Source organism: Aythya fuligula, chromosome 3 (assembly GCF_009819795.1).
Source record: "Aythya fuligula isolate bAytFul2 chromosome 3, bAytFul2.pri, whole genome shotgun sequence".
Lineage (NCBI taxonomy): Eukaryota > Metazoa > Chordata > Aves > Anseriformes > Anatidae > Aythya > Aythya fuligula.
The window spans coordinates 85,011,855-85,156,033 of record NC_045561.1 but is presented as its reverse complement, the minus strand read 5'-3'; the positions used below and the strand labels follow the sequence as shown (position 1 = coordinate 85,156,033).

The window sequence follows — 144,179 nt, the reverse complement described above, 5'->3', positions numbered from 1 at the left end:
CACAGGGCATTTGGCCATGCATGCGGCACAGCCAATGTCACAGAAATGTCCAAAACCACAAAGACATGTCCGACACTGCGAGGTGCACAGGGAATTCTCTTTTATGAATTCAGCAAGGACTTAGGGCAAGCTACCAACCTAGCAGGGCTGGAGAGATCTATTCAGGTTAGAGATGACGTATTGCTCATGAGCTACATGTCGATTGAGAATCAGTTTGTGGTAGCTGCTTGGGCTGCTTATAACTCCTTGAATACAGAGGGCATGGCCAGAGAGTCACCACCTAGAAGAAGGAGCTGTTCCTTTACTATTATATGGCGCATTATATGCCTGTGCATGACTGACACTTCTGGTTTCTTTTATTTTGTCTCTGGTACATGTTGTCATTTCCTGAGAACTCAAATGCTTCAGTCCAACAAGTCTTCAGGGTTTAACATCGTGTATCTGGTAAAGTAAGTGTATCAGTTTGTACTACCCTTTGGGCTAAACTAAACAAGTTAAGCTTTATCAACCAACAAAAACCGGCAGTGCCCATTCTTTGTCTATTAGTGGTGAATCCTGAGCCTTTAAACCACTGAAAAACACCAGGGACTCAGACTTTGCCAGGGCTGAATGACTCTGAGTTTGTGGGAATATTTTTCTCCAGACAAGGGAGCCCTGACAATCCCCTCAGATCTTCATTGTGGGAGAATAATTTGGGAACTACAGCCCTAGCTATAATGCTAGTGTCAGCCACAATATCTCCATGAAACCGTGGTAAGGTAGATGAGTGCATGTAGAAAAGGCTTTTCTACTCTGCTTGCTGTGACGGAGAGAACAGAGCAGCCACATCTTCTATACCCTTGGTTGAGATCTTTCCTTTCACTGTCACCATTTACAGATGCCTGCCCTGACTCCAGAAAATAAAAATAAATAAATAAATAAATAAATAAATAAATAAATAAATAAATAAATAAACGAACACATATCCACCTTGAAGGTAGGCTAAGGAAGTACAGATTTTCTTACTTCCATTCTTTTTCCTATGTGTGGTTTATATTTTATTGCAACACTTTTAGTATTAGTTGCCACACATGGCCATTAGGAGCTTTTCTGAATGTGACATCTCACTTTTTTGCTAAAGTGAAACAGGATTATAGTTTTTAAATTCAACCTAGGTTCAAAACTCATGAGAATTCCACACAAATGCAATTTTAATGACTTAAATGTACCACTTATCTCATGCCTAAATGTAGCCTCAAACGAGTCATTTAAAAAAAAATAATAATTTTTCAGATAATTGTCTGCATTACAAAAATGCTGGAAGTGGTAAGAGTAGATTGAGCAAGCAAGTTGCAAATATCCCGCATTCTGTTTCAATAACTCTTTGTAGCAAATATTTACAGAAAGTGTAAATTAAGAAGTTTATTCTGCATACTTTAAGTGCATTTTACCCATTTCTTTTATAAGACATCTCACTCTAGAATTTCAGGTGGTTTTACAAAATTGCTTCAAAAGCAATGATTCTGTAGTGTTTGCATACACTTGATATATATCTTTTCAATTATTTGTTCTTGTTCATCCTTTTACCTACAGAATAAAGACTGTTTAAACTTTTACTAAGTCAACTTGTAGTTTCTTTATAACAAATAATGAAAGCATTCAAAGAAGATTTAAAGGTAAGAAAAAAAAAGCTTTTTTCATGAGTGCACTACTGTTGAACAATAACATCATCTCTGACACTGAAATCTTAGTTATTTAATGAAATCCTGGTAAGCAGTACTTTATCCCATATGTGTCACGAATTTTCAGTGCAATAAAATGAACTTCAGTCCTAATGTGTGCTATGGGAGAATGAGGCACTGCAAAAATATTACAGCAGGGCATTTCAAAGATGGTTAGCTCAGCTGTCTTTGATGGTATCTTAGTGCTGATAACAGCAGTTCCCAGTTCTCTGTCAGGCCATATATGTGTGCAGGAAAAAAAGATGTCCCTGTTTTTCCCTTCCCCTCCCACCAGTCATGTTCATTCAAGCTGATACTTAACTCATCTCCCCAGCTCCCTGCCCTGCATCACTAACCATGACCCAGCTGCAACTCTTCACCCACCTACCGTGTTCACCACAAGCTTTTCTTTGCCATCACACCAGCCCCATGCTCAGCCAGCAAGCCTGAGTCTGGAGCTGCGCTGCCAGCTGTGTTAGAAGGCCCTTGGAGAGCCCTGGTTTCCAAAGCATTGACATGTCAGTGGTCACTACCTTCCACATCCATGAACACGTTCAGTTTGGTGCCTTGGCAGCACACAGGAGCTGCTGTTCTGCAGTAGCACCACACCATGAGTGGTGCCTGTGCCCCAGTAATGCATTAAGCCTCAGACTGTGGTTCCTCTCACCTAGCATCAGCTTTCTGAGCTTAGGGATATAGATGCTGATCTGCTCCATTTCTAGCTAATGGAAGGAGACAGGAACAGCTGCACTCAGAGCCAAAGCTCCATGTGGACCTCACCACTCTCTGAAGGTGTCAGTCCTCCATCTACAGGAATGACAGCCGACTAACAGTAACTGCATGGGGCACTGCTAGCTCTCAAGAGATACCAGAGCTTGCCCTTAATGTGCACCAAACTCATTTTAGCGTTAGCAGAACTCCCTTATCTCAGTAAGCAAGTTGCTCTGCATAATGAAAGACATGCACAGGGTCAAATTTCTTTTGAAATTATTAAGATGCAAGAGCAATAACAACAAATAGTATAACTTTCCACACTTCTACACTGGTTTGCCAGTAGCCCAAACCTTTTCTGAGTTGATTGAAAAGGATTAAAATGTCTGACTTTTGAAAATTAATGAAACAAATAAAATCACAATAACTTTATCTGAGCAAAATTATAGGTGTAACTAAGAAAAGTGGAAGCAGTTTATATGCACTTTTCAAGGATTATTGCTGAAGTATATTTGCATATATAAATGGAAAAGGAAAAAATAATTTTACTGGGGCAGATAATGATAACATAAGGGGGAATGGATTTAAACTAAAAGTGGGTAGGTTTAGATTTGATGTTAGGAATAAATTTTTCACTCAGAAGGTGGTGAGGGGCACAGGTTGCCCAGAGAAGCTGTGGATGCCCCATCCCTGGAGGTGTTCAAGGCCAGGCTGGATGGGGCTTTGGGCAACCTAGTCTAGTGGGAGGTGTCCCTGCCCATGGCAAGACAGTTGGATCTGGATGGTTTTAAGATCCCTTCCAACTCAAGCTATTTTGTGATTCTATGATGAGTAAGCTGGTACTATCCATAAATCAACAAATTTAAAGTAATACTTCTTAAGTAAATTCATTGAGTATTGATCCACTTAAAAGCCATATAACATAAAAGAATAGTGTTCTCATTATGTGAAGTGCTTCATAAATGAAGTGAATAAGTAAACCACTGAGTAAATTCAAGTCATTCAAAACCCACATGAAAGAAGATAAATGTAATCAGCAGGACAAAAAACATCTGCTAAGTCTGTTTCCGTTCAATATGAATTTCTTGTTTACTGCCAACTTAAAATTTCTCAGACTTCTTACGCCACTACTGTTTGATTCTTTATATTAAAGATTTATGTGAATAGAAAGCCAAAGTATATTTTTTTTATTTATTTGCAAATAGGAAATAACTTGAATTTTGATTAAACACATTTGATTAAATGTCAAGTCTGGCACCAGGATGTAATTGGAAAGCCCTTCCAATATAGCAAATGAATTTTAAGCTCTTTTTGAAGGAAACGTGTTTGCTTTCTAGCACTATCATTTACTTTTTACAAATAACACTTGCTGTGCCTTATTTTTTTGTAATGGAGCTGTTTTGTCTGATCTCATAGTTTTATAAGTCAGTGAAAAAAACAATGAAGTGGAAGCCTTGATAAGGCATTGAATTTTCTTCTTAAAGGAAGAAATAAATACAGTAGCATGGTTCTCAGTACCTTTAGATTGACCTTCCCTTCTACTCATGAACGAAGAACATACGAGTGTGGGGAGAAAATACAGGATTTTTCTGGGCCTCAGGAGAAAAGCAGGAAAAAAAGAAAAAGCCACCATAATATCTCAATAAATTCCTTAAAAGACCATCTCTATCTTCCCCTGTGTGTTTTGTGGGTGGAGGGTTTTGAGCTGGTTGGTGGTAAACACAAGTTAACATAACCTTCAGAGTGTTACTAGGAGTGGGGGGTTGTTAATGCTTCTCCCAGCATGACCTGATAAACAGACCTGCTCTGCCAGACAGCCCAAATATATATATATATGGAGATTTGGAAATTTTTGTACATATTTACTTGATCTTGTAAAATACAGGGTTTTCCAGGTCTAGCTCAGCAAACTGTTACCCAACTCAACTCTACGAAGTCCACCAGTTGCATGTATGATACTAAAAGTCTTCCAAGGTCTTTCTGTTCTCGTACCTTTTTTTTTTGGGGGGGGGCGATGTAATGTTAGTTGATATAAAACTCCCTTCTTAAGCTGCATCCATCCCAGAAGTTGGAAAATGAATTGTCTGAGTATGAATGTGTATACACACACACATACAACATCAGTCAGATGTCCAACATCTGCACCAAAAATTAAAGAGGGACTGTTTGATGTCAGAACATGTCAATCCCATACTGAACTGAAAAGGTCAATACATCTTTTTTTATAAAAGGTTCTTCATACTGAGACTGCCAACTTAACTAACATCGGTCACCTATTTATCATCACTTAATTTTCTAATTGTTGTAGGTGAAAAATAGATTTAAACCAAAGTCTCAGAAGCATGAGATTCCATAGTTACATAGCACTTCACTAAACAAACAATTTAATCAATTCAGATTTCATTTACTTGTGAGAAGAGTATCAAAGAATCTGAAGATTTTCTTTGACCTGCTTATAATGCTTTTAAGAGCTCTGGCAAGATTCAAGCTAGAGTAATGTTACTGGTTGATAGAAACAAGTTTAATGTCAGAGAAGAAAGTAATTGAAATATCCGAAGCTATTGAAAGTATTTGAAAACTGTATTTCTTCTACAAGATGTTTTTCCTTAGTCTACTGACTTATGAGTGCCCAATAAAACTGAAAAACTGAAAAGTTTAATAGCTTTTCAGATAAGTTAATAATAATCTAAGTTCAACAAATATTATATATATATATATATAATCAACAAATATTAGAAACTATCTATCTTTTTGTTAGCCAGCTTATCAGCCCTGGTGTCTGATTGGGAGAATTCTTGGCTCTCGATTGACTGTTGGAGGAGAATTTACAACATCAAAATAAAAAAATGGTTTTCATGCAACTTTAACTTTTCATTTTGTTTCCTTAAATTATATAAGGAGATTGATTTTTTTTTTTCTCTTACATACTAACAAGAGACTAGGAAAATTTGACAACAACCAAGTAGATGGTAACAGATAGCATATTGAGTATTGCAATAAGATGTGACATGCTGCATATTGCAAATGACATAAATTATTAAAAACATTAATGTTAAAGGCTCTTAAGTAATTTATGCAATTTCTTGGCTAGTCTGCAAGTCAGTGTTTCAAGACTAATATCATGGGTTGTTGAACAATGTCAGTGGTCAGTTCCCTTCTTTTCCTACCACCTTATTTTGTGATTATTGGTGTTATCATTTAACACTTTATTGAACTTACATTTGTCTGTTTTCTCACTACATAGATATATTTCTGTTCCCTGCAGCCAAGTATCAATACAATAATATGAGTAATATCCTAATTAAAATGTAGTGCCATTATGAATACATGCTTAAGCACACAAAAATTGCTCAAAGACCAGTAAGTAAAGTCAACATCTCAGACAGTATTGCTAAATTCTTCTCACTTTTCTACTGAAATTTGTATACTTATTGAATTGTAGGATCATATAGTTTATAACAAATACTAAGATCCCACCCTGACTTTGTCCTCCTATTGATTTTGTAACAGTATGCACTACACTTCATCATCTTAGAAAAATAGGAAGGAAAAGAATGACAATTGTATTTTTCTATTCATCATTGATCAGCATATAAAATTCTACTCTAAGCTATTTGAAGTTCCACCTGAAAATTTTAGCAGAAAATGGTTATTGAAATACACACATAACACAAAGGAATTCCATTAACTCAATTAAAATGGAAAGACAGATGTCAAGCACAAAGAATTCCACAAATATTCGTTTAACATCATCCTTTGCTATAAGGTAGCTGTGGAAACAGATTACCTCTTTGTTGGAGGAAATACCAAGCCAAATGCTATTACTGCAGCCTAAAAGAAGTGGCACAATGCCAAAATGTTTTATTCCTATAATTTATTTGACATTTAATGGTTCAGTATGCCTTTTTGTATGTGTAAAAGATTTGTTTTCAAGAAATTAATGGAAAGGAAGGACAATAAGAATGAAAAATGGAAGACAGGGATAAAATTAACTATCTATAGCCATGTATCTCTCCATTGAAATGCTAAATATCTTTGACATTTGGATAGTTGCCTGCTTTGTGTGGCAAAGGGTGTAGACGAGGCACTATCTTTCTCGGAAACTGCACCAGCTTTCATTGGTGACTCCCAGGCTTATCAGCTCTTTGCAGCAGGAAGTCTACCTGAAGATGAGCTGTGGTTCAGACCACATCTCCTTGTCCCCTGGCCTGGTCACTCTTGTCACATGGAATCTTGGCGGTGTTGACCACCATGGTATGACTTGTCCTGCTTGTTTGGAGAGGTAGGACTGGAACAACCTGTCCTAACCTGGGCTGGTGCAAGCAGTGTTTGTTTCTTTTATAGCATGATTCCCATGCATCACCTACCGATCCAAAACATGCATTAAGACTCACCCTAAATGAGAAATCACTCTACAGTGCAACCATGAAAAATGCAGTGTAAATTACAGTTAGTGAACAAAGGATGGATAAACAGAGACTTTTTTCTTTTTTTTTCTGGAGTGCATTCTTATTTTGTTAATAATATCAATAAGCAAAATCACTTGTCTTCTTAGGCAGGCTAGGAAATACAATCAACTGGGACTTTCATTAGCTTGTTTACACAGGTACTTTTTGCTAAATAGGCATATATTCTTGCATTCTTACTACACGGACACAATAAATTTGATAGAGCTCAAAAGAAACAAAGGCAACTCCATGGAGACTGCAGATACTTATTTAATCACAGGACTGTTTACCTGATTTTCTTAAGCATTTTTTGCATTCTGCTCCCTTGATTTCAAACCCATCTATAACAAAGACTAAGAAATTCACCATACTTTGAGATTCAGACATCAAAACAAGCCTATTTTAGCTGATCAAGTACATTGAAAAGAAAATTTCTCAGTATTTAGCACATTAAAAGATAAACATCTTCTCCTGCCTTGCCCTCCCCCACAAACTTACACCTTGTCTCTAGCAACAGTCATATAGGAAGAAGCCTGTCAATTACCAAAACTTTTGGCACTAAGACTGGGATTAGACAGAATATAGATGCATGTTTCAAAATTAATGCAGTAAAGAAATATGGCAATAGTAAAGGCTGCCTTTTGCTTCATTTTAATATTTCCTCATTTTGGTTATTGGTTTGCAATATTGACATTTTGTTCAAGCCCAAGCTACAAAGAAGGCTTCAGGATAATAGATCTTGTTTTAGGCACTAGCGTTTGAAGGGAAAGGGACAATTTAATATTTTAAAGTCAGTGGATCTGTGTGTGGGCAGTAAGGAAGAGGGTCTTATCTGTAGATTTACTGTGAAACAATTACGCTTCTGCAAGCTCTAAATCCCTTTCCTACTCACAATTAAAGGCATAGATAACTTCTTAATGCACAGCAGCTGACAGTTCAGATGATTGAAAGCCAATATCTATCAGTCTCTGTTTACTTCTTATTCCGTATGGGGAAAACCAGCCATACACAGAATCCATGGGGGACAAAAAGAGCTTGACTAGCAGTGTAGAGATCATTTCTAGTGTAAAACAGATTCATCCATCAACTCTCGAGCACAGCACGACAGGGTGCTTCATTTGCAAACCAATGGAACAAACAAACAGTTCCATGAGAAAGGGAGAACTCTCTTCAGACAGAATTTCAAGCTCCTTCTGACTTTCTGAAAGTCTCTGCACGGTTCCTTGATGGTTCTTTTGTTTGCTTGTCTGTCCTCAGAGTGGTAATTGCCATAAAAGTTGACTTGAACTAGCAAGTGTTCATTGGGAGAGAGCAGAAAAGGAAAAGTTGTGGAATATTGACAGGTACAATGAATCAAATCCCAAAGTCTTTCTTTGGTTTGTTTTAGAGCTTATACAAATCTCTAACCAAATCTGTCAGAAACTTCAACACTTCAATGCCTTATTGGGACCTTTCAATATTTAAAGAGGGCTGGTAGAAAGCTGGAGAAAGACTTTTTACTTGTTATGATAGGACAAATGGTAACAGTTTTAAACTAAACAAGAGTAGATTTAGATTAGATGTTATAAGGAAATTTTTCACTCAGAGGGTGGTGAGGCACTGGCACAGGTTGCCCAGAGAATATGTGGATGCCCCATCCCTGGAACTGTTCAAGGCCAGGTTGGATGGGGCTTTGGGTACTGGTCTGGTAGGAGGTGTACCTGCCCTTGGCAGTGGGGGTGGAACTGGATGATCTTTAGGGTCCCTTCCAATCCATACTGTTCTGTGATTCTGTGGTGAGTAAGCTGGTACTATTCATATATGAGCAAACAGTTCTATGAATCAGGAATCCCAGAATTTGGCCTGCTGTGTTTGGCTCTGAAGCTTTTAGATCCATCTATTAAACATTATGTTTCATTACTTGGACCTCTAAACTCAGCTTATTTCATTAGTAAAATTTATCCAATCTGCCAGCAAAAGTTACTTTTAATGCACATTACTGCTGTCTTCTAGCAGAGAAAGCTACGAAACAGATTCTTCTGGATCCAAAGCATTCTGTGGCTCTCCTTGAGCTCTTTGGAGGCAGAGAGTGGGCCACGCATTTCAGGATTATTACAGCATCAGAGAATTATTGCCCAGGGGACTTGACCTCCATGATACTTGGATTGTCAGTTTATGCACACTCGTAACTATGTTCTATGTTCTTGTTTTTCCTATCAATCTCTTATCTGAAAGGATGTAAAAGGAAGACTGACAAACTAATCCATGTAAATAGGGACCCAAATGAAAAGTTCAGATTGCCTCCAAAATATCGGTAAAAACGTCCCAATTGTAATATTACTTTTCAGATTTCTGTATCCTTCCTCCTCCTGTTCTCTGTTAATATCACGGGAGATTCTAGGCTGATCCTTAATTGTCATGGATTTTTTTCAATGAATTTGTTAAAAGGGAGTTTAATGAAGGTGCCTAGTAATATCCCACTTATCCTGTGGAGTAACCAAGGAGACCTAAGACTTGACTTCTGTCTACCTACACTGGTGTGTCCAAACCCGTAAGTCTGATTCTTCTAACTACTTTCTGTACATGCAAAGGTGCATGAATCACTTTGCGTGTACAGTTTTCATTTGCCTAGGTTGCCTACCAGCCTGGCCTAGCAATTTCTATGGAAGTCTGGTAGATTACTGCTAAAAGCTGAAAAGCAGCAATTCCTTCTGTTGACTTCAGAAGGAAACACACCAGCTTCCTGGCCCTGACCCAAAGGCCCACCACTCAAAGGGATGTGTGGAAGGAGCTGAATGAAATCCATGATCAGCTGTCCTTGGAAAAAAAAAAAAAAATGAGTCTATTCTGCCCACCTGCTGATAATTCAAGCAATTCCTTGATCTGCAAAACATTTACCAGAAGAGACACATAATCTACAGTCCTTGGAATATATGGGTACCTTGTATAGTGTTAAATCTCAATGATATAACATTGAGAAATGAAATCAAAACCACTCTGTGTCACTTCTGCTCCTTCACAATTTCATTTCAGCCTCAGGGAGACTGGCAGCAGACTAGGGCAAAGCAAAGATAACAGGTACTGGTCTACAGTGAAATGATTTACTTCCTTATCATTCATTGACCCAAGTGATTGAAGATCACCTTCCTAGAAACTGGCACCAAAAAAGCACAATCAGCTGTTTTTCACCTCACTGGTTATTTTAGTGTATGTCTGCAGCAGCATTTTTATATTTGGAAAGGAAAGAGAGGATTCTTGCTTTGATCTTAAAAATTTATACCAATATTTTTTTAATGGGTTCAGTCATACCTGAGACATATCAAGAAAACCAAAGAAAGGATTTATATTGATTCTTGGTTCTTTCCTGTTTCTATGCAGAAAGTTCCTACAGTTCCTTCTATCCTCTTTCCAAATCTAGGTGTTTCTGTTGTTACTATTATTAGTGACTAAACAAGAAGACATTATACTGTGAGTTTGTTTGTTTGTTTTCCAATTTAGACATAAGAAGATGACCTCTTCAAAAAGATTTAAAAACATACTTTAAAATGAGATGTTACCAAATATTTCTCATACCTTTCAGACTCAAAGAATTTATCCCTATGCGTTTTGTAACTACATCAGTTTTGCAGCACCATCTAATCACCATATAAACCACATTAGCTTCTAAGAAGCGATCCTAGAAATTAAAAATGGACTCTATCCATTGGCCTTATCCATTAAATGGCCTTTATTATATGGAGAAAAATAATGAAGAAGATGGAAATAATATACCATTATTTTGTAGAGGATCAATATTATTTTAAAGCTTTTGATTTTTTTTAATTTTATTTTTAAATTTGAAATATAAATCTACATTATTTTTTTCTTTTTAGCTTGAACTGTTTTAGTCACCTAACAATCCGTTGTTCATGATTTTCTGATATAAATGCTCAAAGTTCCCACTCAAAGATCTCCTTTGAAAACTTAATAATCCCTTTCAAAAGTCTGATTTGAGTTGCATTTATGATTTTATAGTTAAGAACGTGTTATTTTTCTATTATGAAGTTTTATTTTCAAGGTCGTTCATATAATCTTTGAATTCATTCAAGGACATCTGAATGATCCTTTCAGAATTTCCTGTACTTACCAAGAGCTTGAAAGGTTTTTATGAGCTACTTAGATATCTCACATGGACTTTCTTAGCTCTGCGGTGCAAGCTTACTGCATTTAAATCATGGAAATGTAACTTAATGATAGAAAATTGGTATCGAATGACTTCTGACACAATATCCAACATTTTTTTTTTCAGTTACAAATTCTGTAGTATCTTTATTTGGGTGTTCTTACACAAAAACATAAATATTCTGTCCTGCAAATTTGCAGAGAATTTAGGATTTGTTTGGAATAGTGGCTTGGGCACACGCTAAAATCTAGTCTATTGAATTTATAATCAATTTATTTAAGCACCCAGTTTTTGAAAACTGCATTAGCATCTCTGTTGCACCAGTGTCTTCGAAAAATATATAGTGATCTTTTATAAAGATATATCCAGGCTTACAGCTGCCATTTCATGAAAGAAGGAGGAAAAAAATATAAATTTAAAAAAAAAAAAAAGAAGGCAAAACCAAACTCTTTTGTCCAAGTTAGTTGTTGGTTACTATTTTGTTAATCACATGGTTCAAATGGGAGATAACTGACTCTATTACATAGGGTTCTAGTAAGGATGCTGAAGACAGAATTTAATTTCTCACACTGTGTTTGATTACCTGTTACACTCTGCTTAAAAAAAAAAAAAAAAAAAAGTTTAAGCAATGGCACTTTTCTGACATGAATTTGGTTAAGGAAATAGCAAGATGCTCAGCTATAGCACTAATGAAGGGCTCAAAATTGTCTGAGAGCTGAAGCAAAGCACAGAGGAAAAAACAGATGCCAGCCAGTAATCTCCAAATAATATTCTAACAGCCTTTACTACTGTTGCTATAGGATAAAAAAATGGGTTAGATGAACCCACTGGGGCGTTTCTTATGCTTTCAACTGATGTGCACTTCCATGCTTGGTGTCCCTTCTGCTGGATTTACCAGATATGAAGACCCAGGTGGAATCATATTGACTGCCAGGCTAAGGAATGATCTATGGGACACTGGGATCATCTCTTTGGCTCAGCATCAACTTTAAACTGGAGTAAACTCCCAGAGCATTCAGACAGTTTATCTTTACTCTTTTCCACAAGGGAAATAAAAATAGTGAGGACAAGCTGATCTTCATGAAAATTGACAGAACAATCTCTAGCCTTGAAAATAAGTATATAAGTAATCACTTCAGAGGAGGAGCATATGGGGAAACACCAGTGGCAATATAGGCTTCTTTGAAATTTGACAGTGCTTCACAAATTATAAACAGTCTGGAGCATTTTAAGTATTAATTCTTAAAGATATTTAATAGCAAGGAACCATGTTCTGAGGACTACCTAAGCAAACATTTCAAATGAAGAAACAAAGAGGAAAGCATCTTTTTTACTTTTTATAGTATCTCACTTGCAATGGCTTTAACTGTGGTTGAGAAGGTATTTCTATCATGGCATTCATAGGTTTAAGAACATAATATGTTGTGCTGACATTTTTCATGTTTGTTCACTACCCAAATATGAATTATTATGAAAGTGTGCTAAAAATCCAATTTGGCTGGTTCTGAGTTATGGAAAATGAGGAAATAGATTCTGCATCATTTGAAAAATGTTTAGGGTGCCCTTTTATACTCCAATTCAAGAAGCATTTAGTATGACATATACCTGCCTTTGGCGTGTCTGAAGAAATCTGGTTTTGAAATCATCAAGCTATGCATCTTAAAACTACCTACCTCAATCACAACTGTGCCTCATTGCATATTTATTAAAGGCCACATTTTCCCTTGAGATGACTCTCAATGAAGTCATGCACATATCTGTGTGTAGAATTTGGTGATAAAGCATAAATAAAATAGCAGAGTTGAAGAAGGAATGAAAATTATAAAAGCTTTTGGAAAATAACTCCCCTCCAAATGCACGGTGCATGGGAATACAAGAGGATTATCTCCATGAATACTTTACTTGGTCCAATTTCACCTCAGGTTCTCACAGATTGATGCTGAGTAAAACTTTTGATTAAACTTCAGTTTAACTCTTACAGACCTAAAGGAACTTGCATATATAGTACATATATCAAGTGTCATATACACTCCACAGAACTCCACAGAGAAAGATCTCTTTGTTCTCAGATATGAATTACCCAAGTAACCTGCATAAGGATTTAACTCTGCTGACTTATTTTTTCTTTCATCTTCCCCCAAATAGTTGAGAACTCAGGTTATACAACAAATCAAGCTTATAGTAAAGGGCATTTAATAAAATGTTGCAGCTGAAATGAAAAAAAAACATGCATTGATTTTACATATAATAACTCAAAAATTAAATAGTGAATTATTTCATCAAAGGGCTAGAATCAAAGCCAGAGCTGAATTAGTTTAGTTAATTTTATGAACAACATTTATGCAACTGCTTTCGTGGATTTAAATGAAGCATCCTCCCCTCTCACAGGTGTCTCAGTGATGTTGCAAGTCACAACCACTCAGTCTAGTTCCAAAATTACACATATCATAAAATTTATATTCACATTCATTGCATATTCTTTCCTCTTAATCATTTGTCTTGGACAAATTTCTTAATAGGTAATTGAGAAATACAGTCGACCATCTTGTATACTTTTCCTTTAAAGTTCCTTCTGATGTTTTTACTTCATTCTGCAGAAACATGATTAAAGACAGCATGCATATTTTGGCAGATGGGTGATTGTCTCTTAAATTCTTCTACAAAATAGATACTAGTGGAGTCTTACAGACACGTGCATTTTTTTCCGCCTTAAAATATGCACAGCCCAGCCTTTGTGGTTCTTATCCATAGCCTGCAGCCCACTTGCAGAGCTGCAGATTTCTGGACAGCTGCACCAGGACTTGTAATGATTTTATTTGAATTTGAAATTGTTTCACTTGAGCCATGCCATGCACGTTTTAAATGGCATCTTCATTTGTATCTACTGATGTTCACATTTGTGTATCACCACCATTTTATTTCAGGCATGGGAACCACAGTAACTAGTCCCTCTCATGCTCTCAGCAGATGCTCTTCTTCTCCACAGCAACAGCTCAGTGCCTGGAAGAAAGGATTTGTTAGGTCCATTACCCTTCCCTGATGGGCTCCAGGAGCCCCAGGAAGCACAGGATTAGAGTTTCAAAACAGATACAGTATTGACTGCAGCTCTCTTGATCTGTTAAAATTACGTTCAGCCCTTCAGCTGTAAAGTTCAGTAGCCGCTGAACTAGGACAAGTGATGGCACTTTTTTAAGGGAAAGAAAATTGCATATAGAGGGGACAAAGTGTTTATTTTATCTTTGGAAGCCAGCTGCTATAGTTGGAACACAATAGGCAGATAACAAAAATTATTTTCTTTGCCTCTGTCTACAGCTTGTTTCACTTTAATATCTATCTCTCTGCCTGTCTATGTATGTATGTATGTATCTATCTAAATGCATGTGTATATACATCAGTAGAAGTACATACCTCTGTATATGACCTATTCTATTTATGGTATATACTGCATTACAAATTAATTTTACTAGTCTAAAAAAATTTAGTTTTTCTGAGGAATGTTTCTTCTTTCTCCAACCCCCTTTCTTTGTTTGCTAGATACAACTAATTCTCAGCTTCATGAATGTACATTTTTAATAATTTATTATGAAACTTACATTTCACACTAGGAAAAACAAATGAATTAACTGTTTTATCTTGTTAAACACACTGGGACACATTTACAATTACAGCAGACTGACAAAACACCTTTTGACTGAATGAAATGGTGACATGGCTGAGTAGCTTGCCCTGCCCCTCCTCACCTACAAGAGCAATACATGTCTTTTGAGGGAAGAAGTTGCCCTAATTTTGGAGACTAAACAGGACTGCTTAGCCCATAGAACTAGGTCTGTCAACTACTATCTACATGTGCACATGAGTACATATAAACAATACAAGCTTTCACAAAATGAGAAAATGTTGTCTTTTGTGAACTGCAGGAAGAAGAGTACTTTGGCCCATATACAGTTCACAGACTCTGAAAGTTCTCCTGATCTGGAATAGTAACGTCTTTCACAAAATATAGATAGTATGTACCTTAACATGTTTCTATCTGGTAACACCATCTTGCTTACAGGCTGCAGTGCTCCTATGGGAGCCAAGGTGCAAATTTCCCCCAAAGAAAAAAAATATTCTCCATCTCTCAATCTCTGAACAATAAGCTACTGCCTAGACAGCTGCTAGCAACACTAACACTACTGCTCTGTATTAAGTGAGGTAGCATGTGAATTTTTTGTGTGTGTGACTTGCAATTAAGAGGGTATGTTCCAAAGATTAATTTGATCAAAACTTATGCCGGACCCGTTCAGGTCAGTTGGAAGAAATTACAGAATCACAGAATGGTTTGGGTTAGAAGGGACCTTAATGATCATCTAATTCCAACCCCCCTGCCATGGGCAGGGACACCTCCTACTAGATCAGGTTACCCAAAACCCCATCCAACCTGGCCCTGAACACCTCCAGGGATGGGGCATCCACAGCTTCTCTGGGCAACCTGTGCCAGGGCCTCACCACCCTCTGAGTAAAGAATTTCTGCTGCATATCTAATCTAAGCCTATCCTCTTTTAGTTTAAAGCTGTTACCCCTTGTCTATCACTCCACTCCCTGACAAAGAGTCCCTCCCCAGCTTTTCTGTAGGCCCCCTTTAGGTAGTGGAAGGCTGCTACAGGGTTTCCCTGAAGCCTTCTGTTCTCCAGGCTAAACAACCCCGACTCTCTCAGCCTGTCTTCATAGGAGAGGTGCTCCAGCCCTCTGATCAACTCCTCTGGACTTGTTATAATAGGTCCATGAACCTGGAAATTAAGAGGAAATTAACATTGTAGCCCGTGATTCATCTAACACCCAATGTTTTCACAGAGGAATGCCAATCAATATGTCTCAGCATAAATCCAAATAATGTAGATATTTTAAGTCACTTAATTTTCTGTATTCTCAGGTAGTTAGGGAGGACTTACATGCCTTAGAAGCTCTTTGATTCTAGCCCCATGTGTGGAAATGTAATCTGAATTTTCTTTGTCATAGGATAGATATTTCACAACTCTAATATTCAAAAAGAAAAGCTCAAGGAATCATGAAGTAATAAATTAATTGAAAACTTTTTATATGTACTTACATTATTTTTTCTTTCTTTCCAGTTGTCTGTTGTCCTGTAAAATGGAAATGAAGAATAAACTCTCACAAAATTGTTTGGTTAGTCTGAGATCAGTGATGAAATGCAAATTCAGAAAATTGTCTGTTACATTGTCACATCATTTTTAAATATATCTACATTAAAATATGACCGTCATTTGGATTACTTGCCAGGATGTTTTTGCCCTTTTTTCCTTACCTGATTTCACTGGGATCTTTTTGTATTTGTTTCTAGACAGTGAAATCCTTGAAGGGAAAGGTTTTCTCTTTGTTTAGTAGAAGAGAAGAGAATGGGTTCTGCTGTCATATCGTGTATGTGCATCTAATTTTACAGTGTTATGTAAGTGCTAACATTTAAATAAAGCACTGTAAAGTATTTCTTCATAACAAAGCATACCATGATAACTGATGGTATGTCGCGTCCAATTAGTAGTGAGTGTTGTTTGTTTCCCTGTTCTTCTCAAATTGTGCCTAAGTTTTTACATTGCTTTTGGAGAAGCGAGATTTTAATTTCTTCAGCTGCTGAAGTGTTATCTTTCCTTCCTGATGGTGATGCTTTATTTCTGAACAGTAACAAAGAAGTCATTGCATAACTTCATGAACATCCTAAATCAGATGATTTGTTTAGAATTGCAGATTATGATCAAAGAGGCTAATAATGTACTTGAACCATATTTATGTCATCGTAATTACATACAGAATAGAGCCATCACAAACATATTACAATCCATTTTGAAGAGCGTAATCTTCAAAATATATATCTTTAATTATATATAGCACTGTAACATAGAAGAATGAAAGCTCATATGAGAAGACACTGACATTCCTGTTAGTGATTTTCACTCACTCTTCTCAAATTGGCACATCTCTTACTCCACATAAACTACACAAAACTGCAAACTACATCTGTTGAGACAACATATTTCTTATGTGTTTTTAGACACTTCCAGCCCGTGGGTAAATTGAGATGTGCTAAAACATAAAGATGTCTAATGAATTCTGACAAATTGTAGTTCTCCAAAAGAAAAGTTATACTTTCATGTTTGTTCAAATTGTTGATACTGCAGGCATCCAGTAAGAGCAGGGCCTGCATGTTCTACAGTGATATAATTCATTTACACTTAACAATTGATTGAAGGTTGTGTTTTTGTGTTTAGTTGACCACTGACTTGTCTGTAATTATTCAGTGTATGGATTGGTTAAATACCGAGAATGCACGATCTCTAATGCAATTAAACACCTGCACCGCTTTTATGTTTAATTATTAATAAAAGCAGCTAATTATTTCGTATGACCTTGTGCCATGAGTATATCCTTTGACTATTTTTCAGATCAAAAGGCATCTTCAGAAACAGAGATCAAAAGAATTTATCAGCAGCTAGTAGAGTCAGCTCCCTTCATGATATACAAACTCCTTATTTGAAATCAAAGCTTGGTTTTACTGTTGCTTCACTTGAGATTACATGCAGTAATAATCACCCAGTGTTTGGGTATTAAAATGGAAATTGTATCTTATTTTTTATTTATTGGATGTAACTAGCTTGCACACATGCACAAATGCACACACATTGTTCCTTGATTGCGAAGCTAATCTATTAGATTATGTAATCACTGGAAGTGTTAAGAACACAAAGTTAATGCAAGTTTAAAAAAAGCTACATGTTATGCTTGAGAAGTGTTCTTCAATAAACCAAAATTATGTTTCTCAAATTGAGTCTGCAGCCGATTGTGCCTTTATTTGCTGCTTTCTGATGAACAGCAAAGAGATATTCTGTTTAAATGGGAGGTGGGTGGGGGGTAGAGAGAGAGAAAGTTTTTTCCACCTTAAAATATTGGGATGCTTCATTTAATTTAAAATACAAAACTAAAAACTGTAAAGTGTACATGGCTTGTATTCTGAAAGTTGCATACAATGAGTTTAGAAGTTTGAGACACATTGCTTTTAACTACTATTAGTTCCGAATCCCCCCCAAAAGAGCTGTGAATCTAAAATTAAATTTATGCAGATCTTGAATGTTTAAGTACAAAATAATCAAGCCTAAAACATTCTAACTGGCAGCTATTTAGTGGTAGAAGGTCTCAGACTTGGTAGATGTCTCTCAACAAGCCTACCCTTGTGGGTACCACTGGTACTTTAAAAAAAAAAAAAAAAAAAAAGCAAACAAACAAACAACAACAACAACAAAAACAGTCAGAGCCAATTTCTAGTTTTAGACAGTAATAACACTGCTTCTGCCTAATTCTGCCTTTTACATTCATCTCTCTGTATATAAAACCCAGAATTGCAGGTAAAAGCACTAATGTCATGGTTGGACTTGATGATCTTGGAGGTCTTTTCCAACCTAAATGATTCTATGTTTCTATGTCTCTCAATTTTTTCTTTCAGTCACAACTGAAAAGATTATGTGAAAATCTGGACATTTTGTTCTACATAATGAGTGTCCACTTTGAGAAGTATCTGCATCACTTTTATGCACAGCAGATGCACAGAGATACACAGGAAAGGATAAACAAAGTATGGTTGCTGGTAAGTTGTTGTAAAGTAAAATAGTAATATAAAAAGTCTGGAGAATATTTTGTTATTTTTTTCCCCTGGGCTTCACTGAGAAATAAGTAGCACCATCAGAAAGAAAATACTCTCTAAATTATTCAGTCTAATTTATTTTTATCATTTGGAGAATAAAATGAAAGTTGCAATGTGTTAAGCTTTTTGTAGTGAGAATGGTGAATTTATTTTTAAAGAAAAAAAAAAAAAGGATCAGAAATCTGACGCTATGTATCTTGATAAAAGCATTAGGATTTTTTTTTTTTTTAAATAAATTAGCTTAAGGTGTTGAAAACAAAGCTGTTTAAATTATCCAAGAAAAAAAGGGAGGGGTGGGGTTGAGAATTTTAAAAATACATATTACTTGTCATAGCTGAATACTTCTGTGTTTATAAAGATCAGTCCTCCTATACTGAGGAGTTTTATGTATTTTGATAAATCTAACTCCAATGCAACCAACTCCCTTACTGATTTCTTATCTTGCCTTCTGCCCTCCCTCCCCTCCTTCATCAACTGCTGAGAGACCATTTCTGGCCAAGAAGGACTTAACACAAACTTTTCAGCATAGCTTTTGTAAAGAATTTAATTATACATACAATAATAACTTCTTCAGCTGATTGGCAAGCTTTGATCACAGTGTATAAGCCAAAAGGGAGCATACATCTCCGATGTACTGTTAAAGAAATACTGTTTCAAAGTTTTTAAGATCTCATGGATATCCAAACAAGAAAAGAGAACCTAATTAACCAAGAAGTTCATGAGACCTTCTTACTCAATAAAACTAATGTCAGCTTGACACCAAGCACCCATCAGCATAAAAACATGGAGGACCATTTTATGAGACACAGGTGATGATGATGAGCTCTAAATGAAAACACCGCCTCAACAGCCAACATGAAAAGTAAAATTAAGAGCCTTATTGACTAGCAGCTCCAGCCCGTGAACCAAGCCATTGCCTCTGCACCTCTCAGGGCCTTGCATGCCTGCTTCCCTCATGCAGGGGGACTCCCTGCCTGAAACCAGGGAGGTGGTTGTTAATTTGGCCATCTTCTACAAGGCTTCCATGCTTCCCCAGCCTTGTTTTTCCCTCAGCCTAAGCCAGGGCCTGGCAGGGCCCAGGCAGGCTTGGAGCCAGGAGCTTGCCTACCCCAGTGCAGCCCCTCAGCCCTGGGGCTGGGCTGCCACCTGTGAGGGGGCAGCGTGGATCTGAGTGTGCCGCCTGTGAGGGCTTGCCATGGAGCTCCGGAGCGTCCCCCAAAGCAGGGGTACTGCTGCAGGTGGGTTGAGGCTTCCTGAAAGCCTTCTCCATAGGGTCAGGGAAATGCTAAGGGTGGCTGGGTGAAGGTGCTGGGCACCGGCCTGAGGAGATGCCCCCACCCAGATGCCATTTTGTTGGTGTGAGTGGGTGGCCTGCCACTGCTGTTGCCGTGTGGGGAGACATTGTGTTTGTAAATATCATGTTTTGGGTGGAGATCTGGTAATTACCTGGTGCACCAGTGAACCCAGTGACAGAAGCAGGCATCTTTGTTTCAGCATGTGCTTCGTTGAGCACTGGCTGCCTGCATGGGCCTGGTGAACCTGGAGCCATTTTGTCCCGGGCAAGCTGTGTGAGGGGCTGCCATGGCTCGGCTTGTTGGGACGGGGCTCTTCAGGGTGAGCTGTGAATAAAGTAGTAATTGAACAGAACTGAAGTGTAAGAAGTAATTTATTTCCTATAGACTTGGTTGTGAATGCTTGGCAAGTCACTTTCACTATAACGATCTTTTACAACTTCCAGTGCTTCACAAAACGATATTCAAGAACTATGCATGTAATTGTGGTTATTGTTATGTTATCATCTATAATAAATATAAAGCTTTGTTCTTCATCAGATACTGTATGCTTTTTAGAGTACTAAATTCCTAGTAGCCTGCTATTCTTCTCTTTGTCTCAAAAACCATTTGGCTTCTCTTGAACAAACTCATCTTTCATTCTGCCAGTATAAAATTTGTGTGAGGAAGCCAAGCTTTCTGCTAAGTTACCTGCAAGTTACTTGTTCACTGAAAGCTACTGATTTTGCAGATATAAAAAACTTGTGAGAATGGAACTGTTCAGATAAAGGTTGGAAATGTGAAATTGAAAAGTATGGTAATGTTTTATTCAGTATATTTTTTAACGTGGGAAGTAGAATGAAGCCAAATAATCCCTGTATAATCTCCCAAACCGTGTATGATTGCCTTTTTAAAATTCTTCTCAGAAATTCTAAATTCAGAAACTAATGCAGTAGATAAAGCTTGGAGGTACAGCAACTTTTTTGTTGCAACTTGGCAGTATATAAAGACTAAAGATAGTCTTTATGTATCTTTATGTAAAGATACATATATTCATAGTCCAAAATGTCAACTGTAAATTTATACTTTATGTGACTAAATACTATTAACAACGTGTGAATTTTTGTAAACGACTAAAGATCTAACTTTCACAGTGTATTTTTGTAAAGCAGTAATAAAAAGTATATTCTCAATTTCCAACTAATTACAGTTTTGTTTCTGTAGGGGAAAAAAATCCATGCTAAAATAAGAGCAGAAAGATGTCCACCCCAGTTATACTTTAAGTTCTGAGCAGCAGGCTTTGTAGAATAAATACCCGTTTACATCCATACACACATGTCTTCAGTGCTGAGAATGGTAAAGAAAAACATGGTAGTGATACTTGTAATGTGTGTCAGGTTCACTAGATAGCATTGGAAGAGCCACAATCAAAAAAAAAAAAAAAGTTGGTGGAGAAAAAAGTGCAAAAGGAAGAACTCTCAGCTTGAAGGGAGAACATATCATAATTTAAAATGATCAGAAATCTCAGGCTTACATTAGGGTTTTCTACTTGGCCTATTATGATGGCAATGGAACAAAAGTAGAATACTTTTATCTCTTTAAGGTTCCTATAGTGCATAAGTTGTCTTTGCTGCCAATACTTTGTAGTTTCTTTAATAAGATTGACAGGGTTGAACTTCTGAGTGACTTAGGATTCTTCTGTGTTAGTTTCACTGCAACAGCATATAAGGGGAAAGGAAAAAAACAACAGCTGATTCTGTTCAGAAACCAAAATGCCAAAACAGTTCAAACCTTGAAAGAGTTAATCTAAGCATGTAATACAGTTATGGAAATATATCTATTATATATAAACTGCCTTCTCAGCCACAAGTGTGCATATATATACACACACACATTATATATACTATATGTATTTACAGAAGGCAGTCTTCTTTGGTATCTAAAAATGGGAGTTTACACATCTTAAAATGGGAGGAAATAAAGTATAATTTCCTAATGTGATCTTGCTGAAGACTAATGCATAGCAACTTTATGAAGGGCCAATCTAGTTGTTTTATGTTTATTTAATTCTGGACTTCTAGATACTTGATGCCTCTTGTGTTTTACTTGGCATTTATCTGTATGCCAAGTTTTTTTGTGCATGAACACTTGAAATGTTTACAAGGTTCTCAAAGTTTTTCCATGATTTCTGGATTTTCTTCTAGAAAACTTAATTCCTTCTGAGGTGTTCAGAAAACCTAGAATTACAAACTTATTTTAAAAGGTATTTATTTTAACCCTATATAATTTCTCTTGTTAGCTAGACATTTAAATACTTTTTGCAGGTCTGAGCTTTAGGTGCCTGTGATGCACTCATCTCACAGTGCACAATATGTGTGTGTGCATCTGATCCCATCATTTGAGCTCCCTTTGTAGCCCAAGGAGGGAAACATTCATTTCTGGGCCATGTACATCACAAGGCAGATGTACAAATCACTTGACTAAGTGTTATTAGAAATCCCTGTTTCTGCCCGTTGATCTCTAAAGGAAGTTTAGACAGCTAACTCAGCTGTAGCCTTCTGCACTGTAGATTTCTGTAGTTAAGAGGAGATAAATCCTGCCTCTTAAGTTTTACCAAAATCCTAAGGGGTTATGCTTGCTTATGTTCTTAATGCTAGGCAATGTTTACAGGTGGTGAATGTTAAAAAGCTCTAACATATTTTTCAAATCGTTCTTCTTAATTGATTTTGGAGAATTTATGACTCCATTTTAGAAGCTAAAATGATTTAAGAGTTAAATGGTTTGAAGAAATAAATCTTATGGTGCGTTTTAATCAAGTTTCCTTGTGCTTTTGATATAACATCTTTTAAATATTTATTATTTTCAGTATCACTTTAGCATCTTGAGTCCATAAACAACAACAACAAAAGAATATGCTGGAGGTATTGTTTCAGATTATGGTAGTAAAATTGAATGTTTCCCTCAGTAACTATATCTACATTACATATGTTTGTATATTATGTTGTTTAAAAATGACACCATCAAGCAGCTTTGGTTTAATATGCATTTTATACATTTTTACAATAAAAGCTGCTTAATTGGAACACAAGGCATACTTTAGTTCATCTTGATTATGCAGCTGTCCCATTATCATTATTTATTATATGCATAAAAGACAGTATTATGTTTGGCATACTAATTAAATCAAGTTTATTTTATTGTTGCTTAATGTTATAGCCATATGTGTCTGCAGCTCAGCTCAGTTCCTCTAGAGCACTCGCATCATTTTGTGACCTATTTTGTGTGCCATTATAATAGGTCAGTGTCTTGGTTGCTGTCATGTAACACACAATGAGGTTACACAGATACTGGCAATATTTTCACCTTTATCTTCAGCATGAAATTGACAGACCAGTCCTTTAATGTGTATCATCTATTTCACATGTGAAGAGAACTAAGCCCTTGATGCCCTGGAAGTTAATTGAGTTATAGTCTATTTTGTGTCTTACTGTATTAATTTTTAAAGCTTTCAGTCTTAGATGATGATGTCCTGAATAAGAAATAAATGTCCTGTAAACAGTAAGGTTTTGCCAATGGAATTTGAAGAAGTTTCTTCCATTATTAGCCATTATTTACATGGGCAAATTTAGGGATCAGGCCTAAGGTGTGTAGTCCTGTGACATTAGTATTCCTCTAATACTGAATTATTTCAAACAAATTCAGGTTTTGGCTGTATTTTGAGGTGCCTTATTTTAAATCACAGTATAACTGTGTTTTTATAAAAGCACTCATTTAACCCCCTTCTCCATTCTGTCACCCCCATCCTGTAATTTCCATGTCTTCAAGGTCAGTCAGAAAATTATAGGTAGAGTTCAAGAAGATTATTTATTTAAAACTCACGTCCCTTACCCATAAATAACTTCCAAAATACTTTTTAAAAGCTCTTGAGCTGAGGATTTGCTTGTGTGAACCAATTAGCTAATCCCTCTGTCTGGCAGGTACTTTCTGTGGTCGGTGCCTGGTAGAGGAACCCAGAACTGGGTGAGGGAGAATGAAGTACGTCTGGTTCGGCCCAGGGTTATCATTTTGGTGATGTTAGAGGATCTTTCTGGGTTAATTGAGCTTCAGACTGGATGTCAGGAAAAAGTTCTTCACCGAGAGGGTGGCCAGGTCCTGGAACAGGCTCCCCGGGACAGTGTTCAAACAATAGAAAATTGGTATCCCTATCAGCCTGTGGTTGATGCTATTGCAATTTCTGCATGAGGATAAGAAAAAAAAAAAGCCATATAGCATCCATAAGAAAAAAAATATATATATATATTCTTATGTTACATATATATTACTCTAGAGACTTAATTTGGTGTTGCGTGCTGCAAAGAAAGCAACAGCTATGCATTCAGGAGGTGAGGTTGAACTGCACTGTTTTGTTGTGTGTATTTAATGGTGAAAAAAGACAGTAAGAAAAAGGTAAGAGGTAGAAAGACATCTGCTAACAGCCAAGAGAGTGCTGGGGTGGAAGGGATGCTTTTGTGCCAGTAGCAGGCTTTGGAAGTTCTTTGTTTCATGTCTTGTGCAAGAGCTCAACTTCCAGTTTTTGAGACCTTCATAGAGGGAGGCAAGTGGGGACCACTAACTAGCGAGGTGCACAAACAGCCACTTGTGGTAGTGCTGTTCAGCAGCCAGCTGATACGAGCAGGGATGCTTGAACTGCTAACAGACTTTTACTGAGCTTCAGAGCTCCTGCCTCTGTTTCCAATTCATGTGAATGTGCATTTCTTTCAAGTACTGGTATTCATGGTCAGAGTTGATACTTTTAAATTAGGCTGCTTTAATTTTGCATGCAAAAGAAATCTGAAGCAAACGATAGTATGCTCTCTAGCTACTTAAATGATTTTAGTGAATGATTTAAATTTAGGTGCAAGTTGCATGGCTTTAATAGGTGTTTTGTGTTGTTTTTTTAACTAATGAATAATTATATATATATATGTGTGTATATATATATATATATATATTTTTACCAATAATAGGAAATCTTTGACCTTAAAGTAGTGCTAAATACATGAAGTTTCTAAATGGGAAGAAAGCAGACTTCAGTGATCACCTGAAAATAGTTTTTATTTATTTATTTATTTTTTATTTATTTGAGAATTCTTTCCTCTTCATGTATAGCAGACAGTGTTAAAACTGAGGTGAGACTTGCCATAAAGGTATCTTTCAGTAGCTGATAGTGTAATATGAAATGCTGTATCATATGCAGCTGCACAACAGAAGGACTGGCGAATTGGTGTAGTAAGATTTAGCCCATTTCTGTTTTTCTGTTTATATCTAAGGTCCTCAAAGGATCTTACACTACCTCTTAGTTCCCCTTGTTATCTAACATGGAGCTGTACAGGATGGTTGATGACTTCTTTTGGAATTATTTCAGCAGCTGGAGGATTTCTCAGCTGGGACCTCAACAGGGTTGAGTTTAGAGGGCTGGAGAAAGGGTTCCTTATTTGGGTCAAGAAACTGGAGACCCAGTCCTGTGTGACAGGAGTTTTAGCTGATCCCATCTTCTGATTGCACTTCCAGGATCAGTCTGTGGATCGAGGCTTTGCACAGGAAACTTATCAGTTGATATCTGTTGTTGGGGTACTGCTTCCCACTTCTAGCAGGGTGTCTTTGCTGCGTGTTAGTGGTTTCCTCCTTAACCATTGAGTGAACACGCAAATAGAGCTTTGTAAGTAGCTATTCTCCCTGAGTAACTTGGGTACCAGTTGTGTTTTGCTGGGTAATTCCTCATCCTACTGGTTCCTATCAGATATATTTTGGCACTAGTCAGCTAGACTGACTTCTTTCTGCTCTCGTTGTGTTATCCCCAACCAAGGAAAATTTCTGGTTTGGCTTTGAACCTTTTTTTTTTTTTTTTTTTTTTTTTTTTCTGCCTAACCCCACTGGTGTCACTTTTATGCTGATATGAGCGAAAATAGCATTGATACAACTCTGTAGCTGCCAATATGCTTTTAGTGGAGTGCATTCGCATTTGGTGGTCTTCGGTGCAGCACTTCCCAAGAGCAACAGATTGCTCTGCACTTTTTGCTAATGCACAATTGGCAAGGACCCCCGTATCTAACAGCATCAACCACTGAGTTATTTTCTAGGATATTTTTGCAGTGGTTAGTGAGAGAGTGGCTTTCTGTTTAGGGAGTTGTGGAAAACTTGAATCCATTCTTACAGCTGCTGCTTTTTCTTCCGGAGCCTTCTGTTTCCATGATCATAAAAAAGGAAAGAGAGAGATGGTGATGGGAGAGTAATAGGAAGAAGGTAAACGAGCTGTGTTCCCAATAAAATCTGTATGAAATACTCTGGTTCCAGAAATACATGCAGGTATATCATCATTTCTCATAAATTACCTGATTTAAAATGAGATTTTGAGATTCCAGCAGAATTCTTTCTCCAAAAATTGCTTCTAATGTGTCCTATTCCTAAGGAAGACCAACTTTGTAATCAGTACTGCTTTTTTTTTTTTTTTTTTTTTTGAACAACATCTTTACAAGGATTTTTTCCACAAAAAAAGCAATTCTTTTTTCTGAGTAAGAGCACATCATTAAGCTCATTCAATATAAGATACTCCTACTGTAGAAGTGGGTATATTGAAGATGTTAAAGAGGAAAAGGCTTAACTCTATGTCCAAAGTATTAAGGTGGAATGCTGCTCAGTGTTTTGAAGCAAAACTAGCATGGTTTATGTGTTTTATTAATCATATATTGTCTTTAGTAAGTAACATTTCAGTGTGGTGAGAGTGAAAGAGCCTTTTGCTTATCTGTGTCTGGGTTGTATAATATATCCACTAAGTGTTATGCTCTGATTAAAATATAGTAGTGCCCTCTAAAAAGGAAAAAAAAAAAAAGTGACTCAATAATGCCCTAAGTAGGGAAAAATCTTACTAAAGCAGCATTTCATACTCTTTCTTGAGCTGCAGAAATGCACTCTCAACTATTCCCACTCCAGTTGCTTATAATACTTGTCTAGTTGTTGGGGGGTGTGAGGGAGGGCACTTTTTTCTTGACTGTGAATCATTGGATATTTCAATTACAAAGGCTGAAAACTTGGGATAGTCAGAGAGAACTTCCAGAATTCTTGAGTTTTACTTCAAGTAACGTAGACATGTTCTGTCAATAGTGGATTTTTAGAGGCTATGTGGATTTATTTACTTCCTTTGCCAGTGCAGAGTTACGGGCTGAGACACGTGAAGCGCATGCTGATGAAGTATCAGTGGTCAAACAGCAGACTTTGGCTCTTTGTCTGTTGCGTGAGTAGAAATAATCTGCACGAAAAGAAGGCATTGATGGTGATTCTCTAATGATAAAAGGTACATAAACAGTCACAAAGAGCTGAAATTAAATATCGTCTCCTGACCCATACCGGAATATTTATCCTTCTACAGCTTTCCAGAATGTAATTTATGGGAAAATGCTCGTACATGTTATAGAGTGGAAAGTGAGCGTGTATATTTTTTTTTTTTAAAGGAGGTGAATCAGAAAGCTTTTGCAAAGAAGTCTCCGGAGATATCAAAATGATAAACCAGAAATGAAAGCAATTTGTAAGAAGAGTTTCTGGCTGCCTGAGTTTTTGGCTCTGCTCTGCATGGGAACTTAGCGAGAACGGAGCTTGACATACAGTTTGAGTGATACCTACGTGAAACTTCTATTTAAGAAGATGAGATAATTTGGGGAGCACATCATTTCAGGTTCAGAGCCAAAAATGCTGGATCCCCAATTGTTACTGTTTGTTTTTTTTTTTATTTTCTGTGTGGTCCAATGTATTTCATTTTAGTCACAGCTTTGACAGCTCAGTTGCTTGTGTGGTTCTGCATTTGCAAAACATTTCCTTTGATATATAAGGCGAAAGGGTGTCTTAAATCAATTAGTTGTTCCACAGAGATGTTGATTCTTTGGGGCTGAGGGAATTAACTTGCAGTTTTTCAATGGAGTTCCTAGCTATGAATGGAGAAGTTGAGTGAAATAGATTTTACAAGGAAGAAATTATATATGAAGTATCATTTATTTAATGTTCGACTGCTTTAGGCAGTGGGTATAGATAGTATTGTGCAGTTTCTAAGGGCTTACTCTTTCATTAATCTTTATCAGTGCCCTGGTGGCTTAGACTAATTGTTTTTTGCACTGTCAGAGCAGGAATGTCGTGTTTCAAGTGGAGGAAAATAATTTAGAGAATGGCTGTGGTAGATCCTCAGGAATCCTTGTGGTCTTATCCTCTGCTCACAGTTCAAAATGTGACTGGTGTATCTGAATGGATAACATGCAAGGAATGCACAGGAATTGTTTGTGATTTTTATAGGATAGGTAAAGGAAATGTTTGAAAGGCAACTCTTCTCTAAGTGCATGTGCTGGATAAATAAATGAATGGTGTTATATGCCTTACTGTCCGAAGCTGAGGAGAACCAAAGGAAGAAATCAGCTTCATGGTATCAGAGGATCTGGTGAAAGGGTGATACAAAGTCCCTTACTGAAACCTGTGCTATTACTATTTTTCACAGTTATTTGACACAATTTATTATAGTACTTGTTACCTAATAATTGTGCAAAATGAGAGGGAAAAAAAATAGTATTATGGATAATTTTTGTGTTAATGCCAGGATGAAAGCATAAGAAGGCTTTTTTTTCTTCTGGAAATAATTTTTTTTGTTTTTGTTGGTTTTTTAAGTAAACATGGCATGAAATACTGAATGAAAAGAGTGCAGAATTAGAAAAAAAAATAATGTTGCTAGTTAGATATCAAGTAAAATCCAGGCTATTTTTCATTTAGTTCTTTCCCTTTGTTCCGAAGTCCTGTGCTATTGCCCATAAAATAATCATCTAGATAAGCCTTTTCTTTCTCTGACCCCAGTAATTCCGTTTGCCTCATCCTTGCTGTTTGTAAAAGATCTTATAAAAATGTCCTTGCTTGTCTTACTAGCCACTTATGTCACTTTGAAGTTCTTTTTCTTGTCTGCTGTTCTCTTGTAGCCACATTTTGTTTTCACCTCAGTCTCCTCTTTACTTTTCATTTGTTTGCTCCTATAATCCATAAAATTAGAAAACTTCAGGATGTGTTTTTTGTCAATGCAGTCATTTTACACTTACAAAATTACACTTGCCTGTGTTCATGCATATATTATAAGTTCTTGTTTCAAAGCTTACTTGACTGCTGCAAAAAGCCTTACTTATAAGTGAAGTTGTTTGAGTTATGAGTGAAGATGTATATTCTTACTTTGAAGGGAGGAGATTAAATTTATGGATGTTGATGGCAAGAATAGGAAAGAAAAGACACCTTTATTCCAGCTTTAGTCTGCTTTTTGTAACAGTACTTCTCAGCAAAGACTTTCTGCAGGCCTGAGATATAATGTAGATTTAGGACCAGAAGTGCAGCATTACCAGGTGTCCAAAGCTGGAAACTACCAACATCCTCAGGTGTTTACTTTTTATTTTTCTGAGAATTGTGTCTTTTTGGTACACTATCACAAAATAGTATGTGTTGGGTTTAAGCTAGTATAGCCCCATTCTTCACTCGTGCTGTTAGGTTTTTAGTAGTTTTGTTTGTTTGTTTTTTAGGATTCTTAATGTTTTCATTTTTGTTTTAGTGGAGACAACGTTTACATTTAACGTTTTGCCAGAATAAGCCTATTTGAAGTGCTTGTTAATTTACATAATTATTCTCAAACACTGAGTTTTATTGTTATAGCTGGGGTGCAGCTCATGTATGTATGTTTTGTTCTCACATTGTGGACAACTGTTTATGGTTCTTCTCTTTGATTGATTTTAGGAATGCACTAGAAATAAAATAATTGGTCTCACTGTTGAACAGTTTTCAAAGCCAAAAAAAGTGTGCATAATTTGCTTTGATAAAGTCATGGTGATGTTATTTTTTGTTTGTTTTGTTTTGTTTTTTTTTCCTAATGTAATAGAAGACAAAGGCAGAAGAGAAAATCAAGTCTGGTACTTGAAAATATCAAAACTGGCTCTGGCTTTTGCAATTATCCACTCAAAACCACCAGGGAAAAGCTGCAAAGAATACACTGAGCACCTAGCCAAAATTGTATCTGAACAAGATTTTGGCTGGAAATCGAAAGTTGAAGTACTAGAAGCTGAAGTTTTTCGATTACGTCAAGAACTTCTTTTGAACAAGATCTGTCGGAGAGTCTGCTTGGAAAGCGGTAAGTGTCTGAAATCATTTCTGGCTATTTCTATGTTGCAGTAGCAAAAGACAAAACAGCTTTCATGTTGGCTGCACCATTTCTTGTACCTAGGTACTGGAGTCTTTAGTGTACAGCTTCCTGTTTTTCCAAAAACCTGAAGTAGTAGGGCAGTTACACCAGTTGCAATGGGATTTAGCTAGAGAATTTAATACATATTTAGAATATATATTTCAACCTTCAAAATCAATGTGTATCATATGGAATAATGGCAGATGTACAAATATTACTGTATGTATGTTATACAAAATCTTACTCTATAATCTGGGAAACATTAGGGTCTTATATATATGTAATATGACTTTACCACTTTAAACATGCTTAAAATTAGAATTTAGGCCTAATGTGTTGAAAGCATAACTCTAATACGTGTGAGAGAGAAAGTTAGGAATGGCTAAAGGGCTATATGTATGCTGTCTCTGTTAATGTGGATAGACTGTGGATACTATGAATATTTATTCTGATGTGATAAAATTGTGAGCCTGATATTGTAGGATTCAGGAAAGCTTTTAATTAAAGACTATAAAAAAAAACAAAACACTATTTTGGAGAAGAGCAAGCTTGTTTGTTTTAAACAACTGTGTTAATAAAGGTAGATAAAAGGAGTCAGTAAATGAGAAGCCTGGAACTGGTTGCATGTCTCAGTTCCCCTCTACCTGCAAGTAAATTTTGAGAGATTTTTCTTAAGCTCCATGATCATTCCTGACAGTTTGTTCCAGTACCTCATTAGCTTAATATGATTTTGTTTACGTTAGTGTCTAAATGGAGCTTTCTTACTACAATTCAACCTCTTTACTACTTTTGCCGCTTTCTTTCTCTGTATAGCGCACTTGAATGCAATTGCAGATTTGCTAGATCCCCCATCTCTGCTTCCTTTTTCCTAGTTCCTAGACAATTCCTCTTTTTTCATTCTTTCACTCACAGTTAATTATTCTGCATCTCTGATCATACTCAGCAATGTTTTGGACTCTTTCCAGATGGCCCTCATCTTTCTTGAAATGTAGTGTGCTCTTCAAGGGTGTTGGATATCATGGTCAGCTGAGGTTTTATTGCCATCTATAAGTAGAGTGAAAGTATTGCTTTGTGTTGTAGTGTCTCTTCCTTTGTGGTTACACTTAGTCTACATGAATGGGTCACAATGGTGGGACATACAAAGTTCTTTTCTGTGGAAATTTGATCAAGTTATCAGGTTGGCCAGGACCCCATCCAACCTGGCCTTTAACACCTCCAAGGATGGGGCATCCACAACCTCTCTGGGCAACCTGTCCCTATGGCTCACCACCCTCTGAAGAATTTCCTCTTAACGTCTAATCTAAATCTTCCCTCTTTTAGCTTAAAACTGTTTCCCCTTGTCCTGTCAGTATCTGCCCTTGTAAAAAGTCACTTTCTGTCTTTTTTTAGAAGACCCCTTTAAGTACTGAAAGGCTGAAATGAGGTCTCCCTATGGCGTTTTCTTCTCCAGGCTGAACTTCCCCAGCTCTCTGTCTTTCTTCATAGCAGAGGTGCTCCAGCCCTTTCATCTTTGTGGCCCTCCTCTGGACCCGCTCTAACAGCCCCACATCCTTCCTGTGCTGGGGCCCCAGACCTGGACACAGCACTCCACGTGGGGTCTCGTCAGGGCAGAGCAGAGGGGGACAATCCCTTGCCCTGCTGGCCACTTCTGTTGATGCAGCCCAGGAAGCAGTTGGCCTTCTGGGCTGAAAGTGCATACTGCTGGTTCATGTCGAGATGTTTTTCCACCAGAACCCCCCAAGTCCTTCTCTGCAGGGATTCTCTCAATGACTTCCTCTCCCATCCTGTCCTCCTGCCTGGGATTGCTCTGATCCAGGTGCAGCACCTTGCAGTTGGACTCGTTGGGCCTCATTTGGTTCACGTGGGCCCAATTATCAAGCTTGCCTAGGTCCCTTTGGATATCATCCCTTCCTTCTGTCGTATCAACTGCACCACACAGCTTGGTGTCATCTGCAAATCTGCTGAGGGTGCACTCAATCCCACTGTCTATGTCGTTGATGAAGATATTAAAGAGTATCGGTCCCAGGAGAGACACCTGAGGGACACCACTCATCACTGGCCTCCACCTGGACATCGAGCCCTTGACCACCACTTTCTGGGTGTGGCCTTCAGGTCAATTCCTTACCTACTGAATGGTCCACCCTTCAAATGCATATCTTTCCAACTTGAATATCAGGATGTTGTGTGGGACTGTGTCAAAGACCTTACTGAAGTCTGGTAGATGACTTATGTGTAAGATACCATGTTTAGTATGTTGTTTCAGTCTGATAAGGAACCACTGATTTATGGTTTTTCATTGTCATTCAATCATGAGTACTTTTAGAGCATGTTTTTCTAAATGGCTTGGTACCTATGTTGAAGAAGGGTCCTCTATCATGCTTCCTGCATTTGTATATGAGAGCATTATGTGAAACTGCCATTATAACAATGTTTACTGTTTTTCTGTAGTCAAAAAACCTGTTACGCTCTCATAAAGAAAACTTTATGTTGACTTGACATGTTTTTTTACTAAAAAAATCCACACCAACTGTTACTATTCTTGCTTTGTTCTGAGTGTTTATCAGTTGCTTGATGATTTATTCCAGAAACAGGTGTTACAGTGACTGCTTTTTGATTCTACATAAACCTTATATATATATACATGTAAAAAATATATATTTACTTCACCTGTGTTTCACAAATTCTATAACATAACATCTTTTCATTGTGAATTTGTTTTGTTTTCTTTCAGTATTGTAAACTGATAATTAGTGATAAATGTCTAAATTGCCCATGCATTCTCTCAAGGGCTCTCCTTTATCTGAGGATGATGTCCTGCCCCATTTTCACATAACATTTTACTATTTGGTGTTCTAATAATCTAATTTAGTTGCCCTTTTCAGTGAAAGCTACTACAAAAAAGACAAAAATAAAACAAAACCACCATTTTCTCATATCAAAATCTATTGATAATATCTATTGTTCTGTTTATAATAATGTGATATGATTTCACCTAATCCTTGGTGTCCCTTCACAGTTGCATCTTGCTTAGTGTTTTGCTTTTTCACACTTTGATCCCTAGGAACTCTTATAATTTTTTTTTTCTTACTTGGGAACCTTGATATGACTTCCATTTTGTAAATCTTCAATCTTTGTACTTTAACATTGTTTGACGAGGGTTTCAAGTATTTTTTTTCCTGAGTTTTTTTTTTTCCTCTTGTTTTCCCGAGATCAAGTATGCCATTGTTTCACAGCCACAGTTGTTCAAGTTAATAAATCTTACCCATAACCCTGGCATTATTAACTTGTATCCCACGCTTTAAGAGTGGAATGGAGATCATCACTGTCTGCTTTTTCCACCTCAGTATCAATTTTTATTTTCTAGCACATTTTAGCGATTTTGGGAAGAGTCTGTTGTATATTTCTTTTCTGAAATATGTCTGGATAATTGAAATCTGATAACACTGTTAGATCCTGGGCTCTGATGATTAGGTCAGTCACTCATGAAAGGAAGATCATTTATTTGATCTTCCTGATTGGACTGACTGTACCATGTCTTTCATGGGCAATTATATCCTTCTCTCCTTTAATCATTTACAAAATCTTTAGGTGTATGTCTCATTCAGTGTTCTGCATTTCAGAAGATTCAGGCAGTCTTGATACACTAAGAAGGGTTTTTCATAAAAACATAATAAACATAATACATAAACATAATAAAAAATAAGACAGCAACTGCCTTTGCAATCAAGAGCTTAACTGTCTGGTTTGCTAATATGAACTTTGATAATTATTCCATCTTCAATACTTTCAGAGTTAAGTAGTGAAATTGGTTTTAAAAAGAAAAGTGAAACAAGTTCTGTCTGAGTTAATCTGACTTGTGTATGTGGAGTGAGCTGTTCTTTCTCTACTCCCTGCGAGATCAGTGGCACAAGATGATCTTGGAAATCAGGCACTGGAGGACGTCTCCAGGCTCTGGGGAGACATTGCCTCTGGGAGATGGTAGTCAAAATGCTATGGGCTGAAATTTGAAGACAGTTCATAGCTGAGAGGAGTTTCTGGAATCAGAATGTCTAGCTAGTTGCTTCTGAATATGATTTTTTTGAGCCTCAGTATGATTTTTTAGAAGGTTCCCTAATAGAAAACTTGATGATGCTTTACTAGAATGCTTTTATACTGAAACTGTACCTTCTTTATTGCCTTGTGAAAAGATTTCTGGATTTTAACTTTGCCTGGGAGGGGAAAATGCAATGTATTAGATTTTACCTAGAAGTTTAAACATCTTTTTTTTTTTTTTTTTTTTTTTTAATACAGTAGGCCTTTCTCTTAAGAGATTTAATAACTGTTCATATTTAGCTACTGTTTGTGTGCATCTCTTCTGTAACCTGTTACAAACATGAAGCTTGCTTAAGAGTAAAAATAACTTTCAAACTGACAAAGCCTCATTCCTCGATGAAGCCAAACTTTAATTTCAGTCTTTGTTTAGGTAATGGAATAATAGCTCGTAGAAATGAAGATATGCTGTCTATACTTCTAAATTCCTTCAATTTCTCAAGAGAACAAAACCCCAGCACCCATATAAAATGAAAGACCAGTGGGTTTTCCCTTCAAGTTTTTATTATTATTATTATTATTTATTTATTTATTTATTTATTTATTTGTACTGATGTTAAACCTATTAGCCAGACAACCTTTTGACATTTTAAATATTTATGAAAGTTCATTTCAGCCCCTTCTACTTGTCTTGGACAGCATGTGAGGTAGGATGTATTCTTTCCTTTCAGTTTCCTTTCAGGGTGAAAGGAAGCAAAAAGATGTGGAAAATATAGTATCATTATTTGTTTCTTCATACATGCTTTCCTTAAAGGAAAGGACACTTTCCAGCTCTTGGAGTTTAACTTTGACGTGGCTGGGTTTTGTGGAATTTCTTTTGACTGTCTTGTCTCTCTTGTTCCCCTTAAATCTTGGCATGGTATGTAAATTCTCCTGATAATGAAACTGAGCCATCTGTTATTTTGAAAGGAAGATACTCTTCATCAGATGTGTAACTGCTGAGTGAGCATTCATGGTTATGCTTACACTGGAGATGTGATCGGTCTGTTGCTTTTGAGTAAAGAAAGATCCTTGCTGGTATCTGTTGGTGAGGTCTGTGAACTCTTCTGTTGATTCAGTCAAAGATTTATGTTAAGAGAAGAACACCTGAGACTAAAATTTAATGGATTGTTGAAGAGGCAAAGTCTACCTGAAGTATGGGATGCTCTACCACTGAAATCTTCTGGCCTGGAAAAAAAATTCTCCTGAGTTGTGCCTGTTTTGAGACTTTCAAATTTGTGGATAAAGTTGTGTGCCAACTGCTGAGAGGCTTGAAGGAAGTTAAAGTGATGTTCCATCCTGCTCACCTGCAGGGTGCTATATATTCACTACATTTCCTACCTAATATTGCACTAACGAAGTTCTCTTTTGGGCTCAGAGTAAACTGGGTTGTTTTTATGGGCCAAGTAATCTACAGTTACCATGGATCCTTTGTCCTGCCTAAACCAATGAAAACTTTGAAAGAATTAAAATCTTCGTCTTTTCTTTGGCTTTCTTGTGTTCTACATGTATGTAACAGTTCTATAGATGCAAAAATAGCGGTGGTTCCACAAAATCCGTCACCAGAAAATCTCATGCTGTAAGCATCAGATGGTGAATTTGTGTCTCATGCTGCATATTGAGAGCTGAAGAGTTTGAGTCTTTCAGCCGAGATTCACTTTGCAGCTGTCTTCCTCGCTCTGCATTCTGAATGTGAGAGCTGTCCTAGCTCACCTGCTGTTTGTAATAATCGTAGTAGGTTTTTCAGAGGTTTCAGGAATGATTAGAGACTGCCTATGAAGTTTTATTTCCCTGATGTGGAAAATTTGTGAGCTCTTTGAAACTGTGATGACTGTTTTCCTTCTTCACATAAAGATAAACACAGTATGGATGTGAAAGCACAAAGTACCCGTTTCTAAAGCTGTGTTGTCTAAATTGTTTGAATCCAATCTTATTAATCCATTGTTGTCAGTGGCACTAAAAAGTTTGGGTATTGTCAGTGAGGGGGAGAAGCATGTTTTGCTACAGGTAAACGATTTGTTTTCCAGCGTGGGTTGTTATAGTTTAATGTGCTGTTCATAAAGTTGCCACAGTATGTATTCACTGACTCTGGATGCAAACTCTGTATTTAACTTTATGTGCAGTTGTCTTTCTGAATACAAGGACACCAGTAGCCTTTTCACATGGTGAGACTTCTGGCTGTTTATCAGTCTTTCAAGGAGGAGAAGCAAATATTTTTTTTTTGTAGCAGGTCGGTGACAAGGTGGAGAAATGGTCTGAAAGGAACCTCATGGAGTTCAGTAAGGAGAAATGCAAAGTCCTCCACCTGAGGAGGAACAACCCCAGGTACCCATTCTTGTTGGAGGCCACCCAGCTGGAAAGCAGACTGGCAGAAAAGGACCTGGGAGTCCCAGTGGACACCAATTTGACCATGAGCCAACAGTGTGCCTTTGCTAAAAAAGAAGTCCGATGGTTTCCTGGGCTGTATTAGACAAAGTATTGCCAGAGACTGAGAGAGGTGATCTTTCTGCTCTTCTCAGCACGGAGAAGGCCCCACCTGGAGTACTGCATCCAGTCCCAGGCTCCTCAGTACAAAAGAGACATGGACAGGCTGGAGAGAGCCCAACATATGGCTGTGAAGATGATTTAAGGGACTGGAGCATCTCACATTGAAAGAAAAGCTGAGAGAGCTGAAAATCTTCAGCCTAGAGTAGGCAAGGCTCAGGGTGGGTTATCATCAATATATATATTGATAAGGGAGGGTGCAAGGAGGATGGAGCCAGGTTCTTTTCAGTGGTGCCCAGTGCCAGGACAAGAGGCAATGGGCACAAACTGAAACATGGGAGGTTTCCTCTGAACATCAGGAAGCACTTCTTTACTACGCAGGCGATGGAGCACTTGCACAGGTTGCGCAGTCTCCCTCCCTGGAGGTCTTCAAAAGCCACCTGAACATGGTCCTGAGCAACCCGCTCAAGGTGGCTCTGCAAGAGAAGAGGGTTGGACCGGATGGCCTCCAGAGGTCTTTTCCAACGTGAACTGTTCTGTGATTCTTTGTAATCATTCATTATTTTTCACCTTGCCAGTATTGTCCTGACAGCTATGCCTATGAATAGAAAAAAAATCAGTTTCTTGCCTGTTTTTTGATAGATTCATGGATTAAAGTGCCTGTCCTCTAAGGCAAAATTCCTTAACCATGATCAGTTCATTAAATCAAGTCATATTGTTTCTTGGCAGCCTCAGCTTAAGAGTTGTGAAAAGCTTGCAGCTGTTACTCCAACTCAAGAAGGCATAAATGGAATACTCCACCGTTTTTTGTCCAGCATGTATGTGAGGAACGATGATTTAGAGGATAGATGTTTATTGCCTTAGTACTTTAGGCTGACAGACTTGAAAAGTCCTGAGTCAGTTATCCAGGGTATATTCTTAGCAAAACTTGTATTTAGCACGTTTTTGTTTTCTCTCTTTCTTAGCTTCACCTTCAGTCTTGGTTCATATTTTTGTCATCTTATGCAGTGGGTAGGAACTTACTCAACTGGTTGCTCCTCTAATAAAAAGAAAAAAATCAGCGTGTTTTTTTTTTTTCTTTATAATTAGTTTATTCTTCCTTTTAAGGATCATTTACAGTAGAACTTCATCTCCCATGTGCTGAAGGTCCCTCTCATGTTCTTGTTCTTAGCTTCCACAGTAGCACATAGCTGCCAGCATATCCTTCCATAGCCTGTCTGTGTGTTAAGGGAGAAGCTGAACTCTGATTCAGAACATGTGAGTAATGTGACTGGTTGACTTGCAGCTGGGTCTTGAGGCTGCATTTGTTCAAGACACTGTCCCCTAAATTCTGCCTCCCCTGCCAAGACATTTTCATCAACTTTTACCTCTTTGGGGAGGTAAGGGAGAGCCAGAGACAAAAAGCATTTTGTATCCCCTGCTTCATGCCTTAACTTAGTGCGTTTCTTGAGGCAGTTAGCTGTACATTGGGAAAAAAGGAGCAATTTCCTTTGTACATTAGTATGAATTAAGACACTTCAGCCTCATTTTTTCTTGCTGAAAGTTCAGAGTTTCTATATACTTCTGCTTTTGCAGAATTAGAACGAACCAGCTCATCATCTGAAGTAAAACTGATTTTAAACTGTACAGAACTCCACTGAAGTATACCAGACTTTTCCCTTTCCACTTCCCTGTAAGTCATGGCCTGGGTGTTTCTGGCTCAGCAGAGAGAGGCAGAACCTCTGGGTGCTCAGTTTAGAGCGCCAACTCTTCCTTTGGAGGCAGAGAAGGAGTCAGAGAAGTCCTGCTTTGTTGTGAGCAGCAAGAGTGCTAGCCAGCCAAAATCTTTTCTGAATAATTTGATTCCAGACATCTGAAAGGGTGAAACTCTGACTCAAATAACTTAGCTTGCAATGTTTCCTCTGCCTGTTTATGTTGATAGGAGCAGTGGAAGAACAGTGATAATATTTTAGTTTTGTTTTTCAGCCCTTTTTCAGAGAGAAACCAACTAGGTGAATCCAGAAAGAACAGACCAAACCATATGCAGATTCCTCAGTGAATATATAAGCTGCAGCCTCGTAAAGGAATATTCCTCCTTAGTGGAGGGAGCAGCAGTCCAAATCTGACTAAACAGTAATGATAAAAACTTATTAGTCTATTAGGAGACATGACTTCCTCCCTTGAAAGTAGATAATGGTGTGAAATGTTTACAGCTGTCTTGAATAGCACGTAACAAATAGCTCCTACACCACAGTATAGGTAAGATAGGGGAATATAAACTTACCCTGGTAACTTGGAACTTCTAGTCTATGTACAGACTGTTTCTTCAGATCAGTATGTTTGAATAAGCTGCTGTTAGAGATTGCTATGTCCTATCACTGCTGCTTTTCCCCTGCTGTTTGCCAGGGAGCAAGGAATGCAACAGGACAGGAGCAGAAGAGTTGTCAGGCTCTGAGGGACATCTTTGGCTTCTTTATTTCCCTAGCTTCCTTTTTCCAAGGTGAGAAAATTCCATATTGGGCAGAAGTTAATGGTTTGCTACGGAAGAGATCTGATTATTTTTGTCTGATGGCTAGGGCTGATGGCTTCTTCTATGTGAAGAAATTCTCCTCTCTACTGAGCAAAGGTGGCTGGCCAGTGTTTTCTTTAGGCATGGTGGTGTCAGACAGATAGTACTTCAAAAATGAACAGTCCTTTAACACCTGTAGTGTACTAGTAGTGCTCCCAACAGTACTGATGTGATTAGGCACCATTGGAAGTAGTTCTTGCGACCTGAAAAGTATTTTATTTTTTTTAGGAGGGGAACAGGGAATTAAGGACAGATAGGAGGTGACAAAAATGGGGTTAAAATGCATTCAGCATAGAAAATGTCTCTTGGAATAAGATGGTGAGATAAATCTGTTCCCCATAATTGTAGTGACACAATGGGGGAACTTTATGAAAGTTGAGGCCTTTTCAGAATAATTAAATAAGTGAATCTGCTCTCTGGAAAATGCACCAGTTGGAGCATAATCAGTCACTGAAATTTCAGAATACTGCTCCTTCCATGGATAACAGGTCTGGTTTGGTTCTCGAAACTTTCTCCCTTTGAAAGCAGGTGCTGTCTGTCTTACCAGCCGACATTGCTAAGCTCTCCTAGGCGCGTACTTGGGGCAAAGGGACCCAAGCAACATCTATTTCTTTCCAGGTTTCTTTATAACAAACCCATTCAGAGATGAAAACAACACAATTATCCTAGCAAAGGAAAGGGTTTGTGATTTTCTTGTATATTCCCTGTATATATTGAGTCCCTGATGAGATGCGCAGTGATTTTCAGGAATAAGGTTCATAAAAGCAACTGGGACCCATAATTTTGTTGTAGATTGTTCCCTTTCTTTTGGTAAACAGAATGATAATTTGGGGAAAAACTGAATGCATGTTGGAAAAAAAAATAGTTTAAAAGTGTGGCCACGGCAATTGGGATCCTCTTGCCTTTAATTCTACGCTGGGGAGCTAAGGATCAATCAAATTTTCCTCTGCAAAGGCAAAATCCCAGAATGGCTGATGCTGGCAGGGACCTCTGGACCAACCCCCTGCTCAGTGCAGGGCCTCCCAGAGCCTCTTGCTCAGGGCCACATCCAGACAGCTCTTAAATATCTTCAGGGAGTGAAGCTCTACAGCCTGTTGGGGCAACCTTAGCTTAACTCAAACTTAACTGTGAGTTCCTTAAGTAGATATTTATGGTTTTTGTGGTCTTCTGGGTATACAAACACACAAAAGAAAAATGAAACATTTTTATGGTATTGTTTTCAAGAAAATATATGTTTTTTAGGAATGCATAACCTAGCTGATTCCTTATGGAGTGTACCTCATTTCAACTTGTAAAGTCACGAAGAATATCTGGAACTATATTCTTATTAATACGCTAGCAGCCAGATGATTGCTGTGTGTTCTGGCTGATACTTCCCATCCCTTAGAGCAGCTCAGTTTTTGTTTTAGTAAGACCTAATATTGTGCTCCCAGTACAGACAGGTAGTCTTCAGAGGTAACATTAATTCACTTAATATCTTGCAATATCCCCTCTCCAGCGTAACTCAGATTTCAGTCATGTCATTGAGATGGTCAGTATTGCAAAGCATATGTTACATCATTTGCATTAAGAGCTACTTGATGAATGTTAATTGAGCCAAGTCTCAATTGATTTAATCACCTGATGATAAATCCTTCCTTGTCATTGTCACAAGTATTCTCTGTTTGACTTGAACTGCAGAAGATCTATGCGTCTTCCACAGACATCTCCTAAAATTAACATTTATATCCTCAAAATCCTTCTCAATTATTACTGAGTTCTAAATGTTCTGATTCTTTGTGCAAGTAAAATCCATAACAAATTGAAATACATGCTTCTTGGCTTTCTGAGAAACATTTAAATCCTGGTACCAAATTAATTTGGGAATTTTACTCAGGCCTGTATTCAATTCAGTGAAATTATTACTACAAGGGACAAAGCGTGCAGCAAGAAGTACTTTAGCCTTTAAAAGAAGAGCTTTCTTTTCCAAGCTGGTTATAAAAATCCACAGAAATGCAGAAGTAAGGCGTTGGATGCAGACCTAATAATTGTTCCTTTGGAGAAAGGAAGCTCTTTATTATTTTTAATTTTGATTTCAAAATGTTCAAATAATAACCTGAATATGTGAGAAACCTGGGCGAAATTTGCTTGGTTTGATGCATACAGAAGTATGACTTCATTCTAGATCAGGACAGCAATAGTGTGCTAAACAGAGGGAGAACAGACAGGTGTTTTTCTCAAACAGCTTTGTTATTGATGAAAACAGCAGAATAGAGAGGCTCACACAAACAAGGTTATGAAGAAAAAGTGAAGAAAACCATTAATACGTGTGAGAAGAGGAACTCAGACTTGATTCGTTGTTCATGGAAGGTGCACCTACAACAAATCTATCGATTAGGATTAAAGGAAAAACAACAGAGTCCTGAAAAATGTAGAGGTGGAGAGGTGAACAGAATTGGAAGAAACACGAATCATTTCATGTATGTTTTCCTCTCCTTTTAGAAATTATTGACTGAATATCTACTTGGAAAGTAGTATCACTAAAGAAGTTCCTAAGATTGTGAATATTATTGTCTCATTTTCAATTGACCTTCTTTTTTTTTTTTTAAAAAAAAGTGGAACTGAACCCATCAATGGTAATTGAGTTTTAAGAGACCTTTGTGTTAATCTGTGTGGGCTCACAAAGTGAGGGAATACAAACAATGCCAAATGATTGAAAATGGACTACCTTTTTTTTTTTTTTTTTTCTTCAAATAGTATCTTAATTTTGTTCTTATATCTGCCACCTCTAAGACTGTTTTCTGTATTGAAATCCTTGTCGATAGTATAACTGCAGGTATATTAAGTTCTGCAAAAGGCTTGCAGGCGCTCTTGTGAATCCACAGCAATCTCATCAGCTGGGGACCTGTCTTCATTTCTTAAATTTTGAACCACATGTACAGCAGCATGTTGCCTTCCTCATTCAAACTCTGTCCAGTCTGCAGCAGCTAGTGCAAGTGTCTGAGAAGGTATCTTCCATCACCACCCCTCCTGCTCATGTATGCTACAGGTACTGCCTCACTTATTTTGCGTTGGTAGGACCATGAACATTTGTTCCCTTGTCTTTTCACAGCTCTGAGAATCCTTATGTTCATAGTGCTGACAGCAGGCACTCTGGAGACAAATGATTTTCCTGTACTGGTGAAGCAACAGGCTGCTCCTCCTCCTTTTCTCGTCTGTGAACTGAGCTTTGGTGTTTGTGTTAAGGTGACTAGTCAGAAGTGACAGAATTCATTTTAGAAGTGGGGTAGGCTATGATTGTCAGAGCTCTCCTGCATCAAGACTACCTGAAGACTCCATTTTCTGTAATTGATTAGCACCTCACTCCCATAATAGAAGTCTTTCACTACTTACACTTACACCTGTGCCCTGTGGTCTGGCAGTGACGTGTTTCACAGGGGCACCTACAACCTTGTTTACATACTGTGTGCACTATACAAGTCACTCCCTTCTTCCTCGAGCAACTGTTGATGTTTCAGGCCAGGCTCTTTCCACAGTGGTAGATTTGTGTAGAGGGATGCCAGTGCTTCAGACTTTGCACCCCAATAATTTTTTTTGTGACTGCCTCTTGCTTTGTTTGGTGAGCACAGAGTTGTGATTTTCAGCTCAGAATCTTAATATGCTGAGAAGCTGAAGTCCTAAATGGGAATTAAGAGTTTAAATGTTTAATGAATCCAATTTTTACAGAGCAACATTTTTACAGAGCCTGTAAGATTACTCATGAACAAATATCATTACCTTTATAAAGGTATTGTAAAATGTTGATATTAGTATATAACATGCAATCTTTTTTTTATTTCTTGTTTTAGTATTTTTATATTTTTCTTGAAATTGCAATTGAAGTTAGTGTAAGACAGGCTTAATACTGTTCCTTCTTTTTGTATTTGATAACCATATGGTGTGAACATCAAGACATTCTCATTTAAATAATAGGTATGTACATAGTGATTAGTTTACATCCTTTCAAGAAATAAGTAACAAGCTGGTTTCAGATATTTTGAGGGAAGTCATGAATATTTCCTGTTGGGTGAATTGTTTATTTATTAAAAGATAGCTTTTCCTTCCTCTCCATGTGACTAGAACATATAAATCATTGAACATTTTAAAAGCATTTTGTATTACAAATTCAACTGGAAATATGTTGCTATTGGGGAATAACTGTAACGGGGTTTTCTGGAAGCTGATGGTGGGAGAGGTGTTTGGTATCTTGGCAAAGAGGAACCTAAGCACAAATGCAATACTGTCTCCTGCTGGTAGGAGTATTTCGTCTACTACCTCTGATTTTGGGATGGTTTTGAGTTTGGTTCTTATAAATATTTATGTACCATTCTTTTCTTCCCCTTTTCTTCTCTTTTCTCTTCCTTTCTTCTATTTTTATTTTTTTTTTCCCAAAATCACAGAATGGTTGAGGTTGGGAGGAGATAAGTGGTCCAACTCTTGCTGCTCAAGTAGGGACACCTAGAACAAGCTGCCATGCAGTTTTTGAATATCTTTATGGTGGGAGCTTCAAGATAATCAACAAACACGCACATGGGATTTGCACATACTTCTGTGCTTTACTTCTTTTGTCTCCCAGAGTTACTTACATCCCCATGAGCAATTTTCACACTGTCCTATGGGGTGAAGAACTAACAAAATATCCATGTAGTTATACAGGAGTAGATGGATTCCCTAAAAGTGCTTATTTTTCTTAAGTAGTAGCAAAAACAATTTTCGGTTGTTACTTTTTTTTTTTTTTTTTTTTTTTTTTTTAGCGTCTTTTGCTCAAAGCACTAGGGAGAGAAGATATGAAAGATTGATGCCTGTTTTTGTTAGTTAGACCAAGGCAAATGTGCTTTTCTTGTTTGCTTGCTTTCCAGGTTTGATTTGCAGGGCATCTGGGAACTGTGTTAATATCTAAAATGCTAGGTTGGCCTTAGAAGCCCTGCTTCTCCTACTTCCTGGAAATATCAGTTGATTTCCCTGCAGTTAGCTCTTTCATCATGATTCAGTTGGTACCAGTCCTGCTCAATTTTTATTGTGTCTGAATGTTAAAGTCATGAAACTAACTAAAAACATTCAGGCTAGATATAAGAAAAAATAAATCTATACTCTGAGGGGGTCGAACACTGGAACAGGCTTCCTAGAGAGGTGGTTGATGCCCCGTGCCCGTTAGTGTTCAAGACATTTGGCAATGCCCTCAATAATATGCTTTAACTTCTGGTTGATCCTGAAGTGGACAGGGAGTTGGACTAGATGATCTTTTGAAGGTCCCTTCCAGCTGAACTATTCTATTCTATAAAATAAAAATAAATCATGCTTCCATCCAGTGAGGCTAGTGCTACTGAGATTAAAACTCAGTACCAGAGTATGTTTTCAGTGACTGAAGTAATGGTCAGAATTCAATATGAAAATGTGTATTTAATGGAATCTGTATGAACTTTTAAAAATAGTCTTAAATTGCTGTCATTGTTTTAACTTGCATAGTGTTTATGACATTTATTTGCCATTACGCCAAGCCATCTATGTTTTTTCTTATTCACTCGAGAATAGACACTGAGGTGTATTGTATTGCTTTGGGTCCTTATGGAAAATATCATCGTTACATACATGTTTTTTAAGAATGAGTGGGCAAGCAGTGTGTGACTGTGGCACACTAAGTGGGGCACAGCCTGGGGTTGAGCGCATGGGGCTCTAACCTTGCATCATGGCACTGAGATGTGTTGATCTTCCACTGTCTTTTGACTGTTTTGACCATAATCTTTTGCCACAGGCAGTATGTAACACATGGGAGTCTGTTGTCATCTGTTCTTATGCCCTGAGGCACTAACTTAAATGTATCTACCATGAAACAGGATGATGGAGCTTGTATGCTGTTACATGAAAATAATCTCGTAATAGTGCAAATATAAAATGTACCACCTGTAATATAGTTTGTGTATTTCTGAAGTAGGTAGCATAAGATAGGCAATGACTCAAGATATTTTTGATTTTGAGTATTTTTCTTCATTAAATAATAAAAAGCTCAAATGTAATGCTCTGTTCAACTTTGGCTCTGTTAGAATTCCTTACCTGGCCTGGGGAAAAAGAGTATGGATAGAGGAGAAAATCGTATTTGATGCGGTTGCAGTAACAGACCTTTACAGTTTTCTAAAAGCAATCTGAGTTCTTGATAATGAAAGTAGTGAGAAGTGTTTTAGGAGGCAGAAATTTACATACATTTCCTTCCCTAGGAATTAATGGTAGTACAGATGCTCACTAAATTGTCTGTGTGATGTCCACTTAAATTGTCCATGTGAAAACTTTAAACCATCAGGAAATTTTAAACTCAGAAATGCTGTTCATACTACTATCTGCATAAAACATCTGGTCCACAAATACGTTACCTTCTAATAGTTTTGACTTTACTTTAAAAACATCACCTTCCACAGCAGCTAAACTCCAGTCATGGGAAGCTCTCAGCAGCAAGAACATCCTGTGTATGATGTGATTTTTGCATGGAAGCAAAAGGAGGAAGGAAGTAAGACATTTTTTGTAAACAAGTATCACATAGATGTAACGTGCACATTTGTATTTCAGGTAAACAAGGTGCCTTTGCTGAAACTCTTCTGGATCAGGAATGTATAAATCCTGTGAGTTACTCAAGCCAGTTAGAAGACTCTGGATGTGATGTGTCTAATGACTGCGCATTCGATTCTTTAGGCATTGCTTCTGATTTTCACCAATCTGAGCATAATATTGACGCATCTAAAAGTTGGTTGGAAATAGTTCCCCCATTGAATCTTTGCTGTGCTAGGAAGGATGAATCGCTGACTGCTCCTTTACAGTTTTTTCAACATCTGCTTGAAATACGAAAACTGTCAGAAGGAGGAATTCTGCAAGCAGACTTTACGGAGCTTGAGAATGATTCTTTTACCATATGCAATTCAGTGTCTCAGTTGCTTGATGGACTGACTGCTTTTTACAACAGTCCTAAATTTCCCGTTTCAAATGTTCTTACTGAGGCAGTTTGTGTTTTGATCAGATTAATAACTGATACTAAATTATCTAATCATGTTCTGAAGAAATGTTTCAAGAAGCTGGAAGAATTTAAGAAAAATCTAATTCAGATTATTTTAAGAAACAGCAGTGTCAATAGGGTAAGTTTAAAACATCTTCCATCTTTTATGTACCATTTCAGTATAATGTAATACTGTTCTGTTTTTATGCTTTTTAAAATATCGTCTTATTGGGTTCTGAAAGGTACTTCTTACAAATTATTCTTGTAGTTGTTCTTGTTTTGTGTGTGTGTGATATGGCCGATGAATGCATTTGAATAATTTTTGCTCATGCATGCAATTTCTTCTAGTCTACTCCTGAGTACAGGACTTTTTAAGAACTGTTAAGAAGGCAGATTAAGACAGATTTAGAGAAGTTATAAGAGAAAAATGTTCCCTCTTTCTTGCTACATGAGGATGTAATGTAGATATTCAGAAAGTAATGATTATAATTTTTAAAATTTTTTAGTACACCTAGATTACATATGTTGGTTCGCTTCAGATCATCTCTGTCACTCGGTAGACATTTACAAATTTGTATTTTAAAAACAAAGCAGAAAATGAGTAAAGAAGAGAGGAGTGGTATGTCCCTGGCATACCCAGCAAGTAGGACCGAGTTGCGTTTTGTCTGTATTCATCACTTTGCTTTGTTCATAGAATCACAGAATGGTTTGAGTTTGAAGGGACCTTAAAAACCATCTATTTCCACCCCCCTCCCCCCCCCTGCCATGGGCAGGGACACCTCCCACTAGATAAGATTGCTCAGTGGTTGTTCCATGCATCATCTTGTTGGTATCTGCATCCAGTTGAAATATCTCTAATCTCTCTTTACAGAACTTCCCATAAGTAATTAATTTCATTGTCTGTTTTAGGATTTTGGGTTTTCAGTCCATCTTTTAGAGTAACTTGAAGTAGACATGGTAGTGGAATTTTTAGTTTGAGTCTCTGATATCGCAGTGCAGTGTCTGCACGTACGTAACAACACTCACATGACAGTAAGTGAGGATTGTATCTATATAATCCATGGAGCCTGTGGAACGCTGACTGGTTGTTAGGTGCCTGTTCTAGGATGAACTCTCAAGTTGTTTTGAGCAAAACGGGAACTTAAACATTTGCTATGCCTGTAGACACAAGTATGTATTGGTCTTAATTTAGAATGAATCCCACTCACAGTGTGTTAAGTATTCCCATCAGAATGTAAATGTAAAAAATAAATAAATAAATTTAAGGAGTGGGAGGGGGCAAGGATGTCCCTGGATTTTGTTAGAGGTAGGGAAACTAAAGCATTCAGAAGGAAACCATTAATAAATACAGAAGCTTTTCCAGCACTAGAGCCTTGTGTCTCCAATAGGAGGGTGCTTTATATTTTGGTATTGCCATAGTGTGATACTTATTTTTTCCTTAAGAACTATCCTTGGATGTGAGCAGACAGCGTGTTTGTGTGATATGAACAAAAGAGTTGTGCAGGTGTGACTGCTGTTATTTTTTGTGTGATCATAGGGTAGACAACAAAGAAAACTTGAGTGCATATTCAGTGAGGACTTCTTCACAGCTGGTGATCTCCATTGTTCCCACCTGTTCCCTTCCTCTACTCACACAGGGATTTTATAAATAATATAAAGTAATGGTAATTGTAGGAGCTAAGAGGCTATCCAGAGAGGGATTACTGGTTGATTGGAGTAATCTAGGGAGAGGATGGAAGGAAAAGAGAAGTGAGAGATGTTGCATCTTAAATGGAGAAAATATCCTCAAAGATAAGGGATGTTTCAAGTTTGCAGAGGGCTTTTAGAAATCATTCAGGAAGTGTGGAATATGTCCACATAATTTGCAAGTGCCTCTGAATGACTTCACTGAAGCAGATGGCTTTTTATGAGATGCTTTGTATCTTGCTTCTACCACAGTATTGACTGAGCAGTCATTCATACCAGCAGCTAATGCTTCAATCAAACAGCTTTAAGAATTTAAAAATTGCAAAAAAACAAACAAACAAACAAACAAACAAAAAACAACTGTTAAGGGTTAATCCTGGTAGTTTCCAGATTTCTAGGGAAAAGGGAAAGTGTGTGTGGTAAATGCAGTGTTTATAAAGATTTATTGAAAAAAATAACTATTTTTCCCACAGGCTTGGTTTTCTTAAACTGGGGTGAAAATGGAGATAAATATGTAGACTTCCAAATTAGTGGAAACTGTGCGACTAATTTTTCATGTGCTATGTAGCAGATATCTCCCACAGACACTTTATGCTTCAGTTCTAATCATCACTGTTTACTCAAGTGGTGATTGAAATATCAAGATTATAGGTTTAAAATAAAATTGCCATTAATTATAAGGCTGTCATCTGAAAAGAGTGGCAAACTATGAATTTTGGTTCTAGGCGGATGCTTAAATTCCTGCAGTATAAAAACATTAGGAACTTCGTTGAATCTAACCCTACTAACTGTCAAAAAGCGTTTGTATAGCCAGCCACCAGTGCAGCTATAGCATTTGACACTACTTTCCTTTTGCCATCCTCACCTATAAAACTGTCAAGATCTGTCGAGGAGGACAAAGGGCTGTGAGAAACACCTTCAAAAAGTGAACAAAGAACAAAATGGCTGTGGGTTACACTGAATACCTCATCTTCAAAAGCAATCCCAGCATTTTGCAGAGCAAATTAAATAACTTTAAAAACCTTTGAGAATTGGAGAAGAGATAATTATCTCTACATTAGATGTAAAGAAAGAAAAACAGCAGTAGAATTACTTGCTGTAACTGCTGAGTCCCATTGTTTGAGATGTTTCTAATTATAAAGCACTGGAGGTACTGTAGGAATCAGAAAGACATTTACTGAGAGCTTCTCTGCCTGGATTCAGTTGCCTAAAACTGTGCACTTCGGATAGAATTTTTGACCTGAAACTCCAAATTGACATGAGTAGCAAATATATATATATATATTTATATATGTGTATATGTATACATATCTTTTAAGATAGAGAAGTAGAATAAAAACAAATATTACTTAAAATATAAAACCATTTAAAATCAAAGAAAAACAAATAAAAAACACCTTTTGAATTTTCCTTATTTATTTTTCTCTTCTCCCACCGTATTTGAAGAGCAGCTCAAAAGTCTGCACACAACTGGCAAACAATCTTTTGGAAGGATCCTTCTGGAAGTATCTAGAAGGGGTCTTAGGTCACTGCTGCTAAGGGCAAAGCATGAATGCGCTGAGGGTAAATCCATCTGCTAGAAGACCTGTCTCTGCACCTTCTGCTGGAGCGATCTTGAAGCCCTGCTTTCTGACACATAAAAGCTTGTGAGGATCGCGTGTGCAATTCTGGTACAGATGGGCTCTCATGTTGCAAAATCTGTGATAGTCACTGCTATCTTCAGAGCAAGCACTTTGCTTGTCACCAGTTTTTGAATCCTTGACACTGAGACTCTTGGAGGTTCATACGGGTCTGTTGCTGTTGGTGCGTTACTCTCAATGTGCAAATTGTTCATTCAGGTTAAGAGTCATTACGTTGTCAGCAGAACCACTATCCTGCTTGTACAGGTTCTTTCAAATCCTGCTTTGAAGCAAAGAGAAATGCATTCCTGTTACACGAAACCTCTGTGAGACTGGGTTCAGTTTCTGGAGCCACCCATTCTGCTTTTCAAACGGGCTGTTCTCTGGCACCTGGCAAAGCAACTATCAGTGGTTTAAATGCACACTAGTTTACATGCATCTTGACAGAAGTTCAGTTCAGTTGTGTACTTCTAGGTGCAGCTGATAGTGTCATTTGGAGTGTAGCTAATGCATAGAATGGTTTGGGTTGGAAGGGACCTTAAAGGTCATCCAGTTCCAACCCCCCTTCCATGTACAGGGATGCCACCCACTAGATCAGGTTGCCCAGGGCCTCATCCACCCTGGTCTTGAACAGCTCAAGGGATGGGGCATCCACAACTCTGGGCGATTTTGTACGAGAAGACTCTGGCCTTCACCATGGGTTTGTCATGGAGACCTGTGTCTGTCTGTTGGACCTCTTGTTTTAAGCAGTGAATCAAAACACTAAAATAGAAGACAGTGCTACAGTGCTTTAAGGATTCTAGACTAAAGCTGAGCCATGTAGCTCAGGCAATACTGCTTTCCTGTGCCTGGTTTCTGTTCAACAAATACCTCATCCACCTGTCCCCCAGTTCTTCTAATTATGTTCAAATATGTCTTGTCCAGAAGGAAAAGAGCCTGTTTCAGTGAACCACAATTGCTTTCTTCTTGTTTGCTGTATTTAACACATCAATACTGATTTCAGATCATGATGCCAAGACTCACAAATTGCCTGCACCATTTAACAAAACAAAAGGCATTGTTCTATTTCCTTTCTTACTTTTTTCTCTCTTTTTTTTTTTTTTTTTTTCTTACTTGCACCTAGGAAGTTGGCTATCCTGCCTGTAGGGTAGTTGTTTTGAGTTGTTTTGAAGTTTTTTGTGTTAAGAATATTGAAACTGACGCTGAGACAGGAACAATTTCTAGAAAGTTTATCCTGTTTGGGACTTCACTGCCTTCACTGCCCATTTTAATTTTCTCTGTTCCATCTTAAAGTCTTCATGAACAATTTAGCTAAAAACTCAAATATTACTAATGGCAAATTTAGTAGAAAAGCAAATGCAAGAATTCCTGTTAGTAGCTTAATGTTTTTTATGAGAAAAGAGTCGCAAACCCTGATGAAAATGTCAAGTTGAAGTATAGTACGGTGAAAAACAGAAAAGGGGATTTGTACGAAACTTATTGGCAATTATGTTATGAAATATATGGAAGTGTGTTTGTGCATTTGAAAAAGTACAAATTAACCAGAACCAGGGTTTCAAATCTTTTCTTCTCTAGGATACATCTTGTGTGATTCATTAATGACTGAAATTGCCCAGAAGAGAGTAATCTTAGATTTACTCTGATGGTTTTAATGCATGTAGCAGTGTTCCAGCTAGCTGTGGCTGACAGCAAGATCCCCCAGACATGTACGGTTTGCAGCGTGTTTTGTCAGCAACTGCCAGGACAATACTTGAGTCATCAGTTTACAAGAGCCTTGCCTGCTCAGGGACAAATAATATTTAAAAATAGTTACTCCTGTCACCAGTGGCTCTCAAGTAAAAAAAAAAAAAAAAAAAAAAAAAAAAAAAAAAAAAAAAGTGAGCTTCAATTTTCTGAAATTAATTGAGTTCAAAGGGGAATTTCATGGCTCTTGAGACACGGTGCGTTTTGGTTGGCCAAAGAATTTTGCGTGCGTAGTGGAACAGCAGTTCATTCGTCTGAATATTAAAATGTGTTGCCAGGATTTTATGGTCTAGTAAAAGTCAATGTTTGAATCCCGTGATTGTTGGATTAAATTTTCTCAGCAATCTGTTGTCCTGTGCGGAGTGCTATTTAAGTCAAATGGTAATCAGAATCTATTGTCTTGTAAATCACTACAGTCTAAAGCAATCACCAAATTGACTGACTCTCATTTACTTCAGTGAAGTGGATCATAGGAATAACTAGTCAGAAATGAAGGAAATAAAATTCTGTCTGCCTCTAAGACTTCTGTCCACCTTCCCTCCTCAGCCATCCTCAGCTGATGTACATCATGAACTAAAGCTATAATTACTGAAGATTTACAGGATGAAGTTAGCTGGATTTTTATTTCTACTGTTAGGAAAAAAAAAAAAGATTTTTTTTGGTGGTTTCCAACCCACCTGTAATGATGTACATTTACATTGGGTTTTTGATAGTAGTCTTTGCTTAAAGTGTGTGTATGTATTTTGATAACAAGGACCTTAGAGTTTCTCTCTTCTTTTGCCTGTTTACTAATGAACGTAGTAAAGTTCTCACTGCTTAAATTTGTCAAGCTTCTGTAGGAAATAGTTTTGTGTGCCCAGATAGGGGTTGTGTGTTTGTATTATGGTGATAGGATAGAAATGAAAAATAAGCTCTGTAGAGCCTGTTCGCTACAGCTGGTTGCAAAGACAATCCTTGCATAACTTTTCAGTGCTCGACTTCTGCATGCAATCCACAACCCTAAACAAGCTATCTGTTCTCTCAATTCAAGGCATGCTGGATACTTGGCACTTTTAAGTGGTATTCCAAGTTGCTTGCTTATTGTGGGGAAGGAGAAGGAAGGAAACTGATGGATCAAGAAGTAAACATCTGAAATCCATTTTCATTTCCAGGGACTGCCTGTGAGTCATAGTCACTTAAATGAGATTTCGATTTGCATCACTAAAATTCCTTGAGGATGACCAGCACACTCTTTAGCTTTAAAAACCTAAAAACTTTAAAATACCTGTCTTAAGTAATTTATCCAGTGACTTTTTCTAAGTGGTCATCAGATTAAAAATTTGAATCCATAACTCTTCTGCTCTGGCTGAGCCCACGCTTGTTGCTCAGTGTATTCTGCATCCCTTAGCATGGGCTAGGTGCTCAGCATCCTCAGGCAGATAGCGGTTCTGCCTGCTTCTGCCTCCTTGCAGGCTTCTGACCAGCACTAGTTCAGAAGGGAGAATCAAGAGAAGTATTAATTTGAATCTCACAGGCAGGACTGTGAGACTTTGCATTAGAGCTACTTCTTAATAATCAGTAGAATATTTACACTAGGTCTTAAAGAAAATAGAGAGCAGCAGCAGCAGCAAACAGTCTCAGAGCAGGAGCTCTTGTGAATGTTTTTTGACTGGGGCTGATGCTATGTTCCTGTTAACAGTGTTTACTAGTCCCAGACTCTTGGATGATTTAGGTATCTAGATGATTGCTTCCTGAACCCCAAGGAGGTGCAGACATTCAAATATTGACCTCTGCCAATGTAGTGTTCCTTAAAGTAAATTTACCGGGGAAAACTCAGGTGCCAGCAGGATCCCAAGTGTCTTAAGTAGTTAGCTGGATTTCTTTGTAGATCAATTGGTTGTATTCAGTCTTCAGATGCACTGATGACTTGTGTGTTTGTGTGCCCTGACAGAAGATATATTTTCTGTAGAGGTGATTGGGCTGAGGTGCTGTAAGCAAGATGCTTGGTTTTAGTGTGTGGAAATGTATAATATCATCTTGAAGTAGAAGCAGAATTAAATTTAACTCTGATTTACAGCCCACAATTCTTTTAAGGCTATCCAGTTCACACTTTAGTTTTGTAGTGTTTTGTTTTGTTTGCCTTAAAAAACAAACAAAACAACAAGAATAAAAGCACACATCCACAACAGCGTCTCATATTTATTTTATCTGATCACTGAGGTGAGTTTTATTTTATATGCATTATCTAACTCAAGAATATAAGGCATTCAAAATGGGAAAGACAAGATAAATCTTTATCCCATTAAACTGGAGGGGGAAAAATTGTAATTATAAGTTTAGAATAAAAGGCTTGGAGATGGTGTTATTGTGAATGTAGGATTTCTAATATAGAATGCTCTATAATCAAGAGTGAAAGTTAAAAGGAAGTTATCTGGTAGCAGTTTATCTCAATAGCATACAAAGCTGTAGAGCAAAGTTAAAAGAATAATTAAAGATTTAGAGATAAAAGATATAAAATGCAATGCAAGTTTACCGGAGTTGAGTTGTGGCAGAACAACCTAAGAGCATCCTTTGTAAAATAAACTGTGTTTGCAGATGGTAATTTTGTAGTTTCTATCTGTTCTGTTCTGTTCAATAAAGGATTTGTTATGTAGCTCATGCTAGAAAATAGTAATGAAACTGAAAAAGGTGTTCTTTACTGCATTAATCTTTTGGAACTGGATGAGAAGCAGCAGCAAGTTGTGCTATGTACTGCTTATCCTTGGCAGGAGCGGGAGGAGAAAAGTTTGCTTATGTCAGTCAGTCAGAGGACATACTAACATTGGTGGCTAGTCCTGGCTCTGCATGTCTAGCATGAGTCTGTCCTTACCTTACTTCAGCAGTAACAGCCATCCCCTCTGCAGGGAAGGAAAAGAAAAAAACCTAGTATGTAGTCTGGAAAATTTGCTTTTGCCAGAGTGGTGTGAACAAGCAGTAAGGGGGAGGAATAGGAAGGTAGCTGCAAGTCTGTCCTTCACAGCAAGTGCTGGGCTCTCTCTGTTCTCTCTCTCCTTGCTGATGTGGCGGCAGCAGCCGGATTGACTTAGTTTAGGCTGCGGACAGTCAATGCAGATGCACTAATCACTGCCTTATTCCTTAGAGAACTGGCATTGGGATGACTGAAGCATTTATGGATCCAGAGGGATCATGCTGATCAGTGCATCAGAGTGACTGTTAGGCAACCTTGAAGAAATAACCCTAAGAAAGATATGTTCAATCCATGGGTGGAAAAAATTGTACCTTCATGCTTCCAGCCTGGCATACGAGTCTCATGGCCAGCAAAGAAAAGTGGGAAGAGTTTGTGTAGCACTCTTCCTTGGAGGTCTTCACTCCCCACACCACAAACCCAACACACCTGCACTGGAGCTAGTAGGTTGCACGTTTCTTTCGGTGAGTACCATGTTATACACTGCAGGCATTTGGGGCTTTTCTGGCATCATTCACTGAAGTGTTCTGGTTCTCCGGACACCTCGTGGGCTAACAGCAGTTTGTTTCTTTCTCAATCTCCATCCTCTGCACTGTATTGCAATCGTTCTTTCCCAGATACTGAAATACCTTGGTTTTGTTTTCTTCTTCTTCTTTTTTTTTTTTTCTTTTAAGGCATCTTTTTCACATTTTCTTTGATTTTGTAAACATTTGTGGTGCAGTCAGACATGGTGCAAATAGTCCCAGCTCTGTCCATCAGAATGTTTTTCAGCCAAAGCTCTTCAAAACAGTATTGAAATACTGCAGAGTAGAAAGAAACCTGCTGCAAGGAAGGTAGCTGGTAGTCCTAGTAGAGAAAATAAAGTTTAAAAGAGCAGAAAGAAGCCTGAACAAGATTATGAAGGGGTAAGGGCAGAGCAGGGGCCTGAGATGAGGTTTACAGAGCCAAGAATTGGAGTAACATGTAACAAATTCCTCAGACTTGAAGACAGGATAAATACTGCAGCATAAGCAGGAGGAGAGAGATAAAATGACAACCATCAAATTCACAAATGAAGCAACATGACAGTAAGATAAGAAAAGGGATATTAATGTTCTCTGTATGTAAGTGAACATTTTTGATTGATGTTGGTGACTTAGTGGAAGTTGGGTGGACTAAATGGGCAAAGTGCAAGCATGACGTGAATTCACAGGCAGAAACACCACTTATTTTTAATACCTCATAGTTTGAGGGTACCTGTTTAATTATTTGCCTTTGTCCTCTGTTGCCAAATATACCAGTTGCTAGGGGAAAACAGCAGTTAATTGGCATGGAAATCTTAAACTGGTGAAAAAGAAACTAAGGTTCAATTCTCATAGTCACAGGGTGTACTGAATCATGCAACTCATGAAGGAATTACTTTGTTTGTATAAGAATTAGTAATTTTAAAAATCACTCGTTTTGGATAACCATTATTAAAGGGAAGTCTAGCATTCTGGTAAATGAAATCTAAACAAATAATTCATATATACAGATTTGTATCCTGGTTTCCTGCAGAAACAAGGCTTTTAAGAGTGTGCTGTTTGTCTTGCTGGTCAGCCTTTTCCGTACTAACAGCTTTTGAAAATGATAGCCAGTTTGAAATTATCTGGAAGGAGAAGTGGAAGGTCAAAAATACCTTCCAGTAGGTTTTAAAATTGATGGCTGGTTGGAGGCGAGACTGTATTAGTATGCTTGAGGCAAGCAGAATGCTGACGTTATATATTCATTTTGGCGACAGGCAGATGGACAGTTCACACGTCCTTCCCAGCCACGGGCACGGCTTTGCTGTCTCTTGTTCCACATCGCCAGGAACATGGGAAGAGGACAGAAAGTGTGGGATAAGGGTTAGGGGCAAATGATGAAGCTCCCAAACACTGTACCAGGCACAATTCTTTTCTTGTGTCTAGTATGTTTTTTCACAATTTTCTGATTTCTTTTAAATGGGAATCCATGAACAGCATAAGTTTTATTTCATCTGTACCATTAAGCAAGCTCAAGGGATTAAAAAGATCTCTGTTCCTTTTCTAACATTTGGCTGATAGACTTGAGAGCTGAGGATATGCTTTATTTTTAATGAAACTGCATAGTGTTTGAACTATTATCAGTCTGAATGTTTCCAGAACTTAATTAGAAATATATGAGTGTCACTCTGAAAGACAGGCTTGTTTTTCTTCTCCGCTTACAGATTTATTGCTTATATGTTATAAAGTCTGTGTGCATTTAATACATACAGCCTGTGAAGGTTATTTCAACCCTAATTCTTTGTCATTTTATCTTCATAAAATACACTAAGAGATGCGCCATAATGCAACATTAAATCCATACTCTTTAATAAATTACTTAGCAGGTGGGATTTTTCAGTCATTGATACCCATATCTCAAGTTCCTTAAGTCTATCATTACAAAATCTCTATGTCCCTCACTTAGTGGAGGCTCATGCTTTAAATTTGAAGATTCCCTGTGATCCATTCCTACAAAATTCTGACAAGAAAATGGTAATGCTTGACAAAATAGAAAGAATAGTGTTTTTTTTAAAGATCATTTAGGCAACTTTCAGTTGCCAGTGTTAATAACTACAAAAATAATAAATATTTGTTTCACCATCTGTCTAAAAATCTTGAAACCACATAGAAGAGAGACTAAAAAAGAACAATCATAATTATATACCTATTTTGCGTGTGTTCTTTGGGAAGAGTAGCACTGAAAAATTACTTTATTGCACCTAAAGCAGATTGTATCCCTGTCTAATTTCTGGCTCGAATTATGGCTGAATTAGTGAGTTTTGCCTGTTTGAGAAGCATGTAATACTGACTGATATCTAATGAAATCTCATTCGTTTGTAAAGTTGTTAAATACATTATATACAAGTGTTACTTGTTTCATCCTAACAGAAGACTTGTTCATGCTCCTTATATAGTAGAACACAATGTAGGATAGAACTATCTGTGATAAGAAGTAGGCAAAATTTCCTTAGTATGCACAGATAAATTAGTAATACTTGTTTAAAATCAGCTCAAGATAGAGTGAATTAAGGTTTATTTAATGTAATCTGTTCAAAAGGCATCTGCAGAATTGTCACATACTAATGTCCTCTGCCTTGCTAACAGAAAAGTAGTGTTTGTTTTTTTTCTTTGAATGCTCATGAACATTACTTGCTATCTTGAGTTACTAAGGGTAGAGCAGTGTCTTCAGAGCACATTTGTTCTTTTTCATTCTTTTACTTGGCACCATTTTGTATTTTTTTGTTTGCTTTTCTTTTAGCGATAGCTTTTATTTTGATAGAACTCTTGCAAGTTCCAGAATATAATAGGTAAGTTATACTTACCAAAAAAATAATGAAATAATATGCTAAAATGCATAGGAGTAGATTTCCATAGGCTTAAGTATCTAATTGTAAATTTACATTTGAGTTAAAACTGATGCTTATCTTACTTCTACTTAAGAATATGAAGGTATGCATGGATTATTTTTTTTTTTTGTGTTAGCCTTTTGTACTCAAGCCATTGCATTGCAGCTGCAGGACAGAAAGGATTGTGGAAGACTGCTTTATATTCTGCAAGCTGTCCACTGTAGTGGATCCCAGGAATATCCAGACCAATTGTCTCTTCTTTAGTGGAATGGCACAAGAGGCTAGGAAAGAGGTGGCACAGGAGCAGCAAAGAAGCACTCTGTATGGGACACATACAAAAGATTTTCTGTTCATTTTTGTTGCATGCTGAAGTCAAACATTTCTGGAGCATATTATTTTGGACAGAAGACAATTGTGAGGTGAAGGGAAGGACAGTAATGCTAGAATACAAATAGGCTGCCAACTAGAGCATTTGAATGAGTATTGATTCTCTTTGCTTAGTGCAGATACTTTAATCTGAGTTCAGTGCTGTGACTTGAGACAGCATAAGTTTGAACAGAAATCTCTCACATCTGTTTAAGTGCTGTACCTCAACAAAGAGAAATTCAGGGATCTCTTACTCTTTCAGACTTTGGAAAGAAACACTGTTCTGGATTTTTGTCTAGTTCTCTTGCTTGCCAAAGGCAAGTTGGTGAGTATACTCAATGTTATGTCCTAAAATATGTATCCATCTTAATTTATAAACTGAAATGAGTAAAAATGAATAGCAACCAAAATGAGAAATGTGCTATTCTTTTAGCATTGTTTAAACCTCTGAGTAATGACTTCAAGCAGTCTTGCCCTTTTGGCACACATATACTGTCAAGAAGGCAGAACTATCCAGTTGTTGCAAACTTTGTTTCTGCTATACAATTTTAGTAGATAGTAGGGAAGATCTTCCAAAACTGTAAACATCTGGATTATTTTTAGCAAGAAGAATCATTGTTTTATTTGGAAGGGTATGTGTTTCCAATATATGAAGGTCTGATTTAATTCATATATCCTCATTGCACATGTAGGTGTGCGTGTTGTGCTATCCTTTCACAAGATTTTAATTGTTCAGAACCCTATTTTTGTCTTACCTTCATTCACGTTTCATCTTTGTAGAATCTTTGGTGTAATCAACTGTGAATTATTTTAATCTCTCAGATTTTCAAAGCAACACATACACAATTTCTGAATTTTCTTTAATATCAGGAGTTTATAGTGTATCTGTGTCAGCAAGCAGATTTGATGCTGATAGTAAGAGTTGTCTGTCTTTTATAGTTTTCTTGTATTTGTTTTGGGATTACATGCTACAGTGAGGTGATTAATGGCAAAGATTCATTAAAGTTTAATCATTATGATTGTGAATAGGAGATTGCCTCATAATGGTCAAATGATAGCCAGGTTGATCAAAGTCGTCAGTCGTAATAAGCTGGTAAATAGGCATTGTATCAACTAGCACTTTGACCATCTTGACAGTAACTGTAAATGTGAAGCTACCAAATTAATTACATTTCTACAGCAAAAGAAGGAAAGAGATGAGAGGAGGAAGAACCTGCATTTGTCAAGCAGGGTGTATCCATGTGATGTGTTGTCATGGAGAAATTAAGACAGAGTGATTATATATTACTGTTTTCCTTGGGTATGTATACTTTTGGTAGAATTGAAGGCTAAATAACTTCCAAGATGTATTTCTGAGATCTCTACCTGTTCAAATAGCACATGCTCTTGAAAAGCTGACATGTAAACTACAAGGTCCTTGAGGTTGCAGCTCTATGGAGAAGGGATCTTGAACGACAGGATAATTAGGAACCAGTACAAGTTTCATAGTGGAATGAATAGTCTCAGCTCCCAAAGCTGGTGGGATATACATGTAGTCAAAAGATCTGCAGCATAAGTATTCTTGAAGTTATTGAGCCAGTGTTGTGGGTGTTTCTCTGCTTCCATAAGCTTGAAGAAATCAAGTGTATTGTTTAGGACTCAAACAAAATAGCCACCTAAGTGTCCAGCAAAGTAAGTTTTATAAAAATTATAACTCTTAGAAGCCTTAGCTAATAAATGCCAGTTAATCCACTTAAGACCTGAAAATATGTAAATTAATCTGTAAATTCTGGTTTTTTTTTTTGAACTGTGGAAACCTGTATGAAGTAAACAACAGAGCACTTCATTGCATCTTAAATGCCATCTTATCACTTCAGAAATGCAATAGATTTCATGCTCATGGAAGCATTGTTAACTATGTTATGGTAGTAGCAGAGATTTAATAGAAACTGTTATCAGTTTCTATTAATAATAGAAATAAATACCTACCGCTTGTAGGTATTGTATCAAAGCAAGGCAAAAATGTAAATATTGATTCACAAATTCAACTGAAAGGTACCCCTGGAGATTTAATTCCCTTCTCAAGCAGGTTCAGCTTGAGCAGGTTGCAGCAGGTTGTGTCCAGTCATGCATTGAACATCCTTAGGGATGGGGACTCCACAGCCTCTATGGGCAACCTGTACTGTTGTTTGATCAATCTCATGGTAAACAATTTTTTTTATCACATTTAAATGAAAATTCTTGTGTTTCATGCCTGTTGCCTCTTGTCATTTCACTGGATATCACTGAGAAGAGCCTGACTGCATCTTCTTTACTTCTCCACATCAGCTATTTATATACATTGATGAGACCCCACTGAGCCTTTTCTTCTAAAGCTGAATAGCTGAAGCTACTCCTTGTGTTTCAGATGTTCCACTCCTACCATCACCATCTTGGCCCTTTGTTGGCCTCAATCCAGCATGTCCATGTCTTTTGTGCCAGGCAGTGCAGAATGGGATCCAGCATTGCAAAAGCCTCTCACCAGCAGTGAGCAGACGGGAGGAATCACCTCCCTTGACCTGCTGGTAATGCTTCTGTTCCTGAGGACCGGGATGTTGGCCTTCTGTGTCACAAGGACACATTGCTAGCTCATTCAGCTTGTTAAGTTACCAGGAGCCCCACCACTCCTCCCACTGTTTTGTTATCTTTGAATTTGCTGAGGGTGTGCTCTGTCCCATCATCCAGGTCATTCATGAAGATGTTAAACAGTTCTGGTGCCAGCATTATGCCCTGGGTGAGCGGCCTCCAGATGTACTATGGGCCTCTGATAACAACCCCAAGGGTGGGGCAGCTTGGGCAGTTTTCAGTTTTCCTCACTATCCACTTGCCTAACCCATACTTCAAAATTTTGTCAGTAGGGGTTTTGTGGGGGAGTCTTGAAAGCCCTGTCAAATCAAGGTAAAAGCTGTACACTGTTTAACCTTCAGCCAGTCTTTTTATCACAGAAGACTATCAGGTTGGCTGAGCATGAATTCTCCTTTGTAGATCCACTCTGACTACTCCTGATCACCTTCCTACCTCTTGTCTGTTTGGAAATGCTTTCCAGGAAGATTTGTCCTATGCAAATTTGTTAAATGGTGGGTTAGTTCAAAATGCAAGCACGCACCTGTCAGCTAAACAACATAGGCAGGAAACAGCGGGTGGTCTAAGTGAAGATGTATGTGAGATGGCTAGAGGAATAAACTGGATTGTGCATAAAATGCAATAGTCTGCTTTTGAGTGGTTAAGACGTTGCTTTTCTTAGAGATACAAATTGGGGTCAGAGCATCCTTTTGTCAGTCAAAATCATTCATCTGCAGTGCATTAGCTGTTTCAACAGACACTGTGCAAGAGATACTGAATATTAATGCTGTAAGGGTATAGAAGTTTAGTAGTCATTTAATGTGTATTTTTTCTTTGAAAGAACTCTGGTACATTTATATATAGAAAAAATTCTAGTAGTGTTTTATGAAATAACGTCTTGTTTACTGTGTAAAGTAGTGTGTTACATAAAGTATAGCAATGGCTGTACATTTCCATTTCAAGGAACTAAGAAAATAATATATACGTTATTTTTTGATAGAAAAGAATGCAGACAAAGAAATTGCAAATATAATTCTTGTGTAAGTTCACGTCACTCTTGTTACGGTTCGAAAGAACCACAAGCTGTGACCTTGGCTACAGCTCATTAACCAACAAATAGAAGCTGACTTGTATGAACTTGAAAATTCAGTGCGCTTTCTATTAGTTAACAGGAATAAATGAGATTAAATGCTAACTCCATTGCCTGGGAAATCCGGTATAGCTCTAAGCTTGCTTACACATTTGAATTTCAAAGAATTAGTTTGTTATCATAGAATCATAGAATATCCTGAGTTGGAAGGGACCCATATGGATCATCAAGTCCAACTCCTTGTTCCTTTGCCCACCTGTGACAAAAAGAAATACTGACTGTGCAGGATGGGCACCCATTTCCTATGACAGCAGAATGGGCACGAGCACTGCTTATGCCAAAGAGCTGCCTCATAGGGATTTCCTGCCCTTGGAGACTTGTTCATATGGCCAGTCCTGCAGTGCTGAATGCAAGGTTTCTGGGCAAGAGATGTGCATTTCTCATATATGTATGTGAGACTATATATATATACATTAAAACTGCATTAACTATATATATATAAGCTATTTAAAAAACTCAACTTTATTCTTAAAAAAAGTATAAGTTCTGTTACCGTTGAAGGAAATCATTTGGGGTAAAAAAAGACACAGATCTTGAAAGCTTAAATTTACTGATATTTCTTTTTAGTTTCAGGCACTGGATGCTGTATCACACACACTGGTTTTGCTAGGAAGGAACAAGATACTAAGGAATTCTTTAATATCTTTTCTACTGTCAGAACTACGACAGTTTGCTGAGCAGCTGTTGCAAGCTTACCAGGTACTGCCGCCTTGTCTTTTGGAAAAAATCCAGGGAGTGGTTTGGGGGAGTGTTTTATCTACATTTATTTCATAAAATGTAATAGGTAGTAAGTAACATTCTGTATTATGTTCTACTGTGTCTGGATGGGATGGAGTTAACTTCAACAGAGCATCCCATATAGTGCTGTGCTCTGCAGTTGTAGCTAGAATGGCATAGATTCTCAGCAACGTTTTGGCTATTGCTGAGCAGTGCTGGCACAGCATTTTGTTTCATGAAGTGTGGTAAGTTGATGATTCTATAGAATGTGCAGGTTTAAGAACCCAGCAAAAGCTAGCATCTAACTTCACCAGCAGATTTAAAAAAAAAAAAAAAAAAAAAAAAAAGAGACAAAGTCAAATAAAAGTTGGACAAAAGTAAAATTATCAGAATGTATAATAAATACATAGACTGTATAGGTTTTAAGATCATGCTATGTAATTTTGAAAATACTTGCATTAGTATGAGGAGTTAGTTAAACTATTTCTCAAAAGCTGTAAATTGTGGTCTGCATGGGCATACAACTTCGGTATCCAGCTGGACCCACAAAGAATTATGGCCATCTCCAGTTGTATCTGAGATAGAAAGGAGTAGTATTTTCCTTCAGAATTAGATTTCATGCTTCACATTATAATATTAATTTGTATGATACAAAAGTTTTCAAGCACTTAAAAATGTGCTTTTTTTCAGTTTGTTGTAATGAGCAGGAGATGAAAAGCACGATGGAGAGGAGATGATGTATTTGGCAAAACTAATTTCTAAAATTTTTATTTTGAAAGTATGCAGAGCTTGTGTATGTGGAATGAGCATAGTTTTATTTTCCAGTAAACTTTATAGGGAAAAAGAAAGAGAGACTAATTAAATGTCCCTTTAAAACTTGGAGAAGACATATGTGACATCAATTGTTTTTCATATATTTTGCATATATTTGTGTGATGGTTTGTGTACATAATCAAATAACTTGATTATGTAGTGTCCTAGAAGGGTCAATAAAAAGAAAGCATTCAGCTTTTTATTAGGTGGAAAAGAAAGTTACTGAGGTATAAAGAAAATATTCATCCTAGATATATCAACTCTGGTCCAGTTTAAAAAAAAAAAAAATAAAAAAATTAGCTGTTGCTCAAGCAGGTGTTGTTTTTTTGTTTGTTTGTTTGTTTTTTCCCCCATAAGGAATAATATGGGAGTAAATTCTGACTGATGGAGAGGGAACTTGTAATTTCTAACCTTAATTCATAACATTTGAATGATATTCTGAAAAGGCTTCAAAAAGACCACTCTTGAAAAAATTAGACAGTAAGCTGTGTTTTATTTTAAGTCACTAGTAGCATACCTGAGTTAATGATAGCAGACAAAAGCAAACAGTCTTAAATAAACATAAAGATAGGGAAATGTGTAATTAAAAATGATTTTGTTGGTTTTAGTTTAAACAAGTTTCTCATTTTTAACATGATTAAATCTCACCTGTTTAATATAAATAGTCATCCCTCCTTTCAGTACAGCTTTCACCAACAGCAGTACAGAACCCAGGCTATTTGGTGCAAACCTTATCCTCTGTGTTCCACATTTGTGAAAAGCTTGCGTCAAACATGGGCTTTGCTGAATTAGTTACTCTAGTAATATTTATCCTTACCGTACCATAATTGTTTTAAATATAGCTTTTGTATTTGGTACATAAAATTTATTTCTAAATATTTGTTAAGTCTGACTCCTCTTTGCCTTTGCTTATCGTTGGAAGGAATAATATATTTTGATTTTAATCATAAAAAGGGAGATTGTAAAACTATATAAGTTGAATTTGAGAAAACTAAATTAAATTAGTATCCTGTGATTTTAATCATAAAAGATTCTCTTTAACTGCGCAGGTGTGATTTGGATTTTCCTATGGCAGTTCTTTTATTATGTGCAGTATAAATTGTTTATTTATGAGAAGATGGCAGAAGATTGGATTCATAAATAAATATTTTAAAAATCATAATTTAATCCTTAAATAGTTCCTATACAGCAGCTAGCATAGTAAATGTTTTAAATGTCAGTAAATGTCAGTTTCTCATGGATGGCTTCATACCCTTCGTTGATGTGTACAATAGTTTTTCAGTTTTCCTTTCTTTTTTTTTTCTTTTACCAACTTACACAGGAAGAAATGGTGAAAGTGCTTAAAACCTGTGCCAGGAATTTTGGTAGAATTAGCACAGTGCAAAGTCTAAGAGATGTCATTTTTCTTCCTTGATAAGTTATTTTCCTATGTAACTCTTTCCTTACTGTCTTTCCTACCCTTCCTCAAGAGAATCTTCATATGAAAATTCTTCATGTAGAGAGCTGACCCAGGTTCAGAGCTCAGGAGAATTTCTAGGGGGGCAGGAATATACACACCTTTCATCTAAAAAATAAAACAAAGATATTTTTGATCTTGTACATTTATTCTGTTTCTTCATATTTAATCTATGTGGACTGAAATTGAGTAAAATGCATTTGTTAGCTGACCTGTTTAGCCTCAGGACCAAGTCCTTTTTCAGATTAAGGCTTTTCTAACTATTGCTCTCTATCTGCCTCATTTTCATTAACTTGTATTTGGGCTTGCTGCAAATCTCTTCTGTTATCAATACGTGGTACTGAATTTCAGATTTGGTACTGGGAAGAACCTTCACAAAACACCTCCCACTTTTAAAATAAGATGTATTATTACTATAGTGCAAAAGGAAGGGTGGAAGATTTTCTGACAAAACACTTAATGAGGTTCCCTTTCACCCTGTTTTTAAACAGCACTTTTTCTTCACCCCAAGAAATAATTTAGTTCTCTTTCATTCAAGAATTTAGAAACATATTCACACAAGAAGACTTTCCTGCTCTGCTTCTACTTCCTCCCACTGTTATCAGTCTGCCTTCTGCTGCTGACACATGATACACCTTTTTCCCGTCCCTTTTTGCTGCAGTGTCGCATGACGGTAGTGAAGGCATATTGCCTTCTGATAAATGCATTTATTTATTTATATTTTCCTCATCCAGCACTGTCAGTGTTTCTTGGAAGGGTAGTCATCTTGATCAACCAAACAGAAACCCTAGCCTGGAACAGGACTTTCATATAATCTTATCAAATTTATGGTGCTTTCTTTTGTCTCCTTTTAAAACACATTGGTTTTAAGTATGCATCAGGAAAGTAAGTGAACTTAGGACACTTAGGTAGTCTCCAATGTTTTACAGTAGCAAAGCAGTCTGGAAATGTTCAGCCCCAGCACACTTTTCTGGGGACTGCGGAAGGTTCAAGGTGGCTGAAGGTGTAGCTACAGGAGCTTTATGCATGTATATCTATAGGTGGCCCCTTATATGATCTTGAAAAGCTGCAGTTCATGTAGAGAAAGTAACTGAAGTTTTGGTTTGCTGAGAAGTTAATGTTGTTTGTTTTAAGTTCATGCATTCTTGTATTTAGTTCTACTAGATGTTTTATGTTCATTTACAAACCCTTACACATTCTGTATGTGACAATTATTGCTGGAAATAGTGACTTTGAGGAGCATTACCTTTGGTAGAAGTGATTATGAAAGGAATTAAAATGTTTTTTTCTTGTTTCATAATTAAAACTAACAATACAGTATCAGTTAGAAATATTGCAAAAGACAGCATTAACAAAATTTAAGTTTTTTAAATTAGAATTTACAGAAGGGCAATATTTTTATATAATCCAATTACTTTAGCTGACAAGTATCCTAATCCTGTTCTGTTACTTAAATGAAACTACTGTTAGTAACAAAGGTGTTTCATGTCTTCCTTTTCAGATAGTCAAATTAAGGACCTACAGTTTTAGTTATGATTAAAGGTGTGCAAATACTTTTTTTTTCTCTTTTGGTAGATGGGACAAGTAAAGAAATTTTTTGGGGATGTGCATATGTTAGCCTGCAATTAACTCCTAAACAGTTTGTGAGATTTATTTTTTAAAAAAGGCTTTTTCATCCAAGCAAATTTCTGTCTTTGATATTGTACAATTATAATGATTTTCTGAAAGTTGAAAGTGTTTTATAATATTGACTTGGTTTGAAAACAAAATTCTTTTTAACTTTACTAAACGAATCCTCTAGATAGTGTTTTTGTTTGTTTGTTTTTAATTTTAATTTCATCACTAGAACTTGAGCAGAGTTACAATTAATTTGTAAAATGTTGACATTCCAGAATATGTAGCTTCGTAGCTTCACATGAAATCATTTCTTCAGTAGGAAGTGTGTGCAGCTCAGCTTACGTAGGTTTGTGGATGTATTCTTTGATAAATATTGAAAGTTTTTGACTTTAAAATTCTGACTGATTAAGAAGTCTGTATCTGCATCCCCTTGGAACACGTCTATCTGTCTATGACCCACAATTTTAAAGAGCTACCTATAACCCTAGCTTTAAAAATTTAAAATTAGGTTGACTATAGTAGTCAACTGAATGAAAAAAGACAGAAAAGTATAGGAATTGTGCTTCATGTTTTTATTTTGTTCCCTAATTGGCTAAATCTGCTAATCTTGGAATATGAAAAAACTAACTGAAATACATGAATAATAAACCTTTGTTTAATATTTTTGACCAATATTCCCATATGTTAATACAGAAAATAAAAGTTACTAGGGATCATGTTAAGCCATGTAATTATCCTGTTTTTTCATCCATTTAAGATGACTTTTATGGTAGTAAACCCTCAAGCATATTCGTAGTTTGCTTTAATTCATGTAAGTACTTCATCATGTACTTAAAGTAAAACTTGTACTTCAGAACTTTGCTGACTCCAGGAGGTTAACTTCTCAGCCATAATATATTAATATAAACTCAGTTGACTCCTTTAATTTTTATTGATGTTGCATATGTACTTTTCATTTTTATCTGTAATAGGTACCTTCCCTGCTTCATAAATGTGGTTTATCAAAATGCAGCAACTGAACCTTATCCTCCTGTGAAATAGGAATCCATGAAATAGAAATCTTTTGATATCCAATAGGATTCCTTTGGCAGAGCAGATACAATTTTAAGATACTGAGATTTCAGAATGATACTGTGGAAGATGGATTATTTTTCAAATGTTGAGCTTCTCACCATGATAGCAGATCGTAAGATATGATAACTGTTTCAAATGTTTATGATAACTGTTTCAAAGACAGAGAACCGTAAATGGAAAACACATATTAGTTCAGTAGCCATTTCTAACCCCCTAGGTGTTAATTCCAAGAACTTCAAAAAATAATAATAAATATTAAAAAACAAAACCAAAAGAAAATAGCTTCAAATGTAGAAAAAGGGGAGACATACTGTGTTTTTGTAAAGCCCTTGCTATTGCTGGTACATAGCGATACATATTGCATTCCTTCCTGTACAGTATTATTCTTTTTTTAAAACCTTAAAATGTTTGTCACAAAAAATGTACACTGAATAGGACGTTTAAATTGAAATATGAAGATACTTGTAATTCTTAATACTGTATATAAGCATTAAATTTAAATCCATATCCAAATGTAGGCACTAACTTTTACCCTGAAAGTAATAGTATGGTTAGACTTGGACACAGGATACAGGGTAGGATTCATTCTATATTCTTTAAATGTGTCTAGTAAAGACTGCTGTCATTCTCACAGAAGTCAACTAAATAACTAAGGTTAACTAAAAAATTGCCACTATTAAGACAAACAGGCGTGTAAGGCGTTGCTGAATATTACATAAATTCTTGAGAATCAGGTTTATTGAGACAGTGTAGCTTTGACTCAGTGAGTTAGAGAGATACATGATGGGATTTGTTTCACTCCAGGTTTCTGTGATGTTTCCATCTGAGTTGCTTCATTTATTTTCCCTGTATAGCCAAGAGAGGGAAAGAGGCATTTATTTGGGAGCATGTATTTTGGATGTACATAATCATAATATTTTGCCCTATAGATCTCTTCCTTCTTCTGGCCATGAGGAAGGAAACTTAAGTTGAATAGCTCAAAGGTAGACATTTATGTTACAGACATCTAAAGCTAAGTGAGGAGAATCCCATCAGATCTCTCTGAAGATCTCTTTCTAGATCATCTGTGCCAGAACTGTTATGCCAGGGAAGGCCTGATCCTTCAAAACAGTTGTAACAGGTAATTGTTCAAAGTGTACTTCTGTCTGGACACTGATGAACTTACATAAATAACCGCATCAGGTATCTGACTTTAACAATAATAAAATGATACATTTTAGTTAAGATAATTAACAAGTGAACTTAGTTCCCAGATCCTGGAAGTCTTTAAGTGCAGACCACATTGGAAGAGATTAATGAAGAATTGGGGTGAAGGATACATGTATTGGAGCTTCCTGTAACTTCTGTTCAGCCATGATCTGTCTGATGCATGTGCCTCTAAGTAGGAACTGCTTTTAAACTGACAGTCTACACAGGCTTTTTTTTTTTTTTTTTTTTTTTTTTTGAAGGAAAAGAGCAAGGAGTAGAAAGGATGTAGTAAAATGATGAGCATTTCATAGATTTTTTTTGTTGCAGTTCAGCTCTGCACAACAAACAGTCATATCACTGAAATGCCAGACTACGTGGCATTGCATGGAAGCATGTGGAAACGCTCCTGTGGCTGGACAGCCATTTTTTGTGGTAGGTCTGCATAGAAGGGACTTTGTGAATATTGGACTAGCTCCGCTGGTGATCAGCCCATCAGGGAAAATAGGATTTGCCTGAAACAATGTTCAGTTAGATTCAAACAGAAAGGTTTGAAGTTCTAAGAACTGCACTATTAATGCCAGGGTTTGTCTTCATAAGCCTTTCTCCATGGAGCCGTCCTATACCCACTGGATGTTGTGGGTGGGTATGGTACTCAACAGTGCTTTGTTCCAAATGCAAGTGTGTCTGATGTGATGCGGAGAATTCTTTAAATAAGCAACTCTTTCCAAGGATTGTGCTTTGTCTTCTGAATTCTGCAATGTCTTATCTCTTCAGCCATACATTTATATTTGTTGTAGTAGAGCTTTAACACAGGATATAAAAATTCCTTGCTACTTTTCCCAAATATTAAATTTTTTAAATTAGAAAAAAAAAAAAATAATTTGCTGGCTTAAATTGGCTTTAATTGTTAATTAGAAAAAAATAGCTGAGAACATGCAACTATAAATGTATGCAACTAGAAAAAAAAAAAAAAAACAAAACTTAAAATGACTTTTCAGCCTGTTTGGCTTTTTTTGCAGTTTCTTCTGTTGACTTTCAGATACACAGGTAAAAGAAAAGAGATTTATGGTATGTAGACCTCATGAAAATAATTAAACTTGCATCTGGACGTCCGTTCATCCTTTTTTGAGATGGCATTTCTTTCCTTAATCTTGTAAGCACAAATTGTAACATTTCAGATTGTTATTGGTGAAAGGTGCTGCAAAATAGTGCTGTAGGTAAATATAGGATTACTTTTTTATTCCATGTGACTGCTGATGCCACCGGTAACAAATGAATTAATGGTTTTATAGAATAATCTATATTTTGTCTGCATTTTGTCTCATAGATATGTACCTAGTTTGGAGGCACATACTTGTGAAATAATAAATCTCTCCCCTAAAAGAAATCAGTGAAAGGATCAGTCAAGACTCAATATATGTCAGAAGAGGGCCATATATCTTTGAAGTGTACGCCTACTTTTGCTGCATATGTCATTCCCTATTAAAGATTAGATTTTAAGATGCATACAAGATAGTGTGGCATGTCAGCGCTGGAAAATGAAAAATGGTTCTTCCCTCTCATACTATCATAAAACGGTAGCACTAAGGAGAAAGGGATAGAGAAGTGTTCTTACAGAGCTAAAAGATGGTAGGGCTCTGACTGTTCTTAGGTGGTTTGCAAAACTGAGGGTGATATAATCAGAAAATGTTATGTGTGCTTGGGAATAGAAGCAATATCTGTTACACGAGGAGATCTCTGTATAGCTGTTGACCAAAGAATTACTAGTCTTAATATTGCTGATGCATCTCATTCATGGAAACATAAGTACTGGAAAAGGACAAATGCCTAATTTCAGACATCAGAATATACCTCAACAAGTAAAAAGGTAATATTCCTAGAAACCTTTGTGTTTAAAATTATTCACAAAATCAAGGTTTTATAAAAAGTCTGTTCAAAAAGTAAAAATAACATGCTTAAAAATCAAAGTTTAACTCTTGGAATTCCTTTTGTTCTTTAATTCATCTGATCCTTGGGGCACACATGGTACACCCACTAGTCTGGAAGACCACTTAATTATTACTTAATCTGTGTCTCCAAATAGGTATGCTCCTGTTAACCTGCTTTCTTCACGGGGCATTTCTGCTTAATGGCAACGATCTGCAGAACAGAATGATGTTACAGAGAATTAAGCACAGCTTCCTTAATGCTTTTGGATATTGCAGTTATCTATGTGAATTAACATATACACCATATGTGCTCTTAAAAGTTCAATTTATAGGCAAGGTAACTTTTCCTTACAAATTTATTTTCCAATTTCATTTTAGAGACTTGTTTAAAGTCTTCATTATGATATACTTTTAACACAGTTTCACTAAATGCTTTCCAGGAAACAGTATAAATGCGTAGTTCCTGTGTCAATGGCTTGCAGTTTATTTGCTGCTTTAGTATTCTGTATCCCCATATAATAGAAATGGGAAGCATTCTAGCCCTAACTGGAAGTTACTGACATAATGGATATCTGTTTAAAAAAGTAATTACAGACGATGTTAAGCTGTCTTTAACGATGGTTAAGCTGTCTTTAAATAATAACCTAGTAAAATATAGTAAACTGTAAGTGGAACCTATGGAAGGATAGTGACTTACTAATGAAATCATTACTTCAGCTATTTTTCAAGATGATCTTTTCATTTTACAGGACACATTAATACCTTTGGATTTATTATTTTCATGCCTACTTGAGTCTCTCTAAACATCTGGGACAGTCATGTCCATAATGACTTAGAACATTGGCCTGCCCCATTGGGAACTTGCTGATTTATTTTATTTCATTTTTTTCTAAAAATACCTTTGAAACTGTGCCTGTTGACCTATTGTGTTTATGTATAACCATCACTACTTAAACCACAATATCAAGAGGATTAGCTGATGTCTGTTCAGTGCTTTCTAAAATGCTAAAGTGCTTTTAAAAAACTATTGGTGTAGCTGTGAGATATTATAAGCATGAGGCATAAGGCACAGTGGTATATCTTCTGCTGTGATACTCCATCAAGCATAGAAAAACTGCTTCTGTTCCTCACATATTCTTTGATAAGCAATGGTTTTGCTTTGCAATCTGTTTATCAGTTTGGTTGGGCTGATCTCTGGATTTTCCAGAAACCATATGGCTTAGTTTAGGTTGTTAGGTGGTAGGGGTAGCTGTAGTGGGCTTAAAAGTGGGTTTAGACTTAGAACAGATTTAGATTTAGGATGGGAAAATAAGATTGTCAGCATGTAGGTCATGTCATGACCTACCAAGCTGTGGTCATTCTGCTGCCCAGGTTTTAATCAGGCTGGAGCTGGTGTTCGAACATGCTGAACATGTCCTCAGCTATCACAGACTACAGTTGTGGCCATGCTGGGGATTTGGGTCGGCTCATGCTGATGATCTGCAGTGAATGCCACATCCAGAAGGAGCTGCAGTCCCCAGGTTGGCTCCAAAAGCAGAACTCACGCTGCTAGGTTTTGAGTGGGTAATGTACAAATGATTACTAGGATAGTTTTATGTATGGGCTGAAAGGGTTGGATACAGTTTTGGAGTTCTGGTCTAGGTTTTGTGGCTAAGGGTGGCATTATGGTTTGCGTGGCTGAGAAGCACGCAGTAGGTTGAATCTGGTTCTGTAGTTGGCCTAGACTTTGGTGACAGCACTCACCTGGCTGCTTAAGGCTTGATCTGGCAGGGCAGCAAAATAGTGCTAATGCTATGCCCAGAGAGGGAAGTAGGAGTTGCTGCTGACATCAGTCTGAAACCTATTCAGGTTGTTAGATTCAAAGGATTTCTGGCATGGATTTAATTTAGGGAGATAGGATACGATGAGCTAAAGCTGAACATGGTTACCAAAGGGATCACAGAGCTAGACTTGCATTGTTGAGCCAAGGGCTTAGGAATTTGGGGTTTCATTTTTAATTAGACACAGTTAATTCTGCGGGTGTAATGTATGACTGGGATTGGGTGAGTGCAAGAATGAGAAGCAAGTTTAATAATGTCTTTAGGACTCATAAAAGTTTGGGAGATACAGAAAGGGGATGCTGTGCTAGGTTTATGGAGATGGAAAAAGGCAGCAGCAGTGGGCAGTGTTTAGATCTGAGTATCAGTGATGTGAGTTGCTGGGTTGGCGTTAAGGTACAGAGCAAGGTTTGGATGTCCAGGATTTTTCCAGCAGGGAATGCTTCACTAACGTTGGAGGTATTGCAGGAAGAGGTGTGCTCAGGCGACAAATAATTTAAGTGGCTTGATTAGATTTAGGATTAAGATATTTCATCCAAGTTCGAGAATGCAACCAAAAAATATGTGCAACCAGATATATTTATTCAGCTGAACCATAGCTCTGAGTGTATACACACATGTACACATTCTCAAAATAATTTACAGCAGCACACTCCTTATTGCATGTCTTCTAGAATTATTTCTTTCCTGCTGAAAGAAATGCATGTAGCACTAACAAAATTAAAATTAGATTTAGTAAATAATATTCGTGAATCTACTCAAGTTTAATTTCCTGTTGATTCAGAATGGTTTATTTTCACTTGGTTCCAGTAACAATTCACATAGGCAGAAATAAATTGAGTCAAATTTGTAGAGCAAGGAAATGGGAAAAATAGAAGAAAAACAGAAGAAAAAATAGTTTGTTGATATTTGTTCTTTTTTTGTAAATGTTGGCATCCCACGTTACATGATTACAGCGCAACCTTTGAAGACTTAGCTTGTGTACTTTGTATTTGCTCGTGTCTGTCAATCCCTTAATTGAGCTGGCAAAGCACAATTAAACCTCTAGGTGTTTTATCTTGAAACAAGATACTTTTGGCTTCATTTCATCCTTAAAATTAGCTCTTTCATTAAAAGTTACTCTTAGTTTCTCTGAGTTTTCAGAATATCAAACTTCTAGCTGAAGTTGCTGTTTTAAAGAACTCTTTTTCATGTAGCCTTATCATTTATTCAAAGCTCTTTTACTAAGCCTAGCTATTACATTTAATATAGGATACTGCAGGGAATTGTATATGAATGAGAGAGAGAGAGAGGTTACACATAGAGATTAAAATCTGAGTAGTAGTTCTGCCTATAGGAATAAATTATAAACAGAGTTTAGTTTAGGTTAACATATTCAGTTACTCAGTTTGAGGCCTTCCTACACAATTCTATTATGTGAACTGCAGTTTAGTCCTCATAATTAACTTAAATAAAGTGTGTTCGTCAAATGTTCATGGAATTACACAATAGCTAAGAATGGAAAGGACCTCTGAAGGTGATCTAGTGCAGCCTGCCTGCTCAAAGCAGGCTCAGCTAGAGCAGGTTGCTCAGGGCTGTGTCCAATCAAGTTTTGAATTTCTCCAACTAAGGAGACTACAACAGCCTCTTTGGGCAACCTGTTCCATTGTTTGATCACCTTTACCATCTCATTGTAGAAGGCTATCAGGTTCATTAAGCATGACTTTCCCCTTTGTAAATCTATGCAGACTGAAGTCATACTGTCTGTCACCATTTTCCCTATCATGCCCAGAAATTCTTTGTGGGATTATTTGCTCTATCACCTGCCCAAGGGTTGAGGTGGGGCAGATTGACCTTGTAGTTCCCTGAGGGTGCTCCTTCCTGAAGACAGGAATGTCATTTGCTTTCCTTCGTTCCTCAAGAACCTCTCTCAGTAGTCAAGACCTTCAAAAGATAGTGGCCTTGACATGACATTGATGATTTCCCTCAGAAATCGTAACTCTTAAATGGTCTTATCCCATGGTCTTATATGTCCAGTTTCTTGAAATGTTCCTTAACTTAATTGCCCTCCATTGAGGGTAAGTCTTCCTTTGTCCAGACTTTCCCACTGGTCTCAGATATGTGGTGCTCCTGAAGACTGATCTTACCAGTAAAGGTCAAGCTGAAGAGGACACTTCATCCCTTGTCCCCAGGTCCTGGGAAAGGACCTGGGAAAGGTCTTTATCTTTGTCTCACTTTTGCTGATGATGTACCTCTAGAAATCTATCTTGATGCGCTTCACGTTCCTTCTCAGATTCAGCTCCAGATAGGCTTTTGCTTTCCTAACTCTGTCTCTTCAAATTTGGACAGTGTCTTTGTATTCCTCCAAAGTCACCTGGCCTTGCTTACACCTAATGTATGCTTCCTTTTTATGTTTGAATATTGTCAGGAGCAATTTGTTCATTTCAGCCCCATGCCATTTCACTTTGACGGGTAGACCATTTTTGAGCTTGATCCTTGAAAATCAACTAACTCTGCCAGGTCTCTTTTTTTTCTCCTGAGTCATATCACATTGAATTTTTCCTAAATACATTCCTGAAGGAGCTGAAATCTGCTCTCCTAACACCCAGGGTGGTGATCCCACTTCTTGCTTTTGTTAAGTTTTCCAGCAGTAGGTGAGATTATAGTTGCAAATCAGTTGAGCTCCAAGGGAAAGTGTTCAGTCATATAGAGAAAAGTCACTTTTCCAGCTGTCAAGAAGTAATCTCCAGGAAAGTTTATAGATGCTTCAGTAACACTGTCAAAGTCAGCAACCAATTATATGAAGGTAATAATTCATAATGAAGCCTACTTCATTTGTGGTAATTTAAGGTGACTAGTGAGACATGCTCTGAAACTCCTCCTTTTCATCAAATTCCCTTCAGAAAACCTTAGAGAAGGTAAAAACAGTGTGGGATCTGTACTGGAGGACACTTTATCCACTAAGTTAACCCATATTCTTCCATAGCCAAAACATTTTTCAGAGAAACCTTAGGTAACAGCTAGAGCAAAATATATTCAAGTATGTTCCATGCCTTGATGCTGTTTTATTTATTTTTTAATTCTATTGTTTGTTTGTTTCTTTGTTTTTCTGTTTTAAAAAAGGGAATTGAGAAACTAATGTAATTAGTTTAGATAAAATAAATAAATAAATAAACTGTTATAATTTAGAATTTGATTGTAGGAAGGGTCTTGCTTTTGTTTACATCATGCTGTAGAACAATTTGCAAGCTTGCAGCTGAAATTACAAGCTTGACAAAGCTACGTCTGTTCACGTTACAGAACTTTCTTTCTGCCTTATTATTAAAAAATTAGAATCATAGGATCACAGAATGGTTTGGGTTGGAACGGACCTTAAAGATCATCTAATTTGAAGCCCCCTGTCATGAGCAGGGACACCTCCCACTTGATCCAGTTACCCAAAGCCCCATCCAACCTGGCTTTGAACACCTCCAGGGATGAGGTATCCACAGCTTCTCTGAGCAACCTGCTCCAGTGCCTCACCACCCTCATTGTGAAGAATTTCCTCCTAATATATAATCTAAACCTACTCTTAGCTTAAAACCTTTACCCCATGTCCTGTCACTACACCCCCTGACAAAGAGCCCCTCTCCAGCTTTCCTCTGGGCCCCCTTTAGGTACTGGGAGGCTGCTATAAGGTCTCCCCAGAGTCTTCTCTTCTCTAGGCTGACTAACTCCAACCCCCTCAGCCCATCAACCCCAACTCTCTCAGGAATAAGACATTCAGTAGGCTATTTCTCTGGCTCCACATCTAGAGAGTGTGTATGTATGAGCAGAGATCCCTGGACTCCTTAAAATCTGAATCATTCAGGTTAGAAAAGACCTCCAAGATCATCAGATCCAACCATCACCCTACCACCAATGTCACCCACTAAACCATGTCCCCAAGCACCATGTCCAACCTTTCCTTAAACACCCCCAGGGATGGTGACTCCACCACCTCCCTGCACAACCCCTTCCAATGCCTAACCACTTTTTCTAAGAAGTTTTTCCTAATCAGCACCATCTCCCACAGCAAGGTAGACCATTTGTTGAGCCATGTAAGACAGATCAATTGGAGATGAAATGGAGAAGACTGCTGCTTAGATCTGTGGTAAGGATGAGCCAAATGATGCTGGGTGTACTCAGTATCTGCCTCCTTTGCCACAAAGGGGCCTCCCATGATGCCAGCTGCCACCTACTGTGATGTCACCTCAGTGGTGACCTCTGGCCCCACCCTATAAAAAGGGCTGCCCCGTGCCTGGCAACATCTTGCCAAGCTTCTTGCCCCTGCAGTTCAAGGCGACTTGGAGTAGCCAGGGTGCAGAGGAATCAGGCAGGAACTGCCAGCCTTTGAGCGATGCGTTGCGAAAGCCGAAGGATGGATGTAATGTTCCGTCTGGGACGGAAGAGGAAGTCTCAAGAACTGGATGAACTCAGTGGCCAACCCCCCTGTAAGTGTTTGAGGCTGGATGAAACGCTGCGGCTGGGGAGGAAGAGGAAATCCTCCCAAGAACTGGATGACCTCGATGGCCAAACCTCCTGTAAGCGTCAAAAGGTAGATGACACAGAAATGGATCTGGACCCACTGACAAAGCTTTTGCGGACCATCAGGGCGTGGGTTGACATCAACAAAATGCTGGCAATTTGGGACAGATAGCCACCACCAGCCTTAGCGCAAAGCATCAGAGTTCAGACTGAGAACACCATCCAGCCCACAGACAGACACCCACCAACCAAGCTGGTACAGACCACCATGGATGAGGTGTGAGGCCGATGTCCAGCCCAAGAACAAGCACCCGCAAAGAAAAGGGGCAGACCATCAAGGCACAGCCTGAGGAGGATGATGTTCAGCCAGGGATGGATTGGGGGAATGACTGTGGATTTACCACAGGTGGGAAGCAGGGGGTACATTAGTGCAGCTGGCCCCTGCTTGCCTTTTGCTTTCCACCAATAAAGACCTGTTATGTTTTAAACTATCTTTTTCATCACATATCCTGAAGTCCTATCCACATGTTAATTGATGCTTGTTTGTTTCTTTGATCAAGCCTCTAACCTAGCCATAGCTGTATGAGAGGGAAATACCTTTAAAGGGAGCAGGAACTACATAATGTGACTGTAAAAAGTGACTCAGACGTAAACTCTTGCATTTTGGTATTCATCTGTACCTAGAAAAGATCAGCAACTAGTCATCACTGCTGTCAGTAATGTCAGTGATGCCTCTTCTGGTACCAGAGCACTCATGCAATCACTTCCTTCACAGCCAGCCAACACTCCAAAGTCGATGCAGGACCCTGCTTTATACCAGTGCAAGTCTGTGCAGTCAATTTCCTTTTCAGAAGTCCTTCACACTCACAGCTGCCATCTCCTTTCCAGGCACGTTGTCCTGAGCTCTGGCCTTGAAGCGTTAACCTCACGTGGTGCAGCACAATTGAGCACATCTGTTAATACCTCCATGCCAGAGGAGAATGACTAAGTGGTGCGGGAAGGGAAGGTGTTCAGCTCAAGGTTGTCTAATCCTGCCATTATGTAAAACCTCATCACAAAACGATATTTAGCCAAGTTCTAGGCTAAATAACCCAAATTCTCAACCTTTCTTTACAGGAAGTGTGCTCTAGCCCTCTGATCATTTTTGTGGCCCTCCTCTGAATCTGCTTTAACAGGTCTATGTCCTCGTTATGCTGCCAGCCCCAGAGCTGAATGCAGTACTCCAGGTGAGGACCATGAGAGGACCTGCTTGCTGCAGTTTGATGGATACAGGATACAGTTGGCTTTCTGGCCTGTGAACACACTGATGGCTTATGTTGAACTTTTCATCTACCACTACCCCCAAGTCCTCTGCAGGGCTGCTTCTATCCTCTTGTCACCCAGCTTGTATTTGTGTTTGGGACAGCCCCAACCTAGATGCAGGACCTTGCCCTTTGTCCTTGTTGAACATGTTGTTTGCATAGGCCCACCTCTTTACCCTGTCCAAGTCACTCTGTATGGCATCCCTTCCCTCCAGTATATCAACTACACCACACAGCTTGGTGTCATCTGCAAAGTTGCTGTGGGTCCACTCAATCCCTCTTTCCATGTCACCAGCAAAGATGTTAAACAGCACTGGTCCCAATACAGACAGCTGAGGAACGGCACTCAGCACCGGTTTCCACTTGGGCATCAAGCTCTTGATCATAACCAAAATTGAGTGTGACTAAAGTAAACCTCGATATTCACCAAGATATTTTTTTTTTTTCTGAAAAATAAATGGCATGTGATTCCATTTGGTGTTTTCAAAATGGATGGCAGAATTCAAGCAGCTAGTGCTCTTCTGTCAGGTAAATGCTATATGACTGAAAGGCATTGTGTCATCTCTTGAAAACAGAATAAATTTTAGTTATAACACATGGAGAGAATACTTCTGACTCTTACTAAACAGAAAAAAGACATGACTTTGCACAACAAAATTAATCCACACTGTAGACCTGGTAAATGTTAAATGTCAGTGTTTCCTGTCATAAGACCTTGTTTTCGCTTTTGGCAAATGTTAACCATTCGGGCTGATTCTTTTTTCTACAGATATCTACCTCAGACCATTTTTATATGCGTTTGTTTTATTTTTGTTTCTGTGGGTGCATGTGTACAACTTTGATGTACAAGGTGTAAGAGCTCACAGCTTTGACAGGAGCCAGTAGGAGCCATGCTTTGAATTCATTCAGTTCTGTATGATGCCAGGCATTGTAAAATCACATCCTAGTCAGCTAGCAGACTAGGCATTAACAGATACTGTATTTCAAAGATTCTGTTGTAATAAGATAAAAGCACCACCTCTTTCTAAATGTGGTGATGAAGTTAAAGTTATATACGTGCTATGTGTGGAATTATAGCAGTGATTGCCATTAAAAAAAATCTGTATTCAAAGCAGAAAGCGAATGCTGCACATTTATATCCATGCATGTAACAAGGATAGGAAAAATACTGAATAGTATGCCTTCTAAGTCAGCATCATCAGGAACAGAAGCAGGTACCTTTGCAAAAAATAAAATAAAATACAGGAACTGATCGTGTTATTAAAACTATAGGCATAAGAGTCAAATTAGGCTTACAGTTTCATTGTATTGATTTAAAATTGCTATTCCTAATTAAAAGCAGGTAGCTAGTAGTACATTAAGAAACCATAAAAAATAAATGAGATAATTAATTTGCAATATTAAAGAACATAGTCTGAATCATAGACCTTAATTTCCTCAGTGTTTTATGACTGCACTAATGAGTTCATTGACCAACCTTTGGAGTACATCCTGCTAGCTCATTTCTGCATAGCGGTTGCTCAAGAATCATTTGGAGTTAAGTACTTTGAGGAAGGTATGCCCTGATTAGTGTCCAAATTTAATGAATCAGCAGCTTACCTTTCCATTGTCTGTAACATGAGAGCTAATTCCAGTTTGTGGTTCCAGAAGCTTCTAAGCTAGTTTTCCATGGTCACAGATTCTTAAAATGTATTAATTATCATGTGGACAACTGCTCCTTTTAAACTATGTCTGTCCATTTTTCTCACTGAGGGATACCACTGTAGAAAGAGCAGAAGTTAACTTTCAGGTACAGTATAAGGTTTCTGAGACTTCCCTTTCCATGATTTAAGACTAATGAAAAGGAAGAAGGTTTTAGCTCCCTCAGTGGTTTTAGAAGATGCACGTGGAGATTAAACTGCTTATAGAAGTCTTTTCTTTATATAATACTATTGGGCTACTTGCCATACAACACTACTAGTCAACTTTAAAGTGTGACTTCTTAAATCATGGAAGACTTACTAATATGGGGGGGAGAGAGGGAGTAAGGTTGCCTAACGTTCATTACAATTACTCTAATATGTAAGTAGGTAAGTTGCGATATAAAGAACTGGTTGATCTAGATGTCACAACGTATTTCTGTTTACTGAAACAATGATTCTTGGCAATTTTTGTTGGGTTTTGTTTGTTTTGCAGTTTTTGATCTATTTGAAAATGCAGTAAATCGTAGAATGGATCATTTTTGTGTTTGATTTTCTATGCGTATTGACATTTTCATGGGTTTCTTTGAGGGCATGTTTAATGTACATTTAGATACCATTGTCAAAATGTGAACATCCATAAAATGTTGAAGGAGCTGGATTCATTCGATCTAGCAGAAAGAGGGCTGAGAGGAAGAGCAGCTGTAATGTGTAATAGTCTTTCAGAGTGGGAAAAGTTGCTGCACAAGGAATATGTACAGCAAATTTTTGGCTCCTGAAGTGGCCAAGAAGAAATGTATTTGGTCATTAAGATTATGTGTTATAATAAGCATTTTAGTTGTTAAAATGCTTAAGCACTTGAAGCAGAGTAAGCAGTTAGCTGCCTCTTAGGATGGATGGCTAGAGTGCGCAGGAACAGCCAACACAGAAGTTTCTTCTCCTTTACTGAAGGTCTTCAAGTACATAGGTGTACTTGAACCTGTCTCAGAATGGAAGCATTGGACTAGAAATTGGTCACCTGGGGATCCTTTCAGTTATAAATCTGAACTCTGTGCCCTCATTTATTCATTACGTTAACATTTATAATTACGGTTAAAATCTAAATCTGTTGGAGGGAGGGAAGAAGGGAAAAGTCCACTGCATATGTGTTCTGCTCCTCAGTTCTGGAAAATATGGAAGTACTACTCTGATTAATTGTGTGGATGATAGTCTGGGGGGGATTGGGGTATAATGAGGATTTAATAATTAATGCTTGTAGCTCAGGAAAGAGGTTTTGCAGAAAATTTACAAAATTGGACCGATAGTTTAGAAGAGTTCTAATCTGTTCCATGACTGGGTTTTCAAAGTGCAGGAGGTTAAAACTCTCGGGCAGCACCGCAATTCAGGCTGTAGGTAAGATGTGTCCTGGCATGGGGTTTAAATGGGTGATTTTTGCACAGAATTGACTGTTTTGTGTCATATTTGGAGTCCAGTGAATACTGTATTTCTCAGGCAGATTACTTTTGATGTCTCAGCTTACATTCAGCTTTCACTGTAACACCTGTGTATAATATTTTTAATCTATAGACATGGAGAAAACAGTGATTTTAAGTGAGGTCTCAGAAATAGGAAGAAAAATGTAATGAAGACAGTACTGGATTGAGATGTTATAGAGTTGTGCTCAGTAACAGTGGTGCTATATGTATGTATAAGTGTCTGAATAATGAGTAGCTTACAGCTGTGCTCGCTTGAATAGCGTTTCAAATAATATGTACTGTTCTGGGTTGTTTTATGCTAATGACAAAATTAATATTATTCAAGAGGTTTTTGCTGCTTATTGCTCATTTTAAAATATTTCTATTTATCATAAGAGCTGTTCTTCAAAATGTATTTTAGCATACATTTCAATTTCAGAACATACAGCTTAACTTCCTTGCAAACAATTTTAAATGCATTTGAAAGTTAAATTATATTATTGATTCATGGATTCTGAGGTCAGAGGGAGTAATTTAATCCAATCTCCTTTCTGTACAAGTGAATGAATTTTCCAGAAGATGAATTTAAGATAGTTTTATTAATATATCTGATCTGAAGTCTGTATTGATTCTGTTAATCGTTACAATTTTTATTCCTCTCCTAGTTTAATAATAGCTTATAATTTGTCTTTTTTTTCTGAATTTTGTTGCCTAGAATTCAGTTACAATCTTAAAAAAAAAAAAGCAAAACAAAATAAGAGCCCTGAACAGGATTGATAGAATATGCTAGAATACTATAACTACATAATGCTGTGTAGTATGATACATGAAGTTATACAGAAAGCTAAATTATGAACAAAGCCTAATTGCCAATTGTCCAATCAATTAGTTTTATGTTGAATCAACTTGGATCAATAGTATTAACTAAGTATTGATCTTTTTTGCTATTTATTATATACATGTATTTGTAAAAATGCTTATTGGAGAAAAAATACAGCTGATGGAAACAATGTGTTTACTAAAACTCAATTCAAAAAAGTGTTAGCTATGCTTAAAATATTCCCCAGATTTCCGGATCGGGTAAGACAGTTGTGAATGATCCAATCCTGGCTGTGCTGTGGTCTGCTAGCAGTCTGTATGCTGCTAATGCTGCAGTATCTCAGAAGTTAAAGACGAGATCTAGAGCCTGCAGGAATCACTAGAGGACTCAATTTTTCACTTGGATAAATCCTTCGGATGTATATGATAGTATGAACATAGTTGCTGAGAGTAGCTACCTTGAAAATAATAGAATAAGAATTTAAAACAAGAGTTGAGAGCTTGTTTACATATATAATTGGGTTTCCTTTTATCTGGGAGTTTATAGTTTTCCTTCTACTTCAGACAGTAGGTATTTTGTATCAGCAATTTTTATTACGACCTCATGTAAAACATAATTTCATCTTTTTTTTTCTTTTTTTTTTTTTTTTAATGAAAATACTCTTAAATAATGTTAACTGCATGTATCAGTGATGTTTACCTTGCTTGTCTCTCCTACCAGGTGCTCTAAAATAGGTTTATCTCCCTCTCACCCTCTGTGCAGAGTACCATGTTTAGCAAAACTGAACTACTGTATTTGCATTTGCAAACATCTTGCTGGCCATTTCTGTTATGATCCTTGTAAGATTACAACAGTGACAATAATATATACTCAATAATAAATTCAAATATCAGGTTTAAGGAGAAAACAATTGTGTAAACCATTTTGTGATCGTGATCACTTTCATGTCACCCGTATTTTCTTTCTTTTTTGTTTTAAATTACGGTGTAAGATATTCAAAGAAGACATTGAGTGAGATTTTGAGTGACTACCAGGTACAAAAAAATAAGATATTAGAAACTGTTCCAGCAGTTCAGTCTTACTTCTTCTTCATGGTGTTGGCATGAGGAAGACATTTGAAGCGCATTTGCTCTTTCTGATGCCAGGCTGAGCTTTTAGGCTCTTGCTTTTCCCTGTGACCTTGGCACCACATGAACCTCAGGTCCTGTGGCACAGTGCCACAGCCAGCCAGCCCTGTTAGTAGTGGATTCTCCCTTTAGAGCTGCAGGACCATTTGTAACAGCATGGCACATCTTTTACCATCCTCAGGTGCTTCCTAATTAAGTCTCCTACCTGAAAAGTGAGGGCAGAGGAACCAAAACAGGGCATTTTAAATACCCTTGCTGTTAACCTTTAAGAGACTTTAGGAAAAGTCTCAGAAACTGTCACGCTTGCAGGTATGAGAAATTGGGGCACAATAGTATACAGCATGTGACATAACTTTTAATTTTACATGCAGTACCCCCAACAGAAAAGATCAACTTCTCATTTGTTATATTGTCTTTTAAAATGCATTTTTAAATCAATGCATGCTTCCTTCTTCTAATAGGCAATGTAGTACTAGGAGAGGAAAGAAAATAACATTTTTTTCTTCCCTTATCATAATTGGTATGCATGTGTGGATGCACTGTGAGTGACTGGGACTGGTTTATGTGCTCAGAAGTGGTGTCACCCAATGAATTTCTGCTCGAGCAGGTAGTGGTATATATACACATGGCAAGTTTTATTGAAATCTGTACACAAAACACTGATTTCTATTACATTTGGCTCTTCAGGAGGCAGATTTCTGGAATTTCACTCACAAAGATGCCTGTAGTCATTTGGGTAGCAGGGGTAGCAGTATCTTAGTTGTAAAATATGAGCCCTTGCTAAGTTCCAAATTCCAAAGAAGACATAAATAAATTATGTATATTACATATTTGATATATATAGCTTTCTAAATACTATATATAAATATATATATAATATATATAAACATATATATATATATAAAAATACATAAAAAATAGCTTTATATATACTATATATAAAAGTCTGAAAAAAAAGAAAAAACCTTGCTTCTAAGGAACTTTTTTCTTTAGTTAGAAGTTTAAGAAGAGTCAGAGTTGCTATTTCACATGATACATTTGCAAGATTTTGAAGAATTTCTGTCTATCAATGTAGTTATAGAACATTGACAGTACAGTCTCTGGAATTTATTTATTATTTGAGACATTGATTTAGTTGCTCATGTGGTATATTAATGAGCAGCAGTGAACAATTATTTGTCACATTATAACTGTTTCTACCATTGACAAAACAAATAAGCAAACTGTTTTGCAGAAACCTGAACTGTTAAGTTTAAAAGAATTTTATCTGGAGAACAAACTCAGATACAGGCAACCAGTTGAAACTGGTGTATTTCTAACAAAACCTTCAAAGCTCTGTTGCTGTAGTGGAATACTAACAATTAATGTGAAATCTAGTAAGTGCACTTCTGCTAAGTTAATAAATAAAACATAGGCTGGTTTTATTAGCTGCCAGTTGTATCCAGAAACACAAGCAGTGAACTGTGATACTTAAAATAAATTGGCATCTTACAAATACTATTTTAGAACTAATTATAATCCCTGAAATGATTAGCCATAATAATAAATTTTGCTCTTCTACTTCTTCATGCTCTTTTAAAATTAATTAACTATATAAAAGTAAATTATGATTTTATGATTTAATAAAATATCTGTTAGTGTCAGCATTTTTCTGAGGCAGAAGAAAGGTCTGTCTGATTTGATACTCCTAATCTGCAGTCCAAACAATGAAATATTCTGTTTGTGTTGAAGATAGCAACATAGCATTTTTTATTTTTTGCACAGGAAACATCGTGGTTTTTTTTTTTTTTTTTTTTTTTTTTTTTTGGTTGTTGTTGTGTTTTTAATATTCAGAGTGAGCATAGGGGGCAGAACTGTGTTATAGTTCATTTGTAATTGTACAAAGGAAATCTGCTTAGCAGAAGGCCCTACTGCCTTATTAGAAAATGCTTTATCCTATCGAGTTAGATCCTTCATACAGTGATCTAGGGCTTAATGTACAGCCATTTGATGCTTTAACATGAATCCTGATGCTGTGGAAAAAAATACTGGAAAGGTGCTCTGGAAAGAACATTGAGAGCATCCCTTAGCAAAGTACTAGGCTGTTGCAGATGCTGTTTTATATCCTCTATTTTCAATTCTGTCTAGAATATCAAATGATATCCTTTTCTTCCACTCCAACATCAGAGGAAAAACTTATTTTCTGCTTTTTCTGCATAGCTACTTATAATTTTCATGCCTTCCTTTAGTAGGGTATCTTAGTTTCTCTATGGCTTTATTCTTATTCCTGATATGCTTTAAACTTCTTATTTTTTCTTTAATCTACTATTTATTGATATTCTGTGATCCATTTAGATTCTCTCGTTAGTCACTTGCATTTTTTTCTTACCTTCAGTACTACTCATTGCATCCTCTTCTGTTTTCTGTGCAGAGATTATTTAATACTGTATCAGTGTTTTCATGTTTACTTTTAATGGGTTTGTTTTCACATCAGCATACTTTTCTATCTCTAATATTAATACTTGGAAAATTCAGGCTATATATGAAAGATAACAAGGAGAATAGCAACTTCCATGGCTTATCTTTAATAGAAATCTAAGTGCCTTTCTGAAAGATGATTAACTGCAATTTCTAGTACAAAAAAAAAAGTTTTTTTTTTCTTTGAGAACCTTTATGATCGAACAATATAATCTTTGTGGCTCCTTCTAGATACAAAATTAAAGACTATGTAAAAACATCACACTACATTATTTAATATTGTTTCAGATACATGATCACCAAGAACTTGTAGTTATTTTACAAAATGGAGTAGACTTACTGCTCTGTTTTTGTGTCGTTCTTTGATGTAAATCAAGATATTTGTTCTGAAAAATATGAATTTGTTTATTTAGTTTCTTTTTACACTCTCTTCCCTTCGAGGCCAGTTGTGCTGTAGAAATGCCACTGAATTAATACAGACTTAGAATTAGGAAGGAGAAAGAAACTGTCATAAGATCTGAAAACAGCAACAGAAAGAAAAACCTTTTGAGAATTGATTTGTAAGTAAGCAAAGTAACAGCAAAGGAGAATTTTTTTATTTATTTTGATTTTATGGACTGTGTAGAATTACTGCCTTCTGCAGTCCCACATACACACACAAAATAGAATGTCACAGACTTAAGGAAAAGCTACAAATAATATACAAACAAGGACTGTCTGGCTGTAAATCCTGAAATAACTGATTTCTTATCCCAGCTCACTGTTGTTTCTGGTTCTTATATTTTGTGCCTGCTTGAAGCTAATATTTAAGACTGAGCAGTAGATGTGATTTTCTGGTTAGGGTGCACTTCTCAAAGTGGGCTAGTGAGTCACCATCACTGTCTGTTCAGCTTTTTGCTGTCAGTCAGTTTTTACTTCTTTTTTTCACAACTTTTTGCTTTTCATTTTTAATAATTGATCCCTGTCATTTCACCACATGGTTTACTCCAAGGTTGTTGATATTTCTAGTTTCAGAACTTTTTAATTGGTTCACTATGTTTAGAAGCTGAACTGCTATTCATCTTATTTTTATTAAATATTTATATTTTTATCTTGTATCTTTCTTGATTTAGAAAACAAACAACAGAAATGCTTTGTACTGTAAGACTGCAAGTGTCCCATCACAGTGGGACATAACTGAAGAAGTACCACAGTGCTTCCACTTGTATGTGTCTATTTCTCAGTGTGAAATCTTTCAGTAAACTCCTGATACAGTGCTCAGAAAGAAGTGAACACTTAAGGATAGGCTTGACAGCAGTAGATACAGTGAGTGGGAGACAGCTATTCTACAAAGTAGGAAAAGTTTAAGAAATGCATATTTCTTAAATTTTGTTTTTCGGTGCAACTGTCCTTAGAGATTCAGTTTGTAAATTGCAAAGTGGTTTCCTTAGTTGAGGAATCTAAATCTTTTATTTCAAGTTGGAAGTGGGAAGGAAGAGATTTGCATATATTCATTTAAATAAAGTCAATCAGTACCAGTGCTTTTGATGTCCCATTTTCTTACAGTGTTACTTTCTGCAGAAATTATAGATTTGTACACTTTCATCTCTGATTTATGCTAACAGATTGCACTGTTATTTGCAGTTTACTAAGTTCTATACCACACCACTTAAAATACTGCTTATGTAATATTCACATTTGATTAACTAATGAAGCACAGCAAAACCAGTCCAGCACTAAATAGGGTATGTAACTAATACAAAATACTTGTTTCTTACATCACTTTCCATAACGAGAGGACAAATAGAAGGGTTAGCAGAACTAGGAAGACACCCCCATCAAACACATTTTCCCAGTCTTGCTAACTCAGTTTCATATTGAAAATACCTTAAACAGTGCATTTTGCTAATCTTACAGGTCATTCATATTTGTATTGCACTGATTCTTCTTTTATTTACGTACACACCCTGTTAAAATTCAGAGTTCCTTCTTAAAATAGATTATCAAAAGTCTGTGGCAGTATGTTCTAATGGTGTTACTACTGTGCTGTAGCTTTCTAAAGCAATTCAGAACTCAGTTGTTTGTCTCTTTAGTGAATACTGAAGGTACTGGAATAATCACTAAATACTCAAACTACTTTTTTTTAAACAAAGAAAAAAAAATACTTCGAGACTAGAGCAAAGTCAAATTAAAGCTAAAAGATGTATCTATGTTCCTGCAAAATTATTAATGCCAGTCAGTGACTGTCTTCTCAAAGGTTCTTAATGTAAATGTAAGGGGAGCATTCCAATAGAATAAGTAATTGACTGCTATTCAAAACTGCTTACAAATATGAATATTATAAAACCAGTAGAATGGCAATTACAGTCTGTGTGGAATATTAAATGTGCTTCTTTGCATGAAGTAGGCCTTTGTTATGAGCTCATTTTATAGGTGAGCCAGTGTAGATTGTTTTCAATATGAAATATGACAGGCAGTTGTATTAATAAAATCTTTTTGCACATATTGTCATCTCTTAATATGCAATTAAGCACAGTTTTAAATCATAAGATAAATCATACTGCAGTGCAAGAGAAGAAAATTAAAAAGCACTCCAAGTATTTTGTCATTTTTTCATAAGTTAGTGTAGCAAGGTGGTGCTAGCTATTTTAGATTCAAATTTGGAATACTTCAGTTAGTGTTATTTTTCATTCTTGGCCATAATGAATGAATATTTTGTTTCACCCTTAAGAATGAATTCTTGAAATTTAATTTCATATCATTTAACAAGTGCAGAAAATAGGTTGCTAGCTGTTATTTCCAGGCAGAGCAACTGTTTTAAACTGTTACCAAGACTATGAGGTAAACCAGTAATGATATAGACTGTGAGTTGCAGTGAGCATGTGATAATGTCTTCTCAGAAAAAATATATAACAGAACAGAAAGGCTTCAGATAAGAGCAGCAGATTTAGAGACATGTAAGGTCATCTATTCTGAGAGAAAGGAAGATTGTGATTTAAAGAGAAAACAAATGAGGGATTACAACACACGCATACAATGCAGAGAAGATACCTTTGTTCAAAGGTAACACCTGGTATATTTTCTTTCCAGTCTTCAGATCCTGTGCCAGAAATTTCTTTCTACTTTTTCCATGTGGACATTTCATGAAAGAGTTAGCTCAGTCCATTCTGTGAGCTAATTCTATGCAACCTTTTTGTCCTTCTCAGCTTTAACTTTTATCTTTGGGCTATTGATAACACTTCAGATGTGTTTCTCTCTAAGGCATTAACTTTCAGCCAGTATTTTGTGATTTTCGGAGGATCTAGGTCTGATGGATCCTAAACAGTGAATAGGAATAGCAGGTTCAAAAAATACTGTGTTCTAACCTTTATCATGTTCTTAGAAAATGTCATTAGAAGATACTGCAATTTATGCAAGAAACCCTGAATGTACTAAAGAACTGGAAAGCTGTTACTGCTCCTTGAAAGATCTTTCTTGGTGTTTCTAAATGTTTCCAAAACTCTTCTAAGTTTGTCAGGAGGAAAAGGTGACACCTGGACAGACGGGAAGACCACATATAAATGGAATAACTTGTCTTGTCACAGTAGTATTCCACCTTCAAGTGTTGTTTGCTCTTAGGAACAATGCATGTGGATTACATCGATAAAAATATTTCAAATGCTACATGCCTGATCTGTTGAGCTTGTTTTCTGGTACAACTGACTGTGAGGCAAGAAACAGGATTGGTTCAGGAAGAATGTGCTGCTGACTATCTGACTCTCCATATTATTACAGCAGATAGGTAGCAGGACACTATCTGTCCTGCTAATGGTCAAATGTATTTCTTCTTTTTTGCTGTTGTGCACATTTGCTTGACAGTAAAATGTGTCTTAGGACAGAAAACATGAACTTAGTGCTCAAATAGAGCTCTGAAATAAAAGATGTTTGTCCCAAATGATGATGATTTACAACTGCTGAGTGAAAAAGGCAGAAAACTGTCTTTTCAAGTTCTACTACCCTTTTTCAGCATTAAGAAAAAAAATCACAAAACTTTGTATGATTTCTGTTGTTGGTAACTTTGTCAGTTATCTCTAATAAAGCAGCAAGAGCCATTGACTTTATCCAGAAGAAAGTCTTGTGTCGCATGCTTAAGCACTAGCATAAGATGAATATACAGTTTGCCACCGCTTTCATTCTTGCTGTTGGAGAAATATGGTATATTGGGAGAATTACTCTTGGAACTGCTTTAATTCTTTTAGTCCAACTCATTTGAGACTATCTGTCTTGGGAATTTGGCAGTATTGAGAAGTCACCTGGGAACATGGTGGATTGGAACAGATATCAAGACATATTTTATTCCGAAAAGAGTTTACAGCTATCCTAGAAAGCTTCATGGGAAGGTAAAACCACATACAGAGTGGTAATGGCCCCAGTCTGACCTTGAACAGTTCTGAACACTAGTCTGACATCCCACTGAGAGAACAGTAGGTGGAAAAAGTCTAATCCTTTATGATTAGGGAATTCTTTCAATGCTTATTGGCCAGAGGACTGAGGACTGAAAAGAGCATTAAATGAACCATAGTTTATATGTGGTGTTAATCACTCCATCTTCTGTAGGGATCTAACGTACATAACATTAAGGAAAAGAGACGGACCTGTGACACAACCAAACGAGAAAACCTTAAGAATTTGTGGACTGGAAAGCTTAAAACCATTTCTAAGTCAATGGCTGTATGCCAATATAGTGTAAGAGGACCTGAATTAGATTTAAATGAGTTAGGTCAGGTAGCAGAAACAGTCACAGCATGAGTTCCTTGTGGGCTAATGTGCTGTCATCAGAGAAGCTTGAGGGGATGTATTGTATACATACCTAAAAGCCATTAAAATGCAGCAGTAGTCTCTCTCTTACTTGTTCATAGTCTGAAAATTGCTGTATTGTCCCAGGATTTTTCTCTCTGCTTTATGAGTGCTCTTGCAGAGAATATGGATGGTAGCAATAGAATGTAAAAAAGCCCAGATTCAGATAGTGACTTTTGTCTAATGACATAAGTTAGACCATTAAAACAAGAGTTTTATTAATATTGTAGCTGACGTCTTTCTCTGGTTAGTAGATTACTAGTCCATGTAGCCTACATCTTCTAATAGCTAAAAATTTGCTAGGTGTCTAGTACAGCATAACAGAGATGATCTATGCAGTTTAATTTTGATAGCATTTGATTTTGTTTCTTTTCTCCTCTTTTAATGAGTCAGTCCATAATGATTTCCTGTCATATTTTTCTTAATGTAATTTGTGCAGTCATCTGAAATCGTTTTGAAGATTTATGTGGCCTGTCTTCAGTGCGAGTTGTTAATATTATCTTTTAATACCTTGCACTGTAGTTTTAATCCTTACTAATAAATTAAGCAATTATGTTAAATTGCATTAAATGTACAACATTATATCTGTTTAAAGTAACACAATTCTATAGCTGAGAAAAGAGGAATGCCATTGTGTTGCTAATGGCCCTTAGAGAAGTATTGCTACATTCCTGTATGCATTGCCTACCGGTAGTCATTAAACAGAATTAACTGATAGTAAATAGATTTTTATGCAAAATAAAGTAGCAGGTATTTTGAATTGTGACATCTGGTTCACAGTTAGAAGGGAGTAATTGTTTATTTCTTGTTCCAGACCAATCTAATTAAAAGAAATCTGCCTCAAAATGAAGCTTAGCTATCATTTTGGAAAGTTAATTCTCCTTCACATTGCTGGAATTTTTCTAATCTTTTCGGTACACATTCATAATAAATATTGTGCCGTGTCTAGCATTGCATTCTGATTGCACAGTAAACCTGACATTAGCATTGCATCTAGTGTGCTGTGTGCTCATTTAATAATTGGCAGGCACTGTGGCACTGGCAGAAAGAACAGAATGATCTTTGAGAATGTCAGTTACCTTAGTTCTTCTAGTATGATGTGATTTGTTCTCTTACACCAAAGGTCATGTGCTGCCTTAATGGTGGTGAGGATTAGGGACTGTTTTCTGTAACCTCCTTGAAATCGTGTTAAGCTCCACAATTGTTTGGTAATTGTATGTGCCACGTTCTAATTGCATTTTAAACTCTGCTTTTCATACAAGCAGCATGCAGTGTTTCAGAATTCTTAAATACTACCTTGATCCTGTGGGAAGATCAAATCAAATTTTAAAAAGAAAATAAATCTATTTTGTTCAGATTCAGAATTCAGAGACGCGAAAGAGTTTCTGGTGATGAAAAACAGCGCATGTGTTTCAGATTAGTGTGGTTCTGTTCTTGGCCAAGAATATGGTCGTGCCAATGGGACACTTTATTTTGCCTCCTATTTTCCTCAGATGGGGGAGGGAAAAGATGGAGAAGAGCTTAAAGGGTGGAGATTGGGGTACTGTGGGAAAAGGAATGGCAGGGACATCATGAGGACACTACAGCCTCAGGTGAAAGGTGGGTTTGAACTTTTTCTACAAAGTTTAGTTCCACCAAGTAGAAGTATGTTCTTGACTTCCAGCAGTGTCATGGAATGATACACTGTTCTATTCAGTCTGTTTTATGCTACTGTGATGTACATTTTATGCAACTATCATAACACATCCCCATAAAGGACAATTTTCTTACTGGAAAATTCAGTTTGCTAACATTCATCAGTGTCCCGTACAGGCCTCAGTAGGTATGTTTATGTCAGCATTCTGTAATAGCTCCAACAGGCACCTCAGTCATTTGTCTAAAATGCTGTCTTTTAGGTTTCTCAGTGCAGATGCTGTTTCACTGGGCTTTAATTTATTTTTTTATTTTGACTTCAGTCATACAGTTCTGGTTGGGCGGTTGTTTCTAATGACTGCTGAAATTGGTGCTTCTGCTTTAAACTACTGTGATATCTCTCTGCACTTTACCTGCAACAGTCTGCTTTTGGGTGACTCAGTGAAATGCAGTACACTTCTGGTTGTTTTTAGCATTATTGTTATTAGGTCTTTGGCGTAGTGTGGACAAGATAAAATTGACTGTCTTTTTCTTAGGGTACTCAGCTGTAAGGTGCCCAACTCAGCAGCGCTGCATTGTCCTTCAAATGAGTTCTGAGAAGGACAGAGGGGCCTGTACCTCTCTGCGAGCTGTCAGCTCTAGGCAGTATTATTGATCTGTACTGGTATGTCATAAAAGTTATGCCACAGATTGAAAAATCATATGCTTCTCCTGCCATGTGTAAATCTTTTGAATTTTCTTTAACTTCCTTCTAGATCATTTCAAATCCTGACATTCCCAGATCCATCATTTCTAAATGGCATCCTGCTAGCACAATGAATGACTGTTGTTGTAAATGTCTGTGTGCTTGCTGAAAATGTCATTATACATCCAAATTTTGACCTAATTTTATACTCTCTAGCATCTTTTCCTTTAGTTAAGGCCAGCTGTGCCGTTGTCAGGTTACACAGGAAAGATGCTTGGAACAATCCAGATTGAAGATTTGGCCATGCACAAAGTATGACTTGCACAGCAGAGAATGTGCCCCAAGGCTAACATCTGACATCTAACTATTCCAGATTTGAGTATAGGAAGCCTTTGGAGTTTGTTTGGTTTGGTATGGTCTCGTATATTTCAGTAATAATAATAATGCTCACAGATTTCAGATGTTTTCTAAGAATTCTTCCATGATTGTTTCTGATGATACTGTAACTTAGAATTGTAAGCAATGTTTTGTACACAATCCTCTCTGTAAAGTTTTTGCATTATTTTCTCCTTCAGAAATAGAAGCCAACTTGGTTTTCTTTCAAACCATTTGTTGTCTAATCCCTTTCAAGTTTACTTTTTTTTTTTTTTTTTTGTATGTTTGTCAGGATGCTACAATTTTCAAACAGCTGTAGAAGTTTGTTGGTTTCAAAAGAATCTCTCTAAATGTAGCTGCTTTTAGAGGTACCCCAGCTTGCTGAGGGCCAGTCTTGAGCTGCATATCATTGCTTTCCAGCTCTGGTTCTGCTGTGACATTGAAAGTTCCAAACTGCTGCTCTGAAGCTCTTAAAAACCTGTGTTTTTACACTTCTGTACAGCTGTAGCACTTAAAAATAAACAAACAAATAAAATAAGTGAAAACTTCTAGAAAACTACTGGTCTGGAGTTTTGCGGGAGAGTATAATGTGAAATTAATGGAAAAGCAATTTTGAAGGAGAAACCATATTTACTCACAGCCATACCATTTCACTTCTGTAAAGCCTAAAAAGATTGTGGGAAGCAATCTGTTCAATTCTCTATTTTGTCGTGTTTTAGGCAAAGGAGTAATTGCTCCTAAAATGAAGCTTTACAGCGTGTATATAATCTCTCAGATACACTGTGGTGTGCTCTTTCATAAAATTTTATATTTTGCATGATTTTCAAGTAGATATCATGTTTCTATAATTTCTCACAAATTTCAGCTGAATAAGCAACATCATTTTCATGTGATTGAATTCTGATAATCTATTCAAGATTTATTCTACATACATATTCCACATAATTTGTATACATTAAGTAAGTAAGTATCACTGCTTGTCTGTCCTATCTAATTTTCATGAAATCACAATACCCTAACTTGCCTCTCAAGGCTTCCTGTTAAAATTCTGCCATTGATGGTATTCTCTGAAAGCTGAGAGGAGGTTATGGGTTTTGTTGACATAATTCTAGTGGAAAGCTGGTGTTTTATGCAGATACTAGTGTTGCTGAAAAAACATGTTTTGTGCCTTATCTAAGGGAAATACCCATTTTCAGCAGCTAGTTTTTGGAAATGTTTTATTTATATGAAATGTATATTGTATTAATTTATTTGAAATATAAATGTTTTCCTAAAGATTTTTTCTGTACAACAAAATGCAAGATTTATGCCAAAACAAGAGGAATAAAAAGTAGATAAATAAAATGCTTTGTCCTAAACCAAAGACAAAGGTTGATTAAGATAACAGTGTCTTGAACAGTCATTCAATATTCAGCCTCTGTCCATGGAAGAGGAAGAATAACTGCTGAATTGGAAGGAAGCCTATCGTCTTTGGCATTCCTTTAGCATATTCTTTTTTTTTATTTATGAAAAGAATACAGAGACTTTGATTCATTGGATAAAAGTGAAAGCAGATGTCATTTTCTTCTTAAAAATCTTAGGCTTGTGTCCCAACCAGCTTTGTGCTTTTCTTCATATAGGACAATGTCTAGAATCACTCTTCTTGCTATTTGGTAGGTTTTTTATCTTGTTTTTCGTGGTTTTCCTATTCTGTTTTGCTGCAGCTAGATACAAGTTTTGAATAGGTATTGTGCTTTCAGTTAGTCTGAAAACTCCTATTTTATTTTTTTTTTCTGTTCAGACTTTGTGATTGGGAACCTGGAGTGGTTCTCTTTGGCTTTGGAGGAAGCTGACTCACTATAGCTGATGAAGTTTGTTCTGCATAGACAGCAATTGTTTGGTGGCTTCCTGAGCTGAAAATAATCTTTACTTTCCCGCAGAAAGGGAGGGGATTTTTTTTTCTCTGAAGTAACATGGTGTTGGTAGTGTGTAGGGCAGTAAAGAAGACGGGAAAAGAGGCAGGGGAACACAAGAGTGGTTATGCTGTCGGACCAGAGGCCAAATATTCTGCTTCTGACAGCCATTAAAGTAGAGGTTTAGGGAAGGGTCTGAAGATCTTTACAGCAATATTTCCCCAGTATCCAACAATCTGGACTATCTAAGGTGGAGTTTGTCTGTTTGTACATGCATTTGTATACATAACCTTTCACGCCATGCAAACTTCCAGCATTCGCAGTGTGCTGTGGCAAGCAATTTAAATACACATTGTGGGTTTAAACTACTACTTTGATTTCTTGTCAGACCAGCCATCTGTCACTTGCTAGTTTTATTTAATGCTTTTCATCCCTCATATTGGAAGAGGTGATTTTTTTAGTAAGTCAAGCTGAATGAGAGGCAAGTGTATCATGCTTGTAGAAAAACAAAAAAGCCCTGCGAGATGAAAAGCATGTTCAAAAGACTTCTTTTCAAAATGAATGAATTACGATAAAGTACTAATGAGCATATATCTGACATTACTCTCAGAATTGCGTTTGTTAGAACCACTAAAGCAAAGTGACTTTTATTTTCAGTACTTTTGTGCATTCTCCAAAGATATATGCATTTGTGTTAACAAAAATTATGAAACCAATACAGAATCAGAGACTGGCTGAGGTGGGCAGGGCCCTCTGGAGGCCATCTGCTCCAACCCCTGCTCAAGCAGAGCCACCCAGAGCAGGCTGCCCAGGACCATGTCCAGGTGACTTTTGAAGGTCTTGGAAGAGGGAGACCCCACGGCCTCTCTGGGCAGCCTGTGCCAGGGCTCTGTCACCCACACAGCACAGAAGTGCTGCCTGAGTCTCAGAGGGAACCTCCTGTGTTAGCAACAGCACAGTGGTTGCCTGGGTTATTCATACACTTGGTAAATGAAAGAAACGTATGTTAGAGTATGAAGTGATGTTGTGCATGCATTCTCTCTCACATTTTTGCTAAAACAAACCTGTCATCTTTAAGGCTGACCTAGGGAATTGAGTGGAAACTTAATAGACAATTGAGGCCATGAATGTGGTTCTGCCTGGGAAGACAGAAGGGACAGTCCATTCAAATATCAGCTGTAATCAAAGCACAGTAGGGTTTTTGGACAGGAAAAACTTCCTTCCCATTGTTGAGAACATTTGAAGAAAGAATATGAGAGCCCTCTCCTGTCCTACTTCTTCCTTTCCTCATGAGCACTACCTAATAAATGGGGAAACTGATGGGATGACAGCTTATATGCTTCCTGATCTTTAGGTTACTTTTTTTGTTATGTTCTTCTAACTTGATACATGGCTTTACCTTCTAATTGTAAAATCTGGATGCTCATGTACTGAGGCCTCTGTCTTTTCTTGGTTTCCACTTGTAGTTAGTACCTCATTCATAATAATCATCATCCATTGACTCCCTGAAAGCTAATCAGAACATAAGCAGAGAAAGAAAAACAAATCCCAAATAGGAGCTTAAAGGTGGGGTATCAGGTAAGGCAAAACAAAATGTGTTACAGTCTGTTATCTCAGATTTTTATGATTTTGATGGAAGTTGAAAGTCAACATAAATTGTGTTAAGGCTCCTTTTTGGAGAGAAGCATATGTCTGAACATCTGAAGAAGACAGAAGAACTTATTATGTTTTATAGATGAATTGATAGGCCTATTTTCTCCCCTTTCCCTTTATTTTTTATTTTCTACTTTTAGTCACAGTGCTTTTTCCTAAGAGTTTACAGGTATAGAGGCATTTTTTTTTCTCTTCATCCAGGAAAAAAAAAAAAAAGAAAAAAGAAAACCTGCATACTTTATTGCTGGTATGTTTAATTTCTTACAATCTGTTGCAGAAATCATAATACTAGATAAGAATAATATTGCTTAAGAAGGCCTGGGTATTTCTTGAAATTCAGTTTTCAAGGACTAGTACCAGTGACCCTGGTAAATGATGCATGGAAGAGGCACGATGTTTCTGGGATAAACATCTTCCCCTTGGGTGATAGAATTTAAAGGGCTTGTTCCTTTTGCTATCAGAAGTGTTTTCCATGGTATGCCAAATTACCATTTCTGGACAGACAATTTTCAGAGGATCCTTACAGCTGCTTCTCAGACATCTCACAAAAAAGCCCAGGGTGAGTCTGGCTGGGACGTGCAAGATGATGTTGACAGAATGTTGCTCAGAACTGTAGTCACAGCACGCACTGTAGCAGCAGATTCATTTGTTCTGAGAGTTTAACTGACATTCTCCCCTCTTCAGTTGAACTTTCACAAACATTAGTTATTCCTTGAGCCTTTCTGCAGGCAAGTTTTGTCTTAATCTGTAAGTGGAATGTTTGAATCTCACTGAGCTACTTGAGGAGAAAGTGATAGCATCCATAAAGACATGAAAAACTAGAATTTCAGATCCCATTGAACAAAAGATCAAAAAATGCTTTGAAAAGACTTTATTTATTATTATTTTTTAACTATAAATTTAAATAAGGAATTGTAGGGTGCATGAATTTTGCTTTAAATACTAAAAGAGTGTGTAAATCAGTTTGAACTTCCTTGGCAGGTGAATATTGATGTGGGTAATGGAGATTATGATTACTGGGAGTGATGTTAGGGAACTATGCATTTCAAAAACACAAAACAAAAAGCAATTAAAGAGAAATGCTAATCAGCTAAAGACTGTATCCTGAGGCATGGCAATTTGTAAGGTAATTACCTTTTAACAAGAGACAATGGTATTAAATTCAGAACAAAAAGATTTCCTGTAAAGTCTTTCATGTGTGCCTGCCTTTAATATTTCAGAGATGCTTATCAGCATGTTATTTAAACACTAAACAGCAATTAGGGATACCCTCAGTTACCCTACTGTGTGCTTTCTTATATGATGGGTGCTGTTGGTTTTGTGCCAACTAAAGAGGGGAAGAATCACCTCCCTTTCCCTGCTGTCCATGCTGCTTTTGATGCAGCCCAGGATACGTTTAGCTTTCTGGGCTGCAAACACTCATTGCTGGCTCATGTTGAGCTTCTTGTCAACCAACACCCCCAGGTCCTTCTCATTCTCCTCTCAGCCTGTATTACCCAGCTTGTATTTGTGCTTGGGATTGCTCCAGCTCAGATGCAGTATGCAAATGCATGAGCTAGTTGTGGCCCAAAGCAGGGAGCACGTGGCCAGCAATGTAGTAGGCTGCTGGACCTCCCTGCTCCAGGGCACCACTGGGCTCCTGCTCACTTGTATTGCTCCTTGGAGCAACCTCTGTGTGACCTGGAAAGAGTGGCATGGGCTGTTTTACTAATAGCATGAGATTCCTTATATAAATGCATGAATGCTGATTAGCAGATCATTTAATGCAGCCAGGAGATCCACACAGTCCTTTGTTTCTATCTTATGTAAAGCTCAGTCTTATATAATTAATAATTTTTAAGTTACTTTACTTTGAAAAAAAAAATGGATTGAGAAATCAGAACAAAAAAGTAATTTCAAAAGTTAAATTAAAAAAAAAATGAAGTGTTTGCAAAATACGTTTTATTGTTAATAAACATATTTCCAAATACCTCATGAGGAAAAATCAGCAAGGACTGATCCCATCAAAAAAAAAAAAAAGTGTCCAAAACCCACAGTGCATACCAATCTGATCTGTAAAAAGTATGTTTATTTTTTTCTTTAAATTCTTTCTGAAAAAAATGGAGTTCATGTAAGAATTAATTAAAATTGGTATAAATATATATTGAAATTAGAGTCTATATAGAAGGTTTGCTTTATGAACATACCTCTGAACTTTCTGGATGGACTAGCTTAGTGCAAGGGTATGTATGGATGTGCACAAGTGCATATTCTGCTTCTCACTTAAACACATTGGTAAGCAAGAAGAATAGGTTTGTTATCTAACTAACCATTGGTAGCAGTAAAGATATTCCTCTACTAATTCTGTGGCATAGATTTACATTGGTAGTAATTGCATCAATTAGCGCTACACAAAAACATCTGGGAAAAGAACTGGAGACATGTTTTGTTCAGATTATTAAATGGGTTGGAAAGGTTAATAAGCCTTGAGCCAGCAAATGTTCTAGACTGATATTTTTCTCCTGGTATTATAAAACTATTTGGAAGTGCATTTGTCCCCTGAAAAGCAATTACCTCAATAAATGCTTCCTCCGTGCCATCAGACTTACCCTTTCTGTGTGGCTAAACCCATTTTATTTTAGTGCAGTAGTATTTGCAGATGAAAGGTAATTAGCTAGCTTGTGGTTTCTATTATCCATAATCAATTAGATAGTTTACTAAGTCGCAATTAGTTGCACTTTTTGAGACCCAATGAAAGTAACAGTTGCTTAACTGCTTGGAAGAGCCTGAGGTTATAGGGATAAGTGAAGTGACATAATTTCCTTTCTAAAACCTTTTCTATTGATTACTCATGTGAAAGGAGAATCTGAGTGAATTTGTAAGACCAACGCTTACAAATCAAACAAAGGTTTTTCCTTGTACTTCTAATACCCAAGTTACAGCAGCTAGAAGCATAGAACTTCAAATTATGTTTCTGCATAGTCATTTTTCTCATCAGAATCATAGTTTACCATTGTATGTTGTTTCTTTTTCTATAATATTTAATGAGGGACTAACACAAATTAATAATCTGTGAATACACTGTTATTGAGGGAAAGAAAATGTATTTTCAGAGTGCTAGCCAAATGGTGATGACATGATGGTGCACAACAGAAGGAAAGAACCCTTTAAACCATGCAAGCTACAGTGTCAAGTTATAAAAAGGATTTTCCTAATTGTACAGTTGGGTTTAATTGGACTTCACAAATACTTAATATTCTGCTTTTATTTTTTTTTGTTATCTGTTGTGATAAGAATGTCAGTTTTGAATGGGGGTGGCTTTTGGACTGTGGTTTTTTTCTTACCAAGTTATAGAGAGACGTAACTGGAACTTGCAAGGCTAGGGATAATATTTTCATCAATTATCCTAATTTTTATGATGTCTGGAAAACACAGCAAAATGACTTTGCCCCATCAAGGCTTTGCAATCAGATGGCTGTAGTGTCTTAGTGTTGTCCTTGACATAGGAGGTCAATACCTGAAAGACATTACGCTGGGGAGCCTCAAACACAGATTTTAGGTTTAAGAGAAACACAAAGTAAACATTCCCCTGAACCACCATCTACTGAAGGGGCCTTACCAGGAGAAGGCAAAATGCTGTCTTTTTATTAGATTCTAGTGGGATCAAGAATCGCTTGCCTCATCTATAAAAGCAATTGTTACGTAATAAATGTTATACACTGGAAAATCTAGCAGTATATGGTTTAGGGTGGTAAAATGATTTCAGACTGATTTCATAGACCTACGTCAAAGCCTAGACCTTAGCTTTGTACTCTAGGCCTAAATAGTTGTTTAGGTTTGCTAGAGCTATTGGTCTATTTTCTATGATTAACCTCTGAGTTCTGATCAACCAGCTACCATAATTGCAGTCTTTTTCAGAACAAGGTCATCTAATGTTATTGATAGATTTTACTGTTAAGCAGGACGTAGAATTTCATTCCAAAAAGATAATTCCCCAAGGTTTAAGGTTTTATCTTATCAGTTATTCCGCATGTACAGCAGAGATTATAAAATATCAGATTGAAACTGTGGTTTCCAAATACAGGACAGTTGCATTTACATCAGATAGCACTGATGTTTATAATAAATTCTAAGCTTGGTCAGCAAGCTTATTTGACAAACTGGCACTTCCCCTTTGTAATTGGGTGAGATATGGATAGTGATTTGGACGTTTTCTACTGAGAGTAAGAACCCTGACTTTTTATTTGCTTTCTAGAAGCATCATTTGCATAGATGACAACTGAGAGAATTTTTACGCTTTTCATTTCTCAGAAAATGAAAATCCACCAACTTTAATTATATGCCTAAAACAAAGCTGTTGCTGTTGATTTGTAGATCATTATTATATGTCACCGCATGTGAATAATTAGGTAGAGAAAACCTTCTTTGACTCCAGGACAGGAGGTTGTGCTGACCTTCGATATGGCAGTTTGATTGAGTTAGTTGTTTGGCTGTTACCACATAGAGGAAAACATTTCTTAGAAGTAATTGTGTCTGAATATGTAACCATTCTAATTATATAAATACTACGTATTACTGCAAATTTTAACATTATTCTTTAAACTGTCATCTGAGATGCTGGGCTTTTGAAACGTTTTCACACTGTGCTTATGCATTGATTTTCCTTTATTCCCAGATCCATGAAATATATGACATTACTCAGTATGAAAATATTTTTTCTTTGTTCATGATTCTGGAACAACTTCTTCAATATCAGACAGAAGAAAGTAATATTTCAAGCTTGGACTATGATGGAGAAGAAAAAATCAAATTTCTGAAGAACCTTGATCAAATTATTCTTCACCTTTCAGATGAATTCCCTTTGTTTTCTTTATATTTATGGAGAGTGAGTGTTCTTTTGAACTCAGCTCAAATACAAATTGATTAAAACAACCAACCTACTTCTTAACAGTGCCTTTGTTGTGGGACTGCATTGGAAAATGTTTGAGCCAGACAGGAAAATTGTAGTTATTGGAAAACATTTACTTTAAACTGCAGCAGTTTCGGAGATAATACAATTTATTTCCACTTTTAAATATACAAGAAATGTAATAATCCAGATGCTGTTTTGAATAAAAGCTATTTATTGTAATGGAAAACAATATGTTGGTGTTTGCATACACAGTGAAAATGGTACCAAAGAAAAATGTTTCAGGTGATGCTCAATATGCACTATGAACTTTAAAGCCAAGAAATAATGGGTGTGTAGACCTAGGCTTCCACATTAGGAAACAAAGAGTTCTGTAGCTTCTGTGTGCATGGGAGACATTCGATGGTTGGGCATATTGATAATACGAAATAAAAGACTGAACATCTGGAAAAAAAAAATGGCAATGACATGCTCAGTATGATGGAGCAAAGATTGCTGTCTGATAATGGAATCAGAAAAAAAAAATGTTTATTTTTAAACTTGGTAACTTATCAATACCTATTCTTCCAGGACAGTCTTAGTTTCTGATTTAATCAAAATAATTATTATCTGAGCAAAATAAAATCTGATGCTTAGTTTTACAACTTTCTTACTCTCATTGTATATTGCTTGGCTTTCCTCTGTGTGTGTAAACAGTAGGCCAGATTTACTCTGAGTTGACTAATGATTTCAAAGATTGTCTGATTAAATTTAACTCCTTTTATGATCGATTTAAATCTTTCTGTTCAAAATTAGTGAACATTGATAAAATCTCATTTGTATGGTTACTTGTTTATTGTCCTTTTTTACATTTCATTTTTGTGCAATACAATTGTATTCATAGTAATAATTAACATCACATGTTAATAGAAACATAAAAGGCCTGTAAAATGAGTTCAACAATAGCTTAACTGATCCAGAGAAGATTTAATAAATTGGGGGTGGAGGTGGTGGTAATTTTTATAATGACAGCATTTTTTCTAGTAGATAGACAGCATTTGAGTTTCATTATGTCTCCTTGTAGTGTATAGTCACCAAAAATCTAAAACATTTTTAGCATTTATCCTTATCCTTCCCCTTTTTAAAGACCAATTTTTATGTCCAAAAATTATCTGAAACATGGCATTTTCAGTACTGTAAATAATTTATCTTGTTAACTTGGATGCACTTGAGATAATAAACCTATTTTTTCTACATAGGTAAAAGATTTTTTTTTTGTATTTGCAAATCCAGTTATTTTGATGTTGAATTGGCTCGTGAAAGATATTCGTATAATTGTTTATATACTGTACAACATTGTTATGTTTTTTAAACTTAGTATTTGGTATGTCATAGTGTAACATTTGTTTAATCCTTTCTTTTAGCAAACTTTCTTTCAACAGAAGTCTATTTTATTTGCAAAGCAAGTGTTCCAGAATATTCACATTAGAAAATTAGAAAATCATATAAGTTTAGCCAAATTAAAGAAAATAAAGGTAAGTAAATAAGGACATATGTTTGGCAGCCACTCAGGAACTACTGTGCTTTTTTTTTTTTTTTTTTTTTTTTCAACTGTTCTATTAATTCTTGTTTGGTCAAGGTAAAGGATCAGTTCTTCCACATCCTTACATCATTCCTGTAACAGCACTGAAAGCATGTTTACAACAAGATCAAGGAAAGGGGAATAAGCAAAAGGGAACTGGTATACAATTGATGTAATAATTTAAGCAATATTCAGTCATTTTAGCATTAAAAAAAAAAAAAAAAAGAAACTTCAAAAGTGTTTTGCAAAGAAATGATATCACAGGAGGATACTGGAATCTGAAAAACAGCAAAATGAGTTTTGTTTCAAGACTCCTGTTCTGAAAGAGAATGGTTTCAAAAACAGGTTGCACACCACTGCATATTTCCTGATCTGTTGCTGGTCAATTAATATTTTTTTGATTGATGTCTTTGTTTTCTTCCTTGCATATTGTACCATTTTCTCACCAGCAAACTCTCAAGGCCACTGAAAGAGCAATGGTTGTTTGGAGAAATATACGCATCCTTCATCAGTTCTGAAAAAACTGCTGAATCGAGACATGGCTTATAAAATCTGACAAGAATGTGGATATTTGGTTTGCAGTTTTGAAAATGCTGGGGCAGGATGAGAGTCCCCCTTGTAATACCATTGTAGCAGTTTAGACAATTACTAGCAAAAGTACTATTAACTGCTCTCTGGAGCTCAGTCTTCTGTTTCAGTGCAAAATTAAATAGTGTGGTTAATCCATGTTAGCAAGCCCTGTTTTAGCTGTGGTGGGAGCAACAGCCTCTGCAACCAGGATAGTTGTTAGTTTGTCATCTTGTGTTTCTTGAAGAGATTTTTCACCAAGATGGGACTTCCCTCAAGATGAAGATGCACAGATGTAGATGTTTCGATGTCTCCATGATGTTGAGATGTCTAATTAAGAAAAACTTTAAAAGTACCCTATTATTTTGCGCTGGATCTTCACCTGCTACCACGAAGGTGTGTAGATCTTCTTTAAGTGCTGTGTCACATTCATTGTCTTCGTGTAAATGCCTCTGATACCCTGGAGCATTTTTAGTGGCATTGTCACTAAATGCCTCTTTTTTAGTCAACTGAGTTGAGCAGGTAATACAGTCTTAAATATGTAGCCCCTTATGACGAGAACATGCACTTAGGTGTCTTAATGTGAGAACTAAATCCTACCCTTGATATATCTTTGTTTTTAGGAGTAGGATGTCTTAGATTTAAGTCCAGACTTTTCAAACAATTTCTGCTTTTGTCCAGTAACTGTTAGATGTGATTCATGTGAACCATCACTGTATTTAGTTTTGAAATAAATTGTGATGATAGAGCCAGTCCTTGGAGTTAGAAATTATAGGCATATATTCTGAAGTGAGGTTTTGCATTGCAGTTGGAGGAAACCTTCCGGCAGCTTGAACTTCCTCCAGGTCTTACAGTATGTACTAAATAGGGACATCAACATCCAGCTTTTAAACATCTAGCCTCCAGAGAGGATTCCCAAATCTGGAGAAATTACATATGGTCTTTGCTGAATGGAGAAAGATGACTCAAAAGAACAGTTTAGAAGCCCCATGTGCTGAGCATAGCATGTCCGAGAGCTAAAGACTAGGAAACTCTAGAAGAACTCTGAAAGAAGTCTGACTTGTTGCTCCCTGGAATGTTTGACCTGGGTTAGCCATATGGGTTTACAATTAACAGTTCAGGGATATTTCTTTTGTCTTGCTGATTTTCTTTTTGTGAATACATATATGTTAGAATTTGGCAAAATGCTAATGTTCTGAAAATGCAAAGTATTTAGGGTTTTATATAGATGTATATGTGTATATACACACACGCTGACAAATTATATATTTCTATGGTCAAATTAGCAGTGCTTGTTAATTAGTAGCCAGACAGCTGTTTATGATTTTGTAATTTGTTACTTTGCCACATTCATAGGTTCCCCTGTGACAATGTTTTGTACCAGTCTGCATCTGCTTTAAAAATAATTTTATGGTAGAGTGTCTCATTTTATGAGAGTAGAAAAATTATAATACAAGAAAAGTACATTTTTATTCTATTGCTGCTCCATTGACTGTTCTATTAACTAAAAAATCTTACATACCTGCTAATAACAGCAATGGTTGGGATTTTGAAGTGAACTGTCTGAGGATGTTTTTCTAAAATTTTATTTGGAATCTTTTTATAATGTATACGTGGTTTGCTGATTTGAGGTAATTATTGCTTGTATATGTTGGTAGTAGTGGAAATTAAATTTTACCTCTTTTTTATGCTGTAATAATCTTCATTATTTTTTGTTCCAGTTATCTGTGCATTACTAGGTGATACAGAGTAACACTTTCTAGTTTACTGTGGCACAAGATTCCGCTGACATTCCTATGATCATAGAATAATTTGTGTTGGAGACCTCAAAAGGTCTCCAGTCCAACCTCCTGCTTGAAACAGGGTTAGCTGTGGGGTCAGACCAAGTTGCTTGTTGCTAGTTCAGTATCCAGTAAGGTGTTTAAAACTCCAAAGACAGAGACTGCACTGCCTCTCTGGATAACTTACTCTTCTTGACCGTTTTCATGGTGGAAAATGTTTTGAACTGTCTGAACCTCTGTTGTTTTATGCTCGGTGTCTTTAGTCTTCCCACCACACAGAGCCTGGCTTTGTCCCCTTCCTACCTTCCCCATTGGCACTGGAGACTGCTTTCAGGTCCTCCTAGATATATGTCAGTCCCAGGCTGAACAAGCCCAGCTCCTTTAAGCCACCTCACAGGGCAGATGCTCCAATTTTGGCCATCCTGGTGGCTTTCCACTGAATTCACTTCAATTAATCCTTTAGGAGTAGCATCCTAATTTGGATAGAAGAAGGCTGTGAGAGGCAGTGTTGGAACGTTGCTGAAGTCATCCCCAAATCCAGTCATTTTATCCTAAAAGGTAATCAGGTTGGCATGGCATGATTTACCTTTAATGAATCCATTCCACTTAACTTTTTCTCCTCCACATGTCCAGAAAAGTGCTCTGAGAAGCACTATCTCAGTGATTTTTCCGAGGAAGTAAAGTGAGGCTGACTAGATTGTAGTTCCTCAGGTTGACTTTTTTTTTCAAGACAGATAGGTGTGACATTGTCTTCCATTGCCAGGGACCTCACCTGATCTCTGCCCATCTTTCAAAGACGATGCAAAGCAGCCCTGCAAGGACACTGGCAAGTTCTTTCAGCAGTCATGGATGTAGACCCCTTAATCCCATGGACTTGTATGAGCTGACATCTTGCAAATAAAACCCTAACTTGATCTTCATATACTGCTGATGGCTCCTCTCCTTGAATGCTTTCACTAAGCAGAAAGTTCTGGGAGACCTCACAGTTGAAGAATAAGGTAAAGAAGGCATTGAGATCCTCAGCCTTATGTGGTGCCCTCAATTTGATTGAAAGGCATCTGTGAAGTACCATGATATAAATCACTTTGAAAGTCATTGGTAGTGTAATTAAGATTATGTCTGCATTTCAGAAGGATCTAGCCTTGAAAATTCAGAATCGACATCACAGTTGTTTAAAAGCATTTACTCCAAAACTCAGTTTACCTCAGGCTTTTTAAAAGCTGTAGATTTGGGGTGGACTAGTATATGGTCATATTTTATTGATCTAGGCAAACGAATCTATGTCTTTTGCTGGTAATGGGAACAGAAGACTCAGTGACTGTTTCACCAGACCAAAATAAATCTTACAACTTCTGCTTTTCTAGTAGTTCCACAACTCATGAGCATATGTGGCCTGGAGGGACAACTGAGTGGAGTAAAACAAAACTTACTTCTCAGAGGTGAAAAGCCCAACCCATAATTTGTTATACAAAGCAGAAGTGCAGAGCAAGGACAAGGGGAAAAGTAGCTCAAACAAAAAATAGACTGGAAAGAAGAATGGGAAGTAAGGAGGTTTCAGAAGAGCAAGAGATTTTGATATTGTGGCAGTGCTAGGTGAGATGAGGAATATGGGAATATCAGATGGCTGGGGCACAAAATGAGGTGCAATGGGCAGAGGGATTGGTACTGTAAAAAAAAAAAAAAGAAATATATATATATATATTAATCACTTACCCTTCTTTTCATAGAGGAGAGAGGAAAGACAAGGACAAAATTAGATTGATATTTAGCTAAGTATCAATTTGATTGATATTTAGTGTCATCTCACTCCCTCACTGACAAATCTGGCTCCACTTTCAGCTTCTTCCAGTCTTACCCCATAAATAAACTCCACCTTAGTGACCCTGCACAGAACTCAATGATCTGCTTGAGAGAGAAGTAGATGAAAACTACATTTGGGTTATAATCGAAGGATTAGAATCTTACATTTTTTCAGTTTAATAAAGAAAAAAAGGGCAAGTTTTAAAATGTTTTTAATTATTCATGATACTAAAACTAAAAATAGGAAAAGCAAAAGTTTTGGACGAAGTTTTGAGGTTTTCTTTCTTTGTTTGGTTTCGTTCTCTGAGCAGCTCTCCATGTATGTACATTTCTCTTTAGAGCTCAGAAAAGCTTTGCTCAGCTTTATGCCCATAGCTTTCCTGGTTTGTGCTTTTTCTTCTGTTGCATGACAGAAAGGGTCTTTTCCTGTTCTGCAGTTCTTGATCAGCTTGATTTCAAATAAGAGTTACTGCAACTTGATCCAGATGGTATGTTTCACCTAGAACTACTTTTAATCACCTCCTCTTGTATAAATTGTTTCACCCTCCTTAATTGTGTTTACTTTTAGTTTTCCCAGTTTTCTTTTAAGCACATTTATTTAGTCTGCACCTGCTTATCTAGGTAAAGCTGGTTTTTATCCCTGATTTAACTAGCCATTTCTTCAACATGATTTTTTGTAAACTTGCTGATTTCAAATTCATCCCAAAATTTTTGGGGCTATCACCACAGTTGTTATTGCTATTCTAAAGAGAAGCCTATCTTTGAGAAGAGCACTGTTTGCAAGTCACCTGCTTACCAGTCTTGAAAATACTGTGAGCATCAGGTTGGAGACATCTCGTCAAATTATGCTTCAAGGAACAATCTTTGCTAGCCAGGAAAATCCTCCAGTGAACAAAGTTCCTTGAAAAATCTGGTTGGGGTTCTTAAAAAAGGCAATCTTCTGTCTTTGCACATTTCTGTAGCTGTCAGAGACACATGTGAATGCTAATTCTGGTACCATACAGAATCCACCAATTCAGCATGTGGGATTTAAAAAGAAGTGTACATACATTTATCACCAATTTTGCCATCACAACACCATTAGAAACCCAGCACTGCAGATTTTAGCCCTGGTGTTGGTTAGTTTTCTGAGAAGTTTCCGAGGTTTCTTGCTGTCTTTTGTCAGCTACTGTTTCTGGTATTTCTCCTGTCAAAGCATAACTTTTTGCGGTTATTATTATTGAATTTACTTATGGTTTTTGAAGACCTTTCTAGTTTATGATGTTTGAAGCCTGATTCTCTCTTCCAGAATAACTGTGTCCTCCCTGACCCCTGCATGGTGACACCTGCAGATTTCATAAGTATACTCTGTGATACATTCATGCAAGTTTGTACAGATAGAAGAATATTATGGAGTAAAAACTCAGGAGAAAGATACGAAGTTGAAACTCTTGTAAATTACTATTACATACTGTAAGAAGATAAAACATTGAAAGCAAAGGTATTTTTATAAAGGAGATACAGAGCATAATCTGTTTTTACATAAATGAGCTACATGGATTTAGTGAAGCATTTTCTTTGTGTTTCTGCTGAATGCAAGTAAAAACTGTGTCAACCTAATTTTCTATTACCTTTTCAATGTACAGAATTAACAAGAACGGTTTGCATCCACAAAAGGCTTTGAACACACATATTACTTCTTTTGTTACCTGAGGAAGATAGTGGGGCATCTCTGACCTTCACAACCCTGCACTGGTGTCTTCCTCTGGAAAGTCGTTATTTCTGGCCATTGGGTATTCTGGGTTTTGTCTTTCATACCAAAGATGAAGAAATATGTACTGAGCCAAAAGAAAAAGAAAGAATTAAAGATTAATTTTGTAGCTGTATTGGGTTTACGTGGCAAGGTTTTGGTAGTGAGGGAGCTGCAGTGGTGGCCTCTGTGAGCAGAGCCCAGCAGCTGCCCCATGTCAGATCAGAGCCAGCTCCAGCCGGCTCCAAAAGGGACCCACTGCTGGCCAGAGCTGAGCCAGGGACAGATGCTGGGTGGGCCTTTGGGAGAGCAGATTTAAGGAAGGGAAAAATCTGCTGTGCTACAGCAGCTGGGAGAGAGAAGAAAGAAACAGCACTGCGACGAGTGAGACCCAGCCCTGCAGACCCCAGGGTCAGTGCAGCAGGAGGGCAGGAGGTGCTGCAGGCAGGCAGCAGCAGTTCCCCTGCGGGCTGTGGAGAGGCCCCTGGTGGAGCAGGCTGTCCCCCTGCAGCCCATGGGTCCCACATGGAGCAGATCTCCACGCTGCAGCCCCCCCATGGGTGGAGGAGCCCCCGGTGGAGCAGGTGGATGTGGCCTGGAGGAGGCTGCGGCCCATGGAGAGCCCCCACAGGAGCAGGCCCCGGGCCGGAGCTGCAGCCCGTGGAGAGGAGCCCACGCAGGAGCAGGGGTCTGGGGGGAGCTGCCGCCCATGGAGACCCGTGCTGGAGCAGTTTGCTCCTGGGGGGTGAGGGAGGAGGTGGAAAAGGGTTTTCTTAATACAACTAAACACAGGCTGCTTCCTCAATAGAGAGCCAGTTCAAGCTTTTCTTATTTAAAAAAAAAAAAAAATCCATCATGAGTGGGCAATGAAGACTGCTAAACTCCTATTCAGTGTTAATTTTTCCAGTTAATTATCACTTACTTTCTAAGGCAAACAAACAAATCCTTTATTTCAAAGGAGTCTTTGTTTTTTTCTCTTTTTGTGTTTGTCTAAAGGCTCTTTTGAATAGAAAGACTTTGTACAAAATTATGCAACATTTTAAATGTTAGTCTGCTACCATTAGAATATAATGGAATAGATTCTTATATAGATTTTTGGTGCAGCAATTTGTTCTGCTGTTCAGAAAACAGTTTGTACCATTTGTTCCTTTGAAAGTACACTCATATATTAGAAGCTAATAGGAGCACAAAGGAAGCCTGTTCCACATGGATACCACTGAAGTCCAAGTTCCTTGTTGCACTAAGGTATTGTTACAGGCATTTCTGTGTAATATTAATGTAAGTTTCTTGAGCAACATGCTCAACTACACGTTTTTTGGTCCTAATGATTACATAAAACAAAGTTGACATCCCAAACTGTAAGAATTAAACTGACTGTGAACTTCAGCATTATGTTTGGCACTTCAAGCTTTTTGCTCCAAATGAGAAGGAAAGTTTCCTTAAAATAATTTATGTTGCAGTATGAAAATCACTTAAGGCAATAATTGAACCAAGTGAGTCAAAGGAATACATGTCAGCCAAGTATATCACTGGAATTATTTTTCACACGTTTTGTTGTTGTTGTTTTTTGTTACCTACTAGTTTATAGTAAAGTTAGAGAGGGTACTAGAGGCAGCATGCACTCAATTCATTTCTCTGTGAAGTTAATGATCCTGTTCCACACAAAGTGCCTTTGTGGTTATTTTGAAATAAAATAAGGTTTCTCATTTTTAACAGGGGAAAACATTGCCAGTCGAAGTACTTTGTTGCGTTCTGTGACTGGACTGCATGCAAATATCACGTTTAGCATTACTATTAACACCTTCCCTCCCTTCCTCAGCTTTGGTTAAGCATACCAATACAGTGAGAGTTTATCTGCACCTGGTAGGCCATTAACAGAAAGGATGAAATATTGAAATGGTGTGATCATCTTTATAATGAAACATTCAAGAGATTTTCTTACCTATTTTATTTTTGCTAGATGTTTTACCTTTATTTTGGTTGCTGCAAGCACAGAAACATAACTAAGTCTTAGACTTTACATTCCTTATTCAGGGTAACAGTGCAAGTGGATATTTTTGTTCCCGCTTCTGGTTTATTTCTTAATTAATCTATTTTAACTTATGGATGCACACATGGTGCAAGAATTATAGAAGAACAGGGTCATGAAGCCTCTTTTCCCATAACATTCCTGCCCCAAGGAGCAGAAAAGACAAAAACCTTATAGATGCCACTGGTGAAGAAGCCTGTGCATCTTTCCTTTCCTTTTGTATTTTTTCCTCTGGATGTACGTTTTCAAAAAAAATTTGAAAAAAGTGCTTATCATAACCAAACCATCAAATCTGCTTTTAAGCCGAGTGACAGAATTCTTTTCAGCACCAATTTAAGTGAAGATTAGAATTTATAAGTGAACAAATATCTTACTAATTTCCAGACTGATGAACAGCAGATCATTTTATGTGTTGTCTTGGCAATGTGCTACCAAGTGTTGATAGACAGGAATACATCCATTTAATATTCTGTGCCCCTGATCAGGTCTTATATTCTTTATTTGCTTTCATTTAACCCTCTCGACTTTCCCCCATGATTCAGTCTTTGCAGCCAGCCTTAATAGTGTTGATATCCTGTGAGATGTTTTGATCATATCTTAATATTATTATGCTTGGAGAGTAATTATTTTAAATGTGACTGAATTGATTCTATTTTGTATGATTGTAGCCTTCCTTGTCCATGTTGCAGGTGCTTATGTAAAACCACTGTACGTTTGCTGAATTCATTTTTAACTTTAGTCCACTAACAGTACTATTTATTCTTGCAGTAGTATTTAAACATGCATGCTTTTTTCAGAGAAAGAAGTGACTAGACACTTTTGATTCTTCTCTGAACACAATGAAACAGGTATTTTAGTTAAAAAATGTTAGTCTACCATGGATGTTCTCTTTATGGTAGCTCATTTCAACTGAGGTGGGTATTGGATGTTAGCACAAGAGCATTTCAGCTGGAAGGTTGTAGGCTGTCATGATGTCAGTCATTAGCAGCTGGAAATAATTTTGAAAAGTGACCTTTCCAGCTACAATCAGGAGAAAAAAAAAAAAAAAAAAAAAAAAAGGCAGCTGTGTCTGCAGCCTTACTGATTCCTGAGTTTACTAGTTTGCTCTTTGTACCTCTAATTCATCCCTTTCAGACATACCTGTTGTCAGAAATTTGGGTATATGTGTTATGCTTTGCCTAGAGTCTAATTACGTGTGTATTTACAAATTCCAGTGCAAGGTTTTTCTGCCCTTTGCTTTAAATGTCATCCTACCAGAAAGAAATATCAAGTTCTCAGGAGTCTGAGGAGGGTGTCCACAGAAGTCCTAGAGAAAGCAGGAAAACAGAGCTTCAGGCAGGTGATAGGCCATGATGCCTGAACTCCCAGGAAAGGGATAAAGGGAACTTGGGATAAAAGCATTCCTGAAAGGTAGTACTAGTGACTGTGCTTCCAAAGTACATGGGATGTAAGAGCTGGATCACAGTTCAGCAGTCTGATCTGGGAGATTATCCTGGATTAAAATCTCAAGTACATTTGAGATTGTTTTCTTCCTGGAGGCATTAATTTTAATTTTTCTGTTAAATGAAAAATTCTGTGTGTTATTTATGTCTCTGAATAATCATTCCTGTTGATTTCTTTGCCTCATTTGTGATTTGTAAGTTCTTTCTATATACTCTGCTTACGTTTCAGAGGGTCACTAATGCAATCCTTACTCCTTCTTGCACATTACTTACAACAGCATCAGCCAAAGTCAGTCTTTACACTATATTCTGCAATACACCCCAGGATAACTGCCTGCAGTCAATTCACTATCATTGGACATTTCTGTTTGTTAATGCTTCTTTGGGCACTTTTAATTCACTCAGCTTGTGGCAAGTATGAGCCCAGGGGAAGCTTCCATGGGAAATTGGAATGATAGTCAGTATAAGGTCCCTGAGATGGAGGAAAATGAGTTGGGCTTGGAAAGGGGAAGATCAAAGCTAAAAGTCCTGTTATTTATTCAGATTCCATCTCCAGCACTGGTTTAAATCTTTGATAGCTCCACTGATCTTATCCTTACATCAACTCTGGTGTTTATCATCCTAAAGGAAATAGTAACTGTAGGTGGGAGCAGCTGACAGTAAAAGAATTAAGACTCAGGGGAATGGAAATCACTCAGAAAAAAATCACTTTGTTTTGACCTTCAAAAGGACAATGTTAGTTGAAATGCAGCCTCCAAATATACTCTGTGAAAAAAGAAACTTTTACAAAAATCTGTGATAATTTTTAAAAGTGCAATAGCAAATATCTACTTCTAAGCGAAGACTTTTTCCTGAAGTGGCTGTAGCTGGAATACTGCGGAAGAAAAACAGTGACAATAAGGATGGATTCACTGAATAGTGTGAAAAAAAATCAGAAGCTATATTAACACAATACAATCAGAGTAAGTAGTGGTTAGTAATATTGACTTCTTCAGCCTTCATAAACTGATTAGTGACTGTGTTAAAACTGAATTGTATGTTAGTGAAGATTTCTGTTCACAGCACTTTAAACTTTATTTTTATACAGCATTGATAGATTAAGTTAGGAGAAGGAATTTTGTTTTACGTTTGAGAGTAAGGTTGATACATTGGAATTATGAATTTATATTTCTTATAATTAGGCTATTTGTGTTTTTTTTTTTTTATTACAACTTCACTAGTAGTCATTGGTTCTCCATTTTTCATATGTTCTTTTCATAAGATATTTTGCTTTGTTTTTGTCGGAAAACACTAATTACATTACTTAATATTTGGAAATAGATTTTGAAACTTACAGTTTAATTAAAAAAAAAAAAAAAAACGCCATTTATACTCAGTACCAACTTTTATGTCCTGGGAGCTTTAGGTTGATCAGAAGACTAGGGCGAATCCCCCACTAGCACAGAAGGTCTGTAACTTATAAAGACAAGAAGTATGAACACATGAATTTAGTATGTGAATCATTTCAAGGAAAATATGGAAAGTATAAGGTGAATATAGAGCATAATGAAAGTACTGACATAACAAAATTTTATTTAATTCAGAATTGTAATGAAATTCTGATTATACTTATTTTGCATGAAATACAACATCTGCAAATTTACAGTTTCATATTTGTTTTCTGAATCTTATCTCAGAATTTCACCTTTATATTTTGTATTTATTTCTATTTGAATAAATATAGTTATATGTTTACACATATACAGCTTACATATATGTTATTTATGGTTTATTCATATTTTAGAATTATTTCTTACTTTTACATGCCGTAATTTGGTAGTGGTATATAAATTTTGCAGACTTCACTATTGATATGCCATATTAAGTGAAAATTTTATTATTTGAATTATTACTTTATCTTCATTTTAAATCTTCAATGCAGCTGTTGTTCAGTTCTGCTTGAAATGTGCTGTAATTTTTTCTGTAGTGCCTCCAGTTTGAAACTAGAGGAATCCCTGAACAGTGAGGTGTGTAGCACAGAGCAGCAAAGGCTATCTGTCAAAAAGTTACAAAGTTTGTATGTGTGTGTGTGTGTATCTCTCTCTCTATATATGAACAAATAAACAAAGGAAAATGCATCTTCTCAGATGTCATTCACTAATTCCAACTCAGGGAAAACATATCAAAAGCTGCTCTTGACTTTAACTTAATTTCTGGCAAATGACAAAAACAAATATCAGGAGATTGTAAAGAGAAAAGAACAGAATTATTTTTTTAATTTTCCACTTAAATCTTCCCTTCTTCAGTTTTGTTTTGCATTAAAAATTGAAATTAACTGTTTTGTCTGAGCTAATACTCAAAAAAAAAAAAAAAAAAAAAAAAGAAAAGAAAAATGGAAACTGAATCGCTTACTTGAACTACTAGACTTCCATATGTACATTATCACATTAAATGGTTTCTTTGGTCTTAGCTTTTGTATATTTTTGCAACTGAAACCCTCTAGGTGTTGTTTATATTACAGTCAATTTGTCTGATTAAAAAAAAAAAAAATCTGCAACTTAAATATAGGGCAAAATTGTCTCACTATATAGTATTCAAGAAAGCTTTAGACTACAAGTGGCTCAGTAAAGTCCTAATATTTCAGGATTTCATTCAGCAGATCGGATTCCATTAAGTACAGCTCAAAGTTGTTTAGAGAAATGTCAACATTGAATTCTGTAGAAACAAATGTTATTCATTAATGAGTTGGAGCAAGTTAATATACAACTCTTTGAATAAATAAACTGTAATTATATTGGAATATAATCCTCTGATGGAACAGCTACAAAGTTTGTCTGTTCCTAGAATCCTTTTCTAATGCCTCACTGATTTCTATTTCCTCCTCAATAAATTATGGGCTAATTAGTGTAGTGCTTTGTTGTAGACAAACAGCTTTCACTTTCTAAAATGCCGATCTTATCATATTTCTTCTTTCAACAACAGTCTGTCTAAAAATGATGCTCTTCTGTATCAAAGTTACCACTTCATTTATGGTTGTAAAATTCTGAGGAGATGAGGGGTGTGGAAATTGCTATGATTATGCAAGCATATGAGTTTACTTGTTTCACAGCTGCCTAAATATTATTTAAATATAGGACTCGCCAGGAAACAATTTCATTTAGTGATTTATTATTATTAGTTACATAAGTCTTTTCCATTGCAGTCTCTTCCAGTGCAGTAGAAAAGTTAAAGCTTGAACCAGGATAAATCTCTTGCCTAGATCTAAATATAAGCTTCTGACTCTGCTGCAACATGGTTAAAACAAGAGCTTGAACCTGTTTTTATCACGCTGTATGCCTTAGCTTACCAATTTGCTATCATTCCGTCTGTCACAACTCTGGTATTCTTACGATGATTAAGATCTGATTAATCCGGTATTTTAAATCTGATTAAAATTTTTACTGAATCTAAGAAACCTTTCCAAGTAAAATTTATTTTCTTAATTATGTCTTTCCTGTAAAAAGACATGCCTTTAACAGGTGGATATTTTTCCCCCCTAAAAAAAGTATGTTCCCTTGAATGTTCCCAGTGAACTCTATTTGGCTGTTGGGGAGGGAGGAGGAGCTGTTTGCTACTATAAATCAAGCACAGCACTTACAGATAATTTGTGGAGCAATTAAAATAGCTACTAAGATTTTATGGTATGTAATTATGTTTCTTCCATCAGAACATCATTAGGAGGAAACTTGTTTACCCTTGCAAGTAGAGCTTGTTAAATGTAAAGAAAAATGCAACTTGCAAGCAATAAAGGGCAGATTAAGGGACAAATAAGATGTCCAAGAATTCTTTATGAGTGGAGCTTTTTTGTGTGCTCAGCTTTTGTTTTTCTAGTCTTCCCTGGAATAAGAGTAAGAGCTCAGCAGAGCTATCGAAGCCCATATAGTTGGCTGATAGTTTTCAATGCAAATTCATGCATAAATAATGAAATATACCAGGCTATATTTAAATAAAAAAGCAATATGTGCTGAACTTGTGTGTTCAATACTATGTTGTGACATTTCCCTGTTCTTTCAGATTTTTAATGAATCTCCAAAAGGTTTCTGTATGGCTCTTAGGTTTATAGGAAAAATCAGGCTGGAAAGGATTTGAAAAGATGTAGTCCAATCAATCCCCTACTTGATCAGCTGGAAAATCAAGTTTCTTAGTGATTTATTTGGTCAAGTTTTGAAAACCCTGAAGGATGGAGACTGGATGGAGAACAGCCTTTTTGGGCAACTGGTTCTAGAAAAGTTTCTCCTTACCTAGTCTTATGCCTGGTGTCTCATCTTCCTTTCATGCAGCACTGTGAAAAGCCTGGCTCTGACTCCTTGGGAACCTCCCTATGGGCACTGGGAGATGCTGTTAAGTCCCCCAGAAGCCACCTCTTTTCCAGGCTGAACAAGCCTCTCCTCACAGGGTGGGTGCTCCAGCACTGTCCATCTTCCACAACTCACTGCAGTTTATCGGTGTCTTTCCTGCACTGGGTGGGAATGGGATCAATATTCTTCCAGACCTTTTAGATCCTTCTGAACTGTGGATAGTTCTCATGATCAATTGTCACGAGGGAATGGCATTTCTTATATATTTCATTGCTTAAGTGAAATTATGTTTTGACAGATGCATCAGGGAACTGCCTGAATAAGGGATACAAATACATGCATAATTTTAAGCATATATGCATGAGTAATTCTACCCTAATTCAAGAGTAATCCTTGTATAAAAATCACAGAATCACAGAATTTCCTAGGTTGGAAGAGACCTCAAGGTCATCGAGTCCAACCTCCAACCTAACGCTAACAGCCCTCCACTAAACCATATCACTAAGCTCTACATCTAAACGTCTTTTGAAGACTTCCAGGGATGGTGACTCCACCACTTCCCTGGGCAGCCTGTTCCAGTGCCTCACAACCCTTTCAGTGAAGAAGTTCTTCCTAACATCTAACCTAAAACTCCCCTGGCTCAACTTAAGCCTATTCCCCCTCGTCCTGTCACCAGGCACGTGGGAGAACAGGCCAACCCCCACCTCGCTACAGCCTCCCTTGAGGTACCTAAAAAGAGCGATAAGGTCACCCCTGAGCCTCCTCTTCTCCAGGCTGAACAAGCCCAGCTCCCTCAGCCGCTCCTCGTAGGACTTGTTCTCCAGGCCCCTCACCAGCTTCGTCGCCCTTCTCTGCACCCGCTCAAGCACCTCGATGTCCTTCTTGTAGCGAGGGGCCCAAAACTGAACACAGTACTCGAGGTGCGGCCTCACCAGAGCTGAGTACAGGGGGACGATCACCTCCCTAGCCCTGCTGGTCACACTGTTCCTAATACAAGCCAGGATGCTGTTGGCCTTCTTGGCCACCTGAGCACACTGCTGGCTCATATTCAGCCGACTATCCACCATCACTCCCAGGTCCTTCTCTGCCTGGCAGCTTTCCAACCATTCCTCTCCCAGTCTGTAGCTCTGCTTGGGGTTATTGCGCCCCAGGTGCAGGACCCGGCACTTGGCCTTGTTAAACTTCATGCAGTTGACCTCAGCCCATCGGTGCAGCCTATCCAGATCCTCCTGCAGAGCTTTCCTACCCTCAAGCAGATCGACACACGCACCTAACTTGGTGTCATCTGCGAACTTACTGAGGGTGCACTCAATGCCCTCGTCCAGATCATCGATGAAGATATTAAAGAGGACCGGCCCCAGCACCGAGCCCTGGGGGACGCCACTAGTGACTGGCCTCCAACTGGACTTGGCTCCATTCACCACGACTCTTTGGGCCCGGCTATCCAGCCAGTTTCTAACCCAACGAAGCGTGCGCCAGTCCAAGCCAAGAGCAGCCAGTTTCTTGAGGAGAATGCTGTGGGAAACAGTGTCAAAAGCCTTGCTGAAGTCAAGGTAGACCACATCCACAGCCTTTCCCTCATCCACCCAGCGCGTCACTCTGTCATAGAAGGAGATCAGGTTCGTCAGGCATGACCTGCCTTTCATAAAGCCATGCTGACTGGGCCTGATCGCCTGCTTCCCCTTCAAGTGCTGCATGATGACTCTCAGGAGGATCTGCTCCATGAGCTTTCCTGGCACTGAGGTCAAACTGACAGGCCTGTAGTTTCCCGGGTCTGCCCTCCGGCCCTTCTTGTAGATGGGCGTCACGTTTGCTAGCCGCCAGTCGATTGGGACCTCCCCCGATAGCCAGGACTGTTGATAAATGATGGACAGTGGCTTGGCCAGCTCCTCTGCCAGTTCCCTCAGTACCCTTGGGTGGATCCCATCCGGCCCCATCGACTTGTGCACATCTAAGTGCCGTAGCAGGTCACCAACCAGTTCTTCATGGATAATGAGTGCCACATCCTGTTCGCCATCCCCTTCCACCAGCTCAGGGTACTGGGTATCCAGAGAACATCCGGTATTGCCGCTAAAGACTGAGGCAAAGAAGGCATTGAGCACCTCCGCCTTTTCCTCATCTCTTGTAACTAAGTTTCCCCCCGCATCCAGTAAAGGATGGAGATTCTCCTTAGTCCTCCTTTTTGTGTTGATGTATTTATAAAAACGTTTTTTGTCATCTTTAACGGCAGTAGCCAGATTGAGCTCCAGATGAGCTTTGGCCTTCCTAATTTTGTCCCTGCACAGCCTCGCTACTTCTTTAAAGTCCTCCTTAGTGGCCTGCCCACTTTTCCAAAGCTTATAAACCCTCTTTTTCCTCCTAAGATCAAGCCACAATTCTCTGTTGAGCCAGGCCGGTCTTCTTCCCCGCCAGCTCGTCTTTGGGCACGTGGGTACAGACCGTTCCTGCGCCATTAAGACTTCCCTCTTGAAATGTACACTTAAGCCTTGTAACTGTGGAATATAAGTACACTTAAAGTAACATAAGCTGAAGATAATACTATACCATTGCACAGTTGCTAAACATCACACTGTAAATGTAAGAATGCACCTTTCAAAACCTTGAAATCATTCTTCTCTATATCCTAGTAGTGATAAGGCCTCAAGAAGGAGGAGGACCAATAGCAGACAGGTGTAGGGTGGTGTTGAAGAAAGTAGAGACTTACAGGAGTCATAGTAGCAGCTTTCAAATACATAACATAAGTAAAATTGTATTTTGAATTTCTGTGTAACACTTTGACATTCACAAGGCTACCTGCATGAATCAGCATGGAAGAACAGAGTTGTCAGATGGTGCGTCTTCTAGGTGAACCACTGCTGAAAAATAATTGAAAATACAGACAGAACTAAGTCATGCTTTGTTCTGTGTCAGAAACTTGAACTTTCAGCTGAAAAACAAACAAACAAACAAACAAACAAAAAATGACTCAGACTCAAATTAGTTTAAGATGTTCATTCTATTTAAACCTTTTGTGTGGGAATAGATAAAAATTGAGTGAGAATGAGGTCTGTTCAGCTAAGAGAAAGTGTCCAAATCACTTGTTCATGTAAAGCATTCTCATGTTTTTGGGAAGAAGTGAAGGAAGGAAGAAAGAAGGAAGAAAAGGTTTCTCTGCTTAAAGGAATGGAGAGAAAGCTTCTCTGTTTCCTTGGTAGGCTGTTTAAAAGCGGTAGAATTTATCCCTTTTAAAAATTTTATTTATTTATCTTTCCCCAGCCAATGCTCCTGGAGAGAAATAGAAGTCATTCATTTCTACAACAGCATGCTGGATTCCCAAGCATCCGCAGTGAAGGTGAAATTTCTCATTTCGGGCTTCAACTGAGAAGTCTACTATTTAGGCTGATATTGCTTACTTTCTGAGGTAAGGTAGTTCACTTACTGCTTTAACCTCTGCAGACAGAAGTAGAAGAGGAAAAAATAAATTGTTAGATATTAATATATTGGGTAATACTTCTACATAAGAAGTATTGAATACAAGAATTATTCAAAATTCCTTTTCATTCTCCTCAATTGTATCAGCATCTTTTACTAGACTGCACTACAGGAGATCATAGAATTTATAGAATAATAAAAAGATAAGTTTCTGCCGTAAATAATTCTGACTCTAAATTAAATGTAACACAGCAGTAAGCCAGAGTTGGAAAAATAGTTATAACAGCAGCTACCAGAATAATAAAGTAGCTTATTTTTGCAGATTTTTAAACTTAAAAATGCTCTGATTTTAGGACGTAATGTCCAGAGGACAGCTGTGATGGATCAATCCATGTTAAGACTCAAAAATTCATGGAGTCTTCTGGTATTAAAACCACGCAAAGCAGAATTTTAGGTTCTTCAGGATGAAACACCCACACATTTTGAATTTCTGGATATGCATATGGCAACTGATTCCAGACTAAAGGCTTGCCACATTTGCAATATTTGTGGGTTATTTCCCTGCTTTTGATGCTCTGTGAAGGAACGTCATACAAAAACATATGATGGTTATCACCTCATTTTCTCACCATTGTCTCGAGATAAATACAATAATTTATCTGTTCTGCTGTTGTCAGTATAGCTTCCCTTTTATCACTTGTTTTCTTTGGCCAGAAAAGTTTGATTGATTATTTTCTTCACTTTTTTTCTTTTCTTTTTCCATGTTATTTTCAACCACCAATGACTGTCTATCCATTGGCTGAACATAGTGACCATATTAGATGTCTACATTGCCAAAAATTACAGCACAAACAGGTGCTGGAGTTGTCCCCTGAGTCGTGCTAGAGACTGGAAGCTTTTCATTCAGCTCCTTGTCTGGAACGTGTCATGCCTTTGGACACTAGCAAAGTTCTCTGATCCCAGGTCTTTGAAGCCCCTGAGAGATCATTCCCTTAGTGACCTTGCACCAGGAGGTCCTGGTCCCCTCTGTTTCTCTGGGTAGCTTGGTAGCAAAGACTTTTCTACATGCTCCCATCAATTCATGAACCTCTGGCCTGAGGCTGCATTACGAATGCTTTGCCTTTGCTGTCTCACAGACTTCCCCTTTCTGGGGATCTTTTAAAGAGGTAAGGGAGTCTGTTGCAACTGTTTAAACTGTTTAAGTATTTTTTCTAGTTTTGATAACATCACTAGGAAAGTAAAAAAAGATTTGACTTCTGTGTATGATAATCTGCAAAGACAGAGCTTATATACCTGTGGTTTTTGAGATATATCTAATTCAGAGAACTAGTCTACCTGTGTTCTACCCAGAACCTCATATCCCAGATTGGAATAATTCTTCAACACTTTCACAGGAGCTTTGCGTTTCTCGTCAGGAAGCAGTCTCCAACGTTATTTCTGCTGGTAACTAGGAAACCTAAATATGTGATTATCTCCTGCTAGAAACTCTTAAGATAGATAAATGAGTTGTGCAAAGGTCCACTATGAGACCACAATGATGATTATCCTCAGCACTCACTAGATTTCAACGAAAGCTCTGCCACTATCTTGATAGCTATAGGTAGTAATGATACTACCAAAGGTCAGTAGTGTTTCCATTTCTGACAGATATCAAACTGCTACCTTCACTCAAATGCAATTTATCAAGTATCATAATACCTCAATGCTTTGGGTAACTTATAAGCACTGGATAGTTTGTGCCTGTATGTTCTGTTTTTTTTTTTTTTGAGGGGGGCAGCAATGACTCAAAGATGTAACAGAAAATGCTATTCAGCACATTCACATTCACATGGACTACTGTGTTCTTTCTTACAAAAACTGTAAAATTAAAATCTGAATTACTCTTGAACGAGTATCAGTGCAGTGGGGTCACAGGCACATGCATCTCCACAAAACTGCCCAACTGGTAATGTACTTTTTGAGTCTGATTTAAGGAAGTAATACTTTTGATAGACTGATGGAATATTGTTTGAATTAGGTCTTCTGCAGTGCTAATTCTTAAGCAATAATCTCCATAAATTTCTCAGAAAATTTACTTCCCACATCTATGTCTGTCTGATATTGTTTCTGACAGTTTATCCTTATGTCCTGCTCCAGCAGCCATCTCTATTTTTAAGTTTAAGCCTTTCCTGGCCACATGTAGACTGGTAGGAAGTTGTCCAGTCTGCATCTCAACCTCTGAATACTTTCTTGCTCTTGAGTCTGGTTCCTTCTTTTCTCATTTACTTGTCCTTGGCTTATTGTTGACCATGCAGCTCCTGTGTTCACTGCTTATTCTGCCTCCTCTCCTGTCTTGGCCTCAGTCTTCTCATCATTGCCTAACTGGCGGGCCTGAAAATCCCCACCAAAACAGCACTGGTCAAGTGGGCTCTTAGACCTCAAACATCTACTTGTTTCAGGCTTCCTCCTCCCACTTTTATTTTCAAATTTAGTCCTTTCTATAAAGAAGTTGAAATATGCTGCTGGAGCTGTTACTATTAATTTTTCAATACTTGCCTTATCTGTTCCTAAGTCATCTTTTAATTTCTGAGAGAGAAGCATGAAGAAAAACTCATTTTAACAATCATTAGATTTTAGGATTTGAATTCAGGGAAAGTTAGTTAATCTCATTATTTCTCAACAATTAGCAAAATTTATTCCACTGCCCTTTTAGATGAACTCCCTGAATCAAAGAGCTAAATCAAGAATGCACATTCAGGTTTTTCAGCTGTTAAGTCAAGGCCCAGTGGCAGACTGGGCATTAGTTACTGGGCAAGACAGTAACAGATAAATGGGTTTTCATTTTTTGTGGATTTGGAAGTAATAGATATAATACATCTTCCATCACTCTATATGCATGAGTGGAAAACAAACAAATGATATTTTTTTCAATGTGAGTTTTATGATTTATTCTCTACTAATTCAGTGATTTGATAATTTCAAATATCGGGAGAAAATTATCTTTGATTCATTGGTTGCTTGATTCAGTTTTTGATTAGATATATTCATTGTTTATTTTTAAGAAACTGAAAAGCTGACAGTAATTTAGCCCTAGTCATTTTTATATTTGTATTCACTTATTCCTTCAACTCAAAATCCATACGCAGCAAAAAGAATTTCTGTTCTTTGCAGAGGTCTCTCAAATTACATCATTAATGCCAAAATTGTGAATAATTTAGCAAATAACTTTAGTTGAAGTTATTCTTCTGAATTGCTACTTTTGCCTGCCTAAAATCTACTAGAAAGACAGTTAAAAGTGAAAGGCAAATGCGAAAAAGTAATGTGTTTTGAGGGAATGATAGTCAGTGGCATAATGTGGACCAGACAGAGCATGGCTCATAGTGTTAGTCAGGGTGTCAGTCAGTGCCCTATAAGTAGCAAGGGACAACAAGAGGTCTCTTAAGGAAGCTATGAAAATAAGACACTCAATATTTGGACTGTCTTCCAAATTTAGAATGAAAGCCATCACCTATGAATGTCCTGTGTTCAACCTGTCTAAATACCATCTTGAGCCTCTGAGCAGTCCTGTGTCTTGTTTTAAGCAGCACAAAACACTCAGTGTGCCAGAAACAGGGCTTTCTCAGAGGATCATTTTAGAACAATTCATTCAGCAGAGCCAATGACCAGTAGAACATGTCACTACCTTTTGATCCAAGTGCTTTTATTGATACTTCGATGTAAGCCTACAAAACAGACACAGCTCTTGCAGAAAACCTCTCTTTCCTTCTGACCCTCTAACAGCCTTTATTTTAATTTATTTCACTGGAGTTCATGTTTCTTGAGTGTACATTTTCTGATATGTACACAGGACTAGAAATTTGGTTCCTCCAGATTACCTCCTGGTGATTAATATTGTTCTATTCTGTTAGCAACGCTTTACCTGGTACGTTTGCCGCGGCATCTCAGTAATGGTTTACTTATCCTATGAGGGATTCAACTCCTTTAACTTACTCCTTTGTGGTTTTCAGCTGGTTAGCTGCATTTTTAACATTATTTTCATTAGGGACATGGTTTAGTGGGTGACATTATTTTCTCCTCTGTTCTGCTCATTTTGGTACATTACTCCATTATGATAATGTTTCCCCACTTTGTGTCTTTCCACTATTTTCATTATTGTATGCCTTTATTTAATTAAATACTGATATTCTTAAATAAGATTAGAAATCCTCCTCTGTCCTTTTAGTCTAAACTGCTATAATTTTCCTTTACCCAACTGTTGATGGCTTATTTAGGTTGAAAATAGCCATGCTTCATTTGCTATATTTGATTTAAAAAAATAAATAAACAAATAAGTAAAATAATGCTGTTCCTAGTCACCCTTCTATAACAGTGCTGATTGGAAGGTGCAACTGTCAATAGACATGTTTTTTACTTTAAAGAAACCTATGGAAGCCCAAACTGATGCATATGCTAACTACATTTTACTTATTATTATGCAAACACATTTGCTTGTTTATAGTTTTAGAGAAACCCTGAACTATATGTATATTTCCTCTAAGAATAAATAAATAAATAAATAAATAAATCTGAAGATTGCCTGACACAGTACAGAGCATTGGAGACAATTCCATGATGTTCTCAAGACATATAATTCCTGACTTCATATGACAAGTTTATGGGAAGCATTCATAGTGAAATGTTCTGATTTATTGCCTTTCCATGGTAGATTTACTGAATGCATAAGAATGCAATGGAATTAAATAGGATTTCCATGAAATTATGCACACAATAACATTCTGTTATGAGATCACAATTTTATTTTTATTTTAATGTGTGCTTTGATCCTTTACTTTTCTATCAGTTGCATGGTCTTTTTCAGCCCTCATATTTTCTTGTTAGTACTTCAATCATGCTCCAACGTATTTATGAAAAAACATGGGAATTTAAAGTACTAGGACTTTCTTTAGGAGTTTCATTTGGTGGGTTGTAAACTTGTTATAGAAGGGCATGCATGTGTGAAATAAGAAATGAGAAACACGTCTTGTCTTCTCTGAACATGGTGACTGGTGATGACGTATTTTAAGCAGATCTCTGGCCAGTGACATGAAGAAGAAGCATCCCTTTCTCACTAGCAGTCAGTGAGGTGTGCATACAGTGGGAATGCAGCATTACCGCTCCTCGAGGGCCAGTTGTAAGAGTGAGAGAAGTATATGAGAGCTTGCCTTAAAAACAAACAAATCAATATCTAAATGCATTTGGCACTCTCTTAAAGCACAAAACATAAAAACAATAGTAATAGTAAAGAGCACAAATGCCCATATAATTAAATACAAAGACCTTCAGAAGACTGAGACTAAAAATCATCCCCTTGGAAAGAAAGGAGTGTTCTAGTACAGGGTATTCCATAAGAATAAGTATAGCAATTTACATGAAGGCAATAATCAAGTGTTCCCTGGAAACAGTGTTTCCCTAATAGTGTGATAGTTGAGGGATTTGGAATAACAGATAGATATACATATAATATTGCTTCAAAAGCTTGCAATGGATTTTATGGTTTCAGCTATATTAAAATTGCATACATTAATTCTAACTAGGCTGGGTTTGAAATAATTTTATGTGGCATTAACTCACAAAACAAAAATAATTTGAAAATTTTACTTCAGATCCCCAAATTAATATCTAAATTTAAAGATAGGATCAAAATGCAACTTTTAAAGATTATTAATATAGAAGTGGTAATCAATCCATATATTTATTTCTAAATTCTAAGTCTCCCTTTTTGTCATTGCTGGTAAACAGACCCTGCATTGGTTAAAAAGTTGGCATTTTTCTTGATAACATTGAAATATGTTCAAAAAAATCAGTCTGAAGTAAGAAAACTTTTTCGCTCAAAGACCTTTTTGTTCCTAGTCTTAGAAAATGCACTTATCAATAACATCTTTCTTCTTAATCTTTTATGCTGTAAACCTAGGGAAAATAATAATCTTCAAAAGGTTTGGGTAATTTGGGGGTTTGAACATTTTCAGCTTGTGCCACCTGGGATGTGTTGTGATTACTGGAGCAAAACTCATTCTCATTTCAAGACTGACATATTTTATTTAGCAGACTTTGATAGGAACAAGTTTAATAGCAGAAATCACAAAAGCTTAACCAATTTGCCTTCTTTCTATAGTAAAAAATGTTTCGTAGTAGAACAAATAGTCTCTTTTAATTGTTCTGTACAAAGTTACGCATGAAATGCTTTAAAACGATTGCCAAATTGGTTTTAGTATTTTACAAGGAAACCATTCTCTTGGTGAATGAATTGAAATTAGAGACAAAAGCACAAAACCCTTAAATTACACTTTGTGTAAATGTGAACATTAGGAAACATTGCAAAACAAAAATATTGATAAAGCTTTTATTCATGTCCCCTGCAAAAGCCACAGAGCTTTGGTGACTGATGTGTTTAAATTGCAGTAACCCAGGAGTTCAGGATTTGGCAGGCTCATAACTGAGGAATAACTTAATAGGTTTTATTACTTCAGAAATGAATTTGCAACTAATGACAATACAATCTGCACAATTATAAGAAGTGTGTACCTAGTACAAGTTGTTCCCTGGAAAACTGCTTTACCGTTGAGTAAATAGCTTGAATGCCATGGGAGCAGAGGGAAAGTTTAAAAATATATGTTTATCTTTCCATGCAAATCAGAATCTCAGCAACACTCCTACATATTTCTCCCTTTGTTAAATTTCAACAGTGTGCTATATTTGAAAAACAATCCATGTACTTCATGATTTCCATTAAGAATAGATTTTCAATAGTAAAACTCATTTATTGATTTAATTTCTCTTAATATTTCTACCTTATCACAGGGCATTGCATCAATTTGCCTTTTTGATATACATGTAAGACAAATGATAAAAAAGGTTAAGATAAAATATGATCAGTCTTACAAAGGAAATATTTAGCAAATAAGCATTATATCTTTGTTTCAAAACTTCTAGAAAGATTCTTTAAAACTTCATAGTAATTGACGCCCTACTTCAATAATCTCGGTCTTCCACTGGTCGTACGCATAGGATACCTGCATTCTCAAGTTTTGAATACTGCCATTTATATAAGCCTATGTTTTGTCTGTCACTTAGGGACATTGTGACTGCACATATCTCCTTTTCTGTTTTTCTATCACCTTCAATTCCTCTATGAAAATTGTATTTCAGAAATCCAAGAGGTGGGATGATTTTGGAACTAGTGGAGAAAGTAGTGCTGCAGCAGATTTGGAAGAACACCGAAGGTTCCCCAAAAGGCAGTGAACTTCTTGGATCTGACTGCAAACTCCTCTTCAAGCACCAGAAACTGCAGCAAACCATGAGAGTGAGCTTCTGCTTCTGCAGGTTGTTGCCTAAAGTAGTTGAGTTATAAGTGGCTCAGATGAGACCAATGCTTCTCTGAGCTGGGGAAATTTGTCACTGCGTGACACGACAGTGAGTTGACACCAGAGACAGAAATCAGGTAAAAAATTCACAGAGGCAAAGCAATTGGTAAGTAATTGTCTCTCTCAATCCCTACTTTTTTTTTTTTTCTTAAAACAAAGTACAATAAACAGACAAACAAACAAAATCTTCCCCATCCCACAACATAAAAAATATATTTTTTAAAGTTGTTACTAAAGTATATTTGTTCTTTTAAAATGTAGATTTAAAAAACAGAATACTTTCCCCAACAGGATTATTTTACAACTCAGTTTCCTGGCATAATATTTTCACTGCTTTTTATCCTAATTGCGTCTGCACAGAAGTCAATAAATATATAAATGATACTTATTTTGTATTCTAAATCATAAAAAAGCAATAGTTTAATGACAGAAATATTGCCCTATGTGGTAATGAAAGCTCTGAGATTTGATAATGAAGCATGCACGCAAGTTACAGTGAAATACATGCACAAAACCTTACCTAATTATGTTTACTGTCTGATTTTTAAGGTGTAAAATCACTGTACTGTTAAAGACCCAGTTTATGCTTATTGTGTATTCCAAACTCCCACTAAAACTCTCAATAAAGGGGGAAGTGGATTAAGAAATAAACACAAGACCCAATAGACTTTTGCATTGGCTCTTTGGTGAGTTTTAGAATAATACTGAGCACACCAGTATTATATATCATGGAAGTTTAATAAAGTAAACAGAGATTTCATTTCTGTAAAATTGAAGGGTTGCTGCAGAAAAACACATTTTACCTAGTCTGAAAACATTACAGCATTTTTTTCTTCAGAAGTATATGAAATTTTTGCAAGTATGCAACTATGTAAATGTCTCCTGTTCCAGCATGATGGAATGATTTATATCATTCACCTCATTCTGGTGACTGTAGGAGAAGGATTTGCTATCCTATGTTATGATTTTCACCCAGGCTAATGAGGAAAAGAAAATAAGACAAAATTATCTGAGCAATAGAAAAAAAAGTGTTTCTCATTTTGTTACGGGTATATTTATATCATGCCCTTGTGTTGTATGCATACAGCAACATACATTAGGGTTGCTCATAGGAGTCTTACACCATCAGAAAAGTTCTGCATGGCAGAGCATAGGTATGACAAAGAGCAGAATAGCAGGGTAAAATTTAACATCTTCTGAGTTAGCTTTGGAAACTTCCAGGAGCAAACTAGTGAAAGGGACTTGCATGATGAGAGAGAAGGAGAAAGTAAAATGCGTTTCAGTGTCAAAGGCTAAATTGTAAAGCAAGTTTTTATTATAAACCAGAGGTTTAGATACGGAGAAAATCTTCAGGATAATACAGCGTGGTACAAATAGAGCAGATGGGAGGAGGGCAAGATGAGAGATGTTGAATGAGCATGGAGGAGAGTGTACAAAAGAGGTCAGAGAGTCTACTGGGGGTCCTTAAGAGAAGGAGGAATAGTTTTAATTTGATTTAAAAATACCACAAAAGCTAAGGAAAGTGACTGATAAGGTGCAGCTTCCAGATTAGCAAATACACCCCACTTGACATGCAGTGTACTTACTGGGAAGGTTTTAAGAGAGGATGAGCAACAGCCAAGATGAAAAGGACTTTAAGTCTGAAAGTTTTTAAGGAGACAGTTAAAGCAGACACTGGAAATGCAAGGATGAATTGCATTAAGGTTTCAAGGATGGGGATAGGCTTCATTACCGTAAAAATGATATGAAGGAAAAACATTTGTTAACTATGAAAACCTCGTAAGCTTTTCCTAATAATTGGGCCCTAGGAACAAAGTCAAGGTCTGAGATTCAGAGCCTTACCAAGATGTTCAGCAGAAAAAAATAACAGTACCCTGAGTCTGACTTACCTGGCTGAGATGCACAAAGAAGAGCAAAGCTCTGTGGGGAGGAGAAACAACAGAGTAGAATCATAGAATCACAGAAAGGTTAGAAAAGACCTCCAAGATCATCTGTCTAACCATCCCCCTACCACCAATGTCACCCATTAAACCATGTCCCTAAACACCAGGTCCAACCTTTCCTTGAACACCCCCAGGGGTGGTGACTCCACCACCTCCCTGGGCCACCCGTTCCAATGCCTGACCGCTTTTTCTGAGAATAAATTATTACAAGATAAAATTAATACATTTTTATTTCTGTAAGTTCTAGGCACTCAAAATAAGCAATCTAGACACTCTGGGCCTCGATTTAGATAGGTAGATCCCATATGCAGAGCAAGGAGAAAATGTTTTTTAAATTGAAGCAAGCGGATTGTGGAGTCACTAAGAGTTAGAGGACTGCAGAGCTGCATAAAACTATCCTAACAGGGAAGTTGTGCAGATGATCTGGGAGCCCAGCCTTCAAGACATTTTCATTTGAGTGCACCCTCAGCGAGTTTGCAGGTGACACCAAGCTGAGTGGTGCAGTTGATGCAACAGAAGGAAGGGATGCCATCCAGAGGGACCTGGGCAGGCTGGAGAAGTGGGCCCACATGAACTGCATGAGGTTCAACAAGTCCAAGTGCAAGGTGTTGCACCTGGGTCAGGGCAATCCCAGACATGAGCACAGACTGGGAGAAGAACTGATTGAGAGGAGCTCTGCAGAGGACTTGGGGCTTCTGGTGGACAAAAAGCTTGACATGAGCCAGCAGTGTGTGCTTGCAGCCCAGAAGGGCAACTGCATCCTGGGCTGCATCAACAGAAGAGTGGCCAGCAGGGGAGGGAGGTGATTGTCCCCCTCCCTTCTGCCCTCATGAGGCCCCACCTGGAGTGCTGCATCCAGGTCTGGGGCCCCCAGCACAAGAAGGATGTGGGGCTGTTGGAGCGGGTCCAGAGGAGGGCCACAAAGATGATCAATGGGCTGGAGCACCTCGGCTATGAATAAAGGTTGAGAGAGCTAGAGATGTTCAGGCTGGAGAAGAGAAGGCTCTGGAGGCACCTCACTGGGGCCTGTTATGGCCTGTTATGTTAAAGGAGTATTGTAAAAAAAAAAAAAAGAAAAAAAAAAAAGGAGAAAGATTCTTTACTCAGGTAGATAATGATAGGACAAGGAGGAATGGTCTTAAACTAAAAGAGGATAGATTTAGACTAGACATTAGGAGGAAATTCTTCATTGTAAGTGTGGTGAGGCACTGGAGCAGGTTGCCCAGAGAGGCTGTGAATGCCCCATCCCTGGAGGTGTTCAGGGCCAGGCTGGATGAGGCCTTGGCCAACCTGACCTAGTGGGTGGCATCCCTGCCTATGGCAGGGTGGTTGGAGTTAGATCATCTTTAAGGTCCCTTCCAACCCAAGCCATTCTATGATTCTATGTTTCATTGCTTTAGGACTCACAGCTTGAACACTATCTTGAACCAGCATTAACATTTTTTTAAAGATCTGAGAAGGTGCCCTTCTCGTGTGTGATGGATGTTCTGCACTAGAGCTTGCAAGAAGCCAGACAAACTTGCCATGCTAGAGAACTTCTGTCTTGACTGAATGTGGCTTTTGATGGTTCTTTTTGCTTCTCTTTGAGTTTCATGCAGAATAGCTGGGACAGAGCAGAAATCTAGGTTTTCCCACAAGATTTTTAATTTGCCCAATCCATTTTACCACCACTCTCTAGTGTGCTAATTGCTAACAGTTTCTGCAGCCTCAGCAGCACTAGTAATTTGTATTATCTTTTGCCTTGCATGTTAAAGAGGGTATTTTCTGCACGTGTGTGGAGTAGGTGCTAATGAAAAAGGCACAGAGCTATCACAGCTGTTTCTTCATTCACCAACATCTGAGATGTTATGACAAAAGGATCTAGGAATTAGATAGCTATTTAGGAAAAATTTGAAGATGACTGGAGTAAAATGAAACATCTGCTGTATGTAGAAGCCAATAGCATTATACCAGAAGTAAAATCAGCTCCCTTTAAGCCAGATGTCTCTAAATTAGGAAGAGATCAATAAAGGACTTAAATATTGATGTGCTATATTGAGCTACTATAACTCCGTAATTTGAATTTTGTTCCTGACAAAGGAATCCAAAACACAGTTAGGTACACAGTCATAATAATCATTGTGTGAGAACTGTCTGGCATGTCAGGGTGATATCCAAACAGCTAAAGCACTGAGCAAGGTGTTGTGTAAAACTGGCTTTCTGGAAGGGTTGAGAAGGAGGGATGTGTTATAAAGTCTTGCCTTCTAGTGCTTTTACAGGTAGATAGCAAAAGAGTGGAGTTTTCAGAACTGTGAACATTGTGTTGTAGGCACAGCTTTTTTATTTTTATTTTGTGTATGGATTGGATACATACATTGGATACATATTGGATTTTGTGCTTAGGCAACATGCCAACAGATTTTGCAATACACAATTAAAATCTTCTTGAAAGTGAAATCTGGAGATAACAGGTGTTTCTTTTTTCCTTTAAGAAAAAAAATAAAAGGTGTATCATAGAAGATTAAGTCAAAATGGCAGGTACAAATTGGTGGTAACAAGGTAATTTATGAGATGTTAATTGGCATATGGTGTATTTAAAAAAAAAAAAAAAAAAAAAAGAGAGAGAGAGAGAGAAAGAATAGAAAGAATACCAGCTGTGAATGTTAATTTTGATAGCATACATGCAACACCTCATCATGTCACCATGATCTTGTACCAGCTACAGCTGGGTAACTCTAAAAGAGCACCTGCACTATGCAGCTCCAACGAGTCTGGGCAAATGAAAAACAGCCCATGCTGCCTGCACTGATTTTAAGTTCTCATCAGCTATTCACATTAGCAGAGATGAGTTGATAGAAAAAAAAAAATATTATATTCTTTGTACAAGACCTTTTCTCTAACAAATTGGATGAACTAACAGGCAAGTCAATATTTATATGGCAGGAGTGGACACTAGTAAAAAGACTAATTTACTTGATGAAATCAGAATGATCATGTTGTGTCTACTGGTATAAGTGTTGCATAGTGCTAATTAAAAACGCACGTGCTTCAGGTTTTTGGGACATAAATCTTTGTTTTTGAGATAGGTTGGTCACTTCCTTGATTAAAGTGATCAAACACCGCCTTTAGTCTGTCTTTGACAGTTTAATCGATAACACATGAATCAGCATTTTTGGGCAACACATTGTAATGAAGCTAGAATAATATCAGCAGTTCATTATCCTTAAAAGTCTTTTTAAAGAGGAATTAAAGAATATGTAATAAAAAAGAGACACATTGTTAGAAGTGGGAACTTCTGGGAAGCAGAGCTATACATTGCTTTTTACCTTGAATCTCATGTTTCCAATAAGCTAACATATGTATTATCAAGAGGGAAAAGATGATAAAATATCAGCAAGATTTTTTTATTTTTATTTTTTTATTTTTTAATATTGAATGACAGCCTCTGTTATAGATATACACAAAAGTATTAGAAGTGCTTTCTCATCATTAGGGTTTTCAACTAAAGTGAGCCAGTAAAAAAGAATATGGCTTATTAAAATCTGTACATTAGAAAATGGTGTACATTTTATATGCACATGTGCACTGTCTGCTTATATTGTTGCAGAGATTAGTACACCATATTCTAGGGCTTGTTATCCATGGACCAGATGGCACTATGACTTGTACCAGGTGAGGAGCCAATTCAGTATCCTTTTAAATGAAGCAATCAATGTAATATTGAAATGCCTCGTTTGGAAGTGTTTGTCCTCAAAATTCAACAAAAGAGCTATGGCACCGAGTGCAGATAGTTCTGATTGTCTGTTTGTATTGAAAAAGGTGAGTGTATGTTGTGTAGCAGCAGATATACCCCACTTCCTGCTTGTGCAGGTATTATCAGGGCTGCTAAAACTTCCTTGCACACAGAGTTTATATAGATTATAAAGGCTACTGTGGACTAAAAATCAACTAACAGGACTTGAAAAACATGAGCCTTATACAAATATTTAATGTTCCAACATGAAGAGGAATGAAGCAATGATGAGGGAGATGTAAGGATTATTGGCTTTACACATGGCAAAGAGCATCCAAGGACAGTCTAGTTCAAACCAGCCATATGAAGAACTGGCACTGAGACATGTTGTCTTTCCCTTTTCCTTCCCTCATTCTCTCTCTCCCCCCCCCCCCCCCCGCCCCGGTAAGCTTTATTGGTCTATTTATTGTTTTAATTAATAAAATAATTAGAAATTGACTGTCAATTGGTCATTCTGATTCTGATTTTTACTATCAAAGAATGTACAGGTAAGATGCTTGATTCTTATCTTCACCAAAAGTGACAATCAGACTCTTTCACTTAGCCCCTTATAACCAGTTGACATGGACTTATTTTAAAACATGTTACTGTTAATTCGTCATATGCAAGAGGGAATAAATGGCAATATAGAGGTGATTTCATATTGAAAGATTACAATGAAAGTATCATACAGAGGATGTCTTTTCTAGCTGTATCTAAAAAGGGAGATTGTTTATGTCTGTCACCAGACAGTGATTAGTGCATCACCTTTAAAGTTATTCATCAAGAAGCTCTACATAAATAATAATTCATAATTCATCTAATTGAAACTTGCATTGTAGACATGCTCAGGGTCTGGAGCAGAAGTAGTATTGATATATGGGTTTCTTGACCTGAAGACCTGAGATGAGGTTCAGAAGGAACCTGGCAGGGACCCAGGGAAATTCACTAAAGGAGGCTGAGGCTTGGAGGGGTGTATCCATAAAGTAGTGGTGAATTAAAATACAACTTAAAAGGGACATTGTACGACAAACTATATACAAGAAAGAACTGCAGGACTGCAGTCTGCATGTAGATTATGAAGGCTATAGTATCTTCTTAGAAACTCCCTGTTTGTGTTTTGTTTTTTGTTTGTTTGTTGTAGTGTTTTTTTTCCTTTTCACCCTCTTACTTCCTAATATATTTAATATGCTAGATAGTCATCTTACTGTATCCTTCATAAGGGCTAGAGGAATTGCAATGTGCCAAATGCAGTAGTACATTCATAAGAAGATGTAATTTTAAAAGGACTCCCCATGAGTCATCTGATTCTGCTGGGGCAAGTTCAGCAGATACCTTGTGATAAGAATTTCTCTAACTTGTTTGATCTCAAACTCAGTTTGAGGTTAGACATGGGATGGACTTCTTGGCTAAATGGAAACTGCATGATATTTCCTGAAAATTCATTAGATTGCTTTGGGGTGCATAACTAGTTGGTCTTGTAGCAGAGCTACTGCTATAGAGGCAAAGTTGCATTAAATGGCCAATGTGATTTGCACATTGCAGTAGAACTGCAGCAGTTCAGTATTCCTACTGCTCAAAATGGTTTACAGTTTTGTTTCAGACTTTGGTTTCTGATCTAAGATCACATTGCCTTTAGCAGCCAGTTTTGCGTTGGCACAAGTGGACTCATCCATGTTCTGTTAAAAACAAGTAAGCGAAAATCTGGAAATGCTCAACGTTTTTAACAGGAAGCAAGAAACTAGGCGAGAATTAATGTGATTTCTGCAAAATAGAACAAAACAATCATTCCTTCTAACTTCTGATGCAAATTTAACCTCAAGCTTTAAGACATCTATTTTGAATACCATTTAAAACATTTGCTTTAAAATTAACACTGTAAACATCTTAATGGTCTCATCTAGACACAAAAGCGGCACAGGTTCAAATACAAAATTTCTTAGCAGGGTGCATTCTTGTAAACAAATGAGTGTGTGAAGTTTTAGGATTTATTTGGAAACATTTTAAGAAATAAGTGCTTTCTTATTCTCACCTAACAATTTTTGTATTTTACATGTTATAACAAACACACCAATAATTTTTATATATGTGTGTGTAGTATCTTTTTCATGGACTAATTTATTTAATTTGTATGTGATTCAGACGCTGTGAAAGAACAGCTTTTAAATGGTAATTTTGGGATAAATTAATATGCTTAATAGCAAAAGAGCATAAAAAAGAATGTGTTATCACTGTCCATTGAGAATTGTTAACGTTTTTGTATGGACCATGTTACTAGCTTTGTTTCTAAATTACAGTCCACTGACAACTGAAACCATCCTTTGCTTCCACTGTTACAGCCTAATCAAATAGCACTAATCTTGTCAGCACTCTGCAGAGGGAAATATCATCCAGAGCAAGCTGGGAGGGAGATGAGGCAGGAGGAAACCACAGAGCTCAGGGAAATGAATTCTGTAATAATGGCTGCTGAAGCTGCTGTCCCATTAGAGTACCATTTTATATAATATTTCCAGAATTGTCCCTTTACCAAGAGGGATCAAGCACAATTTGTTGTCTGTGTGCTAATTCTGGGGATGGTATGCAGCTAAGCATCCACTGGGTTCTGGGCATGAAGTTGAATGTATAAAATCATCAGTGCTCACCAGGGTTTAAATTACAGTGGAAAAGACCAGCAGCCTGTCTCTCCCTGTGGATAGTTTTCAGTCAAGGCTCAGTCTGAAGAATAATATGACCCTCAAAGGCTCTCTGGTGTGTGGAATAGCTTGCTCCTAAATGTCATCCCTCACCAGCCAGGGCCAGCAGGCTTAGAAAAGGGCACTCTGAGCCCATGGCTTGTCATCCTGCCCAGGCCTTTTTGAAAATAAGGAGGAGGAATATGCAAGTTTAAAAAGTGCCTTCTCCTTGATGAACATCTCATCTTCTGCATCATAAATTGTACCCATGAGAAATGTCCCCTCCACGTTTCCTTCCGATGCAGTTCAGTGTACCTGCAGTGGTGCTGCCCTACTCCTGGCTTGATCAATATGCAGGGTAAGACCTCATGGGCCTCTCAGCTGCTGTTCCTACTCCCTCTCATAAAGGTAATTTCCCTAGCCACTGCATCTCTCTAAGTGAGATTTCTTGTCTTCCAGCACAAATTCTTTGTCTTCAGGGAACATTTTTTTTTTCTCTTGCTTGACAAACTTGTACAACAGGCAGGCTGTAGTCAGGGGAACATGCCTGCTGCTGGACAGCAGCGAAGGCCAAAACTTTGGCTTCCAAAAAAAGCACCGATGAAGGGCAACATGTCTTTTGTGTTTTACAGATATTCTCACTTGTTATTTTTTCCCATTAACTACAAAGGATGGAAATGCTGACATAGCCTTACATAACTACTAATTTAAATGTGTAGGTAAAATGGGTTCTACCTGAAATGTTTGCCTAAGGGATTTATGCCTGTGTGGATGGGAACACAGGTTTCTCTTCACCTGTCAGGAGATCTGTGGCACAGAACAATGGCCTTGTGATGAACGAACAGTCACTTCTGTTGAAAATTTTATATAGCAAGATTCACTGATAGTATATAAGAATTTTAACTCTTGGGGAAAAAAAGATAAATTCTGTAGCAGACTTATTTTTGCTGAAATAATGTGCACTCATGAGCTCTTAATGTGCTAAGAAAAATTGACGTGTTTGTATCTGACAATAGATTTTAAAAAGAGACGAAGAGACAATAATAAGTGGAAAATAACATGTGTTTACTTGTGAAAGGTATAAGAAAGTCAATATTGGTCATGCTGCCAAACCAACTTCTTGAAGTATTGAAGGCTGCCAGAGCTCTCATGTCGGAACAATAGTAGACTACTCAAATTTTTTTCTCAGACGTTGAAGGGAAATCAAAAACATTCCTTCTGCAGACAGCTTTTTGGTTCTATGTCACTAAAAACTTCATTCTAATACTTCATCTTCAAAAGTGCACTTTCCTCTCTACTTCCACTGCCAGCTCTTGCTCTCTTGCTCTCCAGCTTGCTTTTTTGTCAATACTGTCGCCGTAGTTCTTCCCTCTGCCCTGGGGGAGTTTGTGGGAGGAAAAAAAAAAAAAAAAAAAAAGGCTTGCAGAGGAGAAAGAGGAAAGAAAGAAACAGTTATGAGAAAACATGAGAGAGATGAGCAAATGAGTGAAAGAACAAGCAAAAAGCAGAGAGACAAGTTTTGGGGAAAGGAACTGGAGAGGTGAACTACTTAGTGTTAACAAGAGGAAAGTTTCAACCCAGCTTTGAATGCTTCCAGGAATGGGGCATCCACAGCTTCTATGGGTAACCTGTTCCAGTGCCTCATCACACTCATTGTGAAGAATTTCTTCCTAATATCTAAATGAACCTACCTTTTTTTTTTTTTTTACCTTAAAACCTTTACACCTCGTCCTGTCACTACACCCCCTGACAAAGAGTCCCTCCCCAGCTTTCCTGTAGGCCCCGTTTAGGTACTGGGAGGCTGCTGTAAGGTCTCCCCAGAACCTTATCTTCTCCAGGCTGACTAACCCCAACCCCTGCAGCCCATCAACCCCAACTCTCTCAGCTTTTGGTACACAGGAATAAGACATTCAGTAAGCTATTTCTCTGGCTCCACATCTAGAGAGTGTGTATGTATGAGCAGAGATTCCTGAACAATTTGATCAAGCCTCTAACCTACCAGTTTCTTAGCAATAGCTGTATGAGAGAGAAATACCTTTAAAGGGTGCAGGAACTACATAATGTGACTGTAAAAAGTGACTCAGACTTAAACCCTTGCATTTTGTTATTCATCTGTACCTAGAAAAGATCAGCAACTAGTCATCACTGGTGTAAATAATGTCAGCAATGCCTGTTCTGGTAACAGAGCACACATGCAATTGCTTCCTTCACAGCCAGCCAACACTCCAAAGTCGATGCAGGACCCTGCTTTATACCAGTGCAAGTCTGTGCAGTCAATTTCCTTTTCAGAAGTCCTTCACACTCACAGCTGCCATCTCCTTTCCAGGCACGTTGTCCTGAGCTCTGGCCTTGAAGCGTTAACCTCACGTGGTGCAGCACAATTGAGCACATCTGTTAATACCTCCATGCCAGAGGAGAATGACTAAGTGGTGCGGGAAGGGAAGGTGTTCAGCTCAAGGTTGTCTAATCCTGCCATTATGTAAAGTTTCATTGCAAAATGATATTTTGACTCACGTAAAACTATTCAGATCAACAAAAAGCCAGCAGTCTACTCAAAAGAAATACTGAAGTAGATCAAATGCAGCCTACTTCAGCTCTTCTCTGCAGTCTCTGAGAGCTGAAATGTGAATCTTAGACTGCAAATACATTCAGAGAAAATCAGTACAGCACTAAAATAGTTCTTCCCAAATGTTTTTGAGTAACCAATGTTAATGAACTAGCAGGGAGGCTGCATACCTGTAAAATGTCAGGGATGGTTAAACACTCAGGAAATTCCTTTCTAGTATATTGCAACCGAAGGATGAGTGTTAAAGCAGCACGATTAATCTAATAAGTGATACTGTAACCACACCAAGTTTATCTCTGCATAAAAGTTCCAAAATTGCTTTGATTTTTTAACTAAAACTGCAGAAATTCATAGTGGCAGTGTTTTTCACCTTCCCGTTGCAGCTGTTTGAGGAAGAGCTGCTTTAAAGAGACAATCTGTAGCCTTGAACAAACCATAGCACAGTGTTCTTGTGGCTTCTGTCATGCTTTAAACCCTGCTTATACAGCTAGTTAACGTTGAGCACATAAAAAGTCCTCTTTCCTTGAAGTGGTTGCTAATTAAGAGAGGGGGGCCTAAATCATCCTGTCTCTATATAGTGCTTTTGAGCTTGACACTCTTTATCTTTCTAATTAGGAGTGAATATTTCAATGAAGTATTGATATTCTGGGTGTAGTTATTAACTCATAGGGGGCAAAGGGTTAAAAGCATCAGATTGACTGCTCTGGTGTGCTGAGGAGCTGAAGTACACATTGTTGGTGGTGCTCAAAAAACAAAATAAGAGATGGGCACTGACTATTAGTAAATACTATTAAAAACTAGCAAAATATTTTATTGAAGTTGTCAGTAATTGGAAACAAGGTAAATCATTCACTGTCTTCCATCTGAGTGTCTTGGTTATTATATTAATACAGCATAAAAATAAGTTGTTAGAGGAAAGCTTTTCCCTGCACATCCTGAGACTCATGTTCATGACGACACATGCACACACACACAGGACAGGGCATAGTAATTCCTTATGGCATCTTTCTGAATACTTCAAAATTATTACAGAATCAAAGAATGGTTGTGGTTGGCAGGGCCCTCTGTAGGCCCTCTGCTCTAACTCCTGCTCAAGCAGGAACACCCAGAGAAGGCTGCCCAGGACCATGCCCAGGTGGTTTTTGAAGATCACCAAGGAGGGAGGCTCCACAACCCATCAGTCCTGTCATCTTTGTTCATTCTCTCACTTACCAATATAATTCCTCCTCTCATGCTCAGTCTAACAGTGGGACTTTTTGTGCAACTTGGCCGTAAACAGGTTTTGAAATGTCAAAAGCTGAATGTGTCCAAGGCATTTTTAATGACAAAGATAGAAACTATTTGCAATTCTTCATTAAGGCCTTTACTACTGCCCACAGAAGCAGTGGATGAAACCACAGTTATGATAAATGTGCTTCTTCATTGCTTTCAGAAATACTGGAACTTGAAGCAGTAACCTCTTAAACCAGAGAATTGTTTAGGTGATGACATTAAAGTTCCTTTTTTTTTTCTTTTTTTCACTTCTATATTCCACATTCAACCTCTTGACTGATACGCTCAGAATATTCTGGTTTGTTTGTGGCCTTTTTTTATTCTTCTTGGGATGGTTTCAATTTCTGCATGCTATGCCTAAGGAGAAATTTATCCTTTCAGCTAGTTTGGGCATCTCTGGAATCACACAAACGAAATCTAGAATGGACCTGGGAGTGAGAGTGGAGTTATCCAGTCTATTCCACAGCCCAAAGGAGGCCCTTTCTTATTCCTGATCTTAAAAGGGGGACAGCACCAACTAATGACATTATCTGCTCCAATGTTTTGGTCTCCTTAGCAATTTAAAGTTCATCCTAATACTTAACTCCAACTGTTATTGCTACCCATTAAGCCAGTACTTCTTGTCTGGCCATCATAGACAGAAGAATCAAATTGTTCTTTTGTACTTTGCATAACCTTCAAAAACTGCCCCACCTTGGTATTCTTGCAGTAATACATCCTTCAGACCTTCCCATGTATTTTCTTTACCAGTTGTATATTCAAGCAGGTGATTTTTTCACCTAAATAGATTATTGCTATGGAATTTTATCATTTTTTTCCAGCTCCCCCCCACCCTTTTTTTATCAGTTGGCCAATATCACTCATGGGTTTTGTTTGTTTGTTTGTGTGTTACCTCCTTCCAAATATCAGAACTTTTGGATATTATCCTCTGTTTCTCTGTAGACCTCACAGGAATTTATAGTGAGAAATTAGAAACCAGGAACAGATCTAAGTGGAAAAAGATGAAGAGGATGACAAGACAAGCTCTCTTACATATTAATGTATTGAAGCGACTGCTTGTCTGCAGTTCTCTTGTAAAACTGTGCAGCAACAGAACAGAAATCCAGAAAAAGATTGGAACAGTCTGTAGTACATATTATGTACTGTAATAATTGTACAATAATTGATCTGGCTTAATTACTTCTTAGAATTAAATTTTTTAAACAGCCGCAGCTGGGCTGTTCTTGTGGGGAAGGAATTGTGATGGTTGGGTGGATATTACTTGGTTGATCCTGCAAGGCCCTTTCATTACCTGAGCAACAGTTCCAGATATCCTGTGTGAGCGTTGCAAAAAGTACAAGACTGGGACGGGGACCTTTGCCTTTACATTTCCTTGCAAAATTATCTTTATCCTGACCCATGGGTCCCCATCCAATATGTGGCTAGATTCCTTGTCTCTTTTCTTTCCCTTGACCAGCCTCTGTGTCTGCTCTTATGAAGTTCAGTTTCTGTGTCCTTTCTTGAAGTCATTGCAGTGATGCTAGGTATCACTGTCTTGCTCATAATAAAATGCCTTTCAATAATAGGTGCTCTCCTGGTTTAAAAGGTTCATCTCTACATTCCTTGAAAGCCTTTTCAGATTTCACTAGGTTAATAAAGGATAAAACTGTTTTCAGTGAGCTTTGTGTACACTGTTCAGTGAAGTGCTGCATTGCTTGCTCATCTCCTTAAAGAGAGAATTTCTATTGATTTTAAACATATAAAGCTGTGGGTAACCCTGAGATAAATTAACAGATGACACAGTATTAAAGCATTTAATCAACCTCCAAAGCTATTTAGGGTGCTATGTTATAAAGTGATTTCTGTTATTCTGTAGCAAGTCTTATAAGAAGGAAAAAAATAATGAATGCCATTTGCATGTGACATCAAAATGCCAGGGGGAACAAGGTGTTTCAATCTTTTCAATTTGTGACTTGATTGTTCAATACCCACAATGTTTATTGCACCCATGTTTGACAGTCTGGACCCAGGTCAGATTTATAGGTTGGCATTCCCCTCAGAGAGCAGAAGACTGACATCTGTTAATCCTGGGTCAACTTTTCTCAATGATATGTTTGTCCTTTCACAAGACTGACTTGATTGTTGATTTGACTTGGACTTCTCTTCCATCAAGCTCATTGTCTTCTCTGTTATTCTTTCCACAACAGCTGAATTCCTTTTCTGTTTTGAGAAAGTGTTTAAGAACTGATTTTTTTTAGGCTTTGCTGACTTCATTCTGCTTCAGAGAAGAAGGGAACCTGGATGATCAGGCAAATGAATTAGCTTGTGTTACTGGGTAATGATCTTTGGCTAACTCAGAACAGAATGTGAGGTTGTTCTTCAGTGCACTGAAGCTGTTCCTTCAGCCCCCATGCCTGAGGGGCGGTTGTGTGCATCAGCCTGATCTGCTGAGCCAGCCTTTTCTCAAGCTTGTCCTCAGAAAGACTGTATTTTCTGGCAGAAGTTTTGCTGGCATGTGCACAGGAATGGGGAGGTGTTTTCTTGACCTGAAAGACTTCAGTGTACCTTGAAAGCCACATCTATAAGGAGAGAATTTCCCCTCAGCTAACAACAGATGCAGTCCTTTATAGCCCTTCCACATTCTGCTTGGGAAATTGAACTCTCTGTGTGTAATGAGGAAATGAGATGTTTTACTTATTAGCTTCCAAGTTATCACCTCTGTGAATGTTAAATTAGTCCACAAATTCCTTCTTTGTATTTTAAATAGGGAAAAACAAACAAACAAGAAGAAAAAAATAAAAATAAAAATAAAAATAAAAATAAAACTGATGTCAGACCTGTAGTTCTCTATGTTCTCCTTACAGTCCTTCCTGTAGGATGGGCATCATGAAGTTGTGGATGCCCCATCATGGAAGTATTCAAGGCCAGGTTGAATGGGGCTTTGAGCAACCTGATCTCATTGAAGTTGTTTGCCTATGGCAGGGGAGTTGAAATTACGTGACCTTTAAGGTCCCTTCCAACCCAAACCATTCTGCAGTTCTATGATGTTAGTCTCCAGTCAACTGGGACCCCAGAAGAGTATGGTTAGGACAATTTTCCCACTTGACATATGAACTCAGTTCTGGATGGATAGAAGTAGATCACTTGTTTCTAAATTGGTAACTCCTAACTGATACTTGGCCTTGTATATTCCTGCTCTCTGTTTATTTTTTACCACTACATGTTCCTTGTCCAGTGTGAAGTCTTAGTAATTTCCTTTTGATGATGATGGGGCTAATGTCCAGACTGTTCAGAGCTCTGGTGCACAGCATAACCAAAGAGTTGTGGGAACAGAGATGAACCTGTCTATGAATGTCTTTCATGTCTGTTAAAAATGGAGGTATCAGACCTTGCAGAGTCCCTTTCTCAAAGGATGTCAGACAGATGTTACAGAGGGGAATTAAGCTGGGAGGTCCCTTTCATCTACAGCAGAAAAAAAGTTGACTGAAGAAGTCAGTAAGATTTATTTATTTGTTTGTTTGTTCTATGAGAAAAAAAATACATGTCAGCAGTGGGAAAGGAAGAAAGTTTTAAAGTCCATCCACATTCTCATGAAGGTTTTCTGTCTTTCCTAATGTCCCATCATCAATAGTATCCATGCTGTTTTTTCCTGTCTCCTGAAGATCCTCAGCAGAGTTGCCAGTGAGAGTTTTTGAATGGCAGCCTTGAGTCTTCCTGCTTAGAGCATTTCTTTTTGGGTGTGTTTTGAAATGTTTCTGTTAGAGCTGCAGCTGATAGAAAATTCTCTATAGCTGAACTATGTTTGCATTCTGGTTACGTTCTCTAAAATTTCATTCTCACAGGACAAGGTAAAAATTACCACTAGAGATTCACAGGACTTTTTAATGTCTGAAAAGCACATCTGCCTCTTGGTTTTGTTGGTTTTCTTGCAAGGACTTGTGTCACCTGTTAATTTGGTAATTTAGGGTATTGTGTCTCTTCAACAGCAGTGCATATCTCTTCAGCTTTCTCCAAATCATTGCCACTAGGAATACTATCTACTTCTTCCTGATGTGTTTCATAGTCACTGACTAATGTCCGGTCTGTAGCGATGCCTCACCTCATTTTCATTTAAGTTAGCCATGGAGTTACCTTGGGTATAAATGGGCACATGAGAACATCTCAGTGTACTGTGAAGATTCGTGCAGTCCATCTACATCCCCACCTCCTGCTTCAGTCTGAGGCCCTGGTTAACTCAGCTCAGAACTGAGTGTCTGAACTGTCTCTTGACTGAGCTCTACCAAAAAGACAATTTTGTCTAATTTGGAGAAAAAAAAAAAAAAAAAAGCTAGTTTAACCTGCCTCTATTAATATTCATTTTTTCCTTCCTG

The 144,179-nt window shown here is 37.3% G+C and overlaps 1 protein-coding gene across 1 annotated transcript; it reads left to right on the top strand.

Annotated features, from left to right (window-relative positions):
• The first annotated feature begins 28,152 nt into the window (after window positions 1-28,152).
• Window positions 28,153-101,629, top strand: MEI4 (meiotic double-stranded break formation protein 4). The gene is made up of 5 exons (XM_032184487.1): window positions 28,153-28,282; window positions 29,884-30,132; window positions 45,860-46,419; window positions 62,306-62,437; window positions 101,378-101,629. Exons 1-5 carry the CDS (start codon window positions 28,153-28,155, stop codon window positions 101,627-101,629), a joined length of 1,323 nt encoding a protein of 440 aa, XP_032040378.1.
• The last annotated feature ends 42,550 nt before the right edge of the window (window positions 101,630-144,179 follow it).

Excerpts from the sequence above, each read along its gene's own strand:
- MEI4 (XM_032184487.1), top strand. The coding sequence starts at position 28,153 with ATGGCTGTGGTAGATCCTCAGGAATCCTTGTGGTCTTATCCTCTGCTC. Across the intron at positions 28,283-29,883 it reads TTGTGATTTTTATAGGATAG|AAGACAAAGGCAGAAGAGAA; the intron begins GTAAAGGAAATG and ends CTAATGTAATAG. Across the intron at positions 62,438-101,377 it reads AGCTGTTGCAAGCTTACCAG|ATCCATGAAATATATGACAT; the intron begins GTACTGCCGCCT and ends CTTTATTCCCAG.